Source organism: Oncorhynchus kisutch, linkage group LG20 (genome assembly GCF_002021735.2).
Source record: "Oncorhynchus kisutch isolate 150728-3 linkage group LG20, Okis_V2, whole genome shotgun sequence".
Taxonomy (NCBI): domain Eukaryota; kingdom Metazoa; phylum Chordata; class Actinopteri; order Salmoniformes; family Salmonidae; genus Oncorhynchus; species Oncorhynchus kisutch.
The window spans coordinates 30,562,845-30,707,023 of NC_034193.2; the positions used below are offsets into that span (position 1 = coordinate 30,562,845).

General features: G+C 41.7%; 1 protein-coding gene across 1 annotated transcript; it reads right to left on the minus strand.

Annotated features, from left to right (window-relative positions):
• Positions 1-25,655: 25,655 nt before the first annotated feature.
• ngfrb (nerve growth factor receptor b) lies at positions 25,656-96,685 on the minus strand. The gene is made up of 6 exons (XM_020453353.2): positions 96,263-96,685; positions 88,925-89,066; positions 77,287-77,649; positions 39,243-39,483; positions 34,124-34,290; positions 25,656-31,511 (listed from the first exon to the last, which is right to left on the minus strand). The coding sequence occupies exons 1-6, from the start codon at positions 96,296-96,298 to the stop codon at positions 31,168-31,170; spliced, it is 1,293 nt and encodes a 430-aa protein (XP_020308942.2). The 5' UTR covers positions 96,299-96,685; the 3' UTR covers positions 25,656-31,167.
• Positions 96,686-144,179: the final 47,494 nt, after the last annotated feature.

Below are 144,179 nucleotides of genomic sequence, written 5' to 3' on the forward strand. Positions count from 1 at the left end.
GGGGGGAAAGTGCCCTGGTGGAAGAGATGAGGGGTATGGTGGAGGAGCTGGCGGTTGGGTAGGGTGGTATCTCTCCACTGCCGCCATCACCAAAGAAGAGAATGAAGAGGAGGGTGCGATTGGCCGACAGTGAGAGGGAGGGGATGGTCAAGAGAGTGATGGGGGTGGGAGAAACCTCTGGGTTGCTGCTGGTTTCCCCAGGCCCTCAACTTCTGTTGGGTGGGGACACACCTAACAAGAGTTGGGGAGTTTTTTTGGGGGGGACTCTTTGTGGGGGTAGACCCAGGGTGCAGGGCACCCCGGAGCCAAACACTATTCCTGCATCCTGGGATGGTGAGATGGAGGAAGAGGGGGGGATGTCGGGAGTACGGATGGTGTTTTCACCGGTAGATATGGAGCAGGGGAGCATCGGGTGAGTCTCCTGTTTTTGTTTTTTTTCTGTCTGGGTTTAGAATTTGAGTGTATTACATGTTTTTATTTTATTCTTTCATGGGGTCTAATTTTACTTTTGTTAGTTTAAATGTAAGGGGTTTAAGGGATTTTGTTAAGAGGAGGGCAGTTTTTAGTTATTTGGAGGGTGTGGGGTTTGATTTTTGTTTTTTACAGGAGGTTCACCTGAGGGATAGAGGGGATGTTAGTAGGTTTAAGAGGGAGTGGGACAAGGGTGAGTCGGTTTGGGGTAAAAGTGGAGGATTCTTTTGTGGTAATGCAGGGGAGGGTTATAGGGGTGGATGTCACGATAAGGGATTGTAAATTTAGATTAGTGGTGGTGTATGGGCCACAGGTGGTGGCAGACAGGAGGGAGATGGTGGACTGTCTGACGCCCCTGTGTGTCACAAATAGGAAATTAGTGATAGGGGGGGATTTTAATACAGATTTAGGAATAGGGGGGGATAGCAGTGCAGGCGCCATTACCGGGCTAATGGCTTGCCATGGTCTGGTTGATGGTGGTCTGCACACTACTCCGAAAATGGCCGGTCCTACATGGCGCAACTCCAGGTGGGTTGAGCGGAGGCTCGACTATATTTTTGTACCCAGCTCTTTGGGTAAGTTGTCTGGGCGGCTGTTGCCTGTTTTCTTTTCGGATCACGACGGGGTGCTCCTGCAGGTGGGGTCGCCAGTCTGCCTCTTGGTAGGGGGTACTGGAAGTTAGATCGGGATGTGCTGGAGGAGCAGGCTTTTGTTGATGGGTTTTATGGTTTCTTTTGGAGGCTTGAAGGCCTCCGGTCCATGTGCGAGGGGGTGTTAGAGTGGTGGGAATTAGTTAAGGTGAGGATTAGGGCTTTTATAATAGGGTATTGCAAGAGGAAAAAAAGGGAGGAGAGGAGGGACGTGGATCGTATCCAAAGGTTAATTGAACTCGAGTACGAGGCAGGCAACCTCGGCGGGTCGTTTGACTGGGAGAGATCCGCAACCCTAAAGGCGCAGCTCAGGGAGTTGCAGGAGCGGAAGGCTCGAGCTTTCCTGGAGCGTGCGCATAGTGGCTTTCTAGAACACAATGAGACTTGTTCTGCTATGTTCTTTAAGTCGGTTAGGGCCAGACAGAGTAGGAAGGTAATGCATGGCGTTAGGGAAGAAAATGGTAGTATAGTTAGAGAACCAGAGGATATGGTCAGGGTGAAAACTGATCATTTCCAAGGTTTATTTAAGGAAAGGGAAATAGATGTAGAGCAGGGAAATGTGTTTTTAGAACACTTGTCCAGGTGGTTGCCGGAGGACATTAGAGAAGTGATGGAGGCCCAGATTTCACTAGAAGAGGTTGAGAGCGCTCTTAGGAGGATGGGAAAAGGGAAGGTGCCTGGGATGGACTGCCGGCTGAGTTTTATCTCAAGTTTTGGGGTATACTTGGACCAGTGGTCCTCGAAGTCTTGAAGGCCATCCTTGAGACGGGGGTCCCGTACATCTACCCGTTGCCGGCTTGTCTGAGGAGGCCTCTAGTGAGGCTTGTGTTTCAGTTCATGTGGAGTGGCAGGTGCGAGTGAGTCGCCAGGGCACGCATGCTCTGTCCCATCTGGGAGGGAGGTAGGGGGGTACCACATTTCCCCCTCATCCAGTGATACACCCGTCTGGTTACCTCCTGCGGGTCTTCTTCTCGTATCAGGCGAGAAGCGTAATGGTGTGGTCTAACACGGGTCCTCGGGCGGAACAGCTGCCGTGGCACTTTGGTCATGCGGCCAAGTGGCTGCATGCGCACCCTGAGGTTGAAGTTGCCCGAGTAGGTTTAGATCACAGGCACCTGTACGAGGAGGTCAGAAAGGCAGGGAGTCCGGCGCCTGTAGTGGGCATCTCGGAAGTGGTCTGGGAGGGAGTGCAGGCGCGGGGTCTGGACAACAGGCTCAAGGACCTGAATTGGTTGAGCCTCCATAAGTGCTTGCCGGTACGTTCCATCATGTACCGGTATAGTTTGGTGCAATCCCCCACCTGTCCAAGATCCTCTTGTGGCAGGGAGGAGACTGTGCGCCATGTCTTTTGGGACTGTGCCTTTGCCGGAGTAGTATGGGCTAGGGCACGGGTGTTGTTAGGTTTGGTAAGGGGGGATTTTGTATTGACGTGGGCCAGGTTAGAGAGAGGTGTAGGGAGAGCGAGAGGGACGGATAGGGACAGGCAGGAGACTCCAGCAGCGCTGTAGAGGAGGAAGGCTTTGGCAGCGCTAAACAGGCAGGAGACTCCCGGCAGCGCTGGAGAGGAGAAAGGCTCTGGCAGCGCTAAACAGGCGGGAGACTCCGACAGCGCTAAACCGGCGGGAGACTCCGACAGCGCTGGAGAGGAGAAAGGCTCTGACAGCGCTTGTCAGGCACGAGCCAGAACCACCAGCTAGCCAGAATCTGCCAGAGCCAACTACCTGCCTGAGCTTCCTCTCAGTACTGGGCTTCCTCTCAGTACTAGGCTTCCTCTCAGTCCCGAGCTACCCCTCAGTCCCGAGCTACCCCTCAGTCCCGAGCTACCCCTCAGTCCCGATCTACCCCTCAGTCCCGAGCTACCTCAGTCCCGAGCTGCCCCTCAGTCCCGAGCTGCCCCTCAGTTCAGTGGGGTCCTTGGTGAGGGCTACTAGGCCAAGGTCGGCGGAGAGGGTCGCCAATCTAAGGACGCTATGCAAGGGGACTAAGATTTTGTTGGAGTGGGGACCATTGTGTTTATTGTTGTCTCTGATTGGGAACCATATTTAGGCAGCCATATTCTTTGAGTGTTTCGTGGGTGATTGTTCCTGTCTCTGTGTTAGTCTGTGTTTCGGATTATTATCTTTTTTGTATTGTTCGTGTTTATTCGGTTATTAAACATGTATCAAAATTACCACGCTGCATTTTGGTCCGACTCTCCTTCACCGCAAGAAAACCGTAAAAGGTAGATAGAGAGACGTTTATTATGTTCAACATAGGAGGGCCAATCACAGGAAGCAGATATTTCTGTAGTTTAGTTGGAATAGGGTCCAGTATGCAGCTTGAAGGTTTAGAGGCCATGATTATTTTCATCATTGTGTCAAGAGACATAGTACTAAAACAATTGAGTGTCTCTCTTGATCCTAGGTCCTGGCAGAGTTGTGCAGACTCAGGACAACTGAGCCTTGGAGGAATACGCAGATTTAAAGAGGAGTCCATAATTTGCTTTCTAATGATTTTTTCCTCAAAGAAGTTCATGAATGTATTACTGCTGAAGTGAAAGCCATCCTCACTTGGTGAATGCTGCTTTTTAGTTAGCTTCGCGACAGTATCAAAAATACATTTTGGATTGCTCTTATTTTCCTCAATTAAGTTGGAAAAATAGGATGATCGAGCAGCAGTGAGGGCTCTTCGATACTGCACGGTACTGTCATTCCAAGCTCGTCGGAAGACTTCCAGTTTGGTGTGCCGCGGAGCTAGGTTCTTATGACAAATGTTTTTCGTTTATAGGGAAGCAACTGCATCTCGGGTATTGCTCAAGATGAAATTGAGTTCCTCAGTTAGGTGGTTAACAGATTTTTGTCCTTTGACATCTTTGTGTAGGCAGAGGGAGTCTGGAAGGCATCAAGGAATCTTTGTGTTGTCTGAGAATTTATAGCATGACTTTTGATGATCCTTGGTTGGGGTCTGAGCAGGTTATTTGTTGCGATTGCAAACGTAATAAAATGGTGGTCCGATAGTCCAGGATTATGAGGAAAAACATTAAGATCCACAACATTTATTCCATGGGACAAAACTAGGTCCAGAGTATGACTGTGACAGTGAGTAGGTCCAGAGACATGCTGGACAAAACCCACTGAGTCGATGATGGCTCCGAAAGCCTTTTGGAGTGGGTCTGTGGACTTTTCCATGTGAATATTAAAATCACCAAAAATGTGAATATTATCTGCTATGACTACACGGTCCGATAGGAATTCAGGGAACTCAGTGAGAAACGCTGTATATGGCCTAGGAGGCCTGTAAACAGTAGCTATAAAAAAGTGATTGAGTAGGCTGCATAGATTTCATGACTAGACGCTCAAAAGACGAAAACATATTTTTTTTTGTAAATTGAAATTTTCTATCGTAAATATTAGCAACACCTCCGCCTTTGCGGGATGCACGGGGGATATGGTCACTAGTGTAACCAGGAGGTGAGGCCTCATTTAACACAGTAAATTCATCAGGCTTAAGCCACATTTCAGTCAGGCCAATCACATCAAGATTATGATCAGTGATTAGTTCATTGACTATAATTGCCTTTGAAGTAAGGGATCTAACTTTAAGTAGCCCTATTTTGAGATGTGAGGTATCATGATCTCTTTCAATACTGACAGGAATGGAGGTGGTCTTTATCTTAGTGAGATTGCTAAGGCGAACACCGCCATGTTTAGTTTTGCCCAACCCAGGTCGAGGCACAGACACGGTCTCAATGGTGATAGCTGAGCTGACTACACTGACTATGCTAGTGGCAGACTCCACTATGCTGGCAGGCTGGCTAACAGCCTGCTGCCTGGCCTGCACCCTATTTCATTGTGGAGCTAGAGGAGTTAGAGCCCTGTCTATGTTGGTAGATAAGATGAGAGCACCCCTCCAGCTAGGATGGAGTCCATCACTCTTCAGCAGGCCAGGCTTGGTCCTGTTTGTGGGTGAGTCCCAGAAAGAGGGCCAATTATCTACAAATTCTATCTTTTGGGAGGGGCAGAAAATAGTTTTCAACCAGCGATTGAGTTGTGAGACTCTTCTGTAGAGCTCATCACTCCCCCTAACTGGGAGGGGGCCAGAGACAATTACTCGATGCCGATACATCTTTCTAGCTGATTTACACGCTGAAGCTATGTTGCGCTTCGTTGGTGCCGTTGGTGCCGACGTGGATAACAATATCTCTATACTCTCTACACTCGCCAGTTTTAGCTTTAGCCAGCACCATCTTCAGATTAGCCTTAACGTCGGTAGCCCTGCCCCCTGGTAAACAGTGTATGATCACTGGATTATTCTTTTTCAGTCTAATACTGCGGGTAATGGAGTCGCCAATGACTAGGGTTTTCAATTTGTCAGAGCTAATGGTGGGACGCTTCGGCATCTCAGACCCCGTAACGGGAGGAGTAGAGACAAGAGAAGGCTCGGCCTCAGACTCCGACTCGCTTGTTAAGCTTGGCACATCTAGCCACTGGGATTTTTTTTTTCTTCAAGTTGGATGGGTTCCGCTGGTGTACAGCAATCTTTAAGTCATACTACAGATTCTCAATTGGATTGAGGTCTGGGCTTTGACTAGGCCATTCCAAGACATGTAAATGTTTCCCCTTAAACCACTCGAGTGTTGCTTTAGTGGTATCCTTAGGGTCATTGTCCAGCTGGAAGGTGAACCTCTGTCCCAGTCTCAAATCTCTGGAAGACTGAAACAGGTTTCCCTCAAAAATCTCCCTGCATTTAATGACATCCATCACTCCTTCAATTCTGACCAGTTTCCCAGTCCCTGCCGATGTCGGCCAGCGAGACATAATCTCAATTTAATCAACGTTAAATTCAGTCTGTAACAACAAAATGTGGAAAAAGTAAAGGGGTGTGAATACTCTCTGAAAGCATTGTAAGTATGATTATATGAAATATATATATATATATATATATATATGAAATATGAAGCACTACAGAGTCATCCAACCACAGACGACAGTCAACTGGTGTGTGAGTGTTTATTGATGCGGGCAGCCTACAGTACAGTGATATGTAAATTCAAATCCTGATTCTCAAGCCAATCAAACCTACTTTTTGAGTTCTGACATGACATGGCAGGTTCTAATGATTCAATGTCAACTTGCTGACAAATATTAATAGAGCATAAATAGGAGGGGGAAGAAAAATAACTTGAATTGACTGTCTAACTGTAATGACAATATAGACACAAACAGTGCCTTCGGAAAGTATTCAGACCCCTTGACTTTTTCACATTTTGTTACATTACAGCCTTATTCTAAAACATTTTTTTAATACTCAGCATTCTACACACAATAACCCAAAATGACAATGCGAAAAACAGATTATTTGAATTTTTGCCAAATGCATAAAAAATAAAAAACAGAAATAACTTATTTACATTAGTATTCAGATCCTTTTCTGGGAGGCTCGAAATTGAGCTCAGGTGCATCCTATTTCCATTGATCACCCTTGAAATGTTCCTACAACTTGATTGGAGTCCACCTGTGGGAAATTCAATTGATTGGACATGATTTGGGGCGGCAGGTAGCCTAGTGCTTAGAGCGTTGGGCCAGTAACCGAAAGTTAGCTGGATCGAATCCCTGAGCTGACAAGGTAAAAATCTGTCAGCTCAGAACAAGGCAGCTAACCCACTGTTCCACAGTAGGCCGTCATTGTAAATAAGAATTTGTTCTTAAATTACTTGCCTAGTTAAATAAAGGTAAAACATGTGGAAAGGCTCACACCTGTCTATATAAGGTCCCACAGTTGACAATGCATTTCAGAACAAAAACCAAGCCTTGAGGTTGAAGGAAAAGTCCGTACAGCCCTGTGACAAGATTGTGTCGAGGCACAGATCTGGGGAAGGGTACCAAAAAATTGACTGCAGCATTGAAGGTCCCCAAGAACAGTGACCAAGAACCCGATGGTCACTCTGACAGAGCTCTACAGTTTCTCTGTGGAGATGGGAGAACCTTCCAGAAGGACAACCATCTCCACCAATCAGGTCATTATGGTAGAGTGGCCAGTTTGCCCAAAGGCACCTAAAGACTCAAGATTCTTGAGAAACAAGATTCTTTGGTTTGATGAAACCAAGATTGAACACTTTGGCCAAAATGCCAAGCGTCACATCTGGAGGACACCTGGCACCATCCCTACGGTGAAGTATGGTGGTGGCAGTATCATGCTGTGGGGATGTTTTTCTGCGGCAGGGACTGGGAGACTACTCCGGGTCGAAGGAAGATGAACATAGCAAAGTAAATAGAACCTTGGTGAAAACCTGCACCAGAGCGCTCAGAACCTCAGACTGGGGCGAAGGTTCACCTTCCAACAGGACAACGACCCTAAGCACAAGAAAACACAGGAGTGTCTTCGGGACAAGTCTCTGAAAGTCCTTGAGCCAGAGCCCAGAATTAAACCTGACTGAACATCAAATAAAAAAAATGAATACAGTGAAATGCTTACTTACAATGCAGTTTTAAGAAGAGAAAAATAAGTGTTCAAGTATTTACTTAAATAAATAAATAAATAAATAAATAAGAAAAATAACAAATAATTTAGGAGCAACAAAAAAATGGTGGTGCCTTGCGGTCAAAGGCTGAGCAGTTGCCACACCAGGAGGTGTGGAGGATGCTCTTGATGGTGCAGCTGTAGAACGTCTTGAGGATCTGAGCCATGATAAATCTTTTCAGTCTCCTGAGGGGGAAAAGGCATTATCGTACTCTCTTCACAAGGCTTGGTGTGTTTGGACCATGATAGTTTGTTGGTGATGTGGACACCAAGGAACTTGAAGCTTTCAACCTGCTCCAATAAAGCCCTGTCGATGAGAATGATGGCGTGCTCGGTCCTCCTTTCCCTGTAGTCCACAATCATCTCCTTTATCTTGATCATGTTGAGGGAGAGGTTGTTATCCTGGCACCACACTGCCAGGTCTCTGAACTCCTCACTATAGGCTTTCTCATCCTTGTGTCGTCAATAAACTAATGATGGTGTTGGAGTCGTGCTTGGCCATGCAGTCATGGGTGAACAGCGAGTACCGGATGGGACTGAGAACGCACCCCTGAGGGGACCCTGTGTTGAGGATCAACGTGGCAGGTGTGTTGTTACCTACCCTTACCACCTGTGGAGCGGCCCGTCAGGAAGTCCAGGATCCAGTTGCAGCGGGAGGTGTTTAGTCCCAGGGTCCTTAGCTTAGTAATGAGTTTTGAGGGCACTATGTTGTTGAACGCTGAGCTGTAGTCAATGAATCACATTCTCACATAGGTGATCCTTTTGTCCAGGTGGGAAAGGGCAGTGTGGAGTGCAATAGAGATTGCATCATCTGTGGATCTGTTGGGACGGGATGCAAATTGGAGTGGGTCTAGGGTTTCTGGGAAAATGGTGTTGATGTGATACATGACCAGCCTTTCGAAGCACTTCATGGCTAAAGATATGAGTGTTATGGGTCGGTAGTCATTTAGGCGGGTTACCTTGGTGTTCTTAGGCACAGGGACTATGGTGGTCTGCTTGAAACATGTTGGTATTACAGACTCGGTCAGGGACAGGTTGAAAATGTCAGTGAAGACACTTGCTAGTTGGTCAGTACATGCTCAGAGTACAAGTCCTGGTAATTAGTCTGGCCCTGCGGCCTTGTGAATGTTGACCTGTTTAAAGGTCTTACTCACATCGGCTGCGGAGAGATTGATCACACAGTCGTCCGGAACAGCTGATGCTCTCATGCATGCTTCGGTTTTGCTTGCCTTGACGCGAGCATAGAAGTTATTTAGCTCGTCTCATAGGCTTGTGTCACTGGGCAGCTCGTGGCTTTGTTTCCCTTGGTAGTCTGTAACAGTTAGCAATCAACGCCACATCCGACGGGCTTCAGAGCTGGTGTAGTACGATTCTATCTTAGTCCTGTATTGATGCTTTGCCTGTTTGATGGTTCGTAGGAGGGCATTGCAGGATTTCTTATAAGCATTCAGGTTAGAGTTGAGCTCCTTGAATGCCGTAGCTCTTCCCTTTAGCTCAGTGCGGATGTTGCCTGTAATCCATAACATCTGGTTGGGGTATGTACGTACGGTTACTGTAGGGACGACATCATTGATGCACTTATTGATAATGCCAGTGACTGATGTGGTGTAGTCCTCAATGCCATTGGAAGGATCCCAGAACATTTTCCAGTCTGTGCTAGCAAAACAGTCCTGTAGTTTTGCATCTGCGTCATCTGACCACTTCCTTATTGAGCGAGTCACTGGTACTCCTTGCTTTAGTTTTTGCTTGTAAACAGGAATCAGGAGGATAGAGTTATAGTCAGATTTGCCAAATGGAGGGTGAGGGAGAGCTTTGTACGTGTCTTTGTGTGTGGAGTAAAGGTGGTCTAGAGTTGTTTCCTCTGGTTGCACATTTAACATGCTGGTAGAAATGAGGTAAAATGGATTTAAGTTTCCCTGCATTAAAGTCGCCGGTGCCTTCTCTGGATGAGCATTTTCTTGTTTGCTTATGGCCTTATACAGCTCGTTGAGTGCGGTCTTAGTGCCAGCATTGGTTTGTGGTGGTAAATAGACAACTACAAAAAATATAGATGAAAACTCTCTTGGTAAATAGTGTGGTCTTACAGCTTATCATGAGATACTCTACCTCAGATGAGCAAAACCTTAACACTTCCTTAATATTAGATTTAGTGCACCAGCTGTTATTTACAAATAGACACAGACCACCACCCCTTGTCTTACCGGAGGCAGGTATTCTATCTTGCCGATGGACTGAAAACCCAGCCAGCTGTATGTTATCCATGTCGTCGTGCAGCCATGACCTGGTGAAACTTGAGATATTACAGTTTTTATTGTCCCATTGGTAGAATAGTCTTGATTGGAGCTCATCCATTTTGCTATCCAATGATTACACATTGGCTAATAGGACTGATGGTAGAGAGGGATTCCTCACTCGCCGTCGGATCCTATACGGGGCACCCCAACCCCAGTCAGACTTGTTAAAGAAGAAATCTTCGTCCAGTATGAGGTGAGTAATCGCTGTCCTGATATCCAGAAGCTCTTTTCAGTCATAAGTGACAGTGGCAGAAACATTATGTACAAAATAAGTTACAAATAAAATAAACAAACACAATAACAACATTTGGTTAGGAGCCCATAAAACGTCAGCCATGTCCTCTGGCCATCTCCTCTGGCACCATTATGTCTAGAGATTTGAAAATAGCTGTGCAGCAACGCTCCCCATCCAACCTGACAGGAGCTTGAGAGGATCTGCAGAGAAGAATAAGAGAAAATCCCCAAATACAGGTATGCCAAGCTTGTAACGTCATACCCAAGAAGACTCGATCCTGTAATGGCTGCCAAAGGTGCATCAACAAAGTACTAAGTAAAGGGTCTGAATACTTTTGTAAATGTGATATTTCCCTTTTTATTTATTTTTTAAATTAACTAGCAAAAATTTCATTAAGGGGTATTGTGTTTAGATTGATGAGGATTTTTTTTTGTGTGTAATCAATTTTAGAATAAAGCTGTGACGTAACAAAATGTGAAGGAAGTCAAGGGATCTGAATACTTTCCAAAGGCAATGTATGTAATACTCTTGTATAATAACTACACTTGAAGAGTAAACTGATAGGCTACTAGGCTAGGCTACTGTAAACAATAGGTTGTCTGTCATTGGGTGGAAGGTTTTGGCCTATTATCTATTACATTCCCAACCCAACACCATTGGATTAAAATCAGTATAGTTTGTTTTGGTGTATTTTGTTACAATACTTTAATCATGGACCTGTGACCTTACAGCTTCAACATATCACCATCAAAGTTAAATTGCACAACACAATGCTCCTTGTTAGAAGATAGAGAGACTTTAACGAAGACATATGCATGCCTAATGTGAAATGTGGCCAGTTAAATTATCCAAATAGTGTTTTATTGGTGTTTCTTCCAAACAACAAACGGCTGTAAGAAAACAAATGCAAATTAACCACAAAACGGGCAACCGGACATCCTCCTAGTTATTGCTTTCCAAGACAGGAAAACTTTTGCGACTTTTCTAAATTTTCGCTTCAATGCACTATAAGATGAATGATCATGATTGAAAATTAAATCAATGTGGATGATAAAAGCATGCAGTGCTTCCCTGAAGCAGATCAACATCATTAACTTTTAATCACCTGCTTTCAGACCACAAATGGTTTATTACTGTTCAGTCAATGATGATGTGGCCTATATAATTAACATTACTAGAGTTGATTTGATATCAAAGGAAATAGAAAGTCAAATGGTTATCAAGTGCCCAGTAAAACATTGAGCGTTTGAGTGATGGGACCCACCACATTTGGGGTCGAAACCACAAAAGAGCCCTTAGATAAGTAGCCTAAGTCATTCACTACCTTTTTCTTAGCCTCCCTTTGCTATTTCATTTATCCTTTTCTCTATCGCTCTCTCACTCTCTATCCCTCTCTCTCACTCTTTCTCTCTCTCTCTCTCTCTCTCTCTCTCTCTCTCTCTCTCTCTCTCTCTCGCTCTCTCTCTCTCGCTCTCTCGCTCTCTCGCTCTCTCGCTCTCTCGCTCTCTCTCTCGCTCTCTTTCCATAGCTTTTACTCTAATCAGACCATATGGCACAGGAGGACAGAGAAATGGAGGGAAGAGAGGGGGAGAGAAAGAAAGGAAGGGAATCAGAGAGACAGAAAGATACGTTTTTTTTACTACGGATGTTAGTGAGAGAGAGAGAAGCAGACAGCCAGAGATAGCTTCTCCGAAAGGGAGGAAGAGAGGAGGGAGGGTCAGATAGACAGACATGGAGGGAGGGAGGGGAGTGGAGGAGAGAGGTGACAAATGGCCTTATTATCGGGCCTAATAGAATTTCCCCTGATCCCAGAGGGAAGTAGAATGGACTCTCCCCTCCTCCTCCTCCCTCCATCTGTTAGGGTTGGAGATATAATTTCATCACTCTGCAGATAATTGTGTGCATCACTCCCAGAGCCTCTGACTGTCTGCCTCTCTGCCACAGAACAACAGCAGCAAAGCATGATGGGGGCGGCAGCAGGTGGCGGTATGGATGTAGAGCAGGAGTAGAGCTGTTCCTGACAACCACATAATTTCATTGACCTTAAGTGACAGCTTTCAAAAACCCATGAACCTTCCCAGCCCGAGGTCAAACATTATGGTAATTGTGTGTAAGGAGTTCATGAAAATGGTTTGAATTAACAGTACTATTATCCTGCTAATTCAAATCTCACATTGAAGGTTACCATGAACAGGATAATTGATAAGCAACTACATCAACGTTAATTCATCAATATCCATTTAGTAGTTGTATATAATATATCACTAGAGATCCAATCAATCAAATGTATTTATTAAACCCTTTCAACATCAACAGTTGTCACAAACTGAAACCAGAGAAACAGAAACACAATAGTCTTGGTATCATAAACCTTCATTTCAACATGCAACCAGATTCCCACCAGCGGAGAGTGTAAAAGGTGAACAAACACTTTTCTCTGTGTGTGCGCTTGTGTGCGTGCGTGCGAGAGGAGTCAGAAAGACCAGAGGAGCACATTTTAAATGATGGGGTTTTCCAACATCTACTTTGATTTGACCAATACATAATCTAAGCTATGCTATCATAATGAGTATGATATCATCATTATTATATTAAAGCAATAGAAACGGTCATTTCTATAAAATACCTTCTCCTTTCCCCTTTCTTCCTTTCCCCCCCTCACACTAATCACTCCTTTTCTTCTTCCCAAAGCTGCTGTTGCCGTTTGATCTGTTGTTACAGTCAACCATGACAAAGCAGAATACGTGTGGAATTATCTGGCAAGGTACACACAGGGTGCGTCCCAACTGGGGCTCCGGTCAAAACAAACACATTATATAGGGAATAGGATGCCTTTTGGGATACAGGCACAATGTCATACATCATCATAAGAGTCAGGTCTGTTCTGTTTCATAGAGGGATGTCACCTCGTTGCAGTAAATCTGGATCGACTTTTGACCTCTGACTCATTTGTAATCTATATTCTGTTGGATGGGGCACTCACTGTTGTAACATTTACAGTATGTATAGTATCTATACATTTACAAAATGTATAGTACCAGTCAAAAGTTTGGACACACCTAAAGGGTTTTTCTTTATCTTTACTATTTTTGACGTTGTAGAATAATAATAATAACAATAAGTAATAATAGACATCAAAACTATGAGATAACACATATGGAATAATGTAGTAACCAAAAATAGTGTTAAACTAATCAAAATATATTTTATATTTGCCTTGATGACAGCTTTGCACACTCTTGGTATTCTCTAAACCAGCTTCATGGAATGCATTTAAATTAACAGGTGTGCCTTGTCAAAAGTTCATTTGTGGAATTCATTACTTCTTAATGCATTTGAGCCAATCAGTTGTGTTGTGACAAGGCAGGGATGGTATACAGAAGATAGCCCTATTTGGTAAAAAAAACAAGTCCATATTATGGCAAGAAAAGCTTGTGATAAAAAAAGAATGTATTTACCTGTATCTATTTAATATTAATGGTTAACAATTAATATTGAACTAATAGTAAGACATTTCTGTTTTTTATCATCTCCACTCTAGTTCCTTGCAGCTAATCTGAGTTTAAAAAATGCATTACATAGACAAGAATGTGTTTTACTAGCTTAGAAGTAGAACAATCCCTCATTGTCTCAAAATCATCCTTGAAACTGGGAAACTCATTTTTAGTGTCAGCTATATGTAGTACTTTGCATTTGTGTAAAGGTTAGGTTATTCGGTCCAACACTCAAGGGTGTGGGGTCGACCAGCCTCATTATTGCAATAATTAATCGATATTAATAAATAAAGATGATTGTTTGAATAAATGACAAAGTCTCTCTCAGTATGAATTTCCACGACAAGCTCAAATAACCAAAGAGAAATGACAGTCCATCATTACTTGAAGACATGAAAGTCAATCAATCTGGAAAATGTCAAGAACTTTGAAGGTTTCTTCAAGTGCAGTTGCAAAAACCATCAAGCGCTTTGATGAAACTGGCTCTCATGAAGACCGTGTCATGGAAATGCTAATTCATTAATGAGGAGAGACAAGGGCAGCAATCAAGTTGTTTCTTTATTCAAAACATATTAGTAACGGAGCAGGTCACACACACACACACACGTGAAAAGAGTGAGAACTCAGCGATTCTGTGTCACGTTCTGACGTTTATTCCTTTGTTTTGTCTTTATTTAGTATTAGTATGGTCAGGGCGTGAGCAGTCTATGTTAGTTTTTCTATATTTTCAGTCTTTGTGTGTCTGCACCAGATAGAACTGTTTCGGTTGTCACTTAGTTTTTTGTTTTATTTTTGAAGTGTTCAGTTTCTTATTAAAAAGATGAACACTAACCACGCTGCACTTTGGTCCTCTCATTCTTCCACCGACGACAACCCTTACATTCTGAGTTGGGGCTTGCCTTATACAGCCAAACCTTGTTACATTTCCTTAATCCACCAGAACTGTCTCAATGTGTCAAATTAACTGATATCTACTGGATGAGGGGGCCAAATATTCGGAGTCCTCTGTGTTCTCCTGCGAGTACTAAGAACTTAGTTCGGAACAGAGATACCTCATTCTGAACGTGCAAGTTTCAGAGTACAGAGGGTGGGGGTAAGAACACGAGATGTGCACAGCCATTGTAGATTAGGTACAGAGTTAGGTGGAAACAGCAATTTACACAACCAGAGTAACAGGATTGAACATACCTATCATTTAAAACCTGTTTGGGAAAGGCATGCCACTAGCGGGACACCTCGACAACATCGGTGAAATTGTAGGGCGCGAAATTCAAAATACAGGTAGATAAATACTTAACATTCATAAAATAACAAGTGTTATACAACAAAATAAAGCTTATTTCTTGTTAATCCAGCCTCCGTGTCAGATTTCAAAAAGGCTTTACGGCGAAAGCATACCATGCGTTTATCTGAGGACAGCGCCCCACATAGAAAAGCATAATATACATTTTCCATCCAAGGACAGGAGTCACGAAAGTCATAAATAGCAATAAAATAATCACTTACCTTTGAAGATCTTCTTCTTTTGGTAATACAAAAGGGCCAATCTAGCCTAATACGAAACATTTTGTAAACGGCTTGTGTCATGAATTCCGTCTCCTTCAACTTTCGACGAAACATTCGATGTCATTACTCACACTAAACTTATGTTTTTCCACTCATGGTTGATTTTATTGCAATCCTCTATTTGTTAGTAACACAACCAGACTTCATGGTTATTCTCGCAGGGCGTATTGACCGAAAGGAACTGATTTGAACATGCCAAACAATAACCTCATTGCGCACCAATGATATGACCAGTGCTTCGTTGATTGACTGTATTTCGGCCCTATTTTGGGCCTGATCGTCTTGAAATCTAGCTTGGTAGATAACCAATGAGCTGAGGTAAACGGCAATGTGTAACTGTTATATTCGGAAAGACTAGCCCTTGCTTGAAACTCGAGCATAAAGACACTAATTTGCCATTGAGAATTTTACCTGAAGAAGCCACGCTGGTTACGCATAGCAGTATTGTTTCGAGAGCATTTTCCCCAGTTTTATCTGAAGAATTATGTCGACTAAATCTGGAAAATCAAAGGCAAACTGTAGGTATACAGATCTACATGATATTATCGATGAAATTGATAGGGAAAGTGAGACAGAGTTACTACAAGATGAGTCAGATAGTGACAACAGTTTTGACTCACAAACCGAGGAGATGTTTTTGTACTGAGAAGATGCGGTGTTGGACTGGTAAGTACTTCTCATGCCGTTTTTGAAACGAGAGGAAGAGGGTCATTGGCACTCTGTGCTGGAGGAGGATGTCGAGCCACTTCCTCCAACATTCAGACAGAAAAGGCCACCAGGACCTCATCTGGACATGACCTCGAAGTACAGCCCCATTCAACTTTGTCAGCTGTTTTTCACCTTGTCAGTTGTTGATTCCCTGGTGTTGAACACTAATAAGTATGGTGCTAAGAAGCAGGCAGGCAAGAAAGAGGCATGGAAGCCCATTTCCATGTCAGATAATTTTTGTTACCTGTCAATGGTCATTTACATGGGTCATGTGAAGCTAAAGACTACTGGAAAACTGCTCCCCTCTATCAACTGCCTTTCCCCTCCACTGTCATGTCATGCAAAAGGTTTCTGACAATCTCATGGGCACTTCATATCAGTGACCCAGAAGTTGATGAGGACAACGAAAAGAAGCGAGGCACAGCAAGGCTTGATAGGCTCTGCAAAATAAAACCTCTCTACCAGTGTGGTTGAGGCCTGCAAGACCTATTTTCAGCCCGCCCAGAACTTTTCCATCGATGAGAGGATGGTGGCCTCATAGGTCAGAATTGGCCTAAAACAATACATGCGTAAAATACCAACTAAATGGGGTTACAAACTGTTTATTTTGGTTGATTCTGCGTGTGCATACACGGGCAATGTTTTTGTTTATGAGGGGACGAGCAATTGTGTGACCGGTGAGGGACTTAGCTATGATTCCGTCATGGAGTTATTCGATTTTCAACTGCTGGGGAAGGGCAACAAACTTTTTGTGGACAACTTCTACACATGCCCTACCCTGTTCACAGACCTGAGGAAGCAGGATGTGTGGGCTTGTGGCACCATTCGGACCAACAGTGGGCTTTCCGAAAACCAAGGTGAATGACATGCCTAATCGGGTTGATCGGAGTACCATGAGATGGATTCGCCAAGATGGCCTGCTCTTTGTGAAGTGCATGGATACCAGAGAGGTGGTCATGTGCACCACTATCCACAAGTCCTTCAGTGGCGATCACGTCATCAGGCGTGTGAAGGACACTACTGGGGCATGGACCACCAAAAATGTCCCCATTCCTGCAGCTATAAAGGATTACAACAAGGGCATGGGAGGTGTGGACCTGTCAGGCGCGCTGATACAATGTTCTCCACAAGACAATGAAATGGTACAAGACATTGTTTTATCATTTCATTGATATTGCTGTGGTGAATGCCTTCATCCTCCAGAAGGAAATGGCTAAGAGCTGTGGACAGCTGCTCATCCAGGAGCTTGCTAGCTACAGCAAGTCCGCTGCACCTCTGTCCCCTCTACCTCTGTACCTTCTGCTGCTTCAACCAGTGGTGCTCACATGCCAAAGTTCATCTCTGCAGACATGAATTTGCCTCAGGGCAAAAAGGGCACAGAAGGGAGGCGTCGTTGTGTTCTTTGCCACATGAAATGCCCCGTCACCTGCACATGAATTTGCCTCAGGGCAAAAAGGGCACAGTAGGGAGGCGTCGTTGTTCTCTTTGCCACATGAAATGCCCCGTCACCTGCACCACTTGTTCCCCTCTGTTTTACACCAGAAAGAGACTGCTATGGGCTATGGCATCAGCAGTCTTCACAATATTGTACATTAGACATTGAATGTGTGTCAATTGTTACCCTTGTAATTTTTTTTTTTTCTTCACATTTTCAATACTTAATTTTTATAAAAAACATTTTTTTGGGGGGGGTATTTTGTATATAGTTATTTGCATCAAAATGTATCACTGTACAAATTTGTCCACTTGGGTACATTTGGGCAACTTGTGTGGGACACCTGGGTGACTTCATGCTCAATGTCATGTAGCTTGCTCATTCATGAAGATATCTGTCTGAAACTTTGCTCAAGTACAGTTGTCCTGTTATGTTCTGCATCGAAATTATCCCCAGCATCCTATCTGAATGTTTGGCTGTTCTTGTTCAGTTGAAAGATGATGCAACAACAATAAAAACAGAAAATGTATATTTATTTCCTTGTATTGTCTTCTACCAGATCTATTGTGTTATATTCTCCTACATTCAATTCACATTTCCACAAACTTCAGAGTGTCTCCTTTCAAATGATATCAAGAATATGCATATCCTTGCTTCTGGGCCTGAGCTACAGGCAGTTAGATTAGGGTATGTCTCCAGGCGGAAATTGAGTCCCAAACAGCTTTCCACCAGCACAATACCATCCTCCAGTCCAACCAGCTGTGGGATGTTGACCCCTGTCACAGTGCTATCCATCACAACACCAGCAATCTTAGACAAAGTGTTCACTCTTTTCTTTGTGAAGTGCTGCCTGATGAGGCTGAAGCACTAGTCAGGGGCAAACTTGGTGTGGACTGTGACCAGGAAGTCCAAGGTCCAGACTGTGGTGGAGCTTGTGCATGGTCTGTCAGGCACAATACCAGAGCACAAACTTGTTCTTGTTTGGCCACTGCAGTTTTCAGAATTCAGGTACACACGTGTTTCCCCAACTCCGTAGTTGGTGAATAAATGATGCATGTCGTTGATGACTGTGCTGCTGCCTTTGCCAGATGACATGCCTTCATCAATCAAGTAATTGACTTGTTGTGGTATTCCTTCACAGCAGACACCAAACAAGCCCCACTTGCGAGGAGTTAAAAAGTAGATGGGACCTGGCTGCATAGGGTCAGAATGATAGTGCACCTGCAAACAACAAAACGTAAATTAATTACACAGCTCAGTGAAATGCTCTCTCTCTCTCTCTCTCTCTCTCTCTCTCTCACTCTCTGTTTCTCTCTGTCCTTAATCAGTATAAAGGAGGAAATGTTGCTTACTTATTGAGAAAAAATCAAAGCTGTAATGCATCCCGATGTCTTTGCTTGCTGGTTCAGTAGGGGCCCCCAGAGACAACTGCATGTCTTGACAGGTGGTCTTGCAGTCAGCAAATATCTTCCGGTAGACAGACCGCACACTCTGAACAAGCAGGAGATGCAGCTCTTAATTCTTCAGCTTGGCTGACTTAACAAATTCTGGCAGATCTGAAGACCTGATAGTTGCTCCTCTGGCACTGCCAGCACAGGTCTGTCCTGGGCTTAGTGCTTGAGATGTGGGGCAGCAATTTTCTCTACAGATTCCTGAAGGAAGACAGCCCTCTGGAAAATACAAAAATAATGTGAGAGCAATAAAGGTAGTGCCAATCATGTTGGTCAATTAAATAATCAAAATGTGTTGCTTATGCTTTACATACCGAGTGCTGTCATCGATTCCTTGTAGAGATGACACACTGCTGCTTTTGTCACATGGCATGGCAGCAGCTTTCCATCAAAGTGTTTGTGTCCTGGGTGGAGTCCTGGTAATACTATTGCATTATCCTCTGCGTCATTGTTGATGAAGTTCACCACTCGCTGCAAGTCCTTATGCTTCAGGTGTAACCTGTGCTTGCTTGGACCAGCTCTCTTTTTGATGTGGGGCGTTAGATTAGACCATTCTCCTGGTATGACTGGTCGAGGAGAGTCATGCTTGTTCTACTGATGCTGAAAGACAAATTCCAATAGATAGCCATAATCACCCTCAGACATGCCTGGCTAACTTGATGGGTCATCAGCTAGCTAGCTAACAGTAAGCTTTCACTTGGGTTCTTTAGTTTAGATTTGTAGCTAGCTAGCTAAACAATGAAGCATAATCCCAATCCATAGAGTACTAGCAATACAAAATGATTGTCATAGCTATCTAAAGTTAACCAAACAGGTTAAACGTTAGCTAGTTAACATTAGGCTATAACTAGCAATGCGAAATGGCATTCTGAGATCTCACCACACACAGATCATAAACGTAATGTTAGCTATCAAGTCAGCCATCTAACGTCAGCTAACTAGCTAACAGTAAGCTTTAACTTGGGGTCTTTTGTTTAGACATGTAGCTAGCTAAACAATTAACCATAATCCCAATTCATAGAGTACTAGCAATACAAACCAATTGTCATAGATAAAGTTAACCAAATAGGTTTGATGTTAGCTAGTTAACATTAAGCAATAACTAGCAATGTGAAATGGCATTCTGAGATAACATTGGTACACATAGATCATAAAGGTAATGTCAGCTAGAGAGCCAGTCATCTAACATCAGCTAGCATATAACATATATATAATATATACATAACATATAATATCTGAAACTGTAGCTAGATTCTTACCCGTACACATGGATGAACACTTCACGGCAGACTGCAACCCCAAGACGTCCTGTGTCGTTTCCGTTTTGTTTGTACAGCTTGCTTGGCCCGTTGCGTCAAGTCACTCTGGTTCACACTACTGACCGTGTGCAATACCACAAGAATCATCGTAAACTTCAGCCCCCACCCAAACTCTGACAATTTTTCTCAACAGAGCTGGTTAGGCTGTTTTCATGTTATCCAGAGCGTTGGTGACTTTAACTGTGACCCTGGCAACAATTTAATAACGATTACTAACACTGGCCATACTCAACAGGTGTTGAGCGTTCGTAAATTCAACATTTACTCTGTGCTCTGAAACAGTTGTTGCAGTATCATTCTATTGAAATGGATACTTGGGAGTCAATTCCAAAATTCTGAATTGAGCCGAACCCTGGTTTGAGCAGGTCCCTGAACAGAGCAACATCAGGAGACCCAACCTCGGTCACCTCGAAAAATACCTTTTCACATGGTCCCAAAATAGTCCATAACATTGGGACAGAGCAACATCAGTCACCCCTTAGAAAAATAAAATACCTTTCCTCAGTTTCCAGAACAGTGAAATAGAAATAATAATACAATTGAAAACTTGAAAGTGAAAAAAAATACATATGGTTTTCAAAAACACATATGAGCACACGTTTGAAAACTTAATGTGAAAGAATAGAAGAAAAATGTCATACAAATTCCAAATTCCATGAGTCAGACACGTGGTCTTCAGACGTGAAGTTTCACATGGATTTTCACATGTTGATTTTTCACACACCTCAATATCAATTTATTTTGACGTCACATTTTGTTCGTATAGATTATGTATTTGGACTTTTTCAGTGTATTTTGAACGCTTTCAGACAACTAAATGAAAAAACGTTTAGCCTAAAATGACTTACCCAAATCCAAGTCTGCAGCTCATGACATGAAGCAAGGATATGCATATTCTTGGTACCATTTGTCATTTGACGTTTGTGGAAATGTGAAAGGAATATAGGAGAATAAAACACATTCGATTTGGTAAAAGATAATACAAAGAAAAAACCAAACGTTTTTTGTATTTTTTTTGTACCATCATTTTTGAAATGCAAGAGAAATGCCATAATGTATTATTCCAGCCCAGGCATAATTTAGATTTTGTCCACTAGATGGCAGCAGTGTATGTGCACATTTTTATACTGATCCAATGAACCATTGCATTTCTGTTCAAAGTTTTGTGTCAAGAATTCCCAAATGTGCCTAAATGGTTTATTAATAACTTTTCAAGTTCAAAACTGTGCACTCTCCTCAAACAATAGCATGGTATTATTTCACTCTAATAGCTACTGTAAATTAGACAGTGCAGTTAGATTACCAATAATATAAGCTTTCTGCCAATATCAAATATGTCTATGTCCTGGGAAATGTTCTTGTTACATACAACCTCATGCTAATCGCATTCGCCTACGTTAGCGCAACCGTCCCGTGGGGGACACACCAATCCTGAAGAAGTTTGATTACCAATAATATAAGCTTTCTGCCAATATCAGACATGTCTATGTCCTGGAAAATATTCTTGCTACTTACAACCTCATGCTAATCACATTAGCGGACCGATCCCGTAGAGGTTAAGTAGTGATTTCTTTGCAGCAATTCGACCATGAAGACCTGATTCTCCTCTGAACAGTTGATGTTGAGATGTGCCTGTTAATTGATCTCTGTGAAGCATTTATTTGGGCGGAAATTTCTTAGGCTGGTAACTCTAATGAACTTATTCTTTGCAGCAGAGGTTCCGACTGCACTTGAAGAAACGTTCAAAGTTCTTTAAAGTTTCTAAATTTTCTTGTCATGTCTTACAGTAATGATTAACTGTCATTTCTCTTTGCTTATTTGAGCTGTTCTTGCCATATTATGGTCTTGGTCTTTTTCCAAATAGGGCTATCTTCTGCATACCACTCCTACCTTGTCACAACACAACTGACTGGCTCAAATGCATTAAGAAGGAAAGAAATGATCTGAAATGCATTCCCGGTAACTACCTCATGGAGCTGGTTGAGAGAATGCCAAGAGTGTGCAAAGCTGTCATAAAGGCAAAGGGTGGCCACTGAATAATCTCAAATATATAATTTATTTTAATTTGTTTAACACTTTTATGGTAACTACATGATTCCATATGTTATTTCATAGTTTGTATGTCTTCACTATTATTCTACAATGTAGAAAATAGTAAAAATAAAGAAAAACACTTGAATGAGTAGGTGTGTCCAAACATTTGACTGGTACTATATATACAGTGCGTACTCAGACCCCTTTACTTTTTCAACATTTTGTTCCATTACAGTCCATTCTAAAATGGCTTAAATTGTTTTTTTTTCCCCCTGATAAATCAAAACAGAATACCACATAATGAAAATGAAAATAAAGGTTTTTAGACATTTTTGCTAGTTTAATTAAAAATAAAAATAAATGAAATATCTAATTTACATAAATCCTTTTACTCAGTACTTTGTTGAAGTACCTTTGGAAGTGATTACAGCCTTGATTCTTCTTGGGTATGACGCTACAAGCTTGGCACACCTGTATTTGGGGAGTTAGTCCCATTCTTCTCTACAGATCCTCTCAAGCTCTGTCAAGTTGGATGGGAGTATCGCAGGACAGCTATTTTCAGGTCTCTCCAGAGATGTTAGATCGGCTTCAAGTCCATGCTCTGCCTGGGCCACTCAAGGACTTTCAGAGACTTGTCCCAAAGCCACTGCTGTGTCGTCTTGGCTGTGTGCTTAGGGCCGTTGTCCTGTTGGAAGGTGAACCTTCACCCCAGTCTGAGGTCCTGTGTGCTCTGGAGCAGGTTTTCATCAAGGATCTCTGTGTATTTTGTTCCGTTCAACTTTCCCTCAATCCTAACTAGTCTCCCAGTCCCTGCCGCAGAAAAACATCCCCACAGCATGATACTGCCACCACCATGCTTCAACGTAGGGATGGTGCAAGGTTTCCTCCAGATGTGACGCTAGGCATTCAGGCAAATGAGTTCAATCCCTATTCTTGGAATCTTGTTTCTCATGGTCTGAGAGTCTTAGGTGCCCTTTGGCAAGCTCCAAGTGGGCTGTCATGTGCCTTTTACTGAAGAGTGGCTTCCATCTGGCCACTCTACCATATAGGCCTGAGTGGTGGAGTGCTGCAGAGATGTTTGTCCTTCTGGATGGTTCTCCAATCTCCACAAAGGAACTCTGGAGCTCTGTCAGAGTGACCATCGGGTTCTTGGTCACCTTAATGACCAAGGCCCTTCTACCTCGATTGCTCAGTCTGGCCAGGCGGCCAGCTCTAGGAATAGTCTTGGTGGTTCCAATCTTCTTCCATTTAAGAATGACGTAGGCCACTATTTTCTTGGGGACCTTCAATGGTGCAGAAAGTTTTTCGAACCCTTCCCCAGATATGTGCCTTGACACAAACCTGTCTCGGAGCTCTACGGATAATTCCTTTGACCTCATGGCATGGTTTTTGTTCTGACATACACTCTCAACTGTGAGACCTTTTATAGAAAGGTGTGTGCCTTTCCATATAATGTCTAATCAATTGAATTTACCAAAGGTGAACTCCAATCAGGTTGTAGAAACATCTTAAGGATTATCAACTACTTCATGACTGTTGGAAAAGCATTCCAGGTGAAGCTGGTTGAGAGAATGCCAAAAGTATGCAAAGCTGTTGTCAAGGCAAAGGGTGGCTACTTTGAAGAATCTCAAATATAAATATATTTGGATTTGTTTATCACTTTTTTGGTTACTACATGTGTTATTTCATAGTTTTAATGTCTTCACTATTATTCTACAGTGTAGAAAATAGTAAAATAAAGAAAAACCCTGGAATGAGTAGGTGTGTCCAAACTTTTGACTGGTACTGTATATATATAAATATATATATATTTTTTTACAAAATAAATATATTGGGTATCGGAAATGATGCAGACAATTACATTGATGGAAGCCACAGTCTATCTGCAATGTTAAAGATGATCTACCCCTTCTGGTTTCACTTTAAAAATAAATGTATTGACTGCCAAAGCAAATGCATTAATCGTTCCTCTACACCATAGTCTGTCTTCTATAATGATAAAACATCATTGACAGTTTAACAGTAGAATTACAGTTCTGGTAGTTAAGCGTGTACAATATGTGACAGGGAATTGTCAGATAGTTCACGTTGAATTGAATTGTTATACATAATGCTGATGAAAAACGTAAATTTTTTCAATTAACAATGCTTACATTATTAGTAACTGCTATAAGAACTAAATAACACTTGGGATAATAGTTCCTGACCGAATGTCAACAGTCATGATATCTACTACATCTAATATTAAGTGGCACAACTGTTGCGAAAGTGAACGTTGAAATGTTCAAGCACGTGTCATTTTCTGCTTCATTACCGAGCTATGTCACTCGCCAAATTGAGGTTAGTTGTTTTGACAAGCTATATGCCATTGTTATGATAGTATTATGTTACCCTCATGACAGCAACCCCCATGTCAAAGGCCAACAATAACTCATACAGCCATACAGCAGCTATACCACTCTGTCTGCATGCATCCCACTGATGGTTTGCCTCTGAAGCTATGCATGGCTTGGTCGACCTTTGGACAGGAGACCAGATGCTGCTGGAAGTGTCTTTGGAGGGCTAATAGGGTACACTCATCCCTCTGGTCTAAGGTGACCGTATGCCCCAGGGCAGTAGTGATTGGAGCCACTGCCCGATGTAGGGGTTGCTGTGTTTCAAATTGGACATTAAACGGTTGTGAACATATTTACGGTCATGTTATGGTCAATTGACACAGGCCTCAACATCATGTGGGTCTCACAGTAGCATGAGTTGCAATGCATGTTTTTTTTCACACAGCAAATGACCTACGGTTGACGCTTCCCCAGCATGTTGATGTGAATGCGTTCTCAACCAACTTAGCTGGTGTTAGGGATTTCAGTATTTTACAACTTGATGGTTCTTCACCCTAAAAGTTGTCAGAAACTGTAATCCACGGTTGAGTTTTCTTTAATAAACAGCCACTAAAAACTCCAGCTAACTAAACAACCATGCAATGTTTTTTTTTAAATGGTCAAATGATTTTTAACTAAGGTCAAACTAATTCCAGTTGATTTGGCTATAACATTTAGAAAATTACACCAAGTTTCCTTTACACTCATTGTAAAGCAGCCAATAAGGAGGGACAAGTAATACACAACTCTTCCTCACCTCCTTCCTCCTCCTCTCTGTGTGTTCTTTATGTTTGAAGCCCCCGGTAAATCAATCTGTCTCATTTGCCTCGAGTTACATGTCAGAAGGACGTTGAAGTGGCTTTGTGGGAAAATGCCCAGAGTCCTGCAGTCTAAGGAGATAATGTGTGAATCCATGGAAGTTACACAAGCTAGCCACATTGTTAATGGGGGTAGTGTGTGTGCATGAGTTTGTGTGTGAATGTTTGTGTGTGTGTGTGTGTGTGTGTGTGTGTGTGTGTGTGTGTGTGTGTGTGTGTGTGTGTGTGTGTGAGAGTGACAGCGATAGAGACACAATAATTACTTTTATGACCATATTTGAAATCATTGCTTTTTGACAAGACCATATTATGTTGATTGAAGGACTTTATTATTTTGTGGATTGTACTGTTTATATAGCAAATTCACATTTGTATAATACAGTGTACATATTAGTAAATACAAGGAACATTCAGTATTTCTCACTTCTGTACATCTTGGCGCATTAAGAATCCATCTTGTTTCACTATGGACCACATCATCAGGGCTTGGTGACACATCTCCATCAATTTATTTTCATATATTTTCAACAATCCCTTCACTGTCAAACTCCCACCTCTTCCTCTGACCAAACAGTATGCGGCCAAGTGCGAGGTTAAGTTGAATATAAGCCTTCATTGGTATTTTATTGTACTTACTAGGTGTGCTGCTTCACAACTATACAAAACGTATGGTCTGCAACTGTCCTCTAATAAATATAAAGAAATTAAGTGAATACCGTTTGGGGGGAAACAATTCTGTCCTCAGTTCAGTTTTCATATCATATTAGCACATTCCTCGTCAGTGTCTGTAGGGGAAACCAACTTTGTTGTTACAGTCATGGCTATACACTGGGTGTACAAAACATTAGACGCCTGACTCAACCTTGTCTGACATATGCTCTCCCCACACAAACTGGCCCGTCTCCTGAGAACCACTGCAGTGAGAGAGAGTGAGAGTAAAAATATGTCAGGAAATGTCATAGACAGAGTTTAATTGGAGTTGAATAGCTTTTACATCGTAGTGTTGCATTCAAGGTAACAGTCCATTTAAAGACTGCTGCTGTATCAAAAGAGGCAACTATGGATAATAATTTAGCCAAATAAGTGATAACATGTGGGACTGAGCCGAGCTGTACCAATCCACGCCACCCGTCAGTCAGTATGGCTCAGTATTGAATTGAACACATTGTACACATTCAGTACATACACTGAGAATACAAAACATAAAAAATACCTGCTCTTTCCATGACATAGACTGACCAGGTGAATCCAGGTGAAAGCTATGATCCCTTATTGATGTCACTTGTTATATCCACTTCAATCGGTGTAGATGAAGGGGAGGAAACAGGTTAAAGAATGATTTTTAAGCCTTGAGACAACTGAGACATGGATTGTGTATGTGTGCCATTCAGAGGGTGAATGGGCAAGACAAAAGATTGAAGTGTCTTTGAACGGGGTATGGTAGTAGGTGCCAGGGGTACCAGTTTGTGTCAAGAACTGCAACGCTGCTGTTTTTTTTATGTTCAACAGTTTCCCGTGTGTATCAAGAATGGTCCACCACCCAAAGGACATCCAGCCAACTTGACAACTGTGGGAATCATTGAGAGTCAACATTGGCCAGCATCCCTGTGGAACGCTTTCGACACCTTGTAGGATCCATACCCTCATGAATTGTGGCTGTTCTGAGGGCAAAAGGTGGTGTAACTCAATATTAGGAGGGTGTTCCTAATGTTCTGTTCCCTCAGTATGTATGTATATATATATATATATATATATATATATATATATATATATATATATATATATATACACACACACACATACACACACACATACACTATACAGGGATATACCACATTTAGTCCCAGCAGTGTTTACCATGCAATACCGTTGATCCAGACATCTGGGGTTGGTTTCCTAGACAAAAAATGTATTATAGTCCTGGACTAAAAACCATCAACAGAGGATCTTCTTTGAAATAGCTTTTTAGTTCAGGACTATGCTTAATTTGTGTCCTACTGACTGTGGCTAAGGCATACAGTGAAACCATTTTGGCCAAATATTCTATTTCTTTAGAGTCAGGTCATTGAGGTAAAGTGGGATTGAGTCACTGTCAATAGACTCTAGAGACTGCATCTGAGTCAGAAGTCCTGTCGGACCATGATATTTTACAATAAGCCTTGAGGGCTCAAAAACACAAACTTCAAATGAACACTTCTCAAAATCAAATAAAATACATACAAAACAAACACAACATCATCATCAGGGACCTGAAACATTTCCCAGGTCACTTGTGATGTCGAATACATACGGTGCTCTACAATCTAACCTATAATACCGTTTATTACTGCTAGTAACACATGAAAACCCTTGAGAATACCTTTGTTCATAATTAAGCCACTGATCTAAGATCAGTAAACTATTGGTGAAACGTTCTGTACAGTACTTACAATAGGCACGTGTACCTATAGACTCAGGCCAGACTCTTGCAGTAGCAAGCTAAACCAGGCGTGGATCAATTCTGTGACATAGACTGGTTCAGATCCAGAAAAGCATGAATATTGTCTTCGCTCTCTTTGAACCTACCTATATGTCAGTAATGCCAGAATTGAACAAGACAGTCCTAACAGATCTCTTTGCATTAAATGATGGACAGAAAGCAAGCGACCACTGTTACTTCCTCCGAACTCCTGTCATTCAACCCCAGTCCCCCCCAAAAAATGTTTCCCAGTGTGAAATTTTAAATATATATATATATATCTAAAAAAAAAAAATCAAGTTGACAATGAGAATAAATGGGGATACGCTTCACTTTAGGCTGTATTATGCTGCAATTACATTTGTTATAAGCATGCATTGGCATTTTAACCCTCAAATAAGCTAAGAAATATGACCCCACAAAGCACAACAAAAATAAGGGAACATCCCCCTCAGTTCTTAATTCATAGCTGCCTGTAATGGTTATGCATGCCTACGACACATTTTGAAGCATTTACGAAGGCTTTATGAATGCACCGATGTGCTAACATTGTTACTTTGAGCTAACACGTATAGTGCTTTATTACTTGTTATAAGCATACAATGAGGCTTATGAGGCTTATAATATGTAGGTACCATGGCATGACAATAAGACATTATAAATGGGTCATAAATGCCTATAACAATTTTTACAATGCATTATAACCACATCTTAATGCATTGTACCCGTCAGCTTTAAGTAACCTGTTACCAAAAGGTCTAATTGGCGTGCTTCTTTTCATCTTTTCAACTCTCAGTGGTTGGAAGTCCTCCCGTATTGCTCGTCTCCAATCTCTAAGGACTAGCCTTTCATTCGAAGGTTGTTGTCGTGAACAATGGGGAAACTAGACACCCCTGTTTTTCCTCTGATCTGCGTCCATCCCTATTCTTTTGTCTGAAGGATTGTCAGTCACAATGGCCACCGGGTCGTCTTTTTGGCAGTCCCCTACTAGATATCATATGAATATGGTCCCTGCTACTTTAGACATTTAAACACTTTTCCAGGTAATGTGAGATCTGATCCTCCGAGCAGCGCGACTGCATAGAAAGACAACCTGGAACGCCACTGATATCATTGCCTGAGTAAGTTCTACAAAGGGCCTTTCCTGAAACACTAGCTAGTGTTGAATCCCTCCACAAGGCCTCCCTCACCTTCCTCAACCTATACACAACTAATCCAGGTTGTCTGAGCGTTGATTAGGAAAAGGAAACAACATTAGACAAACATCCAGCTAATCACTAAAGCCACACAAAAGACCCTGAGAAACTAAACAGAAATAGATAACCCTGGATTTGTATATCTTAGCCTGAAATAATGGCTAGTTGTTCAGTCGTAAGTTATTTTATGTACAGTACTTGTATGTGTATTTTGAATACGATGTGTATCGGTTATATGACTCGCTAGTGTGTACATGCTATTCCTCTTGCTAACACAGCAGTGGATGACCTCACGGGAAAGGATTACATGATTTATACAGATTCCAAGCAAGATGTTTTGAAAGACAGTTGTGGTGTGAATGACTGCAATATTTTTGACTGCAAGTTGGCCTACGTCCATCATGTCCAATAAGGTGTCTTGCATGTGGTCCCTGAAAGGGTGTAGGTTCATGTCCAATGACCTTGGTCCTGTTGTCCCTTATCATTGACACAACACTTGATTGACACAGCACAGGCTTTTTTGTTTGTTTGTTCTCTTATACAGTATGTGTATGCATACATGTGTGTGGATACTGGCATGCATGCATCTGTGTGTTTGTGTACGTGTGCATGTAAGTGTGTGTAGATATACATTTGTGTGTGTGTGTGTGTGTGTGTGTGTGTGTGTGTGTGTGTGTGTGTGTGTGTGTGTGTGTGTGTATGTGTGTGTGTGTGTGTGTGTGTGTGTGTGTATGTGTGTGTGTGTGTGTGTGTGTGTGTGTGTGTGTGTGTGTGTGTGTGTGTGTGTGTGTGTGTGCGTGCATTCATGGATGTTTGTGTGTGTAGATATATGTGTGGGTGAGTTTTAAATTCCTAGTCCTTTTCTATCTAGGTCAGAGTATAGGCCTAGTGTGAGAGCCCCAGTGTTATGCAGATGGGCCTGGCCAGATAGAAGCTGGAGTCAGGTTGCCTGGTCCACAGACTACCATGTTAGCCAGCACAGGCCAGCCAGTCCACTACTCTGACTTTGTTCCAGTAGATATATAGATACTGGGAACTGTTCCTATGTCAGGTCTAAAGAAATAATAATAATGCATACGATAACTTAAGTTTGAAAGGGGATATTTCTCCTTAATATTTCCTTTCACAAAATATTATGGAGGAAACGGCTCAAATAATTGAGCTTCTCCATATCAATGTGTTGAAAATAATAGAGGCAACGATGCAGGTTGATATGTCATTAGCTTTTTTCACATAAGAATTGGTTTGGATTTAGTGCTAACCTTTTGTAGTCTAGCTCGTTATATCTTTCCAGTCCTTGATCTCTGGTGAAAATTACCACCATTCAGCTGTGACCGACAGTCATTGATTGACTAGCAAATGGTCACAAATAATGGAATATTTTGCCAATAAATTACAAACAATTTAATGTTCAGATGTTATAATAGGTATAGGTATGGTTGATAAGCTAGGCTTTGGTAGTACAGAACAACAAAAATGAAATGAAAGAATAGTAGTACCTTACTGTACGTGTTGAATGCCAAGTGATGTTCATCAAGGCACCACAAGCCAAAGTTCTGTGTTGTAAGTGAGGAAGGTATGAAAATAATTAGTTCAGTCAAAAGAGAAGCACAGAAAATGAAAATGAAGCACAATCCCCAGAGTCTTGTAGCCTTTTGCTACTTCCGGGTTAGTGAGAGAGCAGAGCAAAATGGTGCCTGACTGTTTTGGGCACACTGAAGACACAGTGGAACATCCAGTAGTATGGTTACAAGGCCACAGTTGACCATAATGGGGTTGTGTATCTTGAAAGTGCACCAGCCACAGAGTTTGACATAGGTTCACAAGTGGAATTGGAAGCGATAGGTTTCACACGATGCGGGCACGCTTAGGAAGGACCATAAAGGCGGTAAGGGATGCAGTGGCTGCCGAAGTCTCGCAGAAATGTTCGATTTAGATCTGGGGCCGAGTCTTGGTGGATCGATAGCAGTAGTTTTGGCATCAGGTGTGGATGATCAGACTTTGGTTTGCCGATCTGAATGGTTTGGCATTGGTGTAATTGTTCAGATGGTTGGTGTAGTCTGTTAAATAGTCACAGAATGGATGGACTGTGGCGGGGGGTGGGGTGAGTTTGGCTGTGATGTTGCAGTGAGATTTTCGTAGCATTGGCGGTAATGGTTAAATGGTCACACTGCAGATGTGGCAGTGGGTTTGACGGTGTTGGGGCTGAGCACGAGGCTCTGTGCGATGTCTTCGCGGTTGATCTTGCACAGCGCCGTGCAGAGCGTGTCCAGGCTGGCGCAATCCTGGCTGGCCCAATCAGAGAGCAGTGCACGGACTGGATGTTCCTGCTGCCGGAATGTGGCGATGCGCTCTTCCTGGTATCCCAGCAGCCCTGCCAGGCTGCACCAATCTCTGTCCTCCGTGTGGTCGTAGCCCTCCCCTTCTCCGCCCCTGTAGAGGAGTTTCTCAACCTCCTCTCGCGTGTGGAGGGGAAGGAGCAGACAAGGCTCCTCATCCACAGTGACCACTGCAGGGAGAAAGACGTTACATGAGCGTTAGTCTGAGGTTACATTAATATCTGTTGAAGTAATATTTAATCACACTGGTCAGGGAGCTCCAAATCCTTACTCAGGATCTGTGTGGACTTTTTGTCAATCATACATTAATGTCAATGGATCATCATTACATCATAGCTTTGACTTTGAATTTGGCTTTGTTTCCAGATGGAATCACTAAACAGAAATGCACATCAGCAAATAATATTGATTCACTACACTTATAGACAGTATATTGTAGGACTTTGTTCTGGCCAGCTGGAGTGCTCTCTCCTGACTGACTATTTCCTCTGCTCCAGTTGCTTATAGTTCTTTGGAACTAGTTCTAGTTCTCTGAAGGTTTTCTAAGGAACCTGTTAATCTCAAGAGAATCACGTGACTCCACAGACAAACCAGCCATCTGGTCTCATCTGCTCAGCCAAGTGTCTGTTTTGAAAGGTCTACATTCTTCCAAACGGGTTCTTCAGGGCTTGACTCCAAACCGCCAGGAGCGCATGCCGCTGGTGAACTAACTGTGGCCCCTAACAGAGGTTTGTTATTATTGTTGTTGATTTGCTACAGTAGGTTTGAGAGGTTGTGTTCAAAGTGGAGCTTACGAGGCCACGAGATGCCACTCTCCCCAAAGGGAAATTCCTATCCTCTTGTCTTACTGTGTGAAGGCCCTCAGGGTGTTAACAAACATGGCATCTAGAAAAGCTATTCCATACCAGCTTACTGTCCATCAAACCTATTTGTGGTAGTGTTCTGTTGAGTGGTATCACGGTTCAACCTAAATAGCTTAATTATGCACTTTGCTCCATTTCGAAAACTACCCTCAAAGTGCAAGCAGCCATCAAATGCATGGTACCTCTATGGAGTTGCTTTGTTGTGTGGCACATGGTATAATTGACCTGAATGCTGACTTAAATGTGAATTCATGAATGGATCTTTTCATTATATTTTGGGGGGAGCTTGTCTAGGTGTGCTATTGTGGATGTGGTACATTAATCTATATTTTGTGTTACAGTACATTAGGTGTCGACCTGTAGTAAAGTTCCCGTCTGTACCTGTCTGTCCCTGGGTTGACTTGTCTCTACATACAGGTGTGTGTGTGTTAAAGTATGTGTGTATGTGCATACTGTATGCCGTGCGTGAGCTTCAAGTAAGGGGAAGCTAAAAAAAATCGACAACCATTTTTTTAACCTTTATGATAAAGTATTGCATGCATCTATTATGGCATTTGCAGACAAATGTAAGCTAGCCTACTATTCCTAATGTGAGGAGTAGATTGGATAGTCACAAGGCTAATAATATAACTGACTCACTGTTCGCAAAATAATTGTCTTTTATAAACACATTTCGTGCAATTCTAAGACACTTTACTCTCTATGACTGGAGACAATAGCAGAATATTTAATACAACAAAAATGACAGGGTAGGCTACTCTGCTGACAAACTGAGCTAAATAGAAACAACCTTGTCTTGAATACAACCATCTAATTAAGGCCTATGAAAAGGGGAGACACATATTGTAGGCTATGACGTCCATCTAGCCTGGGGGAGGAAAATGTTATCCTAAAAAAACTTTCCGGGAGCACGGACTCACCCAATGATAAAGACAGTGAATGTGCGCACTCACCGGGGATATGGCCGATGCGCTCCGCTATAGTACCAATTAGCCCAAAGGCTGGCAGATGGCGATATTGAGTCGTTTCATCTTACCGTCCATAGGGAATGTATACAGCCGGCTATACAATCGTATCCCCAGTGGACCGGTTCGTAAATAAAACATTCCCTATTTAGGCTGCAAAATCATCAATTTCCACCCTAACTCTATTTAAACGCAAGAAGGCAGACAGAAAACTGGAAAAATATGCATACGTTCTCCATTTTCCACCGCCATGCTAGAGTAGCTAAAGCTAGTCCAGGATGTTGCGTATTGTGTTCAGCCAATCAGGTTGTGGCAGTCTTTTATTTTGAATCAATTAGACCCTGGGTGAAAAAACAGACTGCAGCAACCTGATTGGCTGAACGTGATACACAACTTCTGGGACTAGCATGGTGGTGGATTTTTTTTTTTCATAAAGAAAATATGTATATTTTCCATTTTTTTCTGCCTTCTCGAGATTAAATAGAGTTAAGGAGGAAATTGGTGCCTTTGCAGCCTTCAATTGAGAATGTTTTATGTACCCACTGGTCCACGACGGACACAAGTTTGTAGCGGCTAAGTAAGACAATAAGATAAAATTACTTAATATCGGTATTGTGTGTTGTTTGCTCAATAGCCTATTGGGAGTTGAACATTTTGATATCTTAACTAAAGACAGGTTAGAGTTTTTCTTTGTTTTTCCAACGATTGTATTTAGAAATATTGAGATATGCCTAGGCCTATTTTAGATGCTTTTCACTGACTGCCGCAAATCAACAATCAGCTTAATTGAATTTACTTCAGAGGAAGCTTAGCTTTGCTTATTGGACGCGCCACCTGTGTGTGTATGTGTGTGTGTGAGTGGTGTGTGTGTGTGTGTGGTGTGTGTGTGCGTGCGTGCGTGCGTGCTCATACATCTGTGCTCGCCTGTGTGTGAGTATCTCTGTGCAGGCCTACCTGTCTGTGCCTGAGTCTGCCCCTGGCCTTGCTGCTCCTGTAGGCTTTGGCTATCCACCGATATGCCACTGTCGCTGTGCAGCTTCTCCCCCTCCGGCGAAGGAGTTTGGTTCTGATTTGCTGTGCAGTTGTTGGCGCCCTGCTTGTTCTGCTTACAGCTGTTCCACCTGGACAGAGATGGAAAAAAAGTACTCATTATATAAAAATGGATTAATAAATGACTTAAATGGTCTTGGCGCTGATGAAGGTCAGGGCCCGTACTCATAAAGCATATCAAAGTATATATACTATATCAGCACTTTTTTTTTTGCGAAAGTAATAGTGGGTTGTTTTAAAACATGCAGAGGAAATGTGGAGAGCCAAGAGCGACTCTATTGGGTTAAATGACTAATTGATCATGATAATCCCACCCACCATTTGTGCCCGCCTGGAGACAAGCTCACCCCATCCCCATCACTATCAATTAACAACATACATGATGAGCAGGTAGAATGTTGAATCCTTTGGCAGAGGATAGAACCCTACCCCCAATTTTCTCTTGCTGGCACTAACTCTCATAGTCACCTCATATTCTACACAGTCCACTGCCATTCCCACATGCTCCCTTAGCTATGGAACGCCGTTTGGGTCTTGGCGTGTCAAAAAAAGATGCGCGTCAAATAATACAATTCTATTGTAGAATGTTGTGTGTGCTGAATTTGCGTGTGCCATCCAAGTGCCACCACTACTATCAGTAAGCACTGTCAAAGCTGTACAAAAGAAAAGTCTGCAAACAAACATACACTGGCCACGAACTGTGTTTATAATACCACGTTGGTAATAAGGCATCATTTGTTTGACCGGTACTTCTGGGGTAGCTAGCTAGCTTTAGCTCGGTCCCTGAAAAAAATGACCAGTAGGATATGAAGTCCTTTTCATTATTGTTAGCAATGATTCAGCAATCCTAGTGAGTAATGTGACAGATGAATCAGAATTAGTTGGGTAATATAGATAATTAGGATGTCTTATCTGCATAATATGCTTATGTGATAGACTTGTTATTAGAATGTATCCCTTTGGACTCTGGTGTTGGCAGTTGCACCCTCCCTCAGCTGGGGCTCAGTCACTTGGGGCCCAGAGAGGGGAGAAGTCAGCCTTGTCTTTCACATGTCCCTGGTGCTATGCAGAATATCAGAAAGGGAAGAGGACAGGAGGGAACATGATCTTCATATGTGAATGTGTCTTTTTTATTTTATTTTACTAGGCAAGTCAGTTAGGAACAAATTCTTATTTTCAATGAGAGCCTAGGAACAGTGGGTTAACTGCCTGTTCAGGGGCAGATTTTATACCTTGTCAGCTCGGGGATTTGAACTTTCAACCTTTTGGTTACTAGTCCAATGCTCTAACCACTAGGCTACCCTGCCGCCCCGTCTTTACCCATTCTAAACCATGTGAAGGGATGGCGTAATTAATGGGGAACCAATTACAGGTTTCCACAATGTTTGTGTGTCAGTCACTCCCTCGTTTGGCCTTGAGGGATGTGTGTGGTAGTGTCTGGAGTTGGCAATTGATTTATGCCATTGGTCGAGTTGGTGTTTTGTGCTAGGAGTAACAGGAACAAGATAGCAACCTCATCTTAGGGGCCAAACAGAACGATAATTCATAGCGAATGCTGTCTGGCTACGGGATCTCATTTATAAAGTCTCACTTTGTGAACTGTTCCTAATATCTGTGGTTTGTTATGTCGACTAGGGGGTGGATCTTTGCTATAAAAGATCTCAATAGCCATTGTGTTATGTCTTTCAACGGATCATTAGAAATGGTGAATCATTGACAAGTCATTGCTATTGCAAAGCTCTCACTATTAAAGATTTTGTTGAAGTATAACTGACTTGTGTGATAAGTTTGTCTCTCCTCATTTGATAATACAGAAATTAACCACCACAGTAAGTATTAGCTAGATAGTCACTTGTTGTTCGCCTATTGAGCTTGAACTTCAGTTCATGAAAATAAATAGCTTGCCAACTACTTAACCCTGTTGCACAAAGCTAACGTTATAAGCAGCCAACTAGCTTCATCTGGCTAGTGAAGCGCGACCGGACCGGGTTATGTGTTGTGAAGCTAGCCACAATAAGGATGAGGCACAATAGTGGAATTTGCGGTTTGCCTTCAAAATTAAAGTACCTATTTGAAAGCAATGCAGAAGGTTACAATTGGTGGAATCATGCCATATTTAAACTAGATAATGTTAAACAAGGTTGGAATGTGAAGCAATGAAATGGGGTATCAGTCTACTCGGTGACACCCACAGAACACAACTGTGAAGAGTTTACGCAAATATTAACATTGTAGCTCTTATCGCGGGACTGTGACTGTGTGAAATCACCTCCCCAGTCAGACTATTGTGTGTATTGACGTTCATATTACACTGTACAGCTTTACCTAAGGATTAGGGATCAATGAAATGGGGTATCAGTCTACTGAATACCCAAGATATTTCTTCCCAATGCCCTCCTCAGAGTTATCAGACTCCAAAACATCCACGCAGTATTGTTTTTCCTCTGGGATAATGTTCAATACACATAGTAGGTTGACAATAAATGTGGCTCAATTAGGTTGTTTCAGAGTCCCACAATAAGAGCTACAAAGCTAATGTTCTCTGGGTGTCACTGAGTAGACTGATACCCCATGTCATTGATCCACAATCCATAGGTAAGGCTGTACAGTGAAATATGTATGCCCCCAATGCAATTCTAAAGTCGAATTACATCCAGTGTGATTTCAACCGATTTTTGTCAAATTAACAAATTCTTGTCTTTTGTTGATTTTATATGACAACATTTCAACCTCGTTTATTATGATCTAGTCAATTATGGCAAAATTCTACTATTTGTTTTCGTTTGCATCACTGTCAATGGCATACTTTTATTTTGAAGGCTAACCTCAAAGTCCAATATTGTGGCTAATCCTTATTGTGGCTAGCTTCACATAGATTGGTTTGACCACCATTAATCAAATAAGAACTGTCTTATAAATTAGGGTTATTTTAGATGATGATACCTAGCTATATAATTATCTAGCTAACTATAGCTCCTGAAACAGATTATGTCGTTTTGCTATGTTTTTGAGGAAGAACATTGTTTGCATCCATCAGCTAGCTAGCTTTTTTTTATATCCAGCACTGTAGGTGCGCAAGACAACTTCACCAGCATCATAGCATACATATCGATGAATCGCTGTGACATATGAAATACCAGTGATAGTGTAATCAATGTGTAATAACTACGTAAAAAATGTATGAATGCGTGAAATTATTATGTGACGTGCAGTCATATTCAGGTCCTGATTGGTAAATAAGCTTGTTTGACATGTCAAATACTGTTATTTGACGTGTATCTTTTTTTGACACGCAAAGACCCAAATGGAGTTCCATACTATGCACCCTTATCTGATTAAACTACATTCAATCTAATCCTGTCATCTTCCATACGTCTCCTGTTGTTCTGATTAGTCAACACCTGTCAGTTACTTGAATGAGTAAACGAAGCACATTTGAACAAAACACATTTCATCCTAGACTCAACAAGCTTTGAAGTGGATCAAAATGTTTAAAAAACACTTTGGAACTTTTGACCCTTTAGTTGCTGGCACTTCAGACCCCCATTCGAACATAATTTCTGTCTGCTATTTTAACCAGGTCTCTCTTGCCAACAAGATTTCATCTCAATAGCCACATTTCGATCTACAGTTTTTTGTGTGAGTAAAGTCATACGTACCAACAAAAAAAAACACAACAGCTGAAATGTTGGGCTCCTGAGTGGCGCAGTGATCTAAGGCACTGCATCTCAGTGCTAGAGAGGCGTCACTATAGACCCTGGTTCAATTCTAGGCTGTATCACAACCAGCCGTGATTGGAAGTCCCATAGGGCGGCGCACAATTGGCCAAGCATCGTTAGGGTTTGACCGGGGTAGACCGTCATTGTAAATAAGAATTTGTTCTTAACTGACTTGCCTTGTTAAATAAAGGTTCAATAATGTAATGTGCAATTTGTTCGTTCGACATGGTGGGATCTTTTTGTGTGGGGAAAACTATTTATTGTGCAATTGTTGATAAGATATCCATCCTGTCGAGGTATTTTATGTGGTCCTCACTATGACTTGAAAACACAGTTTATTAGGCTACAGATGAAATAAGTTATAATGAACTTCCCAGGGTGGTGAAAGTCCATGGGGATGAGCTTGATACTCCTTTCCTGTAAACATTGAGGGTCTTAATTTGTATAGTGACATGATGATCGGTGCTTGGCTGCCAATTACAAATAAAAATGCTCCTGTCCACTTTATCAGCGAACTGTTGTTTAGAGAGCCTGTGTGAAAACCAGATCTGGCAAGTTATATAATATTCACATGAAAATATGTTGTAAATTGGATGGAATCCTAGCTATTGAGACTAATCTAGATAAATAAAGGCTATACATTTAAAAAAAAAAGAAATGTCAATTTCACAGATAAGTCAATAGTAACTGACCTATTGTGCGCCCTGTCTATGTCCTCAGTCTGCTTTTCATGCTCATGGGGCGGAAGTGGGTCAAAGTGACACCATTTGATGGGGTATCTGAATATTTCATAGCCCCCCTTCTGTCCCCGGTGCTGACTGCCGCCAGCATCGATGCTAGCCCAACTGTGTTCTGGTCTGTTTGTTTTGAAGCCCCTGTCTTGAGCTGAAAGTGCGTCGGATCATCACACTAAAGCTAGCAGTGCTGTGTCGAGAGTGTAGAGTTGGGAAAATAAGCAATCAATATTATGCGGGGATCAGTTGGGAGTGGGTGTGAAAGGTTTAAAAGGATAGCAAACTCAAATGTAGCACCAAATAGGCCGTTTTCTCTGAACAGACGTTGGGGATCCCCAGGCTGAATGTCAGGGGCTTGTGCCCTCACCCAGAAAAAGTGGCAGATTACTTCATGAAATATGAAATAGATGAACTCTATTATCAGATCAGATTTCTTGACTCTTATGTATACCTCATGTCTTGAAAATCTCATCTATCGAACATTGCGTTCCTGTAGATTGGTTCCCTTAAATATTACAATACAACACCATTCCTCGTTGAAGTCCCATCCCATCTGCCCTTCTTCCTCACCTCTTAAAGATGATGAAGGCTACGAGGCCCACCACAACGGCTGCCAAGATGGAGCAGTAGATGGGGATAAGGTTCTTGTTCAGCTCGTCGCCTATGAACTTGATTGTACTGGTAGTGGTGGTGGTGGTGGCGGTCTCCGTGGGGCCGTAGGGGAAAAGGGCGTCATCGTCAGTGAACGAGGGCAGGGACGAGCCCCCAGAGGGAGGGGGCGAGATGGAGGAGAAGAGCGGCGGGTTCAGATCTGCAGGAGAAGAGAAGAACAAGATCGTGGTGAGAATAAAAAGTGGGAGAGAAATGGAGTGAATATAATTGACCGTTGTGTATTCATGTATGAGTAAATATATGTGAACTGTGAACATATCTGATGTGAAACTAGATAGAGGCATACAAATCCGTTAAGGAATTTCATGAGAGATGGCGCCGGAGGAGATCAAATCAAATCAAAATGTATTTGTCACATGCGCCGAATACAACAGGTGTAATGCTTACTTATAAGCCCATAACCAACAATGCAGTTTTATGAAAATAACAAAAAAAGTAAGAGATTAAAATAACAAATAATTCAAGAGCAGCAGAAAAATAACAATATATACAGGCTATATACAGGGGGTACCGGTACAGAGTCAATGTGCGGGGGCACCGGTGTCGAGGTAATTGAGGTAACATGTACAAGTAGGTAGAATTATTAAAGTGACTATGCAATAATAATAGAGAGTAGAAGGGGAGGGGGGCAATGCAAATAGTCTGGGGAGCCATTTGATTAGATGTTCAGGAGTCTTATTGCTTGGTGGTAGCAGCTGTTTAGAAGCCTCTTAGACCTAGACTTGGCGCTCCGTTACCACTTGTCGTGCGGTAGCAGAGAGAACAGTCTATGACTAGGTTGGCTAGGGACCGACAATTTTAGGGCCTTCCTTTGACACCGCCTGGTATAGAGGTCCTGGATGGCAGGAAGCTTGGCCCTGGAGATGTACTGGGCCATACGCACTACCCTCTACCATACCAGGCAGTGATGCAACCAGTCAGGATGCTCTCGATGGTGCAGCTATAAAACCTTTTGAGGATCTGAGGACCCATGCCAAATCTTTTCAGTCTCCTGGGGGGGAATAGGTTCTGTCGTGCCCTCTTCATGATGTCTTGGTGTGCTTGGACCACGTTAGTTTGTTGGTGATGTGGACGCCAAGGAACTTGAAGCTCTCAACCTGCTCCACTACAGCCCAGTTGATGAGAATGGGGGTATGCTCGGGCCTCCTTTTCCTGTAGTCCACAATCATCTCCTTTGTCTTGATCACGTTGAGGGAGAGGTTGTGTTCCTTGCACCACACGGGGTCAGTTCTCTGACCTCCTCCCTATAGGCTGTCTCTTCGTTGTCGGAGATCAGGCCTACCACTCTTGTGTCATCAGCAAACTTAATGATGGTGTTGGAGTGCAGTCATGAGTGAACAGGGAGTACAGGAGGGGACTGAGCATGCACCCCTGAGGGGCCCTTGTGTTGAGAATCAGCATGGCGGATGTGTTGTTACCTACCCTTTCCACCTGGAGGCGGCCCGTCAGGAAGTCCAGGATCCTGTTGCAGAGGGAGATGTTAAGTCCCAGGGTCCTTAGCTTAGTGATGAGCTTTGAGGGAACTATGGTGTTAAACGCTGAGCTGTGGTCAATGAATATCATTTTCACATAAGTATTCCTTTTTTCCAGGTGTGAAAGGGCAGTGTGGAGTGCAATAGAGATTGCATCATCTGTGGATCTGTTGGAGCGGGATGCAAATTGGAGTGGGTCTAGGGTTTCTGGGATAATGGTGTTGATGTAAGCCATGATCAGCCTTTCAAAGCATTTCATGGCGACAGACGTGAGTGCTACCGGTCGGTAGTCATTTAGGCAGGTTACCTTAGTGTTCTTGGGCACAGGGACTATGGTGGTCTGCTTGAAACATGTTGGTATTACAGACTCAGACAGGGAGAGGTTTGAAAATGTCAGTGAAGACACCTGCCAGTTGGTCAGCGCATGGTCGGAGTTCAAGTCCTGGTAATCCGTCTGGCCCTGCGGCCTTGTGAATGTTGACCTGTTTAAAGGTCTTACTCACATCGGCTGCAGTGAGCGAGATCACACAGTCGTCAGGAATAGCTGATGCTCTCATCCATGTTTCAGTGTTACTTGCCTCGAAGAGAGCATAAAAGTTATTTAGCTCGTCTGGTAGGCTTGTGTCACTGGGCAGCTCTCGACTGTCCTTCCCTTTCTGTAATAGTTTGCAAGCCCTTCCACATCTGACGAGTGTTGGAGCCGGTGTCGTACGATTTGATCTTAGTCCCGTATTGACACTAGGGAATTTTTCTTGAAATTTCCCATGAGAAATTAAGCCCGGGAATTTGGGGAATTATGCTTAAATTCCTCCAAAAAGTTAGCTCATAACAGTGAACCTTTTTTTGTGGTATACACATAAGGCAATTCTAGGTCTTGTAGTATATTTCGGTTAAACTATACCCAATTCAATGGAATTGCAAGCATCTGCATGCACAGTGCATTCTTCCATCACATGTGCAGTGCACTCTTCCATCACATGTACATCTGATTCTCAAGATCTTGCGCACTAATGAGATGCTATTGAGCCCACACTACTACACTGTCTGAGCCAAGGACTACATGCTTTCTGGTAAGCGTTGATTACAATATTGGGTGGGGTGAATATATTTTATACGACATACATGATTTATTGTTAACTAGTAAATAGTAGCATTCAGTAAAGTGTGTTTAAATCATTTCTAACTTGTTCACAATTTCTGCTAGTTAGTATTTACTACCATGTGGGTTTCCATACATGTTTAATTTTAAAACATGTATCTTACAAAGGACTTGTTTAATCTAACTGATTAACTATTGATCTGTACATGGAATTGTATTTGTTGTTTTTTTACTCATTTTTTTCTCATCGTTACAGGAAAATTAAACTATACCCAATTCAATGGAATTGCAAGCATCTGCATGCACAGTGCATTCTTCCATCACATGTGCAGTGCACTCTTCCATCACATGTACATCTGATTCTCAAGATCTTGCGCACTAATGAGATGCTATTGAGCCCACACTACTACACTGTCTGAGCCAAGGACTACATGCTTTCTGGTAAGCGTTGATTACAATATTGGGTGGGGTGAATATATTTTATACGACATACATGATTTATTGTTAACTAGTAAATAGTAGCATTCAGTAAAGTGTGTTTAAATCATTTCTAACTTGTTCACAATTTCTGCTAGTTAGTATTTACTACCATGTGGGTTTCCATACATGTTTAATTTTAAAACATGTATCTTACAAAGGACTTGTTTAATCTAACTGATTAACTATTGATCTGTACATGGAATTGTATTTGTTGTTTTTTTACTCATTTTTTTCTCATCGTTACAGGAAAATGCCACGGGCACTCTGATGTGTGGAGACATTTCACTGCAGCTAGTGTAGAAGGAAAAGCGATGTACATTTGCAAATGCTGTTTCAAATCATATGTGAAGAATGCAACAAAGATGCAGAATCATCAGGCAAAGTGCATTAATTCCCCTCAGCGCTCACAACTAGCAACATCTGACAAAAGTCCCTCTACTTCTATTCGAGGTGAAAATGATGAATAAGACACCTTATCGATAGCAACAGTTCACCCCTCCTCCTGGAATCAGAAGATTTTTTGACTCAATGGAGGAACGTAGTCAGAGAAATGCTGATGCTCAAGCTGTGCATGCAACTGGTTCACCTCTGATGCTCACAGGCAATGTGTATTGGAAGAGATTTTTGAATGTTCTTCACCCAGAATACACCCCTCCAACCAGACATGCTTTATTATATTCATTTGCTGGATGCAGAGTTCAACAGAGTTCAAGTGAAGGTCAAGCAAATCATAGAGAAAGCAGACTATTGCAATCATCTCTGATAGGTGGTTGAATGTTTGTAGGCAAGGAATAATAAACTACATCCTCTCCATCCCTCAACCAGTATTCTACAAGAGCACAGACACAAGGGACAACAGACACACCGGTCTCTACATTGCAGATGAGCTGAAGGCAGTCTGCAAACATGAAGGCTGCTTGGTCTAAAGTGGAGAAGTCCTACCCTCACATCACACCCATTGACTGTGCTGCTCATGCATTGAATCTGCTCCTCAAGGACATTATGGCACTGAAAACAATGGATACACTCTACAAGAGAGGCAAGCAGATGGTTAGGTATGTGAAGGGTCAGTAATTTATTGCAGCAATCTACCTAACCAAGGAAAGTGAGAAGATTTAGAGCACCACATTGAAGCTGTCATCATGTTTGACAGTCTGCCGATATGGACAGCCCCATCAATAGGATCCACCTGGATGATGTATTTTGGGAGAGAGTGGCATGCAGCCTGAAACTCCTGAAACCTATAGCAGTAGCCATTGCACAGATTGAGGGAGACAATGCCATCCTGTCTGATGTTCAGACGCTGCTTGCAGATGTAAGATAAGAAATCCGTACTGCCCTGCCCACTGTTGCTCCAAGCAGAGTTCTAAATACATCAAAAAGCGTGAAGACTTCTGCCTGAAGCCCATACACGCCGCAGCATACATGTTGGACCCCAAGTATGCTGGCAAGAGCATCCTGTCTGGTGCAGAGATCAACAAGGCCTATGGTGCCATCACTACCTTGTCTTGCCACCTTGGCCTGGATGAGGACTAGATACATAGGCTGTCTGGCAAAGTACAGTTCCAAGCAAGGGCTTTGGGATGGAGATGCAATATGGCAGTTGTGCCAACATATCGCATCAGCCACCTGGTGGAAGGGACTTTGTTGATCTGAAGCTCTTTCTCCTGTTGCCTCCATCATCCTCCAAATCCCACCAACATCAGCCACCTCAGAGCGCAACTTGTCCTTGTTTGGGAACACACACACCAAAGCATGTAACAGGCTGACCAATACAAGGGTTGAAAAATCGGTGGCCATCTGGGAAAATTTGAGGCTTTTTGAGCCTGACAACGAGCCATCCTCAACAAGGTTGGAAAGTGGCAGTGAAGAGGAGTCTGATGGTCAAGAGGTGGACATTGAGGAGGTCCAGGGAGAAGATATGGAAGCCTGAGAGGAAGACAACCAAAGTTTTAGTTTCTAGACTACCATTTTACAGATGTATGTCGAAAATGTTTTTGGGAGACGCGATGGATAATTGGGAACATTCAATATTGCCTTTCTTTTGTTGTTCAGTGAAATCATCCCATGTGAAGAGTCAACTCATTTAATTTAAGTTCAATTCGTAACTAAATAGTTTTAAAAAAATTATATTGGAAGGATTTCATAATTTGCAATTATGTCTACTTATGATAAGGTAAAAGGTTTATGTTTCTGTCTCCATATGATATGGTAAATATATCCAATGCAAAAAACATTTACATTTAAATGGGATTAATATGTCTTTGCATATATTTCCTTTAATCCAAATATATTCCCATATATTCCTGTTAAATCCCACGAAAAGTTTCCACCTTTGAATATTCCCCAAAAGGTGCAACCCTAATTGCCTGTTTGATGGTTTGTCGGAGGGCATAGTGGGATTTCTGGGTTAGAGTCCTGTTCCGTGAAAGCGGCAGGTCCACCCTTTAGCTTAGTGTGAATGTTGCCTGTAATCTATGGCTTCTGGTTGGGGTATGTACGTACAGTCACTGTGGGGACGATGTCATCGATGCACTTATTGATAAAGCCAGTGACTGATGTGGTGTACTCCTCAATGCCATCGGAAAGAATCCCGGAACATATTTCAGTCTGTGCTAGCAAAACATTCCTGTAGTTTAGCATCTGCTTCATCAGACCACTTTTTTATAGACTGAGTCACTTGTGCTTCCTGCTTAAATTTTTCTTGTAAGCAGGAATCAGGAGGATAGAATTATGGTCAGATTTGCCAAATGGAGGGTGAGTGAGAGCTTTGTACGCGTCTCTGTGTGTGGAGTAAAGGTGGTCCAGAGTTTTTATTTACATTTAACATAGAAATTAGATAAAACTGATTTGTTTCCCTGCATGAAAGTCCCAGCCACTATCTTATCTAAGTATAGGTCACTTTACCTCTATCTACATGTACATATTACCTCGACTACCTGTGCACATTGACTCTGTAACAGTACCCCCTGTATATAGCCTCGCTACTGTTATTTTATTGTTGCTCTTGAAAAACATTTTACTTCAGTTTATTTTAGTAAATACTTTCTTCACACTTACTTTTCTTAAAGCTGTTTTTTGTTGTACCTTTATTTAACCAGGCAAGTCAGTTAAGAACAAATTTGTATTTTCAATGACAGCCTAGGAACAGTGGGTTAACTGCCTGTTCAGGGGAAGAACGACCTTGTCAGCTCGGGGGTTTGAACTTGCAACCTTCCAGTTACTAGTCCAACGCTCTAACCACTAGGCTACCCTAGTGGTTAGGGGTTGTTAGTAAGCATTTCACTGTAAGGTCTACACCTGCGCATGTGACAAATAACACTTGATTTGATTTGATATTGTATCAGTTAACATGTATTGTACGACGACTTACTGCTAAACTCCCTCCTTTGTACAATATCAAATATTAAGTCCTTTCCCACACTATCTTAACCCACCATACAATCAACATCTACTTCAGTTTTCTTCCGAATCCTGTCTTGAAATACACATTTGCCACTTGAACTTTCAGGCAGATAATGCATTGAGAACAGGATTTAGCCCTCTGTATCTATCGCCATATTTGAAGTATTGTTATCAGTTTGAGTTTCATACAAACACCCGTAGATACTCAGGGAGAGGCCTGATAAGGACTTGATAAGGGGGTCACCCCCCCCCCCACCTCTACAAGCCCAGCCTGGAGCCTCAATATGGAGACTGTTCCCTCTGTCACAGGTGGTGGCAGATGGAGAAACATATTGTGAGTCCTGATACCCTGCCCATATGGAGGTTTTAGGGACCTAAGATGTGGGGTGGGTATAGGCCCCAAGGATGGAAACAGGAGTGAGCCTACAGGAGTTGAATATGGCACAAGTAGCCCCGGGCCTGACAGTGTAGACAATCCCCCCTTAAGCTTAACCTCATGCACGCACCCACACACGCACACACACACACACACACACCATGCTTCATCTCTCTCTTGTCCTGTAACTGTCAGTAATTGACTCCATTTTGAGGAGTAGCTCGAAAACCCAGGAGAAGGTGGGTATACTTAACAGAGAACATCTCCCTACACACACACACTCACACACACACGCACGCACACACACACGCACACACACACACTTGACTTCCTCCTCCTATCCATCCCACATCACTTGGCCATTTCCCATACCCCCAAGGAGTCATTACCAGAGTAAGAGCCCGTGCTTCCATCCATCCGGCCTACTTTCCCTCTCTCTCCACCATTAACACCTAGCGGGCATGTTCACTCCTCAGCGCTGGCTGCTGATGTGGAAAACTATCCACGTCTGTCATTTACTTACAGTTACTCACATCAACAGGAACTCATCCGACAGCACTAAATTACTCAGGAGAGTTGCTTTGCATTGGGGAAGGAGATGGTAGTCGTTTTTTTACGCTAATGTGGTGAAATAATTAGTGAGACCTTGTTGTGATTGCGACTCAAGGGGAGCAGGTCAGGGGAGGGGTCAGTAGTGTGGAAGGAGAGGATACATTTTTAGTATGCTGTCTTAGTGTGACCAATGTCAATGACCAGAAGTGTTCAATTAGTTTGACATGTAACTGGGTTTTTGCTTCATGAGCCCGCTGCGTTTGAACTGTACAGAATTCTAAAATTAGAAATACATTGAACGTCACATTTGTGCATACATTTTATTTGCATCTTTGACTGCTTTCCCATATTTCATATATCTCATGTTATTAAGGGTCCTAGTCATAACTTCATAGCAGCTCTGACCATGAATACAAAAGAAACAAACAGATCCTTTCTTTTATTTTGTTGTGCAATTTACAGGCTTGTGTGACTGCGTGACTGACTAGCCAGCCTACTGATTTAGGCCGAGTTTGTTCAAACTTATTTATCCTGTCTGACTGCAGATCAGTTCTAGTGGTGCATGTTCGATTGCAGGTCTTGTTAATAACAGACAGTTAGTCTGATTGTTTTGTCTGGCCGCTAGTTTACTGGTAGATTGCAGGTGTGTTAAAGGTTCTTTTTCTGGCTGATGCTTGTTTCTCTGACTGCTAGGTGGTCTGACTATGGCCTCCTGTGACTGCCAGGTCAGTGAATGGTCCACCTGCTGTGTTCAATGAGCCTTGTGCTCCAGTCAAGTGGCCTCTCCGTGGGTTCAGCCTACTCAGCAGAACACAGCTTAGACGCAGGTGGCTGACGCCAGCTCTTTTTTTCTCTCTCTTTCTGGTTACTCTTTCTTTACCCCTTTCTACTGATGTGCATTACTCTAACCTGGATTCTGTAGCTTAACCCTGTAGCATTTGAGGATGTTCATTGTTTTTTCAATAATTCATGCGTTCAAAATCAATTGCTAGCAACCGACCACCACTACACAGAAAAATGAACGTTTCAAGAACAATGATAGGTTAACGCTAATACGCAACACAGGAAAAAACGTAAATGTTTCGATTGGATTTCTAAACAAATAGACTATCATTAAAGGGAACTAAGCTGATTGACAACTTTTTTTCACTTCTTTTGATGATTGCTATTTCCCCCCAACCCTTACACAAGGACACATGAACAGATTTTTTACCAAGTCAGCTTGGGGATTTGCAACAGAGACCTTTCTGTTACTGGCCCAACACTCTTAACCACTAGGCTACCTGCTGCCTGTCTCTACTACTAGTTCATGACATTTCCTCCTCTCTCATCATCATGACTTCTCCCTATTTTACTACCCCTCCCCCACCACACCCACCACTCCCTTCATTACACCCCTCCACCCACCCAACAAGAAAAGACACCAGACACCCTACACTGACAGAGATCCCCTTTGTCGGGCACAAATGTGCCCTCTCTTTCTCTCCCTCACTCCCTCTTTCTCTTTCTATCAGAATATACCATCTCTCTTACTTGCCCCCTTGTCCATTCCTTATCTCCCTCTCTATCAAGCCATATGCACTTTCCTTTGTCTCCATCCCCAACTCACTTGGACCTCACAGTCTCTCTCTCTCTTCCTCTTTCGCTTTCTTTCTTTCTTTCTTTCTCACTCTCTCTCTCTCTCTCTCTCACACACACACACACAAACACCCTCTTTGGCTCTCTCTCTCTTATACTGTATTTCTGTCTCTCTCTCGCTGTCTGTCTGTTTCTGCATCTCTCTCTCTCTCTCTCTCTCTCTCTCTCTCTCTCTCTCTATTTCTCGCTTTATCTCTGTATGATGGAGAGAGGAAGCCGTACACTCTAAAGTGCCCTTTACTAGCGTGACTGAGTGCTGCTCACAGTGCAATGAATGGCCACACTGGGAGTGACCTTATCCTCCTCCTCTTCCACAGCATTCTGCTGAGCTCAGCTCATACAGTATCCCTAGAGCAGGAGAAGTGGCCCTTGGTTTGTACTTATAAGAGCTTGTGTGTGTAACCTCAAGTTAGGATTGAGCCCTATTATTGTATCACTCAGTACAGACAGTACGGCAGGAGAAGCTCCGACCCCCTTTCATTTTCAACAAGGGCATCAAGAGAAATGTGAATGGATTGTGTGAAGGTGAGCGAAGAGAACCCCTAATTTGTGTATTAAATGTATAAAAAATATTTGCATGAGTATTCAGAACCTTTGCTATGAAACTCAAAAATGAGCTCAGGGGCAGCCTATTTCCGTTGATCATCCTTGAGATATTTCTACAACTTGATTGGAGTCCACCTGTGGTAAATTCAATTGATTGGATATGATTTGGAAAGGCACACACCTGTGTATATAAGGTCCCACAGTTGACAGTGCATGTCAGAGCAAAAACCAAGCCATGAGGACAAAATCATTTTCCATAGAGCTCAGAGACAGGATTGTGTCGAGGCACAGATCTGGGGATGGGTAACAAAAAATGTCTGCAGCATTGAAGGTCCCCAAGAACACAGTGGCCTCCATAATTGTTAAATGGAAAACGTCTGGAACCACCAAGACTCTTCCTAGAGCTGGCCGCCCGGCCAAACTGAGCAATCGGGGGAGAAGGGCCTCGGTAAGGGAGGTGAACAAGAATCTAGAGTTCCAGAGTTCATCTGTGGAGATGGGAGAACCTTCCAGAAGAAAACCTTCTTTGCAGCGCTCCACCAATCAGACCTTTATGGTAGTGGCCAGACAGAAGTCACTCCTCAGTAAAAGGCACATGACAGCCCGCTTGGAGTTTGCCAAAAGGCAAATAAAGGACTCTCAGACCATGAGAAAAAAGATTCTTCAGTCTGATGAAACCAAAATTGAACGCATTGGACTGAATGCCAAGCATCACATCTGGAGTAAATCTGGCACTATCCCTACGGTGAAGCATGGTGGTGGCAGCATTATGCTGTGGGGATGTTTTTCAGAGGCAGGGACTGGGAGCCTAGTCAGGATCGAGGGAAAGATGAACGGAGCAAAGTACAGAGAGTTCTTTGATGAAAACCTGCTCCAGAGCGCTCAGGACTGGGGTGAAGGTTCAGCTTCCAATAGGACAATGACCCTAAGCAGACAGCCAAGACAACACACGAGTGGCTTCAGAACAAGTCTCTGAATGTCAATGAGTGGCCCAGTCAGAGCCCGAACTTGAACCCGATCGAACATCCCTGGGGAGACCAGAAAATAGCTGTGCAGCAACGCTCCCCATCCAACCTGACAGAGCTTGACAGGACCTGCAGAGAAGAATGGGCAAAACTCCCCAAATACACCTGTGCCAAGCTTGTAGCGTCATACCCAAGAAGACTTGAGGCTGTAATCGCTGCCAAAGGTGCTTCAACAGTAGACTGTTTTTGCTTTGTCATTATGGGGCATTGTGTGTAGTGTGATGAGGGGAAAAAACTATTTAATCCATTTTGGAATAAGGTTGTAACATATCAAAATGTGGGAAAAGTCAAGGGGTCTGAATAAGTTCCAAATGCACTGTACCTGCACTATCTAACGAGTAGCCTACTTTCTCCCTTTGACCAGTTTTCATTGCTGTTATCTACAAATATATTTGGAGCATGTGTTTTTAATTTACAATGATAAATAGGCCTACATCAAGATAACAAGCTAATATGAAGTTAGCTCGTTGATGATATTCCACTTAATGTATGTACTGTAAAGTTCTAAAGTTGGCTAGCCAGCTCATTAGTCTACACACAGTGGCCTGCTGTAGTCAGCTAGCTAAACAACTAGCTAATAATACATAGTTTTTGATACTTTTCAAAATGTATTTACTTACTTGAATGGGTTCACGCCTACGCCTACGAAGCGGCCAATCCTTTTGATGCGAAAGCGTTGTCAAGCGGAGGCAATGCTTCTGGTCAAAACATATTGTAAGTGATCACTTTAAAGCTCAAACTGTTTTTTAGACTGTGCACACCCAAGGGCACATTTAACTTTCTCTCAAGCACTTAAAGGGATATAAAACATCTAAGACACATCAAAATCTCTTCTTTACTTAAGAGTTGTTGATTATCTTGTAGACAGTGGAGAAGGTGAATAGCTTCAAGTTCCTTGGCGTAATCATCACGAACAATCTGAAATGGTCCACTCACACAGACAGTATGGGGATGAAAACAGTGCCTCTTCAACCTCAGGAGGCTGAATACATTTGGCTTGGCCCCTATGACCCTCACAAACATTTACAGATGCACCATTGAGTGCATCCTGTCGGGCTGTATCAGCGCCTGGTACGGCAACTGCACCGTCCACAACCGCAGGGCTCTCCAGAGGGTAGTGTGGTCTACCCAACACATCACTGGGGGCACACTGCCTACCCTCCAGGAGATCTACAGCACCTGGTGTCACAGGAAGGCCAAGAAGATCATCAAGGACCTCAGCCATCTCCGCCACCAGAGGTACAGCCTGTTCACCCTGCTATCATCCAGAAGGCGAGGTCAGTACAGGTGCATGAAAAACTGCTTCTATCTCAAGGCCATCAGACTGTTAAATAGCCATCACAAGCCAGCCTCCACCCAGTACCCTACCCTGAACTTAGTCACTGTCACTAGCCGGCTGCCACGCGGCTCCTCAACACTGCACCTTAGAGGCTGCTGGCCTATGTACATAGACATGGAACACAGGTCATTTTAATAATGTTTACATACTGTTTTACCCATTTCATGTGTATGAACTGTGTTCCAGTCAAGGCCATCCTATTCAACTATTGCTGCACATATACTATTCAATCCAACATATTCTTGAGATATACTACATATTCTATCCACATACTGTCTATATATTTCTATTCCGGACTCCAAAATTGCTCGTCCTAAAATGTATATGTTTCTTAATTCCATTATTTTACTTTTAGATGTTGTGTGTATTGTTATGTATTGTTAGATACTACTGCACTGTTGGAACACAAGCATTTCGCTACACCCACAATAACATCTGCTAAATATGTGTGTACGACCAATACAATTTGATTTGATTTGAGTTATTCTATTACGTTTTAACCCCAAGGACAGATGTGAACATGTTCATGTTGTAACTCAGAGCCTGTCTTGATAAAGCTCAAGTTATAAGGTACATACATGCATACAAAAACACACCCTGGCCTGAACACACCAAAACCCCAACACAAACACACATGACATACCCAAAACACATCCAAACTCCTCTGAAAACCACCCAAAAAACATACTCAAAACACACCCCAAAACACACAAAACATACCCAAAACAAACAGAAAAATGCACAAAAACACAGATATTCCATTACAAATACAGACAGTCAAGTCACAGGTCATGGGTGCTAAGTAGTTTTTACAGTGCAAGTACTATACCAACAGTATAGCCTCTGTACCCAAAGATGATTTCACAGTGAATGTCAACATCATACATTTAAATGTGTTGCCAGATGTTATTGGAATGATTGAAAAAAATCCTGTCTGGTTTTGTCTGTTTGTGAAAGACTTAAATAGCGCCATAACTCATAAGCAGCTACTGTAATTACACTTGTAAAGAGCCAAGTGTTCTTTCTGAAGTGTGTGCAAAAAGATATGGGCAATGTTTATAATGTATGACCGCCAATATTTACCACGTTCTTGCCTGCATACTCCTTGTATACCTCCCGTGCACATACCGGCATAAGTGGTAGTAGTGGTGTGCAGTTGTGGGTGGGTGTCTATTTGAATAAATCCATTGAACATACACCATGAAAATCCATTATAAATATGTTTATGCAGATCCTACGAAACATTATAAGACTAATACAATTGATTTTCAAAACAATAGAATGGCATATTTTGAGTTGAATTATGTTACATCCAAATTAATGAAATCAATAGTTCATTATTTTGTTCATGAAAACAGACGAGACACACCCCGATCACAGTCAACACACATATACTGTATTTTTTAGTAAGAATATAATTAAATATAACAGAATAAAATACAAATAATATTATTCCCATACAACTTCCCTCACGTCAACATGTGGAAGCACAATCCTAAACAAAAAGTAATAATTTGAAACAGAGCCAGAGGCAAGCCCATGCTTTTTTGATCAACGTTTAATCTCTTTCCTACCCTCACTCCGCTTTGTGAGGGAGTAGGCGCAGGGTTTTACATTTAGAGTATCTTCATCATGATAGCGATAGAAAATACCAGCAATCTGTATTTTCAAAAGCATGTGAGTCTCGTGTTCATATTTCACAACCTCCGTGGCTTTCGAAGTTGCCTTCAAGCGATCAAACAAAATAATAGGCCTACACTTGATTTAGGGTACATTATTGCATGCTAAATGTTTCTGATCAGTGATAGATGAGCAAACAAATAGATGAGCTATACCACCTCCACTTACATCCCCAGCCAGAGAATTAACCAAATATACAGATGGAAATTCGGTGAAACAAAAACACATTGATTGATTAAGACGAGTCACCGGGTTTTGGTCGGGAGTAGGCCTAGGCTACTAAACGACTGGGAGTGAAGAACAAAATAATCAAATTGTTAAGCTACACAACAGAACAACAATGTTCTGATAATAAATTAGCTTACTAGACAAGATGATCATGAGCAGCACCCACCTCAACTTAGCTAACATTTCTACAGCCTAATTGTAGCCTAACCAATATCCAAACAGTGATTCAGTAAAAAGAAAAATCGGACATTGATTGAATTATCAAGACCCGTCCCCACGCTTGTCTCAAACCAGCATAAAACGGTGCCAAAATACTTGAACACACGCGGGTAGGCTATTGCTAAAAATGTATTACAACAATTTAATGACGTTTGGAGTTTTAGTAAGCAACAAGTTGATGCCTTCAATTGCATTGGCCTACTTTATTCCAATATTTTCATAATTAAATTATATTTATGCCCAAAGTAATTCTTTATAGATCCATCGAGTCGTGGTTAAGAAAACAATGCATGCCCAGCTAGCACAGTGGATCTGTGAATTTGGACCGATTCCGGCTGAGAGTCGGGGCACTCAGCTGAGAGTCAGACACGGCCGACGCTCGGGCCGATTCCGGTGCGAGCTATCTGGCCCAAATGTATTACTTGGGGCTTGGGCCGATTCCGGTGAGAGTTATCTGGCCCAGATGCTGGTTCGAGATCTGTGCCAGCAGTGACCAGGAGACCCATGAGATTACGCATATTTGGCCCAGCGGCGTCCCAGTTAGGGGAGGGTTTGGACGGCTGGATGTCATTGTCCCTTCGCGCTGTAGCGACTCCTGTGGCGGGCCAGGCGCATGCACACTGACACGTCACCAGGTGTATGGTGTTTCCTCTGACACAGAATGTTTTTTTCTTGATTGGGTATAATTTCTATGTATAAAATGTATAATAGTAATATTTCAAATGACTAAATCAAGTACAATTTGCATCGGGCCGCTTCTAGGGGGACTCTGGTAAGATGCTGGCAAAGTCAGCTGAATTCCGGTAGATGGAAACGGCCCGATGTACTTGGGCTGATTCTGGGCAGTCATTCATTATGATTCCAGGCCGAGTCCAACACCCGATTCCGGGCCGATTCAATCCGTTCCGGCCCCCCCCGCGGAAGTGGGCTGCTTCTGGGCCAATTCCTCATTGCTAGCTGGGTGTGGTGGGCTATGTGAAAAGATGGGTGAAGTGACATGCCTCGCAAAGTTTAGAACTGCCAGGAGGACAGTAGTAACGGGCACTGCCTTGCAACCATCAAGAGCTTAAGAGCATAGTGCGTGCTAATGTCGCCTCAGCATTAAAGCTACATTTCATACTAAGCCATATGCAGAACTTAACCATATTTTAAAAGTTCACAAAAAGTTGGCAGGATACTAAAATTCCTGGAAAAGCATATTGGTTTGAAAGGTGTATAAGCTAAGCAACAAGTTCTCAGGGTCTCACGTAAGAAATAAACATTCATCCATGTTACTCAACTGTAAAAATTTGAAGTGTTGGTTACTTCTCTGTATCATTCCAAGGTTACATTTTTGAACATAAGTGTATAAATGCATGCATATTTCTATGCATATCTCTGTGATAGTGTATATTTCTGTAGAGTACACTACACTACTTTATATCATGGAATTGTTGAATACTCATTTCTGATTAGCATGAAGGAAATTCTAAAGTGTGCATTATTTAAGTGATAATGCCAGAAATCCTGTGTTTGGAGGATATATTCACAGGGGTGTTGTTTCGTCTCGGGCCAGCAAACCGTGCATTCAGAAAGTATTTATATTTTTTACTTAGCTATTTTTTACTTAACACTTCTTAAAGCGTGTTTGGTTAAGGGCTTGTAGTAAGCATTTCACTGTAAGGTCTACCTACACCTGTTCGGCACATGTGACAAATACAATTTGATTTGATTTGAAAAAAATGTAGTATTGAATGTCCCCACAAACACAGTGGCCTCTCCATCATTCTTAAATGGAAGAAGTTTGGAACCACCAAGACTCTTTGGCCGACCGACCAAACTGAGCAATCGGGGCAGAAGGGCCTTGGTAAGTGAGGTGACCAAGAATCATATGGTCACTCTGACAGTGTTCCAGAGTTCATCTGTGGAGATGGGAGAACCTTCAAGGAAAACCATCTCTGCAGCGCTCCACCAATCAGGCCTTTATGGTAGAGTGGCCAGAAAGAAGCCACTCCTCAGTAAAAGGCACATGACATCCCGCTTGGAGTTTGCCAAAAGGCAACTAAAGGACTCTCAAATCATGAGAAAAAAATATTATTCGGTCTGATGAAACCAAAATGGAATGCATTGGTCTGAATGCCAAGCATCACATCTGGAGGAAATCTGGCACTATCCCTACGGTGAAGCATGGTGGTGGCAGCATTATGCTGTGGGGATGTTTATCAGAGGCAGGGACTGGGAGACTAGTGTCATGTCGTGACTATCATTAATGTGATGACATGCTATTATTAGAATAATTCACTATGTTATTATTCCGTGATTAAATTAATTCTATAACAATTAATTCAGTAACCTGTGGCACCACGGGAAAAGTTTGCTTAATTAATGATTTACAGTTTCCCGAATTAACTCAAAGAATATCAGAATATATCGATTTCATAGCAGTCACTAATGAATTTTTATTACGTCATATCTTAGTCTCATTCTGAACGTGCCATAATATCCTATAAATCTGCACGAACCCTAGCATAAATGATGAATCAGCGATGTACAAATTGGCTTTGTTATTTACTAGCTAACTAAATAATCACACAGAATTACATAAACACACAAACAGGATAGCTTACACATTGATTACTACACAATGCAATGAAAAGTCCCTAGTGGACTAAACCGATATGACGGCTTGTTACACAAAATGGTGGATTCAAAAGAGAGGGAAAGCGAGAGACAAAGGAATTCCACTATCGTACATACAGCTGATTACTATGCTCATGGAAATGTGAATACTTTGCACATGAATGGCCGCTCATTCGAAAACAATTGCAATGTACATATTTACGTGTGAATGTCTTTGCTGTCTCTCTGTTGAAAACACTCGATCCATCTACGGGGAGTAATTCGACAGAACATCTCTGGTTCTGTAAGTCTCTGGTTGTCCACCAGAGGTCACCATGTCCTTTGTAGTTGTAGTAGGTTGGTCTCGGAGTGTCCGTTAGAACGGATCTTCCAGACATTCCAATGGTCGACCGATAGGGAAATGTTAATCTTTTCTCGTCTAAGTTTCTTCGACTATTTTACATATACAGCTGCAGACTGTGAATGTGTAGTTTATCTTCTTCACTCATCGAAAGTTCCTGACCATTTGTGACGTATTCAGCTCGCCCTGCACGTATACTCCTCTGCGGGAGAGAGAGGGTGCTGTAGAGTGGACTCACTGTAACCTGATCCTTCGTATCCTCACAGGAGAGTCATGACACTCGTCAGGATCGAGGGAAAGATAAACGGAGCAACATACAGAGAGATCCTTGATGAAAACCTCAGACTGGGGTGAAGGTTCACCTTCCAACAGAACAACGACCCTAAGCAGACAGCAAAGACAACGCAGGACTGGCTTCGGAACAAGTCTCTGAATGTCCTTGAGTGGCCCAGTCAGAGCCCGGACTTGAACCCAATCGAACATCTCTGGAGAGACCTGAAAATAGCTGTGCAGCGACGCTCCCCATCCAACCTGACAGAGCCTGAGAGCATCTGCAGAGAAGAATGGGTGAAACTCTCCAAATATAGGTGTGCCAGATTGTTGCTTCATACCAAAGAAGACGGGAGGCTGTAATCGCTGCTAAAGGTGCTTCAACAAAGTACTGAGTAAAGGGTCTGAATACTTAGGTAAATGTGATATTTTAGTTTTTATTTGTAATATATTTGCAAAAACATTTTTTTTGCTTTGTCATTACGGGTCATTGACGAGGAACATCCATTTTAGAATAAGGCTGTAACATACCAAAATATGGAAAAAGTCAAGAGGTCTGAATTTCCAAATGCACTGTATCCTCCAAACACCGGCTTCGAGGGCATTATCACTTTTACGGGTTACCAACATATTCAAATAATGATTGACATATTTTCATTAAAAAGGTTATTTTGATAAATGTATTCATACTATTTTATCCTTCCACAAGATATAGTCGTGACACAGTCCTTTTGTTCTGTATCTATGGACGCGACCCAGTCGTTCATTCTAAATGGTGCATTGCCATACTGGCTGGCAACGTTCTTATCCCTTGCTTGCTAGCTAGCCAACTACGGCTAACTTACAGTCACGTCAAAAAGCCAAAATAACAGCAAAGTAGCTGCATTTCCATTTGTTTAAGCTGTTTTCTATTGACAGTTATTTGGATACATCCATTACAATGAGGCGCGGTTTCACCTGGCATAGAAAATGTGCTCACTCGTCAGGAAACTTGTTCAGAGTAGCTAGGCAACAACACAGCTAACAGAATCACTACAAACTGAAGCTGGAAAGACGGCAAACTACAGTAGCAGCGCTTTGTTTCATTTTATCTTTTCAAATGACATTTCTTTGTATCTATCCATAACATTGATTCCAGCTGATTCATGATTTTCGACTGGCTGAGTAACGCTGCCTGCCTGTCTGTCTTGTCCTGACTCGTTCATTACTATGCTGGTGATCGAATTTGAATATTGAAACAATGTTACAAATATCGGAGAGACGGACAGCAAGGTTCATACAAATCTCCTCTATTGAAAACTAAATTCAGTCTAAAAGAAATGTGAGATAATGTCTAGATGCTTTTTATAGTGGAGATCAAGTTTATAAATTGCATGGCTGGTCTGATGACCAGATTTAGATTTAGCCGGTAGTAACTTGTGGAATAGACACCGGCTGGATCGCGAATTTTAACCAATCAGCATTCAGGATTAGACCCACCCGTTGTATAATTTAGCAAAATCCTGAGGAGGTGTGGCATATGTCCAATATACCACAACTAAGGGCTGTTCTTGCACGACGCAATTCGGAGTGCCAGGACACAGCCTTTAGCCATGGTATATTGGCCATATATCACAAACCCCCGAGGTGCATTATTGCTATTATAAACTGGTTACCAACATAATTAAAGCAGTAAAATAAATGTTTTGTCATACCCATGGTATACGGTCTGATATACCACGGCTGTCAGCCAATCAGAAATCAGGGCTCAAACCACCCAGTTTATAATTCCCAATAGGTCATTATGAATAAAACATCACAATAAGTTTCAAAGCCTTCGATTTGCCTGCTGGGAGGCAAGGAGACCCCCCATCTCCGCTTAAACCTTTGATAACTGCATGCCATTTTCAAGGGATTGTTAAACAAATGTTAACTATTAGTTGTAATATCATCAACACTTGTAGAGCGTAGTCAGAACTACACATTTGGCTCCATCATCAGAGTTATACAGCAAGTAACTTCATGCTTATCATGATCAGTAAACATCAATTGATCATGTAATTTCAGATACATGAGGGTAGTCTTATGATATCTCTAAATATTGGCCACAATTAATTGGATATTTGAGTGAACTATATCTGACAAGTATGAGTGGTTTAGGTTAATTTCTCATACTTTGTAGGCTCTGCCTGTCAAGCAGCAGGAGGTTTTGCTAATGCACTTTTAGCTGATAATGTTTACTTTGCAAGCTACAGGTAGAACCTTTGTACAGTTGGCTAAACATAGTGGTAGGTAGACCTAATGTTTTTTCCTCCAAACAACGTAGGCCTATCCAGCCAAGTTAGCTATCCTCTTTTTAACATTGTTTTAAAGAGTGTTTAATCACAATTGCTGCTGACAGACATGATTGGATACATTGATTGATGGACCACGTCAAATTGGCTAGCTAGCTAATAACAGATCACGTAAATATGGCTAGATAACAAGCTAACTTTCAGGGGATGAACTAGATGGCAATATATGACTGACCTGCTCGATTCGGTCCTACGTAGCTAAATTTGAAATTGTGTTTTTTTCCTTGGATAAAAGTAGAGACTCAGAGCTAGAAAATGATATATCATACACTGCAGTTAAGGAACAATGGGAAATTAATTCTGATTTGAAAGTTGATCAACTTGTGACCCCACTTTTAAGAAAATGTATCTTGAATATTCTGGTACACCTACTGGAGAGCTTTTCTTTGTCTACACACCCATTCAGAATCGTTCATACACTCTTAAGCCTTAGCCCCGCTCATCTCTTTTAGGATTCACATGTGAGTCCATGTGCTAAACAGAGTAAGGTGGTGTAGTAAACAACCAAAGATTTTAAGACTAAAGTGGTTAAAGTAGTAGCAAAAATACACATGATCTGGTCCATTAGATTACCGTAATCACCTCCAGACACACCTGGCTAACTTGATGGGTCATACAATCATGTAGCAAAGTGGAGTCTTTTGTTCAGACATGAAGCAAGCTAGCTAAACAATGGACCTAATGATGCTTTCAAGGCAACTGGGAACTTGGAAAAATACGAAGTCAAATCTTGACGTCAGCGATCTTCAGGTCGGAAAGTCGGGGCTCTAGAAAGAGGCCTGAGTTCCCGAGTTGGAATTCTCGAGTTGGATGACAGTTCAAAATAATTCTTCCCAGTGGGAGCTTATTTTTTTCAGAGTTCGCAGTTGTCTTGAATGCACTGAAGTCTGAGGTTTCTGAGTTGCCCGTTCCGAGTTCCCAGTTGTTTTGAATGCTGCAATAATCCCAACCCATATCCTACTAGCAATACAAACTGATTTTCATAACTAGCCACCATGCATGAATCTGCAGGAAGCTAAAGCTAACAAACTAGGTTCAATGTTAGCTAGATAACATTAGGCTATAACTGGAAATACAATTGGCTTTCTGAAATACGATTAATATTACTACAAAGATCATACATGTAACGTTAGCTAGAAAGCCTGCCAGTTAATGTTAGCTAGCTAGCTAACAGTACACTTTAACTTGCAATGAAAATGACTTTCAGACAAAATTTGAAACTTATAATATCTGCAAATGTAGCTAGCTAGACTCTTCTTACCCATGTACATGGATTAACGCTTCTCCCTCTCTGTCATGGATCCCATGGATGCCCTTATTTTTAAGATGTAATTCGCAGACAGGTGTTTTATACAACTTCTCTTTTAGACTCCCTCCGCATATTTGCAATCAAATGCCAGAATTTTCTCCATCCCCTTAGCTATCATACTCTGCTTCCACCGAGCATTCCACCGATTAAAAAATTCAGTCTACTTTTTCCTTGACCCCCAGCAGCCAATTCTAACTGCCTTTTATCTTGATATCATATCATTTTATTCTGATAGTGATGGCACAGCACTATCATGGCACAGCATTCCAGGGGGGAAATTATGGTTGAACTTGCTCTGAAATACCGACACCCAGACACGAGTAAGAACTAGCTAGCTAAGTAGATCTGAGAACATTAATTAACATTAATTAATTAGCTAGCTAGCGAACATAGACTATCAATGCTGCCGGCTCCCACAAGAGGAGATCTGCAATAGGGCGCGAAATTCAAATTACAGGAAGATAAATACTTAACATTCATAAAATAACAAGTGTTATACAACAAAATAAAGCTTATTTCTTGTTAATCCAGCCACCGTGTCATATTTCAAAAAGGCTTTACGGCGAAAGCATACCATGTGATTATCTGAGGACAGCGCCCCATGTAGAAATGCATAATATACATTTTCCATCCAAGGACAGGAGTCACGAAAGTCAGAAATAGCAATAAAATAATCACTTATCTTTCAAGATCATCTTTTGGTAATACAAAAGGGCCAATCTAGCCTAATACGAAACATTTTGTAAATGGCTTGTGTCATGAATTTCATCTCCTTCAACTTTCGACGAAACATTCGATGTAATTACTCACACTAAACTTAAGTTTTTCCACTCATGGTTGGTTTCATTGCAATCCTCTGTTTGTTAGTAACACAACCAGACTTCATGGTTATTTTCGCGGGACGTATTGACTGAAAGGAACTGATTTGAACACACCAAACAATGACCTCATTGCGCACCAATGATATGACCAGTGCTTTGTTGCTTGACTGTATTTCGGCCCAATGACCACTGATCGCCATGGTAGATAGCCAATGACCTGAGGTAAACGGCAATGTGTAATGGTTATATTCGGAAAGACTAGCCCTTCCTTGAAACTCGAGCGTAAAGACACTAATTTGCCATTGAAAATTTGACCTGAACCTGCAACGCTGGTTACGCATAGCAGTATTGTTCAGAGAGCATTTCCCCCAGTTTTATCTGAATAATTATGGCAACTAAATCTGGAAAATCAAAGGCAAACTCTAGGTATACAGATCTACATGCAATTATCGACGAAATTGATAGGGAAAGTGAGACGGAGTTACTACAAGATGAGTCAGATAGTGAACAGTTTTGACTCGCAAACTGAGGAGATGTTTTTGTACAGAGAAGATGCAGTGTTGGACTGGTAAATACTTCTCATGACGTTTTTGAAATGAGAGGAAGAGGGTCGTTGGCACTCTGTGCTGGAGGAGGATGTCGAGCCACTTCCTCCAACATTCAGACAGAGAAGGCCACCAGGACCTCAGCTGGACATGACCTCGAAGTACAGCCCAATTCAACTTTTTCAGCTGTTTTTCACCTTGTCAGTTGTTGATGGTGTTGAACACTAATAAGTATGGTGCTAAGAAGCAGGCAGGCAAGAAAGAGGCATCGAAGCCCATTTCCACGCCAGATCTTTTTTGTTAACTGTCAATGGTCATTTACATGGGTCTTGTGAAGCTAAAGACTACTGGAAAACTGCTCCCCTCTATCAACTGCCTTTCCCCCTCCACTGTCATGTCATGCAAAAGGTGTCTGACAATCTCACGGGCGCTACATATCAATGACCCAGAAGTTGATGAGGACAACGAGAAGAAGCGAGGCACAGCAAGGTTTGATAGGCTCGGCAAAATAAAACCTCTCTACCAGTGTGGTTGAGGCCTGCAAGACCTATTTTCAGCCCGCCCAGAACTTTTCCATCAATGAGAGGATGGTAGCCTCAAAGGCCAGAATTGGCCTAAAAAATACATGCGTAACAAACCAACTAAATGGGGTTACAAACTGTTTGTTTTGGTTGATTCTGCGTGTGCATACACGTGCAATTTTTTTGTTTATGAGGGGAAGAGCAGTTGTGCGACCGGTAAGGGACTTAGCTATGATTCCATTATGGAGTTATTCGATTTTCAACTGCTGGGGAAGGGCATCAAACTTTTTGTGGACAACTTCGACACATGCCCTACCCTGTTCACAGACCTGAGGAAGCTGGATGTGTGGGCTTGTGGCACCATTCAGGCCAACAGTGGGCTTTCCGAAAACCAAGGTGAATGACATGCCTGATCGGGGTACCATGAGATGGATTCGACAAGATGGCCTGCTCTTTGTGAAGTGGATGGATACAAGAGAGGTGGTCATGTGCGCCACTATCCAAGAACAATCAAGTGCTATTATGAAACTGGCTCTCATGAGGTCCACCACAGGAATGGAAGACCCAGAGTTACCTCTGCTGCAGAGGATAAGTTCATTAGAGTTACCAGCCTCAGAAATTGCAGACCAAATAAATGCATCACAGAGTTCAAGTAACAGACACATCTCAACATCAACTGTTCAAATGAGACTGTGTGAATCCGGCCTTCATGGTCAAATTGCTGCAAAGAAACCACTACTAAAGGACACCAATAAGAAGAAGAGACTTGCTTGGGCCATGAACTTGGGCAATGGACATTAGACCGGTGGAAATTTGTCCTTCGGTCTGGAGTCCAAATTTGAGATTTTGGGTTCCAACCGCCATGTCTTTGTGAGATGCGGTGTGGGTGAACAGATGATCTCCGCATGTGTATTTATCACTGTGGAGGATGGAGGAGGAGGTGTCATGGTGTGGGGGGGCTGTGCTGGCTGTGATTTATTTAGACAATGACACAACACACCTCCAGGCTGTGTAAGGGCTATTTTACCATGCAGGTGAGTGATGGAGTGCTGTATCAGATGACCTGGCCTCCACAATCCCCCGACCTCAACCAAATTGAGATGGTTTGGGATGAGTTGGACCGCAGAGTGAAGAAAAAGCAGCCAACAAGTGCTCAGCATATGTGGGAACTCCTTCAAGGCTGTTGGAAAAGCATTCCAGGTGAATCTGGTTGAGAGAATGCCAAGAGTGTGCAAAGCTGTCATCAAGGCAAGGGGTGGCTATTTGAAGAATCTCAAATATATTTTGATTTGTTATCCACTTTTTTGGTTACTACATGATTCCATATGTGTTATTTCATAGTTTCCATGTCTTCACTATTATTCTTCAATGTAAAAAATAGTAAAAATAAAGAAAAGACCGTTGGATTTGTAGGTGTTCTAAAACTTTTGATTGGTAGTGTATAATAAAACATTACTCAGATAAAAACAGAATGATTCTGAACACTCCCAAAGTCCCAACTTCGGCAGACAAATTCTCGCTGATGTTTTCTAGCCACAAGCATAAACTAGCTAGATGGGAAGGGCTCTTCAGGATGACTGACTGAACTGAACCGACTGAACCAAATCTGTTCGTCTCCACGTGACTCTCGATGCGCGATAAACATTATCAATTTGGGAATCAGGTGTGTCCTGATAATCTCTCCCCGCACAGTGAAAGAAGAATGCTGGCTTTGAAAAAAAAGAAATACAAAAATCCAGTTGAATCAATTTTAAGATAACATTTTAAGGCAGCAACATGTCAAGACTGCAAGGGGTGGGTAGACTTTCACTAGGCACTCATAAATGTGTGTGTGTGTGTGTATATATTTCAGTAGCTGGCCACACCTGAAAAAGCAATGACCATTCTGCATTCCAACCTCTTGAATACTGTAGTCAACAGTGTTCCTAGTCTTTTACAGACTCCACAGTGGAGGTTTATGGTTTCAGGGCTGGAGAAAGAGGGGTTTCCGACACAACCCTGTTTTTATTACACGCTTGAGTGGTGCCAAAACTGTAACCTTGCCAACCACAAGCCCAGTCCTGTCCTAGAATCCAGTTAAGTAACGTAACAGTTGCTTAAAAAAGTATTTCAGAAATTGTGATGTTCATTCATTTGCTCAGACTCGGTGACAAAAATGTACTTCCGCATGTGATGACGTCATTTATGCCAATACAAATACTACATGGCTTGCTTGTGAAGGACTTCATAACAAACCGGTGCCGTTGCTTCCTCTCTCCTCACCTGATCTTTCTTTCTCTCTGGCTATATGGCTAGCTCTTACTTGGGTGCCTCACTTTTTCTTTCTTTCTCTCTCTCTCTCTCTCGCTCCCCTCAACCTTTCTCATTTATCTGTGCACATACCCCTGTGTTTATTCATGTGCGGATGGACTTGTGCACAGGTGTTGCTGTGTGTGTGTGTGTGTGTGTGTGTGTGTGTGTGTGTGTGTGTGTGTGTGTGTGTGTGTGTGTGTGCGTGCGTGCGTGCACGTGTACATATTTGCACGCGTGTGTGAGTGTCTGCTCTGCGGCAGAATGTGATAGGCACTGCTAGAGGTCACCCGTCGAAACCTGAGAGTGCAGAGGAGTAACTCCATCGCTTTTATCGACCGGGACACTCTTCTCAGCATCTGTTCCCCTTTCTCCTATCCTCTCTTCCGTCTCTCCCCTTTTAGCCTCTCTCCTTCGCTCTGCTTCTGCACCACCCCCTCTTGTCTCTCTTCCTCTCTCTTCGCCGTCCCTCCCTCCTCTACCTGTCTTTTTCTTGTTGTGTTCATCTGCAACCTCTGCTCCTCCTTTCACCCAAATGGTCAAATTGAGGAATAAGGTCTAAAAAAGTCAGGCAGTGCTATTAAACAAAGGTATTGATATACATCCCTCATAAAATGTGTTCGTTAATAACCTTCTGGGGGAAAACTGAAGAAAACTAAGAGCCTTTTCTCCCCATTAGATTTGGACTGCTGGACAAGATTCAGAGTACCAAGGACCAACATTCATTTGTGATAAGTAACTACAAATAAAGACAAGAGTTCATTTAACTTGAATATATAGCTTTGACAGAGGAGATGTGTCATGCTGCATGAGGCAAATGGTGGTCACAGAAGATACTGACTGGTTTTCTGATCCATGCCCCTTTCTTTTTTGTAAGGTATCTGCATTCCCAGTCATGTGAAATCCATAGATTAGGACCTAAATGAATGTATTTCAATTGACTGATTTCCTTATATTAACTGTGAAATGATTTAAATTGTTTAATGTTGTGTTTATGCCATGCTCAATGCAGATATCTGATAACTATAGCATATAGCTGATAAGAATTACCGTTGGGAAGGGTTGGCCATGCTACAAGCAAGCCTACATACAAGCTTCCAACACATCATCCATCTATCACAGGGACTTGGCTACCAACTGGAAAATTGGCCATGAATGGAAGCGGCACGAGCCCCGCCACAAGTGTTGTGGTCATCCCTGGACCGGAACACAACGCTGCAATTAAAAAAGCAACTCCCAAGAATTCTTCTTGGAATGTCGAAGGGCTGAATTACACAACATTCCAGAGAATTTGCCACACTGCTCCATTCGTTATTTGTTATGAGTCCTTAACACAAGGAGACAATTCTTTGCATCTACATGGGTGGAATTTGGAGACTTAAAACTCCCTTCGTCGGCACAAGGCTTGTATTGTGTTGAACAGAGAGCAATGGGGTTCAGGAGAGAAGGTCAACTGTGGCCATATAGCCCAAGTCAATAGAACTGATGCAAGGCCATAGAAGCCAAAAGTGGACTCAAAGAGGGTAGCCCGCGCTATGACCTTACAATGGCACACTTTACAAAGACAGACGGATGGACGGACAGACAGATGTAGGGGCAGACAGACAAAATAGTCTCAAGTTATTAGGCCCGGGTGAGGGTCTCACCAGTCGCCTCAGCTAATGATGTGGTAATTCTATGGAACATAAAATCTCTCTCTCGTTCTCTCTCTTTCTTTCTCTCTCTCTCATTCGAATAAATCTGGCTTTTCACAAAATAATATGTTGGTCAAAACACATAGGCTAGCCTACTCAAGTAGCATCTTAATCTGAGCCCGTTTGCTTCAAGCAATTTGAATTATTATTTGGATTATGATTAATTGCCATTTTTTTAGGGATTGATATATTTATTTGTTAAGGCAATTCAAGTCTGACATTTTTACGTCAAAATTACAAACTTCACAAGCCTTTTAAAACCTCCAATACACTACAAGTTTGCATTTCCTGCAGGAAAATTCTGAGCAACAAAACAATAATTGAGATCTAAATATAACCACAGCATAAAATAAATGAAACGTGAGCCTTTTGGCTACACAAAGTTTGTATTGATGCTGAAGAAGATGGATAGTATGACGAAACAGACACCCCAGTATGAGCTGAGAGGGGAGCTGCGGAGCACATTGGAGAAAGTGAGGAAGATTGTGTGTGGCACAATGCTGTTTGCAATGGCATGGTAGGAGAATCGGTCGCTCGCAGCCATTTCTGCTAGAATTTCATTCAGTGCTTGCGTCAGCTTGAGGTAAGACTGCATCACTCTAGGACATTTGGCTGCTACAGCGCCCTCTGCACTTGCTGAAGCCCACTCTGCACTTGCCTCACAAGTGTTGGGGGTGTAGGCCTGCATGCCGGATCAATCCACTTGTCGAACTGCCTGTAGGCTACATTTTATTCTGCGCTTGCATATTTGCATTCTGCCTCAGTGGCATTACTTTACCGTAGGCCTACTAACTGTACTTCAAGGTTGTGTATACAGTTTCAGCATAAACAATATGCATATCCAATATAGTAAATGCGATAGGCTATTACAACAGCATACACTGAGCCATGATTATCGATCATTATTGATCAGATAGCAGAGCAAAGAAGGCTATAGAGAAGCCAGAATTAGACATTGAATATAATTTAACAGTTCAATTTCACGTCATGCTGTTCATATAAATAATGGATTATAATTGACCAGTTTCTTGCACTTATTTATCCTGGAAAACGGGAGTGGGTTTGGGCAGGGAGTCTCTGTAAATCTCTGTAACCCGGTTTCCACTAAAAAACCCTAGTTGGTATATGGTGCTGGTTAGTTGATCACTCCTTTTCCCGATTTGTTGAGGGCAGTCTGTCAATCGTTAATGTCAACCAAACACAGGAAGGAAACAGCCTTAGCCCACCCCCCTACTCCCCCACCTACCCAACTAATGCTTCCTCCATCCCCTCTCCTCTGATCCCCACCTGACCTTGTGTACAATGCTCTGTCATGTCCAATAAGTCAGCCCATGAACCTCAGCGTCTGTCTGTGAGTGAGTGAGTGAGTGAGTGAGTGAGTGAGTGAGTGAGTGAGTGAGTGAGTGAGTGTGTGTGTGTGTGTGTGTGTGTGTGTGTGTGTGTGTGTGTGTGTGTGTGTGTGTGTGTGTGTGTGTGTGCGTGCGTGCGTGCGGGTGTGCGTGCGTGTGTGTGTGTGTGCGTGTAGTAGTGGTAAAAAATATATGTGGGTAAAAAATATCCGCTGTTCACAGTAAGTAAAGTACTGTATCACTCCCTAAACTTTCAATACATTTTTGCGCAAAAGGTGGGTAAACGCTTGCGCCCCACCAAAAAAGGTGGGAATGTGCGTTTAGCCTCCACTACACCACTGTTTGTGAACCTATGTTAATATACGTGTGCGTGTGTTTGTCGTCAGCCTCTCCACTACCCTTGGCCCTGAGGCCATACATCCAGGGGCCGCAGCCTTGGGTTAGGGGCCAGCCCAGAACATGTGCAGCGTGTCTGGGGTATGATCCTAAGGAGGGAGGGAGGCCATGGATGGTGTCCTCCTCTTCCCCCACTATCCTTGAGGTACTCAGCCAGTGCTTCAAATTGATAAGAACTGGACATGAGGACCTTTAGAACTGCTTACCCAGTCATGGTCCAAGAGAAAGCTGTTACAATAAGGCTAGCTTTACCAACCTGTTTTAGCTATTGTATAGAACACACACACATATTCACACATGTACAGTATGTGAGCACACGTGTATGCATGTAACAGTAACCCCCAGGGCTCAACAGACAAACACATCTGTCACCATGTAAACCGATCCTGTTATTAGCCATATTACACAGCAATTTCATGGCCCCATCTTCCTTTGTACACGGTGTACAGTGAAGTTGCCTCTAGACGCTGATCAGTTTTGCATTTTCCCCAATAATGTTTAAGATTAAGATTGGGGGAGGAGAATCTGATTCTAGATCTGTACCTAGGGGAAACTTCACCCCGGAGCATTGTACAGCACCAGCATTCCATTGAGGATTAATCACATACACTCCACAGTAACATCACTTTGTCCAAGTTGATTTACGATCACACCGAAGATGTCGCTCTGACTGAGGCTTGGTTATGGTTAACTAGACTGTTTTCATTCATCAACTTCAACGTTGGAGCAATTTGAACCCAGCAGGAATTTTGGGGGATTAAACCTTTGTTGTTTTCTCCATCTCAGTCATGTCCCTTGGGGAGGTTCTGAACCACTCTAACCTCCCAAACAGACCTCTGTCACACGATATGATAGCCTCCCATGGCCTACGAATCTTGACCTCTACACGGTGGCCTCACTGGCATGGATCAGAGTCGAAGGCATGTTGCACTTTCCTTTAGATAACCATCATCATTTCACTTGAGACGCTACTGGCCGTCAACTCCACTTACAAGGGTAGCATCAAGAAGGGTGTGTCTCAAACGGGAGACACTTCAGAACAAACTTACTTTTGGATGCCTTCTTCCACCCCTCGAAGAAAGGATGCCTCCCACCTCTACAGAAATTCAGCTGTGGCAATATATTCCTTTTAATAATAGATATTCTGCCGGTTAAAAGTAACTAGGATATTATTCCATCTACCAAGGTTGGATCTAATTGATCTGAGCGTTCCGTTAAAGTTTCTGGCAATGGTTTTATCTAGGGAAGGAAATATATCTACTCCCAAATATTTAAAATGGGAAACTATTGGGATTCCATAAGTAGCAATGGAGTCCTCCATCGGGGTCTTGAGCAGCAGTACTGTAAGGGCTTTAGGTTAAGCTAAATGTATTTATGAATCTTCAATGCGTTTGGGAGCGATAGAGATACAATGTCTAGATGTAAGGTAGTAACATATTGCCTGCATATAATGAGAGGAAGTGATCAGTAGATGTTATGGAAATGTGTGTTATTTCCTTTCGATTGACAAATCGCCTGGGCCAGGGGTTCCTTGGATAATAAGAATAGCAATAGCGAAATTGGATTGCCTTGTCTGCTGCTTCTAGTCATTTTCAATGGAGCAGAGCAGATATTGCCTGTTATAACTATGGACGAGGGATTGGAATATAGTATTTTAACCATATTAATGAAAATGGAGGCAATTCCCATCTGTTCCAAGACAGACCATAGATATAACCATTCTAGTCTGCATCGAGAGACAATACAGCCCAAGGAACTGCTGTTTCTGATGAAGCATCTAAGATATGTAAACGTCGACAGAGGTTATCCGAGGAGAAACGCTTTTTAAGAAACCTAATTTAGTCCATGTGGACCAATTTGGGTACGTAAGTCTTGAGACGGGATGACAGCATTTTAGAAAACAGTTTAATATCTGTGTTTATCAAAAGGTAGGGGACGATAGTGAGAACACTGGGTGGCATCTTAACTTTTTTTTTGGGGGGGGGGGGGGGGGGGCGAAATTAGTGCTGTATTCACATCTCTCCCAAATGAACCTTGTGAACGGCTGTATTAATTGTTTAAAGCAATAGTGGACCTAATTGATTCCAACATTTTAAATATACATCAGGAGGAAAGCCGTTCCATCCAGGTGATTTGCCTTTATTCATGATATCCAATGCTCTATTGAGTTCATTGAGAGAGATTTGGTCTCCCAGCGAGGTGATATCTTCTCTAATAATAATTTATTCAACCCAGATGAAGATGCAGTTGCATTCTTTTTTTGTAAAAACTTTGGTGGCATCCCATAGAATACAGGGGTCCTAATGAGTTTGTATTGATCATTATGAATTAATTTAGTTCAATTTCGAATTGATCGCAGAAATCCATCTTGTGGATCGTTTATCAGATTCGGAAATTTGAAGTTTAGCGGTATTAAGCATGGTGGTCGACAAGCTCTTCTGTCTAATTTCTATTTTCTTAATTAAAGACAATAGCGGAGTAGATAATAGTATGAAATCGATTTGTGAGAATGATTTACGCCCTGCTTGATTAACTGTACTCTTTTGCTTCAGGATTATGTGCTCGTCCAGGCATCAATGAGGTTGTAACCAGAGAGTATATGCTGGATAGCCTTGGTTGCGTGTGGATTGTAGTTAGTCTTACTATGTCCAAAATGGCATTCACGACTGTCCCAAGAACCAGATGGAATTCAGTTAATCCTAACAAGATGCTGTTCAGAGAATACAAAAAAAACATAGAAACATGTGAATTTGTAGCATGCACATTAATAAAGGCAATTTTTCTTTCCATTTAGAGAAAGTTACTTTGCATTCTTGGTCTTCACCTTTACCCAACAGATGCATTTTGAGTTTATTTATGTATCGTTATGATCACCCCTTTTAGTTTTGTCTGGGGTTGATGAACAATCAGCCCGTTTGTACAAATGTTTTTTTTTCTTTCTATATGTGAGTCCTTTTGGAAGCAGGTGTGTTTCTTGGAGCATTGCTATATCAACATGGTTTCTTGCTAGGATACCAAAGCAGCTGGAATGTTTAATAGGACAGTTTAGGCCTCTCAAATTCCAAGATAGAATAGCTAGTGTTGCCATTGTTAAAAAAAGAAAAGAATATATTACTAATAATGTCATTGTCATCTTTACTGTTTAATAAGCCCATGGATGTGAAACAAAAAGCAGGACCCACAGGAAAAGCCACCCATTGGGCCCTGGCCAAAAGAAGTGCACGGTACAGTATAGGGAATATGATGCCATTTGTGACACACTCAGAGTATGTTCTATATTATCATCATTGTGTTCTAAGGAGAGGACTGGTGAGAGTATTCCTTCTCAAATCTCCGATATAACACTAACAGTAATCCCTTTGAGAGGGATCCCTTTGAGAGGGAGAGGTAATCCCTAATGAGAGGGAAAATTGGATTTTCACAGCAGCTATTGGCGGCACTAAGGTAAACACAACCATTTCTCAACCATCGCAGATCTTTTTTCAACTCCCTCCACTTTCATGAGCTGCTAGAATGCCGAATCATCCCAATCGCCAACAAAAATATACTTCGCAAGACATACAGAATAATGAATTGGACACAGTGTAAATGTAAATGGACGGACACAACGGCTTTCCTGACGCCTTCCATTCTTAAATGCACTGATCTCTCTCACCGCTAGAGTTACAACAAGAAGCAGTGTCTCCCCTTCCTACTCTCTCTCTCTCTCTCTCTCTGGCTCTCTCTCTCTTCTCTCTCTCTTTTTCGCTCTCTCGAGTCTCTATTTCTCTCACTCACTCTACGTCTCTCTCTCTCTCCACCCTGCTAACTAGGTTCTGGCAGTATATAGCCTTAAGGCTGCATCAACTCTATAGCCTTAAGGCTGCATCAACTCACTCCACGTCCTTAATGGATGAGGACATCTGGCAGGGATCCTTAAAACGATTAGATCAGATAGTAAGAGTACATTATTAGGTTAGATTCAAGAGTAATATATGATGAGGAGGACGAAACACAAAACAGTGGTCTGTGAAACTTCATGCCTGGAATGAAAATCTAGATTAAGATGTTACTGGTAAGTGCACTACCGTATAAGCCGTCTGCAGACTGCAAAATTACATCAGACTCTGAATCATGTTCATATAGGACGTGGGTTCACAGAGTATTTATTTTCTTTCAAATATTGAGTGTTTGTTTGAGCCCACCTCGCCACTCGCCTCCCTCCTTTGGCTGTCCTGAGGCAGAGCCTGAACCAATGGAGATATGGTTTCCACCAAACCGTTCCTGGTTTCCATTTCACTGGTTGGCTGTTACGCATGTCTTGTTTTTACCTCTATCTGGGATTCTGGTGCTGCGGGGAATTTCATCGACCAGGCCCTCGTCTCCACCATGAATATCTCCTCATACCCGCTCTCCTCTTCCAGTCCATTCCCTGGATAATCGACCTGTGGGATCAGGCATCATCACACACGTCACAGCACCACTCACCTTCACCGTGGGATCCATACACCAGGAGAGCCTTCCCTTCCTCATCATCACCGCACCAGTGCACAGCATCATCCTCGGCCTCCCGCGGCTCCAACGTCATGACCCCACCATCTCCTGGTTAAGGATGGACATTACAGATTGGACACCCGGATGTCGGAGGACCTGCTTTCCCTTGCCCTGATGTTTCACGTCGGTTGAGAGTCCTGTGGTTGCCCTCGAGCCCGACATCCCCGAGGTTTACCAGGATCATCTGGGAGGTGTTCTCCAAGACCCAAGCCACCTGTCTCCCTCCTCATTGCCTCTGGGACTGTGCCATCGACCTGCTAGAATGTCCTGCGCCATCGCACAGCCGTGTCTACCCTCTGTTGGTGGCTGAGATCGAGGCCATGGAGGAGTACATCCAGGAGGCACTCCAACAGGGTTTTGACCACTCATCCACATTTCCTGCATCGGCAGGCTTCTTCTTCGTGACCAAGAATGATGGAGGTCAATTCCATCACCACTAAGTACCGCTACCCTCTCCCGTTGGTACCGGCTGCCATCGAATAGTTTTTTTACGAAGCTGGACCTGCGGAGTGCCTACAATCTGATCCACATCCGGGAGGGGGGTGAGTGGAACACGGCCTTCAGCACGACGTCTGGGCACTACGTGTACTTGGTGATGCCTTATGCCAATGCTCTGTCAGTGTTTCAGGCATTCGCGAACGAGGTGGTCCGGGACATGATCGGGCCCCAGGTGGTCATGTATATCGACGACATCCTGGTCTACTCGGCCACCTTGGAGGATCACGTCGCCCACGTCTGAGTAGTCCTGAGACGCCTCCTGGATAACCGCCTTTATGATAAAGCGGAGAAGTGTTTCACCTCCGCCCCGTTGCCCAAAAACCCCAGATCCCATGATGCCCTTCGTGATGGAAGTGGATGCCTCAGAAGTCGGCATGGGAGCCATCCTGTCCCAACGCCAAGGTAACCCACAGAAATTGTAACCATGTGCATACTTCTTAAAGAAACTGTCTCCTGCAGAGAGGAACTATGACGTCGGCTACCAGGAGCTCCTTGGAGGGCGACAAGGAGCCATTCCTCAATCTCACCGACCACCTGGAATACATATGGACGGCAAGGCGGCTGAACCCGCACCAAGCAAGGTTGGCCCTTTTCTTCACTAGATTCAATTTCACACTGTCATATCGCCCAGGTTCTAAGAACATCAAAGCCGATGCCCTGTTCCGTCTCCATGACTCGGGAGAGGTACAGATCCTGAGTGCGCCCACCCTCTCGAATCGTTGCTCACGTGCTTTGGAACGTAGACGTGGACATCTGCCAGGCTCTTCAGAGGGAACATGCGCCTGCTACCTGCCCTCCGGAACGCACCTACATCCCTACGGGGTTAAGGAATTGGCTGTTGTCCTGGGAACACACAACCCTCGCCTCTGGACACCCAGATATTACCCGTATCATTCAATCTCTCTTCACTAAGTACTGGTGGCCCACCTTGACGTGGGAGGTCGCCAGCTACGCCCACTACTCCTGCTCTGTATGTGCTCAAACCAAATCTCCCCGGCACGCTCCAGCAGGTAAACTCCTTCCCCTTCCCGTGCCGCAGCGGCCTTGGGCCCATCTGTCCATAGACTTCGTCACTGATCTCCCCCTTTCTGATGGTTTTACTACTATTACGGTTGTTGTTGACAGATTCTCTAAATTCTGCCATTTACTGTCACGCCTACTCCTGCTCAACGTCGCCGGTCTACTAACCACCGGCCCTGGTAACCATCATTACGCACACCTGCTCCCCATTATTACGCACACTTGGACATCATTATTTCCTTTATTTCTCTCCCTTTATTTAGCCCTCAGTAGAAATCAGTCTCTAGGTAGTATTGCTTTCATTCACATTCTGTACACTTCTCATGTTTTCTTCATTTGTAATTATCATTATTAAACTTACATTCTGCACCTGCTTCCTGACTCCCGAGGTTAATGTAACATTATTCAACTGTACATGCTGATATAGCTTCCTCTTACGCAAACTCAAGCATAACTATATATCAATTTCAAAGGAATACAATTTTTTTAAATAGCAGATTTAGGCATTGATAAGCACCTACATTGGAACGGCATGGCTGTGCAGTGTCATGCTATAAATGACGTCAGAGCTCAGACCATGCGTTTCACAGCGCTGTATGGGTTTTGACTGACAGCCGTTCTGAAGTTAAGCACCGCACAGTACAAGAAGTTGCCCCCATCTCTCCAGCAAATCGGGAAGCTTTTGCAAATGTTCTGCTGTCTGAGTGAGGGAACTGCTGTAAATCAGGACTCTATGTATTTTGAAAGGTGAGACGTTGAGGATTATAATAAACACAGCTTTGATGTCCTACAAGCAAGCCAAACACCCGAGAGTCTAAATGAGCACTTCACATTTTCATATAATAAAACGCATGTCGTATACACTGCCAACGTTTATGATCACTATGTTTGAGGTATAGTTACAAGATGACATGGCTCCATGCCCTGGTTTGTTCTGAACAGAATGAGCCTGTGGTTGTCTATTGTGAAAATTCAATCTGTTTCTCTGAATTGGCCTGTGAAAGCCTAACACTAAGATCCTATTTTATAATTTAGCTATTCATGTTGGCAATAGAACACATTTTCAAATGATGCCCACCTGACCCAGATTTCGATTTGTAATGGGCCGTTTTTGGATAAACAACAAAAGTAATTGTGTGATTGTGGGGATGCAGGGCTGTGTTCCAAACAAAACAAGTGTGCTTGCCCTAGTTCCTCAACGACACGGCTAGGAGAGCTCAAAAAAGCACCTTGTAGTTAGAGCCATAAAAGTGCATTGCAATGGCTTAAGAAGTGCGCACACTTTGGTGTGGCCACTTGGAGACAGCAGTTAGTCCTCTCACTTAAACCCTTTGTTGCACCTACCCCACATTTTCCAGGAATATTCTTATCATGTTACTGAATTTATCCAGAGTAGATTTCAGATTTCAAATGTGGCGAAAAGTACAGTCAATGTAAAATGCACATGTAATCAAACGTCTAATGTTTGGATTCAGTCTTGTGTCAGATGAACTGTTGTGTCCTCACCTTTAAGTCTAATCATTTTCCCATAATCCCCTTTCAATTGCTACCATGCTTATGCATATGCTTTCGTATTTCTTCTGTAAGACACATTTTAATCTAGCACTATACATACAGGCCAATTCCCACGAGTGTAAAGGGTTCACTCATCTTCTGTAGGTCCCTGAAATAGCCCAGCATGCCTCTTGGGCCATCAAAGAGCCTGTCGCACCAAAAGGGATCATGGGAGAGCACAAAAGACTCCCTTCAGTCCTGGTCTCCTTCCGTCTGCAGTACGCTACCGAAATTACGCCATCACATCCACCAGCCTCCCTAAAGGCCTTTCCATGACTGTTCAATAGACTCCCTTTATAATAAGCTCACATAAAGCATCGATTTAATTCAGGGAGGAAGCATGAAGACATTGAAATCTGCGGTGATGCTGATCATGGGGAATTCCAGGTTCGGAGGACTGCGATGGCCACGAGGCGAAATTATATAAAAGTAATTCAGAGCCAATAGCGATCATGACCTTTCAAGTGGCCCCAGGAGACACAGAGGGTGGTCTTTGTGGTCTTTGTTTGGGATGAGTCTATCTGGACATTGAGACGAGTATGGAGTGGTAGTTACATCTCTAGCCCAACAATGTCCATATTGTGGTGAGGGAGATAGAGATATTATCTGATAGAGTCATATAGGGCTGATATAGTGCAGGGTTAGGGTTGGCACTGGTGGTGGTTCTTCATACAATATGTATCATTGATTGACAACACAATACAATGGTTACAACTCATCTCTGAATGTCAAGAAAAGTATGAGCTGGATAGGAACCGATGTACGGTCTCTGTGTGTGTGTGTGTGTGTGTGTGTGTGTGTGTGTGTGTGTGTGTGTGTGTGTGTGTGTGTGTGTGTGTGTGTGTGTGTGTGCCAGCGCCTGCCTGCGTGTGGCCTCTGTTTTGGTCTCTCGCTCGGTGTGTGAGCTAACTCTAATTGCTTCCCGATCTCCCCATATTACAATACATCCCGGTAACATTAGGTAGCTGACGTACAGTAGTGTTAGCTCTCCATCTCTCCTACCTTGACATTGCAAGCTACTCGATGTGTGAGCTAGTCATATGTGGGCCATGGCTTTGTGTGTTTAGTTTTCTCCCTTTTCCTGATTTGTGCTTTATTTATTTAGTCCACATGTGTGGTTTGTTTTACAGTTATCACTATTTAAATAGGCCTAAACTATTTATTCATATATCACATATTTGGTTTGAAATTGATAAGCCTTTTTGTTGTGTTTGTCTGGTTAAGTGAATGAGGGAATGAGCGAGTCAAGTAGTTGCCCAACACACATGATGAGCATAGCATTAACAAGCTGCCACTGGCATAAAGGTAGCTCTTCAGTCAGTGCTGGGAATTCGACACTGCAGCAGACCAGCTACATAGCAGATGACAGGGCTCAATCAAACCATCAACACTACCTGGGGAGAGGGGAGCTGCTACTGAAGCGAATGAGACCCTGCTTGGAAAGAGCCAAACGATTGAACGACGTCAACTGCAGCTCTTGTGTGACTGCTACCTTTTCATTGCGACTATGTTACTGATTTCAGCTCTCCCCTCTCTCCAGTGGAACCAATGACTGAGACAACTGCGACTGCCGAACGGACCCAAAGCGGGCTACTAAGAATAAATGTAAATGTTTTCATTTATTGTAATCCACTTCAAAACGAAAAGAGAAAATACATATTAAAGAACTGAAACTCTGCCTCCTGCCTGTGTTCGAGGTTTATGGATCCTAAATAACCTTGTTTTTTTTACACTAGCATGCTATATTAACATTGGCTTTCAGTCTCTCTGTAACATTAGCTGTCTCTCCTACCTTGGCAAACGGTGTCACTGATGGAGTTGCAGGCCTGGATCTCCAGCTCGTCGTCCTCGTCGCATATGGTGCAGGGCAGGCAGGGCTCCCGCGAACTCTCTTGGTCAGAGTACGTATCTCTGGTGCACTCCTCGCACACGGTGTCGCGGTCGTGTTCACAGCTGTACAGCATGCCCTGGCCCTCAGGGCACTTGGTGCAGCTCTGACACTGGCTGGACAGCTCGTTGAGGTAGTAGCCGTAGTCGCAAACACAGATGGCATCGTTGGAGTCGGTGCAGGGCGTCTGCATGCGGAGGAGGCCCACGCAGCGGGTGCACGGCTGGCACGTCTCGGTGTGGCTTAAGTTCTCCGCAAACGTCTCGCCTTGGAGAAAATTGAGAAAATAATATAATTAAATAGGGTTGCAATATTCTGGCAAATTTCCCAGGTTTTCCAGAAATCCTTGTCTGTGGATTCCAGTTTTCTTACTTATTCCGGGAATCTTCCAACTGGGATTTCTGGAAAACCTGGGAATGTTGGGAAAGCTAGTGATGCTCCAGAGGTTTTGTATAGTAATTTCATCCAGTAGTTTTTAAAGTAGTGCTCATGAGCCAAAACCGGTCCCTGAAAATTGCACAATTGTGTACTACGTCATCCATTTGATATGTCACGTCCTACTACCACCCCCTCATTTTGTCATGTGAATACAATCAATAAGAAAAACACATTTCAACCCCAAGACCTTCTTTGAACATGAATCCATCCCGTGATGTCTTGTAGTCTGACAGAGGTGACTATTATGCATGTTCTTAGAAATCCATCTTACTGGTGACCCAAAGGTCAATAGTTCAATTCCCAGGTGCTATGCCCTTGAGGCAATCCCTCCTATGTTACTCAAGTGGGTAGATATTCAGCTGCATGAATGGGGATAAGTGTTAGCAAAGGCGATGTAAGCCACTTGGGGAAAGGATCTGCTCAACAAAAATGTCTGAATAAAAAATTAAAAAAACATTTTCACCTGTGATATTCAGAATGTTTTATTTTTGACATGTGTGAGGTCTATTCAGAAAGTTGTATGAATCTATATTATTTCAAAGGTATCCATCAATATTGCGTGTTTAGCTGTAGTTGGACTGGATAGAAAACTCGGAAACACACTAAATTATGCAACGGACCTATTTGTCAGAGCCTCCGTGATGTTCTTGTTCTTCTTGAGTGTGTGTGTCTGTCTGTGTTCGACTAAATGGCAAGTTTTGAGCTTGTTGAAAATGAATGAGGATGTACCGTACAGTTGTGTGTTGGGGTGTAGTGTAGTACAAGGACAGTTGTGCTGTGGTCTGTATGCTCAATGTCCCATTGGCATAGTGTTTTCTTTCTGCGCCATTGGCACACCAACCAGGACATACTGTGTACTGCAGAAGCCCAAAGGAAAACTGTCGGGAGGTGACACTGGACATACTAACTTTGTTATTTTGCAGAAACATAAAAAATACATCATTTTTGGAGAAAGAGAACCTATCCTGATAAAGCGTTAAGGTCATAAAGTGTCTGCCAGCTACAGTATCCAAGGAAGTGTTGCCGAAATGCCACCCTGTCTCTTTATTGCTCTGCAAGTTACAATGCTGGTGACCATCATCCATAGACCGTTGCTTTATGGTTCAATAGATAGTGCCTTCCAAAAGTATTCAGACCCTTGGATTTCTTCACACTTGATTGTGTTACAAAGTGGGATTAAAATTGATTTAATGTTCATTTTCTTGTCATAATCTACCCCAAATAGTTTAATGTCAAAGTGGAAGAAATGTGTACTTTTTAAATAAAATAAAAATATATATATATATATATATAGTTGTTGCATAAGTATTCAGCTCCCCGAGTCTATACATGTTAGAAACACCTTTGGCAGCAATTACAGCTGTGAGTATTCTTGGGTAAATCTCTAAAAGTTTTGCACACCTGGATTGTGTAATATTTGCCTATAACTATTTTCTAAATTCTTCAAGCTCTGTTAGGATGTTGGTGAGCAAGTCTTGCCATAGTATTTCAAGCAGATTTAAGTCAAAATTGTAACTTGGCCACTTAAGGACATTCACCATCTTCTTGGTAAGCAACTCCGGTGTAGACGTGGCCTTGTGTTGTAGATTATTGTCCTGCCAAAAGGTGAAGTCATCTCCTAGTGTCTGGTGTAAAGAAGTCTGAAACAGGTTTTGCTCTAGGATTTTGCCTTAGCTTATCCCTATCCCATGTATTTGTATCCTTAAATACCCATGCCATGATACAGGCACCACCATGCTTGAAAATAAGGAGGCAGTTACTCAGTGATGTGTCGTGTTCGATTTGCCCCAAACATAGACCAAAAAGTGTATTCCTTTGCCTTTTTACTCTGTAATTGAAGTCATTCTTGTGGAGTCACTACAATGTTGTTGATCCATTCTCAGTTCTCTCCCATCATAGCCATTGAACTCGGTAGCTGCTTTAAAATCACCAATGACCTTATGGTAACATCCCTGAGCAGTTTCATTCCTGTGCTGCATCTCAATTCAGAAAGGCAACTGTGTCTTTGAGGTGTCTGGGTGGTTTAATACAGAATGCAAAGCATAATTATTAACTAAACCATGCCTAAAGAGATATTTAATGCCTGATTTGCTATTGTCACCCATCTACTAATCACTCCCCTTTTTTACGAGGTTCTCGAAAAGCTCCCTAGTATTTGTAGTCAAATTTGGGGACAGAGTGAAGATTAGTCAATTAAACACGTCAACCCCTATTATTTCACACAGAGTCCATGTAACTTTTTCTGTGTTATGTGTGAAGCCAAATTTTATCCCTGAACTAATTTAGGCTTTCCTAAACAAATGGGCTGAATACTTCTACCATATTTTAGTTATAGAATACGTTTTATCAATCTTTTAAAAAATCCACATTGACATTACGGAGTATTGTGTATATTGTTGACAAAACAAGATAATTCAATCCATTTGAATCCCACTTTTCAACACAGGAAAAGAAGAAATCCAAGGGGTCAGAATACGTTTGCACGGCACTGTACCTAATGGACTGTTAAGAGAATGCTTGGGTATATGGGAATGGAGGCCAAATTTGGCATCTATTTGGATTGTGTTGGTGCATGCCAGTGTGTGTGTATATGTGTGCCTGCCTGTGTGTCAGATATGTGTCCACTCAGCCCCTCTGCCACCCTCCCCCCTGCCCCATCAGTGCTCTCAAATGCATTATCATAATGCCACACATCAATAATTCAAGTAGTCAATACATTAATAAAGCTAGCCTGCAGCTGAGGTGGAGTGGAGGGAGTATAGGCTGTCTTTGCCTGGCTCAGCATTATGATAATATAAAAGCGGTACATTAGCCTGAAGCTAGCATTCAATGCATTCTTTTGTTTTGAACTCCCATAAAAGGACTCCGACTTTGGCCAGCCGGCAATAGATGAGCATGTGTGTTAGGATGGAGTGTTTTTCACTGGATGAGATCTGTATTTTTCTCATACAGCTGACGTGTGTATGTGTGTGTGTGTGTGTGTGTGTGTGTGTGTGTGTGTGTGTGTGTGTGTGTGTGTGTGTATGTGTGCGTGTGTGTGTGTGTGTCAGGCATGTGTGTATGGGTGTGTGTGTCTGTGTGTCTGTGTTGGTGAGTTGTTTGAGTGTGTGTTAGTTAGGTTGAATACTCTGGGCACTTCTTACACTTCTTAAACTAAACCCAATGTTTAGTTGTGTGTGTGTGTGTGTGTGTGTGTGTGTGTGTGTGTGTGTGTGTGTGTGTGTGTGTGTGTGTGTGTGTGTGTGTGTGTGTGTGTGTGTGTGTGTGTGTGTGTGTGTGTGCGTGCTTGCGTGCGTGCGTGCCTGTGTATCTGCGTGCATACTTGTGTGAGTCTGACATGTTTTTTGCTTGGCGAGATGTCTCTTCTTGAAGTTCTCACACAGCTGGGTTAGCTTTGTTTTATCTTGTGTTGTCTATCTATCCACTCCCAAGAACTCATGTTTCAGTTGGCCCGGATCAGCCCTGATCAGTTCCACGTTCCAAGACAAAATGGTGTGTGGCTGTTGTTAAGTTTTTCTTCTCAAGTAACCACTGAGTCTGTCTTACACTGTAAACTGACACAGCAGTCTGGTGGCCTAAAGCAGGGGAGAACGACTGCCCCCTTGCATTGAGGAGTTCAAGTTGAAAGCCGATCGTGGTAGTTCAGGCATTGCTTCCAGAAAACAGGATTCCCCCATTATAGTGAATGGGAAAATGGTGATCTTCATTGTCCATATTTGTTGATATAAAAAAAAAATTGTAACCCAATTATGGTACCAATGATTAATTATATTTCACCAGATGTATGTCCTGGAACCGATGACTTTAAAATCACACACAGATGAAATTATAAGGATCATTTAGTTGCTAATGGAAGCCTGCAGTAGCTCAGTTGGCCTTCAACTTGAGATACTCCATGAGAGGGGGCGGCACTGAGCTAGCCTGCAACATCACTTCCTAGAGTAGCTCAAACTGCACATGCAATGTTTCCAAAAACTCATCCATGTAGCAAGAGGGCGACACGTTGAAATGACACTTCCTGATTATCAAATGCGCCACTGAGCATTCTCATAAGAAACAATGGGGTGACGTCATGGATAGCTTCGTCCATATTTTTTTGTCTATGGCCAAAAGAGCACAACATTGTCATGCGTATATGCGATCATTAACATGGATGAGACAGGCCTTTTAAACCTCTTAAGGATCGTACCCTTTTTTTTCTCAAATTTTCACCTAAAATGACAAACCCAAATCCTGAAATAAGGATATGCAGATTCTTGATAAATTTGAAAGGAAACACTTTGAAGTTTGTGGAAATGTAAGTTTGAAAGTTAATGTAGGAGAATATAACACATTAGATCTGGTAGAAGATAATACAAAGAAAAAAACATGATTTTTAAAAATCCTTTTTGAAATGCAAGAGAAAAGCCACAATGTATTAATCCATTTTAGGCACAATTTAGATTTTGGCTGCTAGATGGCAGAAGTGTATGTGCAAAGTTTTATGCTGATCCAATGAACCATTGTATTTCTGTTCAAAATGTTGCATCAAGTCTGCCCAAACGTGCCTAAATGGCTTATTAATACATTTTCATGTTCATAACTGTGCACTCTCATCAAACAATAGCATGTTATTATTTCACTGTAATAGCTACTGTAAATTGGCAAGTGCAGTTAGATTAACAAGAATTTAAGCTTCATGCCCATATCAGTTATGTCTATGTCCTTGGAAATGTTCTTGTTACTTACAACCTCATGCAAATCACATTAGCGCATGTTATCTCTACCGATCCTGTAGAGGTTAAATAACCAACGTGCATAGGAGTTGAACTACTGTTTAAAGGTTAAGGTGATGGTGGTAAGAAAGACAAAGAGGGCAAGAGCAAGGCAGGGGTCAAGAGAAGGGAGGAAAACAACTTACAGGGTGTGGTATATTGGGCCTGTCAGTTTGATTAACAGCTGGAAGCTGTTAATCAGGTTAGCTGTTCAGCATCTCTGGACCAGAGGAATGGTGAGGTCAAGTTCGTTTTTTTCAAGGAAAGCACACCTGTTCTGGGGCCAGTTTGCTTTCTCTGGGCTGATTATGGTGAAGGTTAAGCTTGGGGGTCAGGAAAACAGATCCTAGATCAGTACATGCCTTTGGGGGTGAGTTCCTCCCTATAGATGGGGCAAGAAAATGTGTTCCAGGAAATGGAATGCTTTGAGTTGGCTGTGATTGACAAGTGGAGGAACAAATGGCTTTAAAGTGATGAATGAAGTGCTGCTTCAAAGCCCACAATCAGTAGTATTTCCCAATCATGGTCCTGAGGACCTAAAGTGGTGCACATTTTGGTTGAAGCCCAGCAATATATCTTATTCAACTTGATAATTAAGTTGATTAAGTTGGATGAGGTGTCTTAGGGCTTAGATAGAACAATGTGCTCCATTCCCCTTGCATAATGTTTTGGCCATATGAAATAGTAGTTTAATACTCATATGTATCTATACATACATTACTGTATGTCTACCGGTACCGGTACTCCTTGCATATAGATAAATATATATATTGTTATAGTGTTACTATTACCTTTTAAATGTTTAACACATTTTTCTTACTTTTTAACTCTGCATTGTTTGGAAAAGGCTCGTAAGTAAGCATTTCACGGTAAAGTCTGAAACCTGTTGTATTATGTCTGATTCAAGTTCAATATTATGTGAATATAAACAAATATGGTTTGAATTGAGTTTTAAATTGAAGCAAAATGTACTAATGTGATAAGCTTCAATCAGTCATGTGATTTAATCATTCATCTGACAGGCATCACATTATTTATCTTCTTTTTACGTTTTCTGTATGAGTCACTAAACTTGTGTAGTCCCGTGATGAATTTGGGTCTTTGCGACTCAATGCCTTTCAAGTCCAGACAAGACAGGCACAACATACAAAATAAATGTTGTACTTCGTATGCAACCAGACCAGAAAGCAACAAACCCCCAAAAATTAAGATATTTTCCTTAACGAAATACCTTGTTCTTGGAATCAAAAACAAATGTGTGGAAAGCCCTGAAATCCTTTAAAGTCTATAGCATGTGTTTATATTACCAAAAAAGGAACTTGAAAAAGTAGAACCACAGAAGCACTCACTTTGCATCCCAAATGGCACCCTATTCCCTATATAGAGAACTACTTTTGACCAGGTCCCATTTGGGACGCAACCCTGATATTATTTCTCTGAGAAGCAACATGACCACTTAAAGTAACCTAACTCATGTCATGAGTTGCATTATGGTCTTACAGAAATAGATGTACATAATTTCCCAGAAACTACCCATGAATAAATTACAAAGTGCAGACCAATCCTGTCCTCCTCATCCTTAAAACCTAAAAACACTCTTATGACCCTGTCTGTGTGTCTGTCTGCCCTGTGGATTCTACTGTATATCTCTCTGGCTCACACACAGACAGAGATAGAGACAGAGACACAGACAGAGACACGCACACACTCACACACACTGGAAAGAGTAGTGCTGACTTGACAAGGTGGCCCTGACCAGCCATGGGATTCACACACAAATATGGCCAGAGAGGACTCTGGGAACCCGACAGGAACTGGCCCATAACCAGGGCATTTGAAACGCAGCCCCAAACTCAACTAGGACCTCCTGACCTTGAACAAGTCTGACACGCAATAAGTCAGGGGAAGAAGTTAAATATGGGCTCATCCTACATGGGAGACGGGTCTGTCGTTTTAGTAGATGTAGAACATTCTCATTTTGGAGCTTCTGATCCAAGAAACTAGTCTGGTCCCAGTTCTGCTGGCATGTTTGGCAAGACAATGAGTGATAAGCATGATAGCACAAACAGATCTGGGACCAGGCTACCAAGTAACAGTCTCAAACTCTTTTTTCTTTTATTGGCCTATTATTTTCCTATCATGCCAACCTGGTCTCGGGGCAATTCGTAGGATTTGGTATTTAAATTGACACCCTCCATTACATTACGTTATTAATTGAAAAGTGATCGTACATTATCATATGAATTAGATAACTTATAGTATCATACATCTTACCTGTTCGTACAATAGCATACGAATTGGATGAAGTAATTTATCAAACATTTTGGAGGACATATATCATTATATGTATTACTCAATGATGGGTTAGAAGCAGAGTGTTGGCCTCCCGAGTGGCAGACCCGGGTTCCACTTTGCCAGATGATTACATGGCCCATCAACTTGTTAAGCATAAAGAGCACGTCTTCTTATCTAAACTTAAGAGGTTAAGAGGTTAAGATGTTATAATGTCTTGTCTATTTTTTTGTCTATTTTCATGTTTTACAGCCTCAAAGCCCTGGAGCTTGGTGTTGCCGTTGCCAATGAGCGTTCAGACTCAGTCGGGAGCAGGTTTCAGCTGCGGCGCATTGCTGACACCCTTCCTCACAGAGATGGTCTGCCTGTACAAGCACCCACCAAAACGTATATATTTTATTTGAAGATCTGAGAGTTTTGCGATGAAGAGGGCATGGACATCATATGCCCTGTGCCAAAGTCAAGGGCAAGAAACAGGCTTTCCCGAATATATAGATTCCCTGGTTCATGCGGGGTGTAGACGACGCAGGTCGTCACTGGGGGTGAGTTTCCAGTTACCCGGACTATCTGCACTGCCTCTATGCGCATTCACATGACTCACACACACCACTGCTATCGTTAATGACATTGTTCTTTGACATACTGTATATGATTTTGTTCTGTCTCTACTGGCATTGACACTTTTTGTTACAGACAGATTATTTCACTTATAATTCACTGTATCACAATTCCAGTGGGTCAGAAGTGTACATACACTAACTTGACTGTGCCTTTAAAAAGCTTGGAAAATTCCAGAAAATTATGTCATGGCTTTAGAAGCTTCTGATAGGCTAATTGACATCATTTGAGTCAATTGGAGGTGTACCTGTGGATGTATTTCAATGACTATCTACGAACTCAGTGCCTCTTTGCTTGACATCAAGGGAAAATCAAAAGAAATCAGCCAAGACCTCCACAAGTCTGGTTCATCCAGCAATTTCAAAATGACTGAAGGTACCACGTTCATCTGTACAAACAATAGTATGCAAGAATAAACACCATGGGACCACGCAGCCATCATACCGCTCAGGAAGGAGACGAGTTCTGTCTCCTAGAGATGAACGTACTTTGGTGCAAAAAGTGCAAATCAATCCCAGAACAACAGCAAAGGACCGTGTGAAGATGCTAGAGGAAACAGGTACAAAAGTATCTATATCCACAGTAAAACGAGGCCTATATCGAAAATAACCTGAAAGGCTGCTCAGCAATGAAGAATCCACTGGTCCATAACTGCCATAAAAAAAGCCAGACTACGGTTTGCAACTGCACATGGAGACAAAGATCGTACTTTTTGGAGAAATGTCCTCTGGTCTAATGATACAAAAATAGAACTGTTTGGCCATAATGACCATCGTTATGGGGGAGGCTTGCAAGCCAAAGAGCACCATCCCATCCGTGAAGCACGGGGGTGGCAGCATCATGTTGTGGGTGTGCTTTGCTGCAGGAGGGACTGGTGCACTTCACAAAATAGATGGCATCATGAGGAGGAAATTATGTGGATATATTGAAGCAACATCTCCAGACATCAGTCAGCAAGTTAAAGCTTAGTCGCAAATGGACAATGACCCCAAGCAAACTTCCAAAGTTGTGACAAAGTGGCTTATGGACAGCAAAGTCAAAGTATTGGAGTGGCCATCACAAAGCCCTGACTTCAATCCCATAAAATATTTGAGGGCAGAACTGAAAAAGCGTGTGCGAGCAAGGAGGCCTACAAACCTGATTCAGTTACACCAGCTGTGTCAGGACGAATGGGTCAAAATTCACCCAACTTATTGTGTGAAGCTTGTGAAAGGGTACCCGAAATGTTTGACCCAAGTTAAACAATTTAAAGGCAATGCTACCAAATACTAATTGAATGTATGTAAACTTCTGGCCCACTAGGAATGTGATGAAAGAAATGAAAGCTGAAATAAATAATTCTCTCTGCTATTATTCTGACATTTCACATTCTTAAAATAAAGTGGTGATCCTAACTGACGGATTAAATGTCAGGAATTGTGAAAAACTGAGTTTAAATGCATTTGGCTAAGGTGTATGTAAACCTCCGACTTCAACTGTATATGTTTGGGGTCAATAAATGGTGTGTAGGAACTCTGGGTATTGAAAGTTACTGAGAGGAAGTGCAGAAAGTTCATATTCTGTTGAAATATATTAATGATCCTAAGGAGAGAGGCAAAGGGCAACAGTCTAGTTACAATTCCTGATAAGGAAGGACAGTTTCTGAGGAACTCGCACCATGAGAGATGTGGACCTCAACTCGGGATAAGATCAGCAGTTGAAGATAGAAGACACTGCGGGGAGGTGGGCCATAGGGGCTCACCCCGATGACCATCTGATTATAGTCCTATCTCACACACACATTTCCACACCCATGAGAGTCCTGGGACTTAGGCAGGGCCATGATAATACCAGTAAGAGGAACCTACTGTGTCTCTGCCTAACACCAGAGAAGGATTAGTTATCTTAGACATGCAAGGAGATGACTCCGCCTAGTTGTAAGCTATAAATATGTGCTTGAGTGACTTGTATGTTGTGTTTGCAGCTCAAGCACCCATTGAGATGAATCAACTTGGTTTGAGCTTTTCCCAGATGTCCGTTCGAGTTTGTTCAGAACCTAACACTTTTATATTGACACTTTCTATTTTTGATTTTGCTACTATGCAAGTAACTATTTCACTGTACCATTTACACCTTCTGCATCCTGTGCATCTGACAAATATACTTTGATTTGATATAGTGTGTGTTTCCCAGAGACAGTAATGTGAAGAACAACATGACCTACAACAAAGTCAGATTAGGATATAGGCCAATAACTAGATAAAGTGTACTTTTACCTTGAGTTTTTCTTACGGAAGGCTGGTTGTTTACTACACTACCTTACTCACTTTGTTTAGCACATGGCCTCAGGCCTTAAAGAGATGGGTGGGGCTATGCATAAGAGGGTGTGAACAATGCTGAATGAGTAGGAACAAAGAGGTGTAAAAACCAAACCACAACTTTTCAAGGGCCATTTCTCAAATGTGGGGTTACAAGTTTCAAAGTAACTTTGCTTTTTTTATTGCAGCGTACGATATACCATTTTGAAGCTCTGACTCTGTACTTTTATCCAACGTCAAAAAACACAATTTAAAATGTTGGAACATAAGACCGAAAAAGGGGTCTTATTTGTTAGGGGAGGACACATTTGTTATTGTTTTTGTTTTGAGAAAATTAGCATCCAGCATCCAGGTAAAGAAAATATAGTACATACTCTTCTGTCATAGCTGTGGGAAGTAGGGGTGCAGAGCATGTTGCAGCACCCCCTGAATTAAAAAATAAATAATAATAATAATAAATATTGATGAATAAAAAAGTAGTGCATAAGAGGAGTGCACTTGAGACTTCACTATTCCTGTATTAGCGGACCAACATAGCCACCTGTAGCACGGGCAAACAAGGGCGCGTGGAGAGGGCACTGTCTTTGGCACTCATAAGTACAGTATGTATTCACTCAAAATTATGTCTTGACTAGAAAAGTGTTTACTCGGTCTAGTGTACAGCATAATTACTGTTGGTCATCTGGGCCCATATTCATAAAACGTCTCAGAGGAGTGCTGATCTAGGATCAGGCCCTCCCTGTCCATATAATTGTATTCATTATGATCTAAAAGGCTAAACTGATCCTAGATCAGCACTACTTAGCTTCTTCTCTTCGCTTTATGAATATACCGGCCAAGACTTACTTCATGTCCAATACAGCAGTACTGTGTGTACTGAACTGAACTGTACTGTACTGTACTATGGACAATAAGTACAGTGGGGTATTGCTATGAGGAGGTCATAACCCTTAGGTGACCACATCACAATGTAATGAATGTCCAGACATGTATGGCTGAAGGGGGTGTAATCTGTAAATCACTATCAAGGCATGTGTGTGTGTGTGTGTGTGTGTGTGTGTGTGTGTGTGTGTGTGTGTGTGTGTGTGTGTGTGTGTGTGTGTGTGTGTGTGTGTGTGTGTGTGTGTGTGTGTGTGCACTCACTGTCGAGGCATGGGGCACAGACAGTCTGTGTTGCTCCACATGGCTTGATGACTCCCTCCCCGGGCTGGCACTGCTTGCAGCACTCCCCAGTGGTGGTGAACTTACCTGAGCTACAGGCCTCCTTATTGGCTAGAGCTCCGACCTGTCAATCAACAGAAAGTACAGATGAGGATGTTTGATCAAAAAACTAAGTACGAACAACAATAACAACAGACACATGGAAAGGCCAAACGCACGCACACACACACAAATGAAGGGAGAACACATGAGAGCTCACTGTAGACTCTAGAGCCATGAATGTGTACTTATAACACTTATAGAACACACACAAAGGCAAGGGAATGCACTGGTGGTTAATGTGTGTGTGTGTGTGTGTGTGTGTGTGTGTGTGTGTGTGTGTGTGTGTGTGTGTGTGTGTGTGTGTGTGTGTGTGTGTGTGTGTGTGTGTGTGTGTGTGCATACATGGGTGCATGGGTGTGTGTGTCTGTGTCTGTGTCTGTGTCGGGGAGTTGTTTGTGTGTGTGTTAGTTAGGTTGAATACTCTGGGCACTTCTTACACTTCTTAAACTAAACCCAATGTTCCTAAAATTGGTCCCTTAAATGCTACACACTCCATACGACCCTTAATCTCCAAAGTAAATCTTCAAAAAGAGAAGCAAAATGCATTTTGACAGTGATGCTAATGAGAGCTGACAAGAGAGCTCTCTCTTTAGCCCTTATGAAGGTAGCATGTTATGGTTCCGTACTTCCTCTTTCGATACAAGGAATTAGCCGAAATGCTAACTTTTTTAAGAAATCTTTTTAGCTTGCACCTTGGTTTGAAAGCAAGGTAGCATGTAGCAATAGCATTTTTTTCATTTGCATGGTTCCTAGGAATTAGCTTTTCCCTCAAAGAAATTGGTTTCAAACCACGGACCACAATTGGAGGGAGAGTACTGTCTCCATTTGTTTGAGCTGATTCTATGAATGCTGTATACTGGTGTCAGAAGTGGGATCCTGTATGGAAAATATTATAGGCTATTTAAAATTATTTTTATTGCTAAAATAGAAGAATGAACAAACTCATGTGTGAGCAACTTTATGCAATGTTAAAACAGGAGTAGAGAGGATTCTGGGTCCTCTGGAGTGAAGTTTCCCTTTCTCCTCCCCCAATACGAACTTTCAGCATTAGTGGGACAATGTAAAACTGACGCAGGATCAGTGTATATGGGAAACTTCACCCTAAACTATACTGGGGTATGCATGGTACGCAGAGTGATGTTGTTGACGGAAATCCAACGTACTCAGGTGTGGAATGTCACTGACAAGAGAGCTGCTCTAAAAAGACAGCAAATGTCCCCTCAGGCTTTTTGAGTTACTTACATTGATAACTGGTTTCATTTTTTTCATGATATACTATTTGAACCAGTTTGTGTGTGGAAACACACACACGCACGCACACACGCACACACACACACACACACACACACACACACACACACACACACACACACACACACACACACACACACACACACACACACACACACACACACACACACACACACACACACACACACACTGAGGGGACATTTGCTGTCTTTTTAGAGCAGCTCTCTTGTCAGTGACATTGTGTGTGTGTATCCACACCAATTTACATACCCAATGCATTCTCCCTTCAGGAAAAAGGTTGTCCGTTTCAGACTCTTCCCCTCTCCCTTGCTCCTCCTCCTCTCCTCCTACCCCTCTCCTTCAGTCCCTTGACCATTCCATTCTGTGCCCCATCCACCTCTAAGTCCCTGCTTGTCCCATTTAAACCCTCAGAGCTCAAGTCCACTGTGATGTGGTAACACTTGAGTTGACGGACAGATTACTTTGGAACAATTGACAGTTTCTTGAGTTTTGCTCAACATTCTATAGCGGGGTATTGAAAAATATATTAATTACATTGATAACAGGTTATATTTTTGCGTGATATGCTATTTGAGCAAGTTTTGCAATGCAAATGTTTTAGTTTACTTGTTAACCTGTAGTTGAAGGTAGTCATATTACCGGTATGTATAAAAACCACAATTGGACTTGCCAAAAATGTTCACAGTTCACGTTTATTGTCACTGAGCAATTTCCTCTTAGATAGGCCAGCTGCAAGGCCAGAATTGGCTATATTGTAAACATTTATGAAATCAAAAATGTGCTTCATGGTCTAAATTTAAGGTTAGGGTAAGGCATTATTGTCAGCAGTGTGGTTTGGGTTAGGGTTTGGGTTAGGTTTAAAATCCGATTTTGTGGCTGTGTCAGCTAGTGACCACTCTGTACAACTGCCTCGAGAACAAGATTTAAGATGAAAAATGTAACCTGCTCAATCTACTTGGCTGTGTCTCATATGGCACGTGCTACTTTTGACCACTATAGGGTATAGGGTGTCATTTGGGAAGCAGACCTTGCTTCTTCTGATTCAAGATTTCTTATAGCCTCAGGAATGGGTGTAGTACAACATGTTTCAATGGCCAAAAAGTACAGAAAGTCACACAAAGTAATTGTGCGCTCAGTTGGATTGGTGGAAAATTAGCTATTAGCAATTAGAAAATTCCAAAGGATACCTGGTTCATGACACAAGTGAGTCATTGCTTGACTTGGCATATAGTTCCATTAGTTTATCATTTATTGTTGAGTTTTTTTTTTATCAAGTCAGTTATCCCTGGAGAGTCAAGAGCACAAGGCTTGGAACGGAAAGTGTGGAACTCGAGGCTGTTCTCTGTCCCTCTCTCTCTCACACACACGCACAAACGAACACACGCATACAGTATGCACACACACGTACACTGATGCCCACACAAGTCTGCCAACCACACACACATCAAATTATTTTTTAGGGAACAAAACTTGAACGTTCCACCAAGCTACTATTTGAGTACATTTTCACTTGGATGCACTTAACCTTTCAACCTCAGCCTGTCAACAGCTGTTAAGCCATTTGACATTGACTACATCTACTACTAGGACAACAGTAGCTATTCCGGTAAAGCTGGCTTTAATTTAAAGGTAGCTACTCTCTGAGCCTTTATCAAATAACGACGACAAAGACAAGTGCTTTTAAATGTCAGGTAAATCATTTCTTAGTATTGGGAGCGGTTTGGGCATGTCAGTGTCGGTAATATGACAAATGTATGGGCTGTGTCCCAAATGGCACCCTATTCCCTATATGGTGCACTACATTTGGCCAGAGACTTAGGGGGTTCTGATCAAAAGTATTGCACAATGTAAGGAATAGGGTGCCATTTGGGATAACCGATGCTGAATCATCCTCTCTAAATGAGAAAGGGAACAAAAGAGAGAGGGAAAGAGGAGTGAAAGGGACTTAAACTCATATCAGTATTGCATGCGCCGAGGAAGCAGTGGAGGCAGCCTGGTCTCAAAGACTAAACGTAACATCCAGGACACTCAAATTAGTATTATGTTAATTTTGGTATGGTTATTAAGGCACAAACTAAAGGAGGGTGGTTGGTCGGGCGGTCGTATAAGGCAAACAATCCAACGGTTGTGTTTGAATCTCATCACGGACTACTTTAGCATTTTAGCTATTTTGCAACTTTGCAACTACTTACTACATTTAAGCTACTTTGCAACTACTTGGCATGTTAGCTAACACTTCCCTAACCCTAACCTTAACTCCTAACTCCTAAACCCAACCTTAACCCTAACCCCTAACCTAGCTCACGTTAGCCAGCTAGCTAATGTTAGCCACAACTAATTTTAATTATTTGTAACATATAATACGTATTGCAAATTCGTAACATATTGTAGTAATTGCAATTCGTAACATATCATACGAATTGTATACTGAACAAAAATCTAAACACAACATGCAACCATTTCAAACACTTTACTGAGTTACAGTTCATATAAGGAAATCAGTCAATTGAAATAAATAAATTAGGCCCTAATCTATGGATTTCACATGACTGGGCAGGGGTGCAGCTATGGGTGGGCCTGGGAATGCATAGGCCGACTCACTTGGCAGCCAGGCTCACCCTATTGGGAGCCAGGCCCATTTTAAAGTGGCCTTTTATTGTTCCCAGCCCAAGATGCACATATGTAATGATCATGCCGTTCAATCAGCTTCTTGATATGCCATACCTGTCAGGTGGATGGAATATCTTGGCAAAGGAGAAATGCTCACTAACAGAAATTTGCTAGAAATATTTTGGGTGTATGGAAATGTCTGGGATTTTTTATTTCAGTTCAAGAAACATGGGACCAACACTTAACATGTTGCATTTATACTTTTGTTTAGTGTAATTCATAACATATCATATGAATTGAATGATGGACAGCCACGAATGAATACAAACAATACGAAACATAACGTGTCATACTAAATGAAGGGAGACAGCTTTACTTATTACCCCTGAGTTCAGGTTGGTGGAGGATACACATGCACTGGCCTGCACGCACACACAATGCACAAACTGTGTGTACCAGTCGACACTGGACAGAAATTAGTGATGGAGTGCCTGTTCCAGGTTTAGTTTGGTCAAATAACATTTATTCACAAAATAACTGTAGCCAAAAGAGTAGAGAGTAAAACCTGGTGTCAGAGCATTTAGTATTATCCGAGACACTCCATTCAGAATTATATGTTACATTTCGTATGGTATGTATCAGTTTGTGGAAGTCCATCACCCATTTCGTATGATATGTTACAAATTACAATTAGTATTAAATGTTACGAATTTGAAAAACGTACAATATGTTATGACTTTTCAAATGTAAAATATGTTACGAATTCGCTAAACGTATGATATGTTACAAATTCTAGCTAGATTGGCTAGGTGCCAAAAAATTGGCTAGGTGGCTAACATTAGCTAGCTGGCTAACATTAGCTAGGCTTGGGGTTAGGTTTAAGTTTAGGAGTTAGTTAAAGGGTTAAGGTTTGGGTTAGGGGAAGGATTAGCTGAAAAAAGGTTAAGTTAGGGTTAGGGGTAAAGTTAGCTAAAAGGGTTAAGGTTAGGGTTAAGAATAGGGGAAGGGTTAGCTAACATGCTAAGTAAACTCAGCAAAAAAATAAACATACCTTTTTCAGGACCCTGTCTTTCAAAGATAATTTGTAAAAATCCAAATAACTTCACAGATCTTCATTGTAAAGAGTTTAAAAAATTTTCCCCATGCTTGTTCAATGAACCATAAACAATTAATGAACATGCACCTATGGAACGGTTGTTAAGACACTAACAGCTCACAGACGGTAGGCAATTAAGGTCACAGTTATGAAAACTTAGGACACCTTTCTACTGACTCTGAAAAACACCAAAATAAAGATGCCCAGGGTCCCTGCTCATCTGCATGCACGTGCCTTATGCACGCTGCAAGGAGGCATGAGGACTGCAGATCTGGCAAGGGCAAAAAATTACAATGTCCGTACTGTGAGACGCCTAAGACAGCGCTACAGGGAGACAGGATGGACAGCTGAACGCCCTCGCAGTGGCAGATCACGTATAACAACACCTGCACAGGATCGGTACATCCGAACATCACACCTGCGGGATAGGTACAGGATGGCAACAACAACTGCCTGAGTTACACCAGGAACGCACAATCCCTTCATCAGTGCTCAGACTGTCCGCAATAGGCTGAGAGAGGCTGTACTGAGGGCTTGTAGGCCTGTTGTAAGGCAGGTCCTCACCAGACATCACCGGCAACAACGTCGCCTGGCCCAGACAGGACTGGCAAAAAGTGCTCTTCACTGACAAGTCGCAGCTTTGTCTCACCAGGGGTGATGGTCGGATTCGCGTTTATCATCGAAGGAATGAGTGTTACACCGAGGCCTGTACTCTGGAGCGGGATCGATTTGGAGGTGGAGGGTCCGTCATGGTCTGGGGAGGTGTGTCACAGCATCATCGGTCTGAGCTTGTTGTCATTGCAGTCAATCTCAACGCTGTACGTTACAGGGAAGACATCCTCCTCCCTCATGTCATACCTTTCCTGCAGGCTCATCCTGACATGACACTCCAGCATGACAATGCCACCAGCCATACTGTTGTTCTGTGTGTGATTTCCTACAAGACAGGAATGTCAGTGTTCTGCCATGATCAGCGAAGAGCCTGGATCTCAATCCCATTGAGCACGTCTGGGACCTGTTGGATCGGAAGGTGAGGGCTAGGGCCATTCCCCCCAGACATTTCCAGGAACTTCCAGGTGCCTTGGTGGAAGAGTTGGGTAACATCTCACAGCAAGAACTGGCAAATCTGGTGCAGTCCATGAGGAGATACACTGCAGTACTTAATGCAGCTGGTGGCCACACCAGATACTGACTGTTACTTTGGATTTTGACCCCCTCCCCCCCTTTGTTCAGGGAGACATTATTCAATTTCTGTTAGTCACATGTCTGTGGAACTTGTTCAGTTTATGTCTCAGTTGTTGAATCTTGTTATGTTCATACAAATATTTACACATGTTAAGTTTGCTGAAAATAAATGTAGTTGACAGTGAGAGGACGTTTCTTTTATTGCTGAGTTTAGTTGCAAGTAAACAAAAACAAAACAAAAGTAGTAAGTAGATGAAAAGTTGCTAATTAGATAAAATGCTGAAGTTGTCCGTGAAGAGATTCAAACTCACAACCTTCGGGTTGCTAGACGTGTTGCGTTACATGCCCATCCGTCCACCCCACCATTAAGTAACCATCTGTCGTACGTAACCATACCAAATGTAACCTAACATACTTATTTGAGTGTCTATAATGTAATCGAGACGGATGTTGTTTCCAAGGTTCGCAGCTATACGTTGTGCATAAATGGAACGGGAAAATAAATATGCAGGATGAAACTGTGTATAGGCTATAATATATGCCATTTAGCAGACGCATTAATCCAAAGCGAAAGTCATGCGTGCATACATTTTACGTATGGTCAATTGATAGTCCCTGCTCAATATGGTCAATTGATAGACCCTGATCTGAATACACTTCATAATTACGTTGATATCATGTTAAATGGTTACTTTACGTGCGTGGTGGATCTGCGAAGAGGGTTGTCTCCAAATAGGCGAACAATAGGACGATGGGGTGGGTTTGACAGAGTGAATGAGGTTTTGGATGAAAGAGTCTATGAATGAGATGTGTATGTGTTAAAGTGTATGAATGAACAAACTTTAACATGTACTACAAGATGAAATTACTTCACCAAAGAAGCCTGTAGAAATCACAACTCGTAGCCTGGCACTCTAGCCTACCTGGATGCGCAAGTGACAGTGCTGTCGCACATACAGCGGCGTGAATATGCACGAGGTAGTTCAAACAACTTAATAAAAAATTGACCATGCAAAAACACAAGATGAATGTTACAGAAGTATATTGACACCTACCGCTCCGAGTAGAACTGTTAAGAACAGAGTACGCATTCTGAATCCCCGTCACTTCTTCGAAATGTATGTGTTTTTCCAATATGTCAACGGACTGAAGAGAAAAGCACTAAAAAATAAGAACATCATTTATTTCGCGGGTAAAGTATACATAATGTCCATGCATAAAAATATACGTCTCTATTTTATCCTCATACGTCTCGTCCGGCTCCAATTCTCTTATGTTTCCGAAGTCTCCAAAATAACTGAGTCAGTCCATGTATTGGAGTCACTGTATAATAATTATCCTCAGCAAGCAACCTGCAGAGATTTACTCATGCAGTAGCCTATGTTGCGGGGCAGTCCGGGCGCACTTGCGAGAGAACAGCCCACAGCGCGGAACAGAGAGATGTACAACTGATAGGAAGTATATTCTCGCTCCAGTGCAGCTTCTCATATGACAGCTGTGCTTGTTTTATGGACTAAGGGCACGCCCACCACTCCAACATACACGTTCTGTTTTTTTTGCTTTTACAAAACAACAAACCTGGAACTTTTCACCGCCTTTTCCCTTCCAGCGGCACGGTGGCATCTCTGCAAATGCGGCTATTTACATTTTTATTGTCTGATTAGATTATCGCCCATAAGTAAATAATTACAGGCTTGTGACTCAATTTTCCCAAATCGTCTATGCCAATTCACTATTGCCAATTGCGTAACAAATTCAAGTTTTAGGTCATTCAGTGCAGAGACAACTTTATCATAGGGGAATTGACATACTACGGTTATAGACTACTGTAGTGTATGCATACCAATTGTGACATTATTTATGGCCTTTATTCAGGCTGTACCTTTGTTATTGATGTTATAACAGGCACTTGTGTCTTGCCTAATGAAAGGAGACCTAATAAACGTGGTCTAGACTTTTTTGTTTGTTGTTGACAGGTATTGTCTCCATTTAGCCTCCTGTAAATGAATGTCTGATAAAGACTTCCACTAGAGGGCAACATAGGTTAAATACTCACTTGCCTTGGTGCACAGGTCAAATATTGAAGTGATTTAAAACACGTTTCAAGGTATTAAATACACAAGTTCTTCGTGAGTAAGGCATTACCAACATCATCGTAGGCTTACCTACAAGAAGACAGGTGCATACAGCACAGGTAAGAAAGTATTTCAGCTCATGTGCTGGTCAGAGCATCAATAATGTCTTCTGTGCACTATTTACCACGTGACCTTACCATAGCCATGCCTTTGAGCACAGAAACCAGATGTGTCAGGTACAACGTAAGACATTCTATTACACATCTGTATATTTACCAACAATTGTTTCATTCAACATCATTCCAGCTCAGAATATTTGCCCGTGTGGTTTGTGTTAGCTAATGTGTATTACCTGCGTGCTACTGCGAATTAACCACAAATTGGCCGATGGTCATAATACAAAAATAGGCGAGGCCTACTCAATCTTTAAAAATAAGGGCATTTTCATCTGAGAAGTCAAGTATCATAAGTTATCATTCCTTTATGCCCTACAAAAAGTATCTGCGTGCGATGTTGTTGATTGAAGAGGCTCATTGAGGTTGGAGCTGAGTGAAGAATATAGATGCAGCTGTGTGGCTTCACAGAAAACCCTTGAAGGACAAGGAAGTATTTTGATGCTGAAGGAAGAGGTTCAGGTTTCTTCCATGGGCCAATGGATGCCCGAACAGACTCAGTATCGATCCTGTAGCCTTTCAGGCAGTGTATCATCAACATCCTATGTCCAGCAGTATGTTGGATATCCTCCATAACCCACTGATTAATAAGGTAAAAGAGAACGTGTGCATCCAAAACAACACCCTATTCTCTATGTAGTCCACAACTTTTGACCAGGTTTCGCACGTGGTTTTGGTCAAAAGTAGTGCACTGCATAGGGAATAGGGTGCCATTTCAGACACATCCAATGATTGATTTGGAGTTCAGCCGGAAAGATAGTGTTTCCAATTCGTTTATCTTTTTTAGCAGGGTGCAAAGACCCTCGGAATAATAGGCTACATGCAGCCTACACCAAATCTTTCAATTGGAATTTGAATACGTCCAAAATTATTTTAGATGGGGGACCACAAAGCTAGGCAAGGGAGTCGGTGACGCTATGAAATCTATTGGCTAGTGATGGGTGCCTATTCGTGCTAAATTACTGATGCTTTATTGATCCAAATAATTATACACCTATTGACGATTGTCAGTACAGTACATCACTGATGTTCATGTGTTGATGACGCGTATAACTCAGGGGAGAATGACTGCCCCCTCTGATTGAAGCCAACAAGTTCAAGGCCGACCGTGGTACTGTAGGCATTGTTTGCAGAAAACAAGATACCCCATTATAGTGAAGGAGAAAATGTAAATCTTCGTAGTCAATCTTTGTGTAAATAAAATAGAAATTCAAAGACAATCATGGTACGAATAATTGCTTTTATTACACAAGATGTATGTACTTGAACAGATTTTAAAATCGCACACAGATAAGAATGATTTAGTAGCTGGGTGATTCTTCAACTAGGGGCACTTCTATGTCCTCGGGTCAAATTTGGGGATTTTATTAAAAGTAAAACAAATACAAATATTTGTATGTTAAGTTCACACTGGAATCACCCCATACTTTTTTAAACACCTCTCTATCAAGTATTTTAGCTACTTTTCAGGTGCATTTTATACCTTAATTTCACTATTTTGCCCTTGTCCCTGACCCAGACTTTTAAGCTTCTACTATGTTTTTCTATGAGAAAACATGAATAATTACACATTATATAATGTTATGTACCACAGAAAGAGTCAATTAAATAACATCTATATCAATATTTATTGTGAGTATGCCCTTTATATTGTTTTTTACACAAAATATACCTGTCCTTTGGGAGTGGTGTCATTTCCACCACTGAGGACAAATTCCTCATTAATCAAGTTTTTTCAAGAGAATGTTAATTTAGTTACCATGGAAACATATTGTGACACTGAAGCACATGGATGCAGTGGACAGTTGTTCCAGATGTGATGTCCAGACGTTTAAGAAAAATCGAGGTAAATGTTGCTTTGTGTAGAGAATATTTTAATTGTCAGTCATTTCCAAACAGGCCTTAATTTCTTTAAATTGTGGTAGAACTTTTGAAATGTTTTTATATTTTATGTATTTAGTGTAAACAATATGCTAGCTGTAATACTAACCAAAGCGTGCTTAGCAATCTGTCAATTTTCTCCAGACACTGTAAAAGTGTCATTTCCATCACAGTCATTTCCATCACAAACTTAAGTGTGGTGGAAATGACAGAAAGTGGTGGAAATGACACAAATCCATTATCTTACTCGTTTTAACATTTTTTTCTCTTAAAAATTTTAAACTTTAGGATTATTTAATCATGTTTTAAATTAATTTAATCTAGAAAATGCTCCAAGGTTTCACAAATTGAAAACTAAGTAGTATTTGTATTTATTCTTAGAATATGCCACATAAAACAGCACAGGTGTCACAGACATATAGAAACAAAATAGAAAATGATCCCATACGATACCAGGAACATCTGAAAAAAGACAGGGAGAGATACTGGAAGAAAAAAAGAGAAGGGAGAAGTGATATCTATCTCTGAGCTTACAAAGAGAGAACAAAGAAACAAGAGAAGGCAATGGAAATGGAACCAATGGAATAGAAGACAGACTTTAAAGAGAACGGTAGCAATGGAGACCTACCTATCAGGCAACACACCACCTCAGTCACCAGATGACTTGCAGCCAGAACATGAGGCTAACATACCTGCCCCTAACTTACCTGCCCCTGATGCACACCCTGATACCCTTTCCTCATCGTCTGCAACAAGAATGAGAAGTCGAATACTTGCTGGAAGGAAAAAGGTTGGAAGAGGTCGCTCAAAAGCATACAGAGATCTTAGTATGACAAACGTCAAACTTGATAATGCTTTACGGAAAGCTGAGAAGAAGAAAAAAGGTATGATCGACTGATGAACAAAATGGAGAGACAAGATTCCCCAAAGACAAAGACAAAACAGCAAATGAAGGGAACTCCGAAGAACTTGACAAGGATTTTATTGTTTCAAAATGCCATCATTGCAGAGTTAAAACAAAAATATAAAACAATGTGTAGTGCCAAGGTCAAACAAGTGGCTTCAAAAATGCTCAGGGGCAACATCCTGAGAAAGTATGGCCTGGTCAAAGCCACAAACAAAGAATTTGGATTTTCAGCAAAAGCAATGAGGGCAAATGAAAACAGGCCATCAAGTCTTCAATACTCAAGGATAAATCAGTGTAACAGAATTAGCACTGCCACAGAAGAGAAAATCACTAGATTCGATGAATGTGATGACAACAGCAGAGCAACAACAGGGGGAAAAGCGCTTCTTGAATGGCACATCACCTTTATCAGAAGTTTAAGAAGGAATATTCAGAAATTCAAATTTCCTACTGTGAATTCTGCAAAAGACGTCCTTTTTAGGTTGTCAAGCCAACAGTCCAGGATAGGGACACATGCCTCTGCAAAACCCACGCCCAACCTTCAGTTCATGGCGGACAAACTACAGCATCACAAAGTGATCAGCTGCAGCAACATTGAGAAATCCATTGAGTCTTTGTGCTGTCAGAACCTGGAGAAAGAGTGCATGTATAGAGAGTGCTGCCTTTGCCAAGCAAAATAGCTTAAAACATCTGACGTTGATGCTGGTGAGCAGACATGGTGGTTTGAGTGGGAAAACAAAGCTGAAGAGAGAGAGGAGAAAAACAAAGAGGGAAACATGGAGAAGTTCACTGTACATTTGACAGTAAAAGAAAAGGTATGTGGCACACTGCAGATTCGATTGGAGGACTTCTCCAAAGGATCTAAAGAGAAGTTGGGGAAACACTTGTACAACATTCGACACCAATACTCCAAACGGAGAGAATTAAAAGAGTATCTGGGGAAAGAGGAGATCATTGTGCATGTTGACTTTGCAGAGAACTACGTGTGTAAATGGCCAATGAGAGACGACATCATATGGTACAGACCACAGCATGTGCTTGGACTTGTCCCTGAGCCCCATCCAGCGACCAAAAAGCACATGGAGCTGGATGCCTTGGTCTGGGAAGAACTTAGCTCTCTTTCTAAGCCTTAGATACACTTGGAAACTCACTATAGAGTACATACAAAGCAGGGCATAAAATCATACTTTAAATAAAACAAGTGTAGCTGTAACGCAGTGTGGTTAGAGTTCATGTTATTTTAATAAGGTAACTCAACATGAACAGAATACAAAACAATAAACGTGAAAACCGAAACAGTCCTAACTGGTGCAGAAAACACAAAGACAGGAAACAACCACCCACAAAACCCAACACAAAACAGACTACCTAAATATGGTTCCCAATCAGAGACAATGACTAACACCTGCCTCTGATTGAGAACCATATCAGGCCAAACATAGAAATAGACAAACTAGACACACAACATAGAATGCCCACCCAGCTCACGTCCTGACCAACACTAAAACAAGGAAAACACACAAGAACTATGGTCAGAACGTGACAGTAGCTCTCAATGAACTCTTCCCTCTATATATGTGCTAGAATGTCTATTTGCAGCATCTCAGTGTAGTCAAGGACAGGACATTGTTCTCATGTTGAAAAGGCGCTAGTTCCAGTTTTTTGGAATGTTACTTTGTCTAGTAATGAAATGTTTAACAATGGTTGTTGTTCAATATGTTTGCAATAAAATATTGTTTTCATATGTGTTTTTTTTACATAGATGTCATTTCCACCACACCTTGGGATTTCCATCACAACCCATATTTTTTAGTTAAATTAGTATATTTTGTATAATTTACATATATTTATTTGTTTTAGACATGGAAATCATATGGTTGTTATCATAATCTCACAAAAAGGTTGGGTGGAAATATCTTATTTTTCATTATAAATAAATGCTTTCAGCTGTCACCAAGGCAAGTTTATACATTCAGGCGTCGTGTTGAATTATTAATATTAGGAAAACCTTAAAAATCACTTAAAATAATATTCAATACAAGTTCATGTACAAATGTATTAGAAATCCATTATAAATCAATTGTATGATATTTCATTTTCAACTAAAATGAATGTTTAATGACGTGATGGAAATGACATTTGTCTATGGCTGTCTGGGGAAAATGACAAAAATATATACATTCCTGAATAGTACGATCGCAGCAATTATCAGATACCGTTTCTAGACAAATCAAAGACAAGTACAATACTGGTAAAATGGTGTTTGAATCAGTTTTAATTTCTGAAAGTTTGCACTGCCAAAGTGCCCGAATTTGCAGAATCACCCAGCTAATGTCGGCCTTCAACTTGAAATACTCAATGAGAGGGGGCCAGCACTGAGCTAGCCTGCAACATCACTTCCTGGAGTAGCTCAAACTGCTCATGTTACTTCTCCATAAATCTCCTACATAAGACACCATCTTAACCGGCTTCCTCGGCTTCAAATGCACCATTGAGTCTTCACAAGCGTTTCGCTGCACCACAAGCATTTCGCTACACCCGCAATAATATCCGCTAAACATGTGAATGTGAGCAATACAATTTCATTTGATTTGATTTGACATATTCAATGAATGGTGTCACTTGATCGATGGCTTTGTCCATTCATATATAGTCGTCCATGACCTATCTTCCTTGTATTTTAGACTGCTTCCAGCGTATGGAGAGAACACTCAGGAAGAAACGGCAGTTGGATGGACAGCATGACGAACAGACATGTTCAATACTGCACAAATGTGGGGGTCCCTGGGATGGGAAGGGATCAAATTTAAAAAAATTCAAATCAAATGTTATTTGTCACATACACATGGTTAGCAGATGTTAATGCGAGTGTAGCGAAATGCTTGTGCTTCTAGTTCCGACAATGCAGTAATAACCAACAAGTAATCTAGCTAACAATTCCAAAACTACTACCTTATAGACACAAGTGTAAGGGGATAAAGAATATGTACATAAAGATATATGAATGGTACAGAGCGGCATAGGCAAGTTACAGTAGATGGTATTGAGTACAGTATATACATATGAGATGAGTATGTAAACAAAGTGGCATAGTTAAAGTGGCTAGTGATACATGTATTACATAAAGATGCAGTAGATGATATAGAGTACAGTATATAAGTATACATATGAGATGAATAATGTAGGGTATGTAAACATTATATTAGGTAGCATTGTTTAAAGTGGCTCGTGATATATTTCCCATCATTTCCCATCAATTCCCATTATTAAAGTGGCTGGAGTTGAGTCAGTGTGTTGGCAGCAGCCACTCAATGTTAGTGGTGGCTGTATAACAGTCTGATGGCCTTGAGATAGAAGCTGTTTTTCAGTCTCTCGGTCCCAGCTTTGATGCACCTGTACTGACCTCGCCTTCTGGATGATAGTCAGTGTGTTGGCAGCAGCCACTCAATGTTAGTGGTGGCTGTTTAACAGTCTGATGGCCTTGAGATAGAAGCTGTTTTTCAGTCTCTCGGTCCCAGCTTTGATGCACCTGTACTGACCTCGCCTTCTGGATGATATACTCATCTCATATGAGTGAACAGGCAGTGCCGTCTCAAATCAAATCAAAGTTTATTGGTGGCGTACACAGTCTAGCAGCTGTTCTAGCAGGTGCAGCAAAATGCCTATGTTACTAGTTCCTAACAAGGCAGTAAAATGTGAAACACAAATAATAATTTTTTTAAATCTTGAAATGTTAGATCTAATCCAACTAACAACCCAAATAGCACTGTAACAGTAATCCAAATGCAATCTATACATATATACACCAGATGAATTTACACAAAATATACTAGCAATGATATGTATATAGGTAGATATAAGAGAAAGCTATCTCAAAAATCCAGTATATAAATAAATATGTGGTGTGTGTATAGACAGTGTAACTAAAATGCAATGTACAGCAGTAGAAAAACTTGTGATACAAAATCCCATGGCAAAATGTATAGAATTGCAGAAATGTAGCTTCCGGACCCGAGTTATCTGGCCACTGACCTCCTGAATGCCTGTTCCCTCCCCAATAAACAGATGTGCGGTGATTATTTTGTCACAAAATGGCTGCCCTGTTTCACCCAGGTGGGAGCTACACATTGGTGAAAATGGTTAGGTACCTCAAATGGCTCTTAATTACCATACAAATGCTATTCATTATGATTCAAAAGTGTTACAAGAACAACCGCTAGCCACAGAAAGCCATAGTCACCAAACCCTCAGTGTCCATACTACATTTCATCAACCAGACCTGTCTGAAATACATACAGTATAATCTTATTTAGAGTGTATATACTTGTTATGTTTTCTCCCAAATTGCAAAATAAGATAGGAATCTAAAGAAACGTTATCAGAAATATTGGCTGTATATACTGTGAGGTATAAGATGTAAGCAAATAATCAAATCAAATGAAACTTTATTTGTCACATGCGCCAAATACAACAAGTGTAGACCTTAACGTGAAATGCTTACTTACAAGCCCTTAACCAACAGTGCAGTTCAAGAAGAGTTGAGAAAATATTTACCAAATAAAAAATAAAAAATACATTTTAAAAATAATTAAAAGTAACACAATAACTAGGCTATATACAGGGGGTATCGGTACCAAGTCAGTGTGCGGGAGTACAGGTTAGTTGAGGTAATTTGTACATGTAGGTAGGGGTGAAGTGACTATGCATAGATAATTAACAGCGAATAGCAGTACAAAACAAATGTAGGGGGGTCAATGTTATAGTCTGGTGGCCATTATTCACATTTTATTTCAACTTCATTTAACTAGGCAAGTCAGTTAAGAACAAATTCTTATTTACAATGACAGCCTACTGGAGAACAGTGGGTTAACTGCCTTGTTCTTGGTCAGCATGGCAGAGCTTTACCTTGTTAGCTCAGGGATTTGATCCAGCAATCTTTCGGTTACTTGCCCAACGTGCTAACCACTAGGCTACCTGCATTTGACATTTTCCATTTGATTAACTGTTCAGCAGTCTTATGGCTTGGGGTTAGAATCTGTTAAGGAGCCTTCTGGTCCTAGACGTGGCTCTCCGGTACTGCTTGCTGTGCGATAGCAGAGAAAACAGTCTATGACTTGGGTGACTGAAGACTGACAATTGTATGGGCTTTCCTCTGACGCCATCTATTATATAGGTCCTGGATGGCACTACCCTCTGTAGCGCTTTACAGTAAGAAGCCGAGCAGTTGCCATACCAGGCGGTGATGCAACCGGTCAGGATGCTCTCAATGGTGCAGCTGTAGAACTTTAAGGATCTGGGGACCCATGCCAAATCTGAGAGCAGAAGCAGAGCTCTTTCTTTTTGGAAGTTTTAAAACAAAGAGCACCATGCACCAGTGGCTCCTACTCCTGTGCAATGATGTAACATAAAATACTTCCTGTTCAATTCAACAGCCAACTGAACAGTAGCCTGGGTACCAGTCTGTTTAGCTATCATTCCACTCCTTTTCACTCCTTGTCATGCAAAACATGTTTGGCATGACACGGACTACAAGGAATGGAATGTTATGTCCGGGCCACTACTGCTGTGCTAGTAAGCACTTACGAAGACATGGGGGATGAAAACAAATGCAACATTCTTGACCCATGTTCTACACTGTCAGTGCACTGAAGGTCATTAGCATGTGTTGGGTGTGTGCCTATATGAATTGGGTGTGTTTGTGTGTGTGTTTGTGTGTGTGTTTGTGAGTGAGTGAATGTGCATGCATGTGTGGCTGTGTGCGTGGCTGTGTGCTTGTGTTTGTGTGTGTCATACATGTTTGAGCGTGCACGCACGTGCATGTTGTACATGGTTACGAATGCGGTCATGAGCATATGTGTGTGTGTGTACTCTTGTGCACTCATATACTTGAGTGCCAGTGTGTGTGACTCTGCATGTGTATAAAGGGCTGCATTGACTCTCCCAGTCCTAGCCAGCCTTCTTCAGTGCCTGAGGGGTCAGTGTTGGGCAACGTGTTAAACTGCACTGTGTCTGATGATGATATCTGATCAATGCCTGTGGCTGTTCCCCCAAAATGCTACTCATTGACAAAGCTACAAGTCAGGAGCCCCACTAGCCTCTGATTATGCAGATTTTGCATCCCAAATGTCACCCTATCCCCTATATCGTGCACTACCTTTAATGCACTATGTAGGGAGTAGGGTGTCATTTGGGACATTGCCAGAGACTGCAGAGACACCACAGGCCCAAAACAACACATTCCCTATTGTTTTCAACTGGGGAGAAAGAAAGAGGTCTCCTCTTGTCTAGTAAGTATACTTGGTCTATCTTCCTCCCCTGTCATCTCACCCCCTACGAGTATGACATAGTCACTATGGAAATAAAGTGAAGCGGGACACTGAGACAGTTATGAGGTTCAGACGAGGTCAGCGCCTAAGAGGGTGTTTCATGAGTGGTCAAATTGAAAGGGCAAATTCATTCACCTCTTGAAAATTTGGGGACTTTTGTGGGAAGATACTGGCTGAAAATGCTTTATTGCACTCACTACCCTGCTGTACCCCACTGAACTTTACAAGATTAATATGTTCCATTTGCCATTCCAATGTGTTCACAACATCATTTCAATTGACACTCTTAGAAAATACATTTCAAAACAGCTTTGTGTTTGCAGTACAAAAAATGTGTTTAAATTACATGAATACAATATGTATTGTATTAGTACATTATTAATACGATATGCATTTTCAATATGTGTGATGTGTACTGTACATTTCCATTTCAGCTTGTAACGCCAGCGTAGTGAATTCAATTCCTTAAACCACCCATATGTAAAATGTATCCACGCATGACTAAGTTGCTTTGGATAAAAACGTCTGCTATGTGGCATATACAGTGCATTCGGAAAGCATTCAGACCTCTTTCCTTTTTCCACATTTTATTACGTTACAGCCTTATTCTAAAATGGATTGAAAACATTTTCTTTCTTCATCAATATACACACAATACCCAATAATGACAAAGCGAAAACCTATTTTATGTAACATTTTGGAAATGTATTAATTAAAAACATAAATGCATAAGTATTAAGACCCTTTGCTATGACACTCGAAATGGAGTTCAGGTGCATCATGTTTCCATTGATCATTTGTTTCTACAAATTGATTGGAGTCCACCTGTGGTAAAGTCAATTGATTGCTGCCAAACATACCCTTGTAAAACTGACCATCCTACCAATCCTCGACTTTGGCGATGTCATTTACAAAATAGCCTCCAATACCCTACTCAACAAATTGGATGCAGTCTATCACAGTGCAATCCGTTTTATCACCAAAGCCCCATATACTACCCACCATTGTGACCTGTACGCTCTCGTTGGCTGGCCCTCGCTTCATACTCGTCGCCAAACCCACTGGCTCCATGTCATCTACAAGACCCTGCTAGGTAAAGTCCCCCCTTATCTCAGCTCGCTGGTCACCATAGCATCTCCCACCTGTAGCACACGCTCCAGCAGGTATATCTCTCTAGTCACCCCCAAAACCAATTCTTTCTTTGGCCGCCTCTCCTTCCAGTTCTCTGCTGCCAATGACTGGAACGAACTACAAAAATCTCTGAAACTGGAAACACTTATCTCCCTCACTAGCTTTAAGCACCAACTGTCAGAGCAGCTCACAGATTACTGCACCTGTACATAGCCCACCTATAATTTAGCCCAAACAACTACCTCTTTCCCAACTGTATTTAATTTTTATTTATTTATTTATTTTGCTCCTTTGCACCCCATTATTTTTATTTCTACTTTGCACATTCTTCCATTGCAAAACTACCATTCCAGTATTTTACTTGCTATATTGTATTTACTTTGCCATCATGGCCTTTTTTGCCTTTACCTCCCTTCTCACCTCATTTGCTCACATTGTATATAGACTTGTTTATACTGCATTATTGACTGTATGTTTGTTTTTACTCCATGTGTAACTCTGTGTCGTTTTATCTGTCGAACTGCTTTGCTTTATCTTGGCCAGGTCGCAATTGTAAATGAGAACTTGTTCTCAACTTGCCTACCTGGTTAAATAAAGGTAAAATAAATAAAATAAAAATAAATTGGACATGATTTGGAAAGGCACACAACTGTCTATACAAGGTCCCACAGTTGACTGTGCATGTCAGAGCAGAAACCAAGCCATTAGGTCGAAGGAATTGTCTGGAGAGCTCCGAGACAGGATTGTGTCAAGGCACCGGTCTGGGGAAGGGTACAAAAAAATGCCTGCAGCATTGAAGGTCCCCAAGAACACAGTGGCCTCCATCATTCTAAAATGGAAGAAGTTTGGAACCACCAAGACTCTTCCTAGAGCTGGCCACCTGGCCAAACTGAGCAATCGGGGGAGAAGGACCTTGGTAAGGGAGGTGACCAAGAAACCAATGGTCACTCTGACAGAGCTCTAGAGTTCCTCTGTGGAGATGGGAAAACTTTCCAGAAGGACATCCATCTCTGCAGTACTGCACCAATCAGGCCTTTATGGTAGAGTGGCCAGACGGAAGCCATTCCTCAGTAAAAAGCACATGACAGCCCACTTGGTGTTTGCCAAAAGGCACCTAAAGGACTCTCAGACCATGAGAAACAAGATTCTCTGGTCTGATGAAACCAAGATTGAAAACTTTCCCCTGAATGCTAAGCGTCACATCTGGAGGAAACCTTGCACCATCCCTATGGTGAAGCATGGTGGTGGCAGCATCATGCTTTGGGGATGTATTTCAGAGGCAGAGACTGGGAGATTAGTCAGAATCAAGGGAAAGATGAACAGAGCAAAGTACAGAGAGATCCTTGATGAAAACCTGCTCCTGAGCGCTCAGGACCTCAGCCTGGGGCAAAGGTTTGCCTTCCAACAGGACAACAACCCTAAGCACACAGCCAAGACAACACAGGGGTGGCTTTGGGACAAGTCTCTGAATATCCTCCAGTGGCCCAGCCAGAGTTTCAGACTTTAACCCGATCAAACATCTCCGGGGAGAACTGAAAATAGCTGTGCGGCGACTCTCCCCATCCAACCTGACAGAGCAAGAGAGGTTCTGCAGAGAATGGGCAAACTCCTCAAACACAGGTGTGCCGAGCTTGTAGAGTCATACCCAAGAAGACTCGAGGCTGTAATCACTGCCAAAAGGGGCTTCAACAAAGTACTGAGGAAAGGGTCTGAATACTTATGCAAATGTGATTTTAGTTTTTTCTTTTATGAATTTAAAATGCTTTGCTTTGTCATTATGGGGTAGTGCATATAACCCCATTAAGGTGGCATAGGCCAGCATCAGCTAGGGGACCAGGAACCTGAGAAGGGAAACATGAACAGAAGGTGAGATACGGTAGTCACTGGGAAGCTGTAACCTATACGTCACCTCGTTGATCCTCCGGAAAACCTTGAACGGCCACACAAACGAGGGGCTTAGCTTTTTTTTCCTTATTTATTTTTTACTGAGGAGTGGCTTCCATCTGGCCTCTCTACCATAAAGGCCTGATTGGTGGAATGCTGCAGAGATGGTTGTCCTTCTGAAAGGTTCTCCCATCTCCTCAGAGGAACTCTAGAGCTCTGTCAGAGTGACCATCGGGTTCTTGGTGTAACGTGGGCTCTGGGAGTCGGGAAGCAGGTTCAGGGAGTGTATAATTTAATGAATGAAACAAGAAACACGAACAACGCACAGACAGGAAACTGGAACAGAAACAACAACGCCTGGGGAAGGAACCAAAGGGTGACATATAGGGAAGGTAATCAGGGAGGTGATGGAGTCCAGGTGAGTCTGATGATGTGCAGGTGTGCATAACAATGGTGACAGGTGTGCGCCATAACGAGCAGCCTGGTGACCATGAGTCCGGAGAGGGAGCACATGTGACACTTGGTAATCTCCCTGACCAAGGCCATTCTCCCCCGATTGCTCAGTTTGGTTGAATTTACCACAGGTGGACTCCAATGAAGTTATAGAAATATCTCAAGGATGATCAATGGAAACAGGATGCACCTGACCTCAATTTCATGTCTCATAACAAAAGGTCTGAATACTTATGTAAATAATGCATTTCTGTTATTTTTTTATAAATGTGCAAAAATTTCTAAAAACCTGTTTTCGCTTTGTCATTATGGGGTATTGTGTGTAGATTGCTGAGGAATTTTTCAAAATCAATTTTAGAATGAGGCTGCAAAGTAACGAAATGTGTAAAAAGTCAAGGGGTCTGAATACTTTCCGAATGCAGCATACTGTATACAGGTAGTTGCCAAAATAAAGTAAACACGAGTAAATGAGGTATACGAAGTATATTGAAAGCAGGAGCTTCAACACAGGTGTGGAATTAACCTCCCATCATGCTTAGGGTCATGTAAAAAATGCTAGGCAGGCCCAGTTACCCATAATTTTGGCTATCGTGGCTAGAAGAAGAGTCACTCAACTTTGAAAGAGGGGTGGTTTTTGGGGCACGTTTGGCAGGAGTTTCAGTGACAAAGACTGCTCAACTTGCTTATGTTTCACAATATGCCATGGCCATCTCAGTCACTAAATCTCAACCCAATTGAACACATATGTGAGATTCTGGAGCGATGCCAGAGACAGCGTTTTCCACCACCATCAACAAAACACCAAATGATGGACTTTCTTGTGGAAGAATGGTGTCGCATCCCTCCAACAGCATTGAAGCTGTTTTGGCGGTCAATACCCTATTATTAAGACACTATGTTAGTGTTTCCTTTATTTTGGCAGTTACCTGTATGTATACACACTGTTGTAGATTACATATAAAGAAAGTACAGTATATATTATACTCTTTATTGTTATATTTCACTGTATTTTTTGCCTTTCTCTTTGACCATGAGGTGATTGTTATACAGTAGACAGATGCACCAAAGACTAACTTCCCGTCCCCTCCCTTTTATTCCTCACCATTTTGACACGATTACTTACAAGAAGCACCTTTCCGCTTCAAGGCAGTGTTTCAACCCTCAGAATCAATACATGGAGCAGTAGATTGAAGCCTGGCTGCAGCTATAAAAAATGTATCAGCATTGATTACAGCTTCCTCTTCCTGTTCTGTTCCTCTGTTCATCTTGTACCTGGAGCTCCCCCAACACCCATTATTGTTCTCTCATTTTTCATCCCTTCTTCTCTTTTCATCCATCCTTCTTTCATTAGACAAGATTCATTTGTTTTTTTTCCCTTTTCCTATTTCAAAGTCCTATTCCTGTGATTGAATTTGTGTTCTCATCCCACTGGGCACACACTGGTTGAATCAACGATGTTTCCACATCATTTCAACTCCATTACATTGAACCAACGTGGAATAGATGTTGAATTTACATCTGTGCCCAGTGGGATGCATATGTTGTTGTATGTATGACATGGCTAGGGACAATTTCAAGAGACACTGTGTGCGGTAAGAAGAGCGCAGAAAGAGAGTTGGAGTGGGAGATGGATAAAGAGATAGAGGGACAACAGGATGAGACAAATGTCAAATGATGATGTGACGCTCTTGCCATCCCCACGTTGACCCATCAGCCAGTGGCCTTTGGTATGGCCCACAATGCGTCATTGATTCCATCCTCTTACTGAGGTTGGGGTTCAAGGTTCAAAGTTAATCAGGGTTGCATTAGCGCATTGTGATCCAGGAGGATATCAGAGTTCACTATGACCTAGTGACCAAACCGCAATCTTTCTGTGTTCCAGGAAATGGGGTGGTTGGAGAGAGACAGGGGTAAAGAGAGAGCGAGAGCGAGAGAGAGAGAGAGGGAGAGAGAGAGAGAGAAAAAAGAGGGGAGGAGAGAGAGATGCTGTACACCACATTCCCCTGTCAGATGAGTACATGCTGAAATCGTACAGACTCACAAATAATGTGTTTTTATTCCAAAAATATTACAAAGAAGTGACACTTCACTTCATATCATATCTGCAAAACATAATAATAATTAGGACAAAAGCTGCAACACTGAGCATTTATTTATAACAGTTTTCTGTCCATTTTCACTGGCTTGAATGTCTTTTGTCATCATTGTCAAGGAAACTGTGTCTGTTTTGTTTCAACAATCCAAAAAACGACCCTGAACGGCTAAATTGGGGCCCAGATCAAATTATTTTAACATAAATCCTTCTTGCCTTCCTTCCTTCAAGTAACTCTCCTGTGTTTTGATTGCTGAAAGGTACACAATGGAAATATTGCTCTATATAATTATAATTCAGTCAGAATGTTTGGAAATCCATCTTCTAAACTCGTAGCAACAAACTGTGTGTATTCACTTGCTTGAATTCTAGCTACGTCGGAGTGGTTGACGTACCTACGCAAACTAGCGGAGTCAACCATTAACGAAAGTACAGCTAATATGCTCTTGAACAAATTATAGTGTTCAATAATCATATAAATATATATATTTTTTTATAAAATAACCTTTTGTTGTTGTATTTAACTGCTGAAAATGCTGTCGTCAAAGTCATTTCCTTCGTAGATGAAGTCAGACTTCAGCATGTCGGAGAAGTAATTATGAGTTGGTGGGCCGTTCAAATGGATTATTCCCACATGGAAGCTCGTATTTCCAGGTTTCCAACATGTTATGAACACACCACTCTAACTGCCGTTTGTGTGTATCCCTCCAGTTGCTCGTGACAATGTAATGTTTTGGTATTAGTAATACGGTACTGCCCTCTGCTGGTTGGTGCCCTCTTTTTTATGGATATAATCCATTACCCACTAGTAATCATGTATGTTTAAAGGGACACGGGGATGCCTAGTCAGTTGTGCAACTCAATTCCTTCAACTGAAATGTATCCTCCGCATTTAACCCAACCCCTCTGAATCAGAGAGGTGCGGGGGGCTGCCTTAATCGACATCCACATCTTCTGTGCCCGGGGAAAAGTTTACCTCCTATAGTCATGAAAGGAATCAGCAAATCAGAACTAGCATATCAAACTCTGTCAATATTTTACATTTGTATATAGATTATAAAAAGATTGTTATTCTGTAGTTCTGTAGTTTTAGAAATTATAAGTTACATTACACATCGCTGGGGACTTTTTGATGGGGTCTTTTTGATTACAGTAGACCCATGTTGTAATTATATCTGAACAATACATTTATTTTTTTGCATTAATGATTGTGAAAGATGTCTTCAATGATCACACATGGTATAGAAATTATGGAAATGTTATGTTCAGTACATTTGAATGGGTAGTGCAAAGGTATTGCCTAATAGGATAACAGTGTAATGTACTGTAATGTATAGTACTGTAGCATATTACATTCAAACGGCAATTTTGGAACATATACTGTATCTTGCATTTTTTGCTATTGTAATTGTATAATGGAAACAAGCATGGTCTCCACATGGTCGTCTTGGAGTTGAGTGTGTAGACCCCTGGTGTTGTGACACACACACACACACACACACACACACACACACACGCACGCACACACACACACACACACACACACACCCTCTTTCTGTGCCAGATATAGTGTCCTTTGGAATAAGCACCACATGCATGGTACTGAGAGCCAACTCACATTTTTCATCACCAGTGATAACACATGTCTTTTTTCCACTAGTGAACTCATCAAAACCCACTTTCCTCTCTAACGCAGAGCAACGTCTCTGTCATGTTTTTAAACCTAAAGTCTAATTGCATTACAACTTGCAGGGGAAATGGTGTTCCAGTGAACAATATCAGCAGCTTTCAATCATCACTATTTCCATAAATGTTTATATCAAATCCTCTATTCTGTGGCTATATCATCAAATGTCCATTCATCTTTACTGGAAATAAATGGAATGCAACACATCAATGAAGACTTCTACAAGGGTTCCACAATATCAAAATCTAATTTCAAATAGTAGGCCTAAATTTGGTTGGCCTGCCACCCACACTTGGACTATGACACCAATCATTTTGATTTTTGAATTATTTGATTATAATTTTCTGTTATTTACTTACCATGCACCTTGTAATAATGACTTTTCTATTATGTGATAAAAGCAGTAGTAAAATTAGTCATCTATTATTTATTGTAAATTGACCACAAATAGTCTCTGCCCTGGCACTTGGCCAATTAGCTCATGTTAGCATGTTTAGGTGAGGTGTCTCTGCAACTCTGCTCCCAAAATAACTTTACTAGGCCTTCATATCAGTATGATGCACACAGTTATACTGATATCATGCCAATACGTTTTTTTTCTGACTGAAATCTCGGACAGGCCTGCTTTCATGTTGACTTTCAAATCTGGGCTAGTAACTATTGTAGCCATGGGTTATAAAACAAGTAGCTATAAACAAAAATGTAAATGTGCCCCAATTTACAGTAACCAGTATTGTTTACAAAATCTTCAGTTTTCAAGATGGAGGAGTTGCCTAATTACACTATTTCAAGGGTTGGTCCAATGATAATGAAATGAATATGTTATGAGATGGCGTAATGAAGTAACTTAGTCACAATTTCTCAATCATATTTTCATGTCTGCTTCTTCTCCCCAAGCCATACCTTCTTTTCAGTGTTTGATGCACAGGAATTATAATAATGGTATGCTATTAAAAATATTAACATGTAGGCCTAATGATAAAACAGACGCTTTTGCCTTTGGTGAGGAGATCGCATTTCTGCATATACTGTATATTGCAGCATGTTGTCTAATTCATATGGGCCTATTTATTTTACTTTCATTATATAGGCCTAAATAATAATCATATTGCAGGGCATGGCTCTCCTTTTCTGACATGACTGCTTTATTCCCACTACACAATAAAAATCAGGCTACCATTTATCCATTGCTCATTAAATAGCAGCCCGGTCTCAGAGCATGTCGTATTATTCTGTAAGTAAATTCGAGACGCTGCAGTATGATATGTTACATTTGGTATGGTTACATTAGACAGACCCCTAACCCCTAGCCCAGCTAGCGTTAGCGAGCTAGCTAACATTAGCCACCTAGCTAGAATTCCTAACATATAGTACAATTTAAAAATTCGTAACATATTGTACATTTTGCAAATTCGGAACATATAATCCAAATTGTAATTTGCAACATTATATGAAATGGGTGATGGACATCCACAAATGAATACATACCATACAAAACGTAACATATTATATGAAACATAACATTTCATACTAAATGGAGTGCCTGGGTTATGTACATGATAACACGAAAGTCTCTGAGACAAAGTTACAAATAGCTAACCATGCTCAAATTTAAATAGACAGAGCCTATTTCAAATATTTGGCAGTATGGGTAGGCTACAATATTGCTGTACGGTAGGAGCTCAACATCATAGCCAATTTAATATCAGAGCCTAAACCAAGGCAGGATATAGAAACACAATCATATATTGATAAACAAATTATTGAACAGCAATTCATATTTTGCATAGAAGTGTGGGCTGTAGTCTACTTTTAGCCTACCTTTAGCCTACTTTTAAGTTGTTTGGATATTCAGCGCTTAATTTGTAAATTGGGAGGTGCCGGAACAAAAATTGAGCTGAGAGAGGGCTGACCTGGGGGGGGTTCAGAGGTACCGGAACGCATGAAGTGGAAAAAAAATCTCCTTTATAACAGAGCATTGCATGCATATCACCATTTGCATATCATTTGCGTGCCGGCATAGAGCAGTAGGGTATAAGCGTTTGCAGAAGATGCACACATGCAATTCTACATCATTTTAGAATATTTTTTAATACCACACAAATTGAGAATCTGAGATAAATAAAAACGAACATGTCTTGAATCCATCAATAGCCTAGGCCTAGGTGTGTGGAGACACACATATTGTACAATATGAGAAGGAAATTATAGTCCTAAAAAAGCTTTCCAGTTTCACTCAACTGCGATGACGGATGCGCTCGTGCCAAAAGCCTAACTTTCTTGTTTAACTTTGTAACGCATCGTTTACTTTGTAAAGCCATGCTTTTCGGTCAGTAGGCCTATTTGAAAGTTGAACACATATTTTGATCATATATTACAGACAGGTTAGTCTTCTCTTTTTAGCAGAATCCATTTGCTTTCAAACCTGTGTTTTCCAGCGATATTTGGCTATTTGAAATATTGCAAAGGCCTGTTATGGCTGCAAGCTGTTCACTCAGATTTGCCGGGCGTTCCAGACTGTAGGCATGCCTTGTGCTTGGGCTACACACAATCTGCAGCTAGGCTGTTTAAAAATACAAATAAATGTTGATCCTCTGTGGCTAAATTATAGGCATACCCATGGTGTAGTATTCTAAATGATCTCATTTCTTTCTCAACAGACAGCAGTAATTCTACAACTTTGGCAAATATAAACCTTTTTCCCGGGGTGATGCAGCACCTCCAGCACCCTTCCCGCTGCTACACTCAGAAAAAAAGGGTTCCATAAGGGTTCTGCGGTTGTCCCCATAGGAGAACCCTTTAGGTTCCAGGTAGAACCCTCTTTTGTTCTAGGTAGAACTCTTTTGGGTTCCATTTAGAACCCTCTGTGGAAAGGGTTCTACCTGGAACCAAAAGGGGATCTCCTATGGGGACAGCCGAAGAAGTCTTGTTGGTTGTCGATAGCACCCTTATTTCTAAATGTATGATTCTAAAATCAATTATGAAGTGCAACGCTGGAGAGATAAAAAATTGCAAGAGCATGTCTATGAGAGCAGAGAGAGGAAAAAGGAGAACATAGAAAGTGAATCTCATTCTAGTTCTGTGAGAGATACAGGCGCGCTTCTCTCTCTAACCACAGCAATGGCCAGGCATTGGTATATACAGGCTACAATGTCGCGCAAACAAAAAACACCAGCCGGTGTTGTGCCGAAAATCTCACCGCTGACAGAATTATCCCCCCTTCGCGTTCTTCATTGCTGCGACTTGCTCGCTAGTTGAGATTTCTGCTCTTCAGTCAGTTGTCAGTTTAGCCTACATTTCACTGATCTTAGTAGAAGAAAGCATTTTTGTCTGCGGTTGTCGGTTTGGCTATTTGTTTCAAGTGTATGCGGCTGTTCTAACTTGTATTTCGCCCGCGCCTGCGCCCGCCCCCGCATGCACCTGGGGGCGCCCGGTGTCGCCCCCGGCAAGATGCCAACCTGGGCGGCTGCGCATGTCGCCCGTACTTAAACCCACTACTAATTTTGTATTTGCCAAAATTCGTCATCTCTCTCATGTCTTATTTGACTAGTATTTTTTAAAGGTGTAAGGATAATAATTCAGCCATAGTTGTTCTGAAATGTTTATTGCTTGCCAACATTTGACTCCCTCCTCTATGTTTAATATAACATACATACATGTATTATTAATTTCGGTTGCCTTGTTTTTGTTCGGTGTTTAACTATTCCCATTAAATATGGATTATCATCACGCTGCATCTTGGTCCTCCTCTCTTTCACCCGAAGACAATCGTTACAGGATGTGGCCGTGGAGAGAAACAGAGAGAGAAACGAAGAGGAACGTCACACCAGGCGTCATCGGAGGTACCAGCCCCCAGATCCACTCAGCTCATTTCAGCAGAGGCTCCTCCAAGCCGTCGACAGGGATGCAGCCCAACTTGATGCTCACGGGAAGGAGGATGAAGAGACCCTCTTTGCCATGAGCCTGGTGCCAACACTGAAGAGGCTGCCTCAGCAAAGAAAAACAGCAGCCAAGATTCAAATGTATCAGCTGCTTTTCGAAGCCGAGTTCAAGGGTACTTTTCTTTCTTTCTCCACAACACTGGTAGTGTCATAAATGTTTCGAGGAAAGTAGGTCATTTTTACAGTATAGTCATGTAGGTTCATTGGTATTTCAGATCAAAGTATTAATATGAGGCAAATGTATAGCTGTTTGTGGGTTAGAAAATATCCTAAAGCAACAATTTGCTGTCTAAATATTTGACTGTCACATTCATCTTTTGATTGGAAATACAAATTCCATGAGTTAACAGCAAGTATTACCAACTTTATCACACTGTTCCTATTTATGCCACTAACTACACTATACAAGCAGTATTTAGTTAACATAAATCTCACCTTTTATGGTGTCATATTATGTTAAGCTTGTATGTGTTGTTTTTCTCTTCCCTTTCAGAAATGGAGTCAATTTAGCCGACCAGCTCACAGGAAGGACAGGAAGAGGAGAGGAGTTGTCTGGTTGTTGTTTTGACCTCCCTCATAGTACCTTTCTTTTCACATACGTCAGTTCTGTTTCAATTCAGTCAATTCATAAAGTCATTTGTTTATAAAGTCTTAGGATAGCATTCATTATTAGTGTTACATAGATTTCTGAATTGAAACTCATACACCGGAGAATTCAGATGCTCTTGTTGGTCTCTTATGAGATTAAAACTACTTGGCACCACACGTCCCGCTAGGGCACCTCCCCCCACTGCTCAACTGACACAGTAGCACACAGAACGCAAAAAATATTCTTAGAAATATTTAACCTCCACACATTAACAAGTCCAATAGCTCAAATGAAAGATAAACACCTTGTTCATCTAGCCACCAAGTCAGATTTCTAAAATGTTTTACGGCGAAAACATAGCACATATTTATGTCAAACCACCACCAAAGATAGGCTAATTTACATAGCCATTTTGTAGAACAATAGATGCAATCACAAAAGCAGGATTAAAAGTAAAATAATTCACTAACCTTTTGAAAGTCTTCATCAGATGACAGGAATAGGACATGTTATACAGTACATTTATGTTTTTTTCAATAATATGCTAATTATATCCATAAATCACGGTTTACATAGAAGGTCATGGCTAAAAAATGCTACAACAATGCCTGGAGAAATTATGGTAACTCTGCCAGATAACAGATATCATAAACGTTGACTAAATATACATGTTCTACATATACTTAGAAAGATACACTTCTTAATAAAACAGCTGTGTTACATTTATTTTTAACTTTACAGATTTCGTTCACTAGGCTATAATGTGAGTCGGCGCTCAGGAATTAGCATTTTGGCTCCTCCACAGAAACCCAAATTTAACACATAAATGTTCCCTTACCTTTGCTGTTCTTCCATCAGAAGACCTGGAAGGGTTTATACTTACCAAAAACAGCTTTAGTTTTGAAGTCTGTGTCTTTCGGTTATCAAACACGACATATTTCGGTTGAAATGCAGCCAAAAAGTAAAGTTAGTTCGCACCAAAACGCCGAAATTACATATTATATGTCGACTAAACTTGTCAAACTTGGTTCAGAACACAGCGTTAGCATGCTATATAGCTTCACCGCAATTCTCAGGACAAAGAGAAACACACGCATCGTTTAATCAATCTTGAAAGAAAGACAGCACAGGCGCAGATTGCGCGTGAGAGTAACCTGTATTCCCGCGCAACCGAAAGGATTCGGCCCGTCATTAATCTCGTGAACGCGCGATTCACACAATGAGAAGCCCCATTGAAAGCGGACACCGCGCTGAAGGCATAGGAAGTGTTCCCAGGACCGTAGGTGCTTGGGAAGGGTGGGGGCGATGACGTCAAAGTTGGGCCAACTTTTTGGATGACAAGAGAGAGTTTGGGAGAATGAGTGCCCTGAGAGTTCTGCTTTACTTACAGACATAATTTAAACGGTTTTAGAAGCTTTAGAGTGTTTTCTATTCAATAATATTTATTATATGCATATATTAGCAATTTTTTACAGATTTTTTTTCTGTTTACTATGGGCACGCATTTCACCAACGGGGGCAGTATTCTGCCCTAGCCTTAACAGGCTAAAGGTCAATATATATTTTTTTATGTAAAACCACTTAAAACCAGGGTGTTGAAACTGTTTGTGAAGTTATGTTCCATTGACTGGTCCGTGACGTCCAGGGGCAATTTGTTTGTTTAGCTGTGTTATGGCTACACATTATTCTATTTTTTACAGAGACACACACACACACCTCTTCTCCACTCCTCTCTGTCCCTCAGATCTCCAGTGCCCTGCCCTCTTTCTCTGTATGGCCATGTCTGAAGTTCCCCTACTACGTCTAGGCTTTATGAGTAGTCCCTGTATCGATCTGCAGTTGTGCCAAAAATACATGCTCTTGTTGTTCTCTTACAGATTACAGGCATTCATTTTTTTTTACACGCACATGCACATCTCTTTCAATAGTTCATTTAAAAAAACAAACATTTTTACAACACCTGTCATGTTCTTTCCTGTACTTCAATACTTTTAAAATTATGTTTTCATAGTCAGTTGTTTATTAATATCTCATTTAGACTTAATCTGCTTATTTCTTCCCTACACCTTTGCAGATCTAAGACAAGATGAAAGTAAAAACACATTCTCTTCCTAATTCGGCTTTTTTCCACCTGTATTTTGTCAGGCCAGTGAACATGGTGGTAAACTGTACTATTTGTATGGACCCTGGGTTACCCTTTCACTTTGTTATCATACTAACTGTATGTCGTATAACTGTAATTAGTGCTCCCGCTCAACTGGTGTTTCATGCCAGGTGTGCATAATACTGACGTTAAAGGGAGAGGGAAGGGGTTAAGGTGTGGTCTTTACTCCCCAATTTCACTTAAATATAACTTCCAAATGAAGAGAGACAATGATACATAAAGTAATCTGGGGGAAAAATGCAACGTTATGGACAACGGTGGATGGTTCTTAAAATAACCTTTGTGTTATGGGGCTCTTAAAAGAGCCGTTTCACTCCATAGCATACTGCCATGGGACTTCACCTGCTGGCGATGAGAAGTAGGTGGTCAGCTTCTCCCTCACCTGGAGTACCTGTCTGGGGGCGTTGTTGGCACCTGCCCTGGTGAAAATTGTTTGTTAAAGATCCTTACAGGCTTTGGCAATGGCAGCTGGCATCCAGCGTAGGGCCTCATGATGTTGGGTCTTAAAGGGAAGGCCTCGTCGCCGACGAAGACGTGGGGAACAGGTCCCAGGTCTTCAACCCCAGGGAGTGATGCAGGTGGTGGAATCTCCAGGGTGCCATCCTGAAGTGCCTGGCCGAAGGCAGAGTCCCGGAGGGACTCGCCATCACTTCCCTTGCCGTAAGCCCCAACGTCGACAACACAGAAACAGTAGATGGCATCTACTACAGCCAAGAGTACAACTGAATATGTACCCTTGTAGTTGTAGAACTGTGAACCTGAGCACGGTGGAGCCTGGATTACTATATGTTTCCCATCAATGGAGCCAAGACAGTTGGGGAAATTCTACCTCTCCAGGAACTCGGCAGCGATGGTCCTCCAGTCTTCCTCCTTGGGGACAGGCATGTATTCACCAACCAGACAGTCCCAAATGGCTTGTGCCAAAGAGGGGACAATGCCTGCCCCCGTGGACCGTTCAACTCGGAAGCTGAATCCAATGGTCCTGTAGGACAGGAGTCCCCTGTCGCCAAGAATCTAAAATATAATTAGCAATATTGTGTGTAACTTGAATTCCACCCACATATTATATCTACTCATATATCCACCTCATTACTGTTTATTATGCTCTACTAATTATATTGTAATACTCATCAACCATCATTAACAATGCCTTGAAACAGTACAATTTAGTCTATGACTATATCAATAAACTGTAGCCCAGGCCAACTGGTACTATATACTCCCCATAGGAGATCCCTTTTTGGTTCCAGGTTCCAAGTAGAACCCTATTGGGTTCCATGTATAACATTTTCCCCAAAGGGTTATACCTGGAACTAAAAATGGTTATCCTATGGGGAAAGCAGAAGGACACTTTTGGAACCTTTTTCTCTAAGAGTCTATGTGAGTCCAATAAGAATTTAATGAATGACTGTAACTGTCTTGAACAACAATGGGTCCTGGAGAAGATTAGCCTACCTTCATCAGGGCAGAAGGCACCTTTCTTTTCATTTGGTAACATTGCATAATTCAAAAAGGATTATAAACCAGCTTTGGGAAAAGTTATAGTCCCAATGAACATTCTGTAAAAGTACATCTAATGTCAAATAGGGACTGTTAACTAGAGCCCTTTAGCTAGCTAAGTTGCACTTAAAAACAATGTATCATATCAATCAATTATGGTATCAAAGGCTTTAAAAATGTACTAGAGTGTAGCTTACCGGAGACAAATCTCCAGGCGTTCAACTGGGCTGATGGACTCCCGGTAGTTGGTATCCATCCGGGTGATCCTGGCTCCAACCATCTGGAGCAGGTGATCGAACTGGCTTCGGTCCAGACGAGAGTAACTTCGGAATTCCTCTCCAAACAGTCGAAGCTCTTGAATGAGACGGTGGAACTCCCCTGCCTGCTTTCGGGACTTTAACCATCTCTGGACCCACACAGACCTGCGCTTTTGGCGGGGCTGGTCCCGGCCCAACAGCGCGATCAAGACCACCTTCCTCAACGTTGGTCTCATTGTTGAAAGAGCCTACTCTGCTATTTTGACTATTTATTATTGCATTTCGCTCCAAAACCGCATTTTGGAGGGAAATTATATTATTGGCTCTCACAATTAATTTGTGGATGTCATCGAATAAATTATATACTTGGCAAATAAATTACAAAAAAATGTAAAGAAATTATGCAATCAAACTGTTTTTATGTAATCTCACATTTTTACTGAATGTGTGCAAAAAAAAATCTACATTCATATTTTGCTACTTTCTGTCAAGTCTACGCAAAAAATTTGATGCATACGTTTGATAAATCCCCATAACTTTTGCCTCTGCAACGCAATGCTGCAAGGGAAATGCAGCGTTCCATTGGAAATGAATGTACTTCTGGTGTATAGAAACGCAATAACACAGTCGGTGTGTTCGAAGCGACATTCACCTCCCGCTGCAGAGCCTGGAGTATGGACATTGACCCTCCCCAGCATATTCAGTCCACCAAAGTTGGTATATGTGTTGTCAGCAGAGAATGCCACGACTTTGTTTTGCAGGTTACATTTTTGGATGACCACCAGGACCTCAGCTGCAATTTCTTCTGCTATTTCTCCTTTCAATTAATCAAAATCAAGCTGTTTTGTTTCCACAGATGTGCTGCCATCATATATATATTACTCACTATGGCCTCACATTTTGTCCTAGCACATGTAAACTTTGGCTCATAAAGCTTCCGTGTCAGTTGTGCTGTACAGTCCATAGATCTGTAACTATGATTGCGTCGCATAGTGTGGTATGCAAAGACACCCTCCTGCACAGCTAAATGCTATTATTCTTGGGATGGCTCTACCTTCTTGAAGAATGTGGTGACAGAGGGCATACCAACACGGCCAATCAGAGAGGCTTTATGCTTTTTCGTCTGTTGATGTTCTACCACTGCCGTTCTTCCCCCGTTGCCAATTGGGAAAAAAGGAATTACAAAGGTTGCTGTGAACCATTCTATCGTCTTGACCTGAGCATATAAACGGAAATTCTTTCATCAGGTTTCCATTAAAATGGCATTTTCCGTTTCTTGGAAAGAACCATTGAACCTCTGTCTGCTCTTCTTCACTCTCCTTGTGTCACTCTTCCTACTCTTAACTTTTTCTTCTCCTCCAATCTCTCTCCTCTTTTTTTCAATCGTGTTCCTTCCTTTCCTTCTCTTCACCTTTCCACCTCACTCTTCTACTCTCTCCTTGCTTCTGTAACGGCGTTAGTGCCACTAGCGGGATCAAATTCGACAACATCCGGTGAAATAGGAGCGTGCCAAATTCAAAATACAAAACCGTAATATTAAACATTCATGAAAATATAAGTGTCATACATGATTCTTTAGCTTAGAATCTTGGCAATCGAACTGCATTGTCCAATTTACAATAGGCTTTATGGCGAAAGCATAGCATTCGATTATCTGAGGACAGCACCCCACAACAACACATGTTTTCAAACCAGCACAGGCGTCACAAAATCCTAAATAGCGATAAAATAAATCACTTACCTTTGAAGATCTTCCTCTGTTTGCAATCCAATGGGTCCCAGCTACACAAGGAATGGTCATTTTGTTCGATAAAGTCCTTCTTAGTATGCGTCATTGAGTTCAGTAATCCACCCGGTCACCAAGCAGACAAAGAAGTCGCAAAAGTTACCGTTAAAGTGTATTTCATACGGAGACTAGTATGTTCAATAGGAAAAGAAAATAACGAAGAGTGTGCCCTCGTTCATGCGCGCAAAGAGACTACTTTTGCCTTAGTGCTCCCCTTGGATAAACTACTATTCCTCATTGTTTTTTCAAAAAACAAGCATGAAACCATGTATAAAGACTGTTGACATCTAGTGGAAGCCATAGGAACTGCAATCTGGGAGGCGGAAGTCATAGTTTTCAATGGCTTCACATTTGAAGTGGCTGGGAACTAAAGAATAATAATAATTCCGGATGGATTTTCCTCAGGTTTTTGCCTGCCATATCAGTTCTGTTATACTCACAGACGTTATTTTAACAGTTTTAGAAACTTCAGAGTGTTTTCTATCCAATTCTACCAGTTATATGCATATCTTCTGGGTATATCTTCTAACTTATCTTCTAGCTTCTGGGCCTGAGTAACAGGCAGTTTACTTTGGGCATGTCAGACAGGCAGAAATTCAGGAAACTAAACCGTGCACTGAAAGGCTAATTTTTCATTCTCACTCTCTTTTCCTTCCTCTCCAATCTTTAATAATAAATAATACCCTATTAGATAAAATACTTTGGTTAACAGATTCCCATTGCTTGACTCATTTTTGTATTTTATCTCAAAAACACTGTTTGGAATAATAAATTGGCTGGCTCTGTAATCATATCTTTACCTTTTCTCTATCTCATTCATTCTGTTACGTCCGTCGTCGGAATGAGACCAAAGCGCAGCGTGGAAAGTGTACATCTTCATATTTTTAGCGTGAACACCAAAAAAATAACAAAAGATCAACGAATGTAAAGTTCTGCAGGGCTATACAGCTACTGTGCAAAAACAAGATCCCACAAACTCAGGTGGAAAACAGGCTGCCTAAGTATGATTCCCAATCAGAGACAACGATAGACAGCTGCCTCTGATTGGGAACCATACCCGGCCAACAAAGCAATAGAAAACTAGAATACCCACCCAAATCACACCCTGACCTAACTAAATAGAGAAATAAACAGGCTCTCTAAGGTCAGGGTGTGACACATTCATCCAGTCTTCCTCCTCTCCTTCCTCTCCACTCTAACAGAAAACATTATGCTAATGTTAACCATGAAAATTTCAAAATATATTTTCACACTACTTATTATAATGCCAAACCATTAAAATTGTAATCTACAAATAAATATTCTCAATTAATTATGCATTCATTTAATATAATAATATTTTCAAAATAGCCCGTCCAAACGCATGTGAATGTTTTTAACCTAGCTACCATGACACTAGCTAGCTAGCTAGATAACTAACTAACTAACTTAGTCTACATGGCTAATGTTAGATAGCATAACATATTTAAAACCTTATAGAGCAGATCATCTATCTATATAATAAATTGTGACATAATAACATCACTAGCTAGTATCTCAAACGATTGTATTTGAATGCACAGAGATACTGTGACCAGATCCTGACGATTGCCTCAAACAACCTGGCTTGAAAATAAGTTTGTGGTGATGTTGTGGATTCACTTACTAGCTTCAGACCGAGTTTCCACAGCAGTATTCTCTAAAATTAGCCCGAGCAAGTAGTTAGTAGAAGAAGAGTGAATGAACTGATATAGCAAGCAGCCCCCTCTGTTGGCCAAAACAAGCACAATGTGATTGAGACGTCAACCGGTAGGCTCTGCTGCCTGGTCTTGCCACGTAAAATATTATTTCACTCTGCGGTCTGTTTTTAACTCACAGTTAAGAACGGGGACATTTCCGGGGACAGCTACAGCTGGGGACCGGCCACCAAAAACGGGGAAGTCTGGTCACACTATTCTAATTGCTGTTCAATATTTTGTTCATCAGTATTTGATCGTGGCTGCCTTGGTGCCTCTGAGATTAAATAGGTTATGATGTTGAGCTCCGACCGCACAGCATTACTGTAACCTACCTAGTGTCAGATGCAATACAATACATGCAATACATTGTAACAATTTCAAAAGATTTTACTGATTTTACTGAGTTAAAGTTCATATAAGGAAATCATCAGGATCTGGTCACAGTATCTAAATGCACTTGTGTTCATTGTCTGTAGTTTATGCCTGCCCATACCATAACCCCACTGCCACCATGGGGCACTCTGTTCACAAGGTTGACATCAGCAAACCGCTCGGCCAATGCCATACACGCTAATTCATGAAGAGCACACTTTTCCAGCGTGCCAGTGGCCATCTAAGGTGAACATTTGCCCACTGAAGTCGGTTATGACACCGAACTGCAGTAAGGTCAAGACCCTGGTGAGGATAGTGAGCACATAGATGAGCTTCCCTGAGAAAGTTTCTAACTGTTTCTGCCGAAATTCTTTGGTTGTTGAAACCCACAGTTTCATCAGCTGTCTGGGTGGCTGGTCTCAGACTATCCCACAGGTGAAGAAGCCTGATGTGGAGGTCCTGGGCTGGAGTAGTTATACATGGTCTGTTGGAGGCGGCTTATGGTAGAGAAATTAACATTAAATGATCTGGCAACAGCACTGGTAGACATTCCTGCCTCCAAGATGCCAATTGCACAATTTGTGCACAACATTTGGGAGAAATTGTCACGTTCTGACCATCGTTCTTGTGTGTTTTCCTTGTTTTAGTGTTGGTCAGGACGTGAGCTGGGTGGGCAGTCTATGTTTTGTGTCTGGTTTGTCTATTTCTATGTTTGGCCTGATATGGTTCTCAATCAGAGGCAGGTGTTAGTCATTGTCTCTGATTGGGAACCATATTTAGGTAGCCTGTTTTGTGTTGGGTTTTTGTGGGTGGTTGTCTCCTGATTCAGTGTTTGTACTACACGGGACTGTTTCGGGTTTTCATGGTTCTTGTTTTGTAGTCTATTTCATGTATAGTTTTGTTGTTAAAAAGAACCATGAATTATAACTACGCTGCGTCTTGGTCCGATCTCTGCTACACCTCTTCTTCAGAGGAAGAGGAAGAAGAAAACCGTTACAGAAATAAGCTTTTTCTGCATATGGAACATTTCTGGGATCTTTTATTTCAGCTCATGAAACATGAGACCAACACTTTACATGTTGCATTTATATTTTTGTTCAGTACAGGCAATGGCAAATGCATCTGTTTAATCATTAGGCCCATGTTTTAATGTTTTTATTAGCATACCATTATTATATTTCCTGTGCATCAAACACCTCCATTTACCCCATGAGAACCATATTTGCTTGCAATACAATTGATCAACCATTAGAAGTTGTGTGCACCTGTAGTAAAACGCCAAATGGATCTACCTCCTGGTCCTCTTCCCCTGCCTTACCGACCAATGGTAGAGACAGAGATGACCATGCCTACTGAAATGCCGGATTGGACAGCGTCACCAGAAGATGACTCAAGCCAACCCACTACTGAACAAGACTGGTGTCAGGAAGAACCACCCTCTGCCTCAAGTGACACCTCTGAATGGGAACAGCTGTTAGACTCATTGCTGATAGAGTAAGGGCACTGTCATAAACGGATGCCCATATATGTACTGTTATAAGAGTAAGGGCACTATCATAAACGGATGCCCATATATCAACTGTTGTTAATATGTGGTAATGCAGCTGTGTGTCCTCCAAGTTTGTAGAGGGGAGGACACTCACGTGACCTCGAGTGAGAGATAAAAAAGGTATATATAGAGAAACTGCCGATACGTCGGCGCTGCCTTCTTGAATTCTGAATTCATTTAGACAACCATTTGACTTAGGGTAATTGGCCCCTGACTCAAATTACTTAAAGATTCTAACTTGTTGGATCTGAGAAGTGTCTCTCCGATATACCGTTTAACTATTGAACAGCTGTTCTGTCGCCTGTGGCCTTGGTGCTTGTATACTGATGCAAATTACATCCAGAGAAAGTCAAAAAAACTTAACCTCTCGATTGAGCTCAGTACCTCGCCCTCGTTGCATGGCACGGACAGTTCAACGGGACTGAGAGTCACTCTAGTCCTTAAGTTGATCCCCTGTTTATACCTATGGTTATCCGAATTGACTCTGTCGCCTGTGGCCTTGGTGCTTGTATACTGATGCAAATCACATCCAGAGAAAGTCAAAAAAACGTAACCTCTCGATTGAGCTCAGTACCTCGCCTCGTTGCATGGCACGGATGCTGCGGTAGTTCAACGGGACTGAGAGTCACTCTAGTCCTTAAGTTGATCCCCTGTCTATACCTATGGTTATCCGAATTGACTCTGTCGCCTGTGGCCTTGGTGCTTGTATACTGATGCAAATTACATCCAGAGAAAGTCTAAAAAACGTAACCTCTCGATTGAGCTCAGTACCTCGCCCTCGTTGCGTGGCACAGACTATTCGATATTCCAGTGGGGCAGGGAATCACCAGCGGGTTCTCTCATCCAGTCCAAACTTTAATCTCTAAATTTAGTAAAGCACCGACTCCAATTCAACCTCTCAGCCAGTAGAGGGGAGTCGCTACCTAACTAAATTCTTAAAAGAACTCTGACCGACTGAAACTCTGCTCCGGACACCGTGGGTCTCCCTGTCATCATTTAAAGGTAATTAAGTTGAAATATTAAATTTGATTAGAGATAAGTGTTATCATTGTACCAGGCATTATAGAGCATTAAGGCAGTTGCATGTTTTTGATTAACGCTGTGTGTAACCAAGTAACAAATTGTGTATTTTGAAAGTTCGCGAGCCTTGCGAGCCTTGCGTCACCACTCAGAATGCTATAAGATGCAGGTGTCTAGGTTAATCGTTATGCAATTATTAAGAGGCTAATGAACAAAGAGCTAATATCTTGCGTCTTGCGATATTAGTATCGCAAGATATTAGTATCTCCCATCGTATAATTAAAATCCCTTTACATGGCCCAAAACATTAAAACAAAGGCATGAAAATAACACATACAGTCTTGGATCTAATCATCACAATGTTAATCTAAATTATACGTGTGCATCCCTGTGTGCATCCCTGTGTCGCTCCTCTTTGAACTATGCGCCGTCCGACGAACAGAATAAAACAGTGTCTCTGTAACAATAAGTCCATCGTACTTACAGTGCAATGAAACATTTTACAATTGTTTTACCTATGAACTCTCCAAACAATATAAACATGACCATTTTATTCACACAGTGACATTCATTTAGTTGATTCAAGTTCCATCAGTCTTCAGCTCCCCTGGCTTCAGTGACCATAGGACTTCAATCTCTTCTTCGAGATTGCCACAGATGAGGTGTGTTTGACACCTGTCCACAATGTTCATTTCAACTCAAATAGACAGCACAGCAAAAAATTGGACATCCAGAGTGCATCAAACATGATTTAGAGCTTGTTTTTGTAAACGTTTTTTTTCTTCTGTATTCAATGTTGAAATTTGCTGAAAATGTTCCACAGTGGTCATATCATCCCGAATAAACAGTAGAGCAAAACAATTACATCCAGACTGCATCAAACATGATTTAGACCTTATTTTTGGAAAAGTGTTTTTTTCTGTTTTTCAATGTTGAAATTTGCTGAAAATTGTCCACAGTGTTCATATCATCCTGAATAAACAGTACAGCAAAAATAAATTACATCCAGACTGCATCAAACATGATTTAGACCTTGTTTATGGAAAAAAAGTAATTTCTGTATTTCAATGTTGCAACTTGATGAAAACTGTCCACAATGTTCATTTAATCTCAAATAGACAGAACAGCAAAAATTGGACATCCAGAGTGCCTCAAACATGATTAAGAGCTTGTTTATGGGAAAAAAAGTTATTTTTTTATTTCAATGTTGCAACTTGCTCTAAACTGTCCACAATGTTAATTTCATCTCAAATAGACAGCACAGCAAAAATTGGACATCCAGAGTGCCTCAAACATGATTAAGAGCTTGTTTATGGAAAAAAAGTTATTTCTGTATTTCAATGTTGCAACTTGCTGAAAACTGTACACGATGTTCATTTCATCTCAAATAGTCAGCACAGCAAAAATTGGACATCCAGAGTGCATCAAACATGATTTAGAGCTTGTTTTTGTAAAAGTTTTTTTCCTTCTGTATTCAATGTTGAAATTTGCTGAAAATGTTCCACAGTGGTCATATCATCCTGACCCCTCCTGTCTCAGCCTCCAGTATTTATGCTGCAGTAGTTTATGTGTCAGGGGGCTGGGGTCAGTTTGTTATATCTGGAGTACTTCTCCTGTCCTATTCGGTGTCCTGTGTGAATCTAAGTGTGCGTTCTCTAATTCTCTCCTTCTCTCTTTCGGAGGACCTGAGCCCTAGGACCATGCCCCAGGACTACCTGACATGATGACTCCTTGCTGTCCCCAGTCCACCTGGCCATGCTGCTGTTCCAGTTTCAACTGACCTGAGCCATAGGACCATGCCCCAGGACTACCTGACATGATGACTCCTTGCTGTCCCCAGTCCACCTGGCCATGCTGCTGCTCCAGTTTCAACTTCCACCTGACTGTGCTGCTGCTCCAGTTTCAACTGTTCTGCCTTATTATTATTCGACCATGCTGGTCATTTATGAACATTTGAACATCTTGGCCATGTTCTGTTATAATCTCCACCCGGCACAGCCAGAAGAGGACTGGCCACCCCACATAGCCTGGTTCCTCTCTAGGTTTCTTCCTAGGTATTGGCCTTTCTAGGGAGTTTTTCCTAGCCACCGTGCTTCTACACCTGCATTGCTTGCTGTTTGGGGTTTTAGGCTGGGTTTCTGTACAGCACTTTGAGATATCAGCTGATGTACGAAGGGCTATATAAATAAATTTGATTTGATTTGATTTGAATAAACAGTAGAGCAAAACAATTACATCCAGACTGCATCAAACATGATTTAGACCTTGTTTTTGGAAAAGTATAAATTTCTGCCTTTCAATGTTGAAATTTGCTGAAAATTGTCCACAGTGGTCATATCATCCTGAATAGACGTAGAGCAAAACAATTACATCCAGCCTGCATCAAACATGATTTAGACCTTGTTTTTGGAAAAGTGTTAATTTCTGTATTTCAATGTTGAAATTTGCCGAAAATTGTCCACAGTGTTCATATAATCCTGAATAAACAGTACAGCAAAAAAAAGATACATCCAGACTGCTTCAAACATGATTTAGACCTTGTTTTTAGAAAAGTGTTTTTTCTGTCTTTCAATGTTGAAATTTGATGAAAACTGTCCACAGTGTTCATATCATCCTGAATAAACAGTACGGCAAAATATATTGATATTCAGAGTGCACCCAAACAAAATTTAGACCTTGTTTTTGGAAAAAAAGTTATTTCTGTATTTCAATGTTGCAACTTGCTGAAAACAGTCCACGATGTTCATTTCATCTCAAATAGTCAGCACAGCAAAAATTGGACATCCAGAGTGCATCAAACATGATTAAGAGCTTGTTTATGGAAAAAAAAGTTATTTCTGTATTTCAATGTTGCAACTTGCTGAAAACTGTCCACAGTGTTCATATCATCCTGAATAAACAGTAGAGCAAAACAATTACATCCAGACTGCATCAAACATGATTTAGACCTTGTTTTTGGAAAAGTGTTTTTTTCTGTATTTCAATGTTGAAATTTGCTGAAAATTGTCCACAGTGTTCATATCATCCTGAATAAACAGTACAGCAAAAAAAATATCCAGAGTGCATCACCCATGATTTAGACCTTGTTTTTGGAAAAGTGTTTATTTCTGTATTTCAATGTTGAAATTTTCTGAATATTGACCACAGTGTTCATATCATCTTGAATAAACAGTACAGCAAAAAAAATACATCCAGACTGCATCAAACATGATTTAGACCTTGTTTTTGGAAAAGTGTTTATTTCTGTATTTCAATGTTGAAATTTGCCGAAAATTGTCAACAGTGTTCATATCATCCTGAATAAACAGTACGGCAAAAGATATTGATATTCAGAGTGCATCAAACAAAATGTAGACCTTGTTTTTGGAAAAGTGCTTATTTCCAGTATTTCAATGATGAAATTAGCTGAAAATTGTCCACAGTGTTCATATCATCCTGAATAAACAGTACAGAAAAAATACATCCAGACTGCATCAAACATGATTTAGACCTTGTTTTGGAAAAGTGTTTTTTCTGTCTTTCAATGTTGAAATTTGATGAAAATTGTCCACAGTGTTCATATAATCCTGAATAAACAGTACAGCAAAAAAAATACATCCAGACTGCATCAAACACGATATAGCCCTTGTTTTTGGAAAAGTGTTTTTCCTGTATTTCAATGTTGAAATTTGCCGAAAATTGTCCACAGTGTTCATATCATCCTGAATAAACAGTACAACAACAAAAAATATCCAGAGTTCATCAAACATGATTTAGACCTTGTTTTGGGAAAAGTGTAAATTTCTGTATTTCAATGTTGAAATTTGCTGAAAATTGTCCACAGTGTTCATATCATCCTGAATAAACAGTACATTAAAACAATATATCCATAGTGCATCAAACATGATTTAGACCTTGTTTTGGAAAAGTGTTTATTTCTATATTTCAATGTTGAAATTTGCTGAAAACAGTCATTTGGCCACTTTCGGAGCATTTTTGAGGGAAAAAGTCCACCATTCACTTTCTTGTCCTCTTTTCGTCCTCCTTTCACTTTCATTGGATTTCCCAAGATACTAAAGTGCCCCATTGTGACATCATCACTTCCAACTGACATTCTCTGTAAGTGAAATCAACCAACTTTTGACACAAATCAGCTAATAACTCCACTTTGTAGCCACTTAGACAAAATATGTCAAGTTTTCCAGATTCGTCTACTTCTCTGCTACTCAAATCTGGAGTTTGGAGAAAAAAAAGGAGATTCGCATCAAAGTTACAGCAGTTTAAGTAACTGCACCCACATCATTTACTGTAACATTTTGGCAAACAGTGTCCATTTTGACCAATACTGCAACAAGTTAGACAAAAGGTTAGAAATATATGGGATATTCATCTACTTCTCTGCTATTCATAGCTGTGTACAGAATCAAAATATTCCACACGGAATTTATGGTACAGCTGTTTTTGTATCTGCATTACCACATGTTTTTCAAACTATCACAAACAACTGTCGTTTTGACCACTTTCAGAGCATTTTTGAGGAAAAAAAGTCCACCAAGTTAAAATCTTCCCCCGCTTCTCTGCTCTTCATAGACATAGTCGGATTTGAAATCGGGGCTACCAATCTGTAACTATAGCTGTTTCCGTAACCTATCGCCTCTCTTTCAAGTGTCTGCAAATCATGTCAGCTGCAAGGCAATTCATTACATTCCAAACAACTATATTTTTGACCACTAAACAAACAGTTAGACAAACATAGCTTAAAATCTTCCTCTACTTCTCTGCTTCTCAAAGGCGGAAACGCTTTTTAAAGTGGGTCTACCGTTCTTGAGAGAGAGCGATTTAATTAACTCCTCACCTGCTCTTCACTAACATCTCTCTGTGTCAATACTGAATTTCCAAAACGGAACCATTGGCTTGGAACCTCGCAGACGCTGCAGGGCCAAAATCATGAGGAGACACTCCTCCTACACCGTTTAAGCTAGAAATGCCGTTCCAATAATTCCGAATTGTTTGTATAGAATTTTCGATATCTGTTATACTTTTTCCATTATTCACTTTCTTGTCCTCTTTTTGTCCTCCTTCCACGTTCATTGGATTTCTCAAGATACTAAAGTGCCCCATTTTGGGGTGCAGGGCGCCAAATACAAATCAACAGAAAACTCATGAATCAAATTTCTCAAACATACAAGTGTTTCACATCATTTTAAAGATAATATTCTCGTTAATCCAGCCACAGTGTCTGATTTAAAAAATGCTTGACAACGAAAGCTCCAAAAACGATTATGTTAGGTCACCACCAAGCCTAAAAAAAAAAAATCCAGCCAAAGAGAGGAGTCACAAAAAGCACAAATAGAGATAAAATGAATCACTAACCTTTGATGATCTTCATCAGATGACACTCATAGGACTTCATTTTACACAATACATGTATGTTTTGTTTGATAAAGCGCTTTTTTAAAATCAAATTTTACATTGGCGCATTAAGTTCAGTAGTTTTAAAACATGCGGTGATTGTGCATAGAGCCACATGAATTCACAGAAATACTCATTGTAAATGTTTATGAAAAATCAAGTGTATGCATGGAAATATAGATACACTTCTCCTTAATGCAACCACTGTGTCAGATTTTAAAATAAACTTTCTTGAAAAAGCATAATCTGAGAATGGTTCTCAGAGCCCTAACCAGCCAGAGAAATATCCGCCATGATGGGTAGTCAACATTATTAATAAATAGCATTATAATTGTTCACTTGCGTTTGATGATCTTCATCAGAATGCACTCCCAGTAATCTCAGATCCACAATAAATGCTTGTTTTGTTCAATAATGTCCATCATTTATGTTCAATAGCTTATTTTGTTAGGGCGTTTGGTAAACAAATCCAAAATCGCGTTCAGGTCCAGTCGGACAAAAAGTTCAAAAAGTTATATTACAGGTCGAAGAAACTTGTCAAACTAGGTATAGAATCAATCTTTAGGATGTTTTTATCATAAATGTTCAATAATGTTCCAACCGGAGAATTCCATTGTCTGTAGAAAAGCAATGAAACGAGAGCAAACTCTCTCGTGACCGTGCGTCACAAGCCTGTGACACTCTGCCAGACCACTGACTCAAACAGCTCCCATCCGACCCCCCTTTACAGGAGAAGCCTAAAACAACGTTCTAACCACTGTGAATTCGATAGGGGCTGAGTTCAAAAACTACAAACCTCAGATTTCCCTCTTCCTGTTTGGATTTTTTCTCAGGTTTTTGCCTGCCTTATGAGTTCTGTTATAGTGACAGACATTATTCAAACAGTTAGAAACATCAGAGTGTTATCTATCCAATACTACTAATAATATGCATATATTAGCACCTGGGACTCAGTTGGAGGCAGTTCACTCTGGGCACGCTATTCATCCAAAAGTGAAAATGCTGCCACCTATCCCAAAGAAGTTAACCTCTCTGGGATATGTGGTTGCGCTAGCCCACCTGGCCAAAATCCAGTGAAAATGCAGAGCGCCAAATTCAAATAAATTACTATGAAAATTTAACTTTCATGAAATCACACTTGCAAGATACCTAATCTGAGGATAGCAGCCCAGTAAACAAAGACAGAAAAGCATATTTCAACCCTGCAGGCTCGACACAAAACGCACATATAGAGATATATTTCGTAACTTACATTTGACAAGCTTCTTCTGTTGGCACTCCAATATGTCCCATAAACATCACAAATGGTCCTTTTGTTCGATTTATTCTGTTGCTTTTTTTCCAAAATGTCCATTTACTTGGAGCATTTTGATCCAGAAAAACACTGGTTCCAAGTTGCGCAAAATGACTACAAAATGTCTCATAAGTTACCTGTAAGCTTCGTTCAAACATGTCAAACTACTTTCCTAATACAACTTTAGGTATTTATAGTAAATAATCAATAAAATTGATGAAGGGATGATCTGTGTTCAATCCTGGAGGAAAACAAAGTGGAGCGAGCTTTCAGGTCACGCGCCTCTATCTAAGAGTACACTTCACTCTACACTCATTCTGAACGGTGTTACTTCTTCATTTCTCAAAGGAAAAACCTCAACCTAAAGGCTGTTGACATCCAGTGGAAGCGATAGGAATAGCAGGAAAGTCCATTCGAAATCTGGATTCCCAATGAATACCCATTGAAAATAGAGTGACCTCAAAAAAAAATCTGAACGATTTGTCCTCAGGGTTTTGCCTGACAAATAAGTTATGTTATAGTCACAGACAAGATTCAAACAGTTTTAGAAACTTCAGAGTGCGTTCTTTCCGAATTTACTGATAATATGCATATCTTAGCTTCTTGGTCTGAGAAGCAGGCTGTTTACTTTGGACACACTTTTCATCATGACGTGAAAATACTGCCCCCTGTCCTAAAGAAGTTAAACTAGATGATAGAAACACTGGACAATTTTCAGCAAGTTGCAACTATGTAATGCAGATTTTTTTCCATAAACAAGGTCTACATCATGTTTGATGCATTCTGTAAGTATTTTTTTTTGCAGTACTGTTTAATCTAGATGATAGGAACACTGTGGACAATTCTCAGCAAGTTGCAACCATGAAATACAGAAATAAACACTTTTCCATAAACAAGGTCTAAATCATGTTTGATGCACTCTGTATGTACAATCTTTGCAGTACTGTTTATCCTACAAATAGCATGAAACATGTTTTAGACCTTGTTTATTTAAAACTGTTTTAAATAATATTTAATGGTTGCAACATGCTGAAAATATTCTCATTCTGTTCCTAACATCTCGACCAATCAGTTCTGCACCAATTTCTGCTTACAAATGGTTTCAAATATTTTTCAGACCTGTGGTAGCAGAATCAGAATTAGTTAGTTAACATTGATAAATAAGATGTTTTATTGACATAATAATGCTTATGTGAGATATTTGTCATTAGGATGTCTTCTTTTTGGATGATACTGTTGGCAGTTTGCAGTTATCCCTTCTCTGCCAGGGCTCAGTTACTTGAGGCCCAGAGAGGGGAGAGGTCAGGTTAGTCTTATCTGTGAATGTGTCTGTAACTATTCCTAAACCATGTGAAGGGATGGTGTGATTAAAGGGGAACCAGTTAGTTGGCTCCACAATGTCTGTGTGCCAGTCACTCCTCTCCATGATCTTGTCCAGGAGGGGTTGTATCTGAGATGGGAGTGTCAGAATTGACAATTGATATATGTTATTGGATGAGGTAATGTTTTGGTCCTAAGTGGTACCAAGAACGAGATAGGAACTTCGTTTAGGAGACCAAACTGAATGATAATTTATAGCTAATGCTGTCTGGCTATGGGATACTCCTCTCTCAAGGAGAGACTTTATGATAACTCTGACTTGTGTGTGGTTTGCTCTCTTATGATTTGGTAATACAGGACATTTCCATGACAGACCTTGTTTATGGAAAACTGATTATGACAATATTTCATGTTTCAATGTGCTGAAAATGGTCCCATAGTGTTTTTATAATCTCTACTACCTGTACTGAACCAGTTTTTACTTATAAATTGCATCAAACATGTTTTAGACCTTGTTTATGGAAAACAGTTTATAACTATATTTCACAGTTGTAACATGCAAAAAAATGGTCTCATAGTGTTTTTATCATCTATACTAACAGCACTGAAACAGTTTTTACTTCAAATTGCATCAAACATGTTTTAGACCTTGTTCATAGAAAACTCTTTATAACTACATTTCACAGTTGCAAACTGCTACAAATTGTCTCATAGTGTTCCTATAATCTCCACCACCAGTACTGCACCAGTTTTTACTTGCAAATTACATCAAACATTTTTTGGGACCTTGTTTATGGAAAACTGTGTATAACTATATTTCATAATTGCAAAACGCTAAAAATGGTCTCATAGTGTTTTTATCATCGCTACTACCAGTGCTGAATGAGATTTTACTTACAAATTCTATCAAACATGTTTTAGACCTTGTTTTTTTAAACCTGTTTATAACCCAATTTCACAGTTGCAAACTGCTGAAAATGGTCACATAGTGTTGCTATCATCTCTTCTACCAGTAGTGCAGCAGTTTTACTTATAAATTGAATCAAACATGTTTTAGACCTATTTTATCGAACATTGTTTAACTGTTTTTCACAGTTGAAAACTGCTGAAAATTGTAACATAGTGTTTTTATCATCTCTTGTCACGCCCTGGTCTTAGTATTTTGTGTTTTCTTTCTTTATTTGGCCAGAACAGGGTGTGACATGGGTTGATTTTGTGGTGTGTTTTTGTATTGGGGTTTTAGTAGGTATTGGGATTGTAGCTGAGTAGGGTTGTCTAGGAAAGTCTATGGCTGCCTGAGGCGGTTCTCAATCAGAGTCAGGTGATTATCGTTGTCTCTGATTGGGAACCATATTTAGGTAGCCTGGGTTTCACTGTGTGTTTGTGGGTGATTGTTCCTGTCTCTGTGTTTGTTGTCACAAGATAGGCTGTATAGGTTTTCACGTTCCGTTTGTTGTTTTGTATTATTCGTTTGTTCTATTTCATTAAAGAACATGAGTAACCGCCACGCTGCATTTTGGTCCGCTTCTCCTTCTACAGACGAACGCCGTTACAGAATCACCCACCACACCAGGACCAAGCAGCGTGGTGACAGCAGAAGCAACAAAGAGAGGAATGGACATGGGAGGATTAATTGTTCGGAGAAGGACCCTGGGATCAGCCTGGAGAATATCACCGCCCCAAAGAAGAACTGGAGGCGGCGAGAGCTGAGAGGCGCTGGTATGAGGAGAAGCAACAGCGGCAGCAGGAGCAACAATATCGGGACTACACTACTTGGGAGGAAATAGACAGGTGGGTGGTCGACCCAGTGAGAGTGCCGGAGCCCGCCTGGGATTCGCTAGAGCAGTGCGAAGAGGGTTATAGGAGAATGGAGTTGGAGAGACAAGCACGGCGGCGCGGAAGGAAGCCCGAGAGTCAGCCCCAAAAATGTATTGGGGGGGGGGGGGGGGGGGGCTCAGGGAGAGTGTGGCAGAGTCAGGAGTCAGACCTGAGCCAACTCCCCCTGTTTACCGTAAGGAGCCAGGGATGTTATTGGAGCTATCGGCGAAGCTGAGGGCTGAGTCTGAGAGGGTCGAGGAATTATTGGACAGAATGGAGGAGAGTGCACGGATGGGAGATGTTAATAGAATTGGAGGAGAGTGAAGAGAGAGCAGTTGATTTGGCGTAGTATGCAAGATATTCGCCCGACGGAGCGTGTCGGGGATTTGATGGCACCTGGGTCAGCGCTCCATACTCGTCCTGAGGTGCGTGTTAGTCGGCTGGTGAAGATTGTGCCAGCCTCACGCACCAGGCCTCCTGTGCACATCCCTAGCCTTGCACGTCCTGTGCCAGTGCTGCTCTCAGGCTTTCCAGTACGCCTTCACGTTCCGGTCCATCCTGTGCCACCTTCACACACCAGTCCTCCGGTGGCAGCTCCCCACACCAGGCTTCCTGTGCGTGTCCTCGACCCAGTACCACCAGTGCCAGCACCACGCACCAGGCCTTCAGTGCACCTCGCCTGTTCAGCGCTGCCAGAGCCTTTCTCCTCTCCAGTGCTGTCGGAGTCTCCCGCCTGTTTAGCGCTGTTGGAGTCTCCCGCCTGTTTAGCGCTGCCAGAGCCTTCCTCCTCTCCAGCGCTGCCGGAGTCTCCCACCTGTTTAGCGCTATCAGAGCCTTCCTCCTCTCCAGCGCTGTCGGAGTCTCCCGCCTGTTTAGCGCCGTCGGAGTCTCCCGCCTGTTTAGCGCTGCTAGAGCCTTCCTCCTCTACAGCGCTGCTGGAGTCTCCCGCCTGTTTAGCGCAGCCAGAGCCTTCCTCCTCTCCTGCGCTGCCGGAGTCTCCTGCCTGTTCAGTGCTGCCAGAGCCTTCCTTCTCTACAGCACTGCTGGAGTCTCCTGCCTGTTCAGCGCAGCCAGAGCTGCCAGTCTGCATGGAGCAGCCTGAGCCGCCAGTCTGCATGGAGCAGCCAGAGCTGTCAGTCTGCATGGAGCAGCCAGAGATGTCAGTCTGCATGGAGCAGCCTGAGATGTCAGTCTGCATGGAGCTGCCAGTCTGCATGGAGCAGCCAGATCCGCCAGTCAGCCAGGATCCGCCAGTCAGCCAGGATCTTCCAGATCCGCCAGTCAGCCAGGATCCGCCATTCAGCTAGGATCCGCCAGTCAGCCAGGATCTGCCGGAACTGCAAGTCAGCCAGGATCTGCCTGAACCACCAGCCAGCCAGGATCTGCCAGAGCCTACTACCTGCCTGAGCTTCCTCTCAGTACTGGGCTTCCTCTCGGTGCTGGGCTTCCCCTCAGTGCTGAGCTTTCCCTCAGTCCCGAGCTTTCCCTCAGTCCCGAGCTTCCCCTCAGTCCCGAGCTTCTACCTCAGTCCTGAGCTGCCCCTCGTTCCAGTGGGGTCCTTGGTGAGGGTTATTAGGCCAAGGTCGGCGTCGAGGGTCGCCAATCAAAGGAGGTGTTACAAGGGGACTAAGACTTGGTTGGAGTGGGGTCCACGTCCCGAGCCGGAGCCGCCACCGTGGACAGACGCCCACCCGGACCCTCCCCTATGGGTTTAGGTGTGCGGCCGGGAGTCCGCACCTTGGGGGAGGGGGGGGGGGGGGGTTCTGTCACGCCCTGGTCTTAGTATTTTGTGTTTTCTTTATTTATTTGGCCAGGCCAGGGTGTGACATGGGTTTATTTTATGGTGTGTTTTTGTATTGGGGTTTTAGTAGGTATTGGGATTGTGGCTTAGTAGGGTTGTCTAGAAAAGTCTATGGTTGCCTGAGGTGGTTCTCAATCAGAGGCAGGTGATTATCGTTGTCTCTGATTGGGAACCATATTTAGGCAGCCATATTCTTTGAGTGTTTCGTGGGTGATTGTTCATGTCTCTGTGTTTGTTTGCAGAAGATAGGCTGTTTAGATTTTCACGTTACGTTTCTTGTTTTTGTATTGTTCGTGTTTTTCGTTTATTAAACATGTATCAAAATTACCACGCTGCATGTTGGTCCGACTCTCCTTCGACGGAAGAAAACCGTAACATCTCTACTACCAGTACTGCAACAGTTTTTACTTACAAATGCCACCAAACATGCTTTAGACCTTGTTTTTTGAAAACGGTTCATAACTATATTTCACAGTTGCAAACTGCTGAAAATTGTCTCAGTGTTCCTATCATCTCTACTTACCAGTACAGTACTAACTTTTAATTATAATTTAGCATCAAACATGATGTTGAATAAATGTGTAATGAATGTGGTATGAATGACCCTGCAACATTCATTAAAGTGTCATGACTGGTTTAATAAAAGTGTTATCAATGCCTTCCTTACGTAATACCCCTTTATATAAAGTGTTACCACTGTTTTATAGTATAAATTAATAAGGGAATGCCATATGCTTTTTTTTTGCATAATTTTAATCTCTCAGCTTCTTGCCGTGGAGATTGACACACCAGAAATATTCAGAGCCACGGCGGACATCATCATTAATCTCCTCAACGACAACGCTCCCAAGTTCTTCTCCGATTACTACAATTCCAGAATTCCCGAAAACTCTCTGGCGGCTCCAATGTTGATTCTGTGACGTCTCGTCCCAGTCCCACTCTATCCCGTCTAAAAATACATCCCAAAGCCCATGTACGTCATTCACTCGACATGTAGATAAAAGCTAGGGGAGGTAAGCTGCCAGATGGCTATCACTTTTATTTTGTTGTGTAACACTTAAGTCCCAGATTTGTTTCTCATGCTCAGCAGCACATGCTGCTGCTACAGTCCAGAATTATTTGCCTTTTTATAACAAAGCATGACTGCATTGCTTTAGGACAGGGGTTTCCAAACTTTTTTTAAATAAATAGCTCTCCAAGGTATGCAATGACCAACGACAAGAGGAACTGATGATGTACTGATGACGAAATTGCAACCTGTGAATTTTACTATTGTAACTTTCAAGAGTAAGTTTAAAGTCCAACTGAGTTTGTTAAAAAAAATACAGATTTTTGTTGGGGGGGGGGGGGTATACAGATTGGGAACTAGTGCTTTAGGATATGGCATTATTGTGTGACTATACACGTTCACTCTTTTAGTCTTCTATCTATCCATCCTCCGATTCCAAAGAACAAACCAACATTTCCATTGGTTTCCTATTTCCATTGTGAACGTCAGCATTATAGATTTTTGAATTAATACTGTTTTAGTTTATATCCTTTTCCAATATCCTTAAATACATGTGCCTTGCATAATAGACAGTGCAAGAGAGCTCAAGGGTGTTTGTGCGTGTGGAGGGGAGTAATATTTGAGGGTAGTGGCCACCTGGAATCCTTGTCCTTGTTTGTGGTTCATCTGTACACTGAAATCGAGAGCACTGGGTGGTGGGGCTTCACTGGTAAATCCTTTGTGTGAACGAGACAAAGGCGCACCACTGTGATCACAGGCAATTTCAAACAGCTAAACAAGCAGCTAGCCAGTAACCTTGGCCACGTGAACAGAGCAGGCACTCCTGCAGACTAGCCACAGGCTACTATATGTTCCAATAGAAATGTTCTATTTAGAGATATTCTTTATAGGTGACCCCATACACATTATGGTCTACCTTTTTTTGTTGATTTTGGGGTCAATACCGTTTTGGGGTCAATACCGACTCCTTACAGGAGAGGAATTGAAAGAAATTAATTGAGAAATCATTCTAGAATCTCATATGGTATATTTCTTTGAGTGGAATTGTAATAGTAGTAGTTCCAGTAGTAGTTCCAAATGCTGGGCCTAGTATAAGGTGTCATACAATAACTTTTGTAGTGATTCCTATGTTGATGATGTAAATAATATTTGCTACTCTGTGGTGTGTAATGAGAAGCAACCAGATGCTGTAGTTATGAAATTGCTTATTCCAGTTACTAATAAGCATGCACCCATTAAGAAAATTACCAAAAATGTTGTTAAATCCCATTGGATTGAAAAAAAATGTGGTTGAGAGGGATAAGGCAAAAGGAATGGTAAATAAGTTAAATCAAATTTATTGGTCACATACACGGGGTTAGCATATGTTATTGCAAGTGTAGCAACAGTTCCGACAGTGCAGCAATATCTAACAAGTAATATCTAACAATTAGACAACAAATACCTAATACACACAAATCGAAGTCAATTCATAGAATAAGAATATATAAATACATGTATATGGATAAGCAAGTCTGGCTGCACAACCGATTGGCAAATGTACTTGCAAATTGAGAAATCACGTGACTAAACTGAATAAGAAGAAGAAACTATTCTATAAAATTATATAAAGAATGATAGTAAAAAGCTTTGGAGCACCCTAAATAAAATGTTGAGCAAGAAAGCAAACTTAGCGCCATCATTCATTGAAACAGATGGCTCATTCATCACAAAACCCACTGATATTGCCAACTGCTTTAATGATTTTTTAATTGGCAAGATTAGCAAGCTTAGGCACGACATGCCAGCAACAAACGCCGACACTGCACATCCAAGTATAACTGACCAAACTATGAAAGACAAGCATTGTAATTTAGAATTTTGTAAAGGGAGTGTGGAAGACTTAAAAAAATGATTGTTGTCTATCAACAATGACAAACCACCAGGGTCTGACAAGTTGGATGGAAAATTACTATGTATAATAACGGGCAATATTGCCACTCCTATTTGGCATATCTTCAATCTAAGACTATTTGAAAGTGCATGCCCTCAGGCCTGGAAAGAAGCAAAAGAGATTCCTCTACTCAAGAATAGTAAAGCCCCCTTTACTGGCTCAAATAGCCAACCTGTCAGCCTGTTACCAACCCTAAGTAAATTTTGGGAAAAATTGTGTTTGACCAGACACAATGCTATTTTACAGAAAACAAATTGACAACAAATTTTCAGCATGCTTATAGGGAAGGACATTGAACACGAATGACTGGTGAATGTCTGACAGAAATTTTGTTGTCTGTTTTGTTAGACTTCAGTGCGGCTTTTGAAATTAACGATCATAGTTGTAAAAACTAATGTGTCTTTACACCCCCTGATATATTGTGGATAAAGATTTACCTGTATAACAAATGCTTGTCTTGCTTTGGCTGTAAAGCACAATTTCAAAATCTGAGATGGAAGCCTCTCCAACATAGTCCAGGTAGAATCAGGAATACCCCAAGGTAGCTGTCTAGGCCCATTACTTTTTCAATCTTTACTAATGACATGCCATTGGCTTTGAGTAAAGCCAGAGTGTCTATGTATGCGGATAACTCAACCCTATACACTTCAGCTACTACAGCGACTGAAATGACTGCAACACATAACCAAGAGCTGGAGTTAATTTCAGAATGTGTGGCAAGGAATAAGTTAGTCCTAAATATTTCCAAAACTAAAATGACTGAATTTGGGACAAATCATTCACTAAAACCCTAAACCTCAACTAAATATTGTATTGAATCATGTGAGAATTGATCAAGTTGAGATGACAAAACTGCTTGGAGTAACCCTGGATTGTAAACTGTCATGGTTAAAACATGTTG

Bases quoted from the DNA above. Each gene is read 5' to 3' on its own strand.
- ngfrb (XM_020453353.2), bottom strand. From the start codon at position 96,298: ATGCGTACTCTGTTCTTAACAGTTCTACTCGGAGCG. The intron at 89,067-96,262 runs GTAGGTGTCAAT...GTTGATTGACAG, and splicing joins TAACAGTTCTACTCGGAGCG to GTCGGAGCTCTAGCCAATAA. The intron at 39,484-77,286 runs GTAGGAGAGACA...CTTCTCCTGCAG, and splicing joins CAGTGACACCGTTTGCCAAG to ATCTGAACCCGCCGCTCTTC.